The sequence below is a fragment of the Pleurodeles waltl genome, chromosome 1_2 (assembly GCF_031143425.1).
Source record: "Pleurodeles waltl isolate 20211129_DDA chromosome 1_2, aPleWal1.hap1.20221129, whole genome shotgun sequence".
Lineage (NCBI taxonomy): Eukaryota > Metazoa > Chordata > Amphibia > Caudata > Salamandridae > Pleurodeles > Pleurodeles waltl.
This window is the reverse complement of record NC_090437.1, coordinates 83,619,164-83,763,342: the sequence shown is the minus strand read 5'-3', so window position 1 is coordinate 83,763,342 and position 144,179 is coordinate 83,619,164.

Below are 144,179 nucleotides of genomic sequence, written 5' to 3'. Positions count from 1 at the left end.
TTTGTGTTTCTTACTTATAGACTGATTCAGTTCTGATAAATGCTTTACACTTGCTTTCCTTGGAGTTAAGCCTGTCTTCTCGGTGCCACTGCTACCCAGCACTGAGCTAAAGTTTGATTTAAGAACCCTAACTGACCTGATACAGATTAGTGACATTAAAACTTGTTGGGCCTCAAAATCACCCCAACTAACAATCCACCTTTGTCATTCTAACCAATCTCAAAAGATCTCTCAAATCCACAGTTGCAAAAGTTGATGTGGATATGAAATCAAAGCCACAAAAAGATATGTATACATGAATTCCTATATGCCCAAGCACCTCCTTGGTAGAATGTGGTGCTGACAATGGTTTGATGCATGATATGTTGGGGAGACTGGTCTTTGAAGGGTATCAACCGCCTGGATCATGTTTTGGTAACAGGCAGTATGAAGATCTTCGAGGAACTCCAAACTGAATTTGAACTGGATGAAAAAAGAAAAATGAGGACACCTACAGTTGAAACTTAGCATTCATTCGAGGTTCCCCTCGCTCCTAGACTCCTTGCCTTAATCTCTCATCTTGCTGTAGTTCCGCAGATGAAGCAACTTTGAGGGATTAATTTCTGGCCTCAACAGTGTGCTACTTGAAGAAATTCACTCTAATTGGTTATGTAATCATTTAAGGGAGCGGTGGGAGACAATATACAGAAGACTAATGGGAAAGAGGAGTCTCCAATCTCTCACAGACTGTGGATTGTTGGAGATGCAAACAGACAGACATGGTGCATTTGGCCTGATGGATCCCTACAAACCGTTGGGAAAAAGGCAGATAATGCCATGAGTACTGCAAGTTACTCCATGTTGGATTTTTCCCCTGCATTGGTCTTTCCACCTGACTCACTGCGCCTCCCGGACTTAACCGGACATAACGCGATCTGGGAAAAGGTGGGCAGTGACCAAGAGGAAGTGGAAACAATGCCATTCTCCCATGAACCTCAATTCACTGAAATGTCAGGGGTAGAGAAAGTGACATCACACGCTATTTGACCTTGAATTTTATTCACACGCACATGCTTACACATACACACACACACTCTTACACACACTCTCCCTCATGCAAAAAACACTCATCATCAAGCACACACACAAACACACACACACCAGGCATTTAAAAGTACTTTTACTTACCTCAGCTGCCAGGGAGGGCAATCGTCCAGCTAATTGTATTTTATTACAATAATTTAGCATTTAAACATTATTTACAATTCGTGTAATCAGAACTTTGTACTTTGGTTATTATTATTTTGATCACTGGTCCTTATGTGCTAATTTCTTTCTTTCCTTTTTTCTTTCTCTATTTGTCTTTTTCATAATGGTATTGAAAAAACGTAATAAAGATACAATAATTACCAAAAACTCTAAGGGAAGGATGACAAAACGGAAGTCCTACAGATACGTAAAGGTTCAGGACTTTCGGTCTCACTGCGAACTTGTAACCAATCTTGGGTAGGGGCTGTTTCTCTTTTCATCAGGGACTACAAATGAAATTGTAGTGTGACCATCCTGGTTTCTAAAACAAATAGTGCACCGCGATCTGTCTTAAAATGGGCATTATTGAACTACAATTCCTACTAAGAGTGAGTTTGAACTTGCCCGGATTTCTGAGAAATCCAGGCTGCTGGATAAACTTGCACACCTGACAGATGACCCCCTCAACCAGACAGGCAGCTCCCACAAGTTTCATCCAGTCATTGAGGTATAGTTGGACTGAGATTCCCTTTATGGGGAGAAGTCTCAACAAAGGGTACTAGAGCTTGGTAAAGGCACAGGGTGCTGACAAACCCAACAGGCAGAACTTGGAACTGAAAAAATAGGTTTCGGACAGTAAGCCTGAGGTATTGGTAGTTGTATGAACTTACAACTACATATTGATGGGTATCTTCTAGATCCAGTGAGATCATGATATTGTGCGGGAGTGCTGCAATGTTTCCATTTTGAAATGGAGTGTGGCTGCAAACAGTCTGTCTGCAGATTGATAACCACCCTGAACCCTCCTGTCTTCATCTCCATCTGGAAGACATGAGAATAAAATGCGTTGGAAACTGGGCCTTTAGTTGGCAGAAGTTTGCAATCTGTCCAAGAAAGGACCACAATCCTAGTCAGGACGAATAAGAGACACACTAAGGTCCATATTTATACTCTGTTTGCGCTATATTTGCGTCATTTTGTTTTACGCAAATCCAGCGCAAACCTAACTCCATATTTATATTTTGATGCTAGACCCATCTAGCGTAAAAAAATATGGATTCAACGTCATTTTAAGGATGTGTTAAACCACCTTGCCTCAATGAGATGCAAACTCAAACACCCTAGTGCCATATTTATCCAACAGGGCAAAAATGACGCACAGGTGGGAGGCGGACCCGAAAAATCATGCTAAACTCGATTTGCGTCAAAATTGAATGCCTGGGTCAGGACAGGTGTTAAAATGAGGCTAACACGCCACTACTTAAGGAAAACACACACAGGCAACATCACAGACCAACAGGACAACATGGAGGTGACTACTGATGCAGCTTGCAAGATGACACCGAGCACAGGACCAATGGCAGCAGCCACCACCACCCCAACACAGCCCACAAAGGCAACACAGAAGGCAGGAGAGGGTCTTCAGGAACAGGACAACCTTCCATGGCCTCAGGGAACAGGACATCATTTGGAGGTATCGACTGAACTGGCAAGCCATACAGCAATTACTGTGCCATATTGATCCACAACTAACAGCCAACCTGCAGACACCACACAACATACTACTGGTGACCCAGATGCTAGCTGTCCTGCATATGTTGGCAAGTGACTCCTTCCAGACAATGGGTGCCCTGGTCACTGGGGTATCACAGCCCTCATCCTCGGACTTCCTGCCCAAGGTGTTAGATGCCATAATCTCCCTCACACCCAACCACATCAGCTTCCCCAACACCCAGCAGAAGCATCAGGAGATCAAACAGGGCTTTTACCAAATCCATGGCTTCCCGCATGTGCTTGGTGCAATTGACTGCACCCATGTCTGGATCGTCCCACCTGCAGCAACAGAGCACCTATTCCAGGACAGAAAGCACACACATTCCATCAATGTGCAGGCCATAGTTGGCCACCAAGGATTGTTCACTAACATCTTGGACATGTATCCTGGGAGTGTCCATGATTCGTTCATATTCCGCCACAGCAGGATCAATCAGCACTTCAAGAACGGACAATATGGCAATGGCCTTCATGTTGGTAAGTCAATAAACCTAGCAATATACACACAGCACAACAACTCTGTAGGAACAAAAAAGTACATCACTACATTGACATGTGGGCAGGATGACACTGAGGTGTGACACTGGTAGTTATGTTGTACACCCTGACATAATGGGATACACACCTCTGGACAAATGATGGCTGCCACAAAAATTAGCTGCCACTCTAGAGCAACAAGGGACCAATGTCAAAGCCCACAGTGACAATGACATGGCCTGCCCTGGAAGTACAACTTGGAAGATGAACCATTTACAATTACCTTAGGCCACATAGTAAATCCAACACCCTCCCCAGCAGTATGTAGCATGGAAGGGGTGTGCAACGTGTTTTGCAGCAGGTCTAACACCATGAGACACATAGCATGATGATGCTGCCTCACATGTAGGTGACACGGAAATACTGAGACAGTCCCAACATCATACATCACTCCTGGGGTGCTGTTGCCAAGTAGCAATAAGGAAGTGGACTGTGCTATGAACACATATTGATGTGGGTCGAATGCAAACTGCACACTGCAGCACACATTGAAAGAGCTAATTGTCCATCAAAATAGCATATGTACAGGGAGATGGCCCTTCCTGCACAGATACATCCACCTCCAAAAGGCAGTTAGTCAGGTTCCCTGAAGCAAGTTTGGTAGTGTAGGTGCACGGTTGCGCATGAGCTACTGGCAGAGGGAACAACAAAGGTTTGCCTAGAACCAAGTCACACATGGGACAATTGTGCATTGTCAATACTGAACACCTCAGTGCTGCCAACTTATGGAGATGAGTTGTGCATTGTCACCTAGCCAAATCAAAGGACCTCACTGTTGCATTTCATCTGCAATGACATATGTCAAAATGGATGGGAGGTCCAGATCATGTAGTTCAACCATGTTACCACTCCATTGGAATCTATTGTGTGTGTGGAAGTAAAAGCACACTAAAACATGTTGGACAATACACAACGCATGGTTCATACATACTGACCAACAGTTAGGAAAAAAAATCATAGATCCCAGGTCAATGAGCCAAACACAAGTTGTCAAGTCAAACAACCCACAGCAGAAAAAACCTCACAGAGGCCCAGGATCTCACACAATACCACAAACACATACGAGTCACAGAGGACACAAGATATCAACTGCCATGCTACATGACATTCCTGTTGCCTAGCACTAACAAAATACTCACTCCTATTATCTTTTGCAGTGGATCAGGTTTACAGGATCTAGCCATGGCTCATGACTCCATTCCGCAACCCAAGCACAGTAGCAGTGCTGGCCTATAATAAGGCACATCGGAGGACACACACCAATCTGGAAAGGACCTTTGGCATCCTGAAGTCCAGATTCAGGTGCTTGGACATCATAGGAGGCAGCCTTCTACATGCCACACGCATTGTGTGTAAAATTATACTTACCTGTGCTATCCTGCACAACATTTGTGGGAGGAGAAACATCCCTCTATATAAGCCTGACCAAGAACTGCCTGAGGAGGAGGAGGAGGATGGTGCCAGGGAAAATGAGAGGTAACAGAAGAACACAGCTGCAGGAATGCACTGCAGACAAACACATTTTACAAAGCTTTTTCACTCATTAATCACTCTACACACCTTGTTAAGGTTTGCAAATAAACACCTTACTTGATCACACAATCCTGCTCTGGTTTCTTCATTCTCCATCACATGTTCCTTAGGAATGTGAGTATTACCTCAGGGAGCATGTTACAAAGACAAATCTGACTACTTCTGATGCAACATCACTTGTGATGCCTATGATTGTACAGCAAACATCACACCCATATAAAAATACTCACCTCTCAAATTTCACATATGAAGTACAAAATCATTGGACCATAGCATATGACTCACATTTACGTTGCCAACATGGTCTACTGTAGCACATGACACACAACTATGATACCTCCAATCATAATGTAAATAAGCGCCCCATACATGAGGCAGTGGATGTGAAATATCAGTGGAAACAGGAATGTATGAACAGACCCCTGACATTGGTAAGTGTGGCATTTACAATCTCTGCAAGGAGCTTGTGTGACAAGGGGGGCTTTTTTTGTGAAAATGGATAGCATTAGTGTCCCAGGTATGACAAGCAATGTTCATAACACATGCCCTGCGCAGTCCATCCCTGGAAATAAGTCCTGCCACTGCCATGTGTTACGTCTCTGCCCTCCCATCTCTAGGGGGCACTGTAAATGGACTATCTGTACCCTGAGAATCATCAATAACACTCACCCAGAGTCCCTTTCTGGCTCCTGTTTGCTTCCATTTTCCATATGGCATGCTATAGAAGAACGTAGTAAAAAGAGAAAATCCCCAGGGGAACAGAAGGCTATTTGACACAAAACACACTATATCAACCACTCTTTCACTCCAATGATCAATCTCAAATAAAGGAATCTTTTAGAAAGTTATTCAATTAAATAATCCCATAAAAATACAAGATAAACCACCCTTAAAAAGCCAGAGAAAACTGTTGCAAAAAGAGTTAATAAAAACCATACATATGAAATACAGAATCAAACATGAGGGAGACAAAACAAAAGACATCCATCCTAGTCTATTATATTTAAGCTGTCCCAATTTTGGTATGTCCAGGCCAATTGATGTATGCACACAATCCCTATTCAATGTTAAGCCCGTTCCAATGGGTCCAGCAGTCCAATTTGCGTTGACGCATTTCGGTGGTCTTTCAAAGTCCTTCCACCACCTTCTTCAGGACAACTGAATATACTCCCACAATATACTTTTAAAATCTATGCAAAAACAAACAAACAGAAATACATAAATTCATAAGTTCTTTGCATTCCCTTTGAATCTAAAAAACCTCCAGTCTAAATGTGTCCAATTTAATTACCACCTCCCATCATTATCAAAATAAAACACCAATAGAAGGGGAATACCCCAATCCTTTATGGAGAGTATCACATGGAGTAATTCACTATACACAATCAATTGTCTCTATATTTTATGGAGAAAATGCCCATGCTTCTCTCCCATCATCAACCCTCTCCACTCACCTGCATCTAACACAAGTCAAACAGATAGCTGCTCACCAATCATCACAAATCCATATCCTTATCCAAACATTGTCTTTTGCATCACGATAGTCCAACAAGCGGATAACTTCTATATGGACAAAACACAAGAAATTAGTACGCTGTTATAATTCTATCTGTTAATGGTTCTGGTTATTTCATTGTGTCATATGTGACTTATCCAAAACATGCAGAGCCCATTTCATTTCACCCATAAATAGTGTATATAAAAATAGGGTAGAAGAAAAGATTGAATTTTGATTAAAAATAATTTTTTTATGATAGTGCCAATGTTGTCCATGTGACTTACCATCGAGTCTACTTGTTTTTCAAACTCATCTAAATAATGAGGAAGAGCCCTATGCCATCAAATTGGCTCCCAGTCTCTGATCTAGGGGTAGAGGGCAGGAATACTACTCGCAACTCCCCATTTTGGGGGGGTATGTGGGTGCACATTATATAGAAAATGAGAGTCTGTTATAATGTATAACCTCTCCCGTGCCACAACGAATTAATAGCTGAGAACACAATACCGAATACATTGAATGAGGAAACTCAAGATAGGGCGTGTATTAGAACAGCCAAGTTGTGGTTAGCGGTAGAGTGCAACACGAAACAGGAAGTGAGCACTCAGTAACAGGAAGTGGACAACATTGGCACTATCATAAAATAATTATTTTTAATCACAATTAAATCTTTTCTTCCACCCTATTTTTATATACACTATTTATATGTGAAATGAAATGGGCTGTGTATGTTGTGGATAAGTCACATATGACACAATGAAATAACCAGAACTATTAATGTATTTCATGTTTGATTCTGTCTTCATATGTATGGTTTTTATTAACTCTTTTTTGCAAAAGTTTTTTGTTGGCTTTATTAAGGGTGGTTTTATCTTGTATTTTTATGGGATTATTTAATTAAATAACTTTCTAATAGATTTTTTTATTTGTGATTGATCATTGGAGTGAAAGAGTGGTTGCCTTTGCCTCCTAGTTGGTTCCTCCGCTTTCGGTTTCCTCTTGGATTACCGTGTCTGGTGTCCTATCATTCTTCACCTGTGTAGAAATGTTTTCCTTTGTACTTGGGGTGGCACCTGGTTTCCAGAAGGCAAATCCAGCCCCCATCCTTTGTCCATTGTTGCATGTAGTCTTTAGTGCCTAACAGTGACAGTGTGCTATGGCTGTATTCCAGGAATTCCTACTGTGTCTCCAGCCGGACCTCCAAGGGCTAGTCTTATGTATGTAAGTACAATCCTTGTCTGTGCCCTAAGGGTCGAGACACAGGATCACTTCTGCTGCCTCCTTTCTATGGGGTTTGCGTGGTGACTATCTGTAAGATTAATCTGCACAGAGGCACTGACGTTCCCTGTTGCTGTGGAAAGTTCTGAGCCCTACCCTGTGTACAACCTTAGTGATAACCCCAGCGTGTTTGTCCATTAATGACCCGTTCCATATTTGTTCACACTCAGGTTGCTCTGCCTTCACCTTTCTGTCTTCTCTGCCTTACCATAGCTGGCCTTTCCCCTTGTATGCCTTTAGCTGCTCTTCTGCTTTGGTACACTACCTCCTTGCGAGATACACTGTGAACTCTAGGGGTGCCCCTAACAGAGTCCTTACTAGACCCGACCTAAACCGTGACACCATGGAGCCCAATCCTGACACAGGGTACACATGCCCACACACTTGAACTGGACACTTCTGTGGAATGCACATCTTAAAATATGTGAACACATGCAGCCAGGACAGCAGGTACACCACAGTAACACAAGTAACATAGGTAATTGTAATGAGTCAAACTGACATGTTTTATGAGTGGAATTAAGGCACAGTGTCTCAAACACGGTATGTACCAAATATGTACACATGTCAGACATTTGTGTAGTCCACACACAAGTCACCAGGAAGTAGTAACCAACACTTAATGACATATGAGGGGTAACATATACTACATAGCACTCATCAGCCATCCTCAATCATACCTGAGATTTGTTTGACATGTGCAATGTAATGCCCCCAAAGTCAAATACCTACACAAATCACATGAGTCTTCAACACATAGTACAAACACATATCATGACTGTTGTAGATCACTGATTGCCAACAGATGTAGATACACATTTGGAACACATTCATACATTTGCATGACGTCTAGTATATTGCATGCTGTTTCTTCAGAAACACACATATTGTTGCTACAGATAATTCACACCCAAAACACACAGTTGCATGCTCTAACACATGTGGCCAACCACCATACCACACACTGCATGCCATACCATCCTATCTTTATATTGATACAGGGTGTACGCATATTAAATATTAGAAAATCACGCAATCACAGATTGAGTCATAAATGTTGACGCAAATGCATTGAAAAATCATGCAAACGCAAACTAACCATACATGGACCCTTAGCGTGAATTCCACCTGCGCACCACACGCATGTGGATATCCATTGATATTGATGTCTACAGGTAATGCATGGTATTTTTCAGCACATGTAGGTTATGCTTCAAAAATATTCATGCAAACATCGTATGGGTCAAAAAAATACACGCATGATGGAAAATGGGCCGCAAAGGGGACAGGAAGTGATGTAATAGGAAATCCTGTTTACAGGCATGGTACAGTGGGTGTACTTTTACTTTCGCTTTACAGTCTGTGCTATTTCTTGACTGTGTTGCCGTGTCTTGGTGTTGTTGGTGTCTTGATTGCGTTTGTGGTATCTTTTGGTGTCTCTCGTGTCTTTTGTGAATTCTGTTTGTTTATTGTACCTGTATATGTTATTTTGTGTATTTTAGAGTCTTTCAGATTGTATTTGTACTGTTGGGTGTCTGTTTGTGGGTTAGATTAGTTGGGTATTTGGGGTTCTTAGGTTTGGGCTGTAAGTTTCCTTTTTTCATTTATTTTCCTTATTTTTTTTACACATCCTCAGTTTTGATTATTTGTTCAGGGACATGTCTGGGAGGGCAAGGCTGACTCGCATGGGGGAGAAGAAGCTTGGGGGCTTTGTGTGGCTGGTGTGCCACTTCCTTCCCTTGATGCTGGAGATGGGTGAGCATGTGATACAGGGGTATCACACAGAGGCGAGGCGGCTGCAGTGGGGCAAGGTGCTCTACCACCTCAAAATAGTCTACCGTATGAGCAGGAATGAACACCAGCTGAAGCATCGCTGGACTGACCTGGTTGCCAGAGAGCAGGATCTGCTGGACCACCTGGGTGTGGTGATCTGTGGCCCTGTTAGTGAGTATCACATTGACAGATGTGTACAGTAGAATGCTCCTGAGTGAAAGTAGCAGATGTCTTGACGTGCTGCATGCAATGTGTGTGGCCATTTTGAATGCAAGCAGAACAAAGTGTTAGGGTCCCAGTACTGAGATGGAGTCCACATGTCTATACATGTTAACAATTCAGGCCTGAGGTTTGATGAGTCATGTATGACTATCACTTAGGGCCACATGTACAAAGCTATTTTTAATTGTCACAAATGGCCTAGTTTTCAGAATTTGTGTGTTTACGTCAAGAAAAAATGTTTACTCCAATGCACATACCCAATTTCGCCGTTCTGCAATTACATTGTCGAATCACAAAATAGGGTTTGCTAGTGGCATTCAGGAAGGGGCGTTCCCTTTCTAATTGCAGTCCGCTGATTGATTGTTTGGTGACCGCGAATGCCGTCACAAAGCAATTGCAGTTACCACCAGTTTGAAGTAGGTGCTAACCCATTCGCAAAAGGGAAGGGGTGCCCATGGGATCCCTTCCCCTTTGTGAATGAATGCCAAAAAATTGCTTTAGAGCAGGCAGTGGTCCCACAGACCACTCTCTTCTTTAAAAAATAAAATAAAAGTTATAATATTTGTTTTTGACATGTTTTCAGTTTACCCTTAATGAAATAAGGCTGCATTTAAAAAAAGAAAACACATCTTTATTTGAAAGCAGTCACAGACATGGTGGTCTGCTGAGCCCAGCAGGCCAGCATCCCTGTGAGTGCCACCATTCCCAAGGGACTTGCAAAATGAGACCTACCACATGAATATTCATGAGGTAGGTCATTTGCTACCCCATTTGTGATTTGCAAACAGTGTCATTGACAGTGTAGTACATCAGATTATCCTACTCGCAAATTGCGAGTTGCTAAGTCTCGCAACGCGTGACTCACAAAACCTTATCTTCGTACATGTGGCCCTTAGTCACACATTTCAGGTGCAATGGCAAAACCTGTGCCCATGCATTCTGTCAATGATGATCAGGTAAGACACTGTCAGCATGCCACATTTCACTGTATCAGGACAGCAAAGTGGGCAATCCATGTTTAGCACTACATTGTCATCATTACATTCACACATGATCCCTGCCATTCTGTTGGCAAAGGAGGCATACTCAGCTTAGGGGACATTGCAACTGTACTGTCGAAGTGCAGGATCACCAGCTCACTCATGTAAAATGTTACACACTGTAATATGTTGTCCACACGATTGTACAGTGATCTGACATTGAGCATATATTTCCTTTCCATGTCTTACAGGTGGACCTGACCCCTATACCATCAGGGAAGTGGCTCCATTTCAGGCCACAGATGCATCCAGTAAGTGTGATAATGTCTATCCCGTTTAGTGATCGCAGCTATTGTGTGGGTGACTCTTGTGTGTTGCACTCATTGCAAGATATGATGAGCTGGCACGTGGTCTGATATCTTACTCGGCTGGATGTTGACATAGTGTTCTGTGCAAGGGCTAGACACTCACAGGCAGAAAGTCATATCTTGGTAGTCTTGTGCTGTGCAATAGGCAGCAGTGTGTGAACAAGGTGATAACTAGCCACATGTAGGCCCACATGTGACTTGGAAGTTCTCCAGTGTCAGTATATTGGCACTGGGTCATACCCTCATTCTCACAACACAGTGATGCATCAGTTTTCCACACAAAATTGTGCATCCCTGTATTGTAATGTACATGTAGGACTGTATGGGTAACTGTCCCCCAGCATCTAGCCCCATACGTTGTACTCCATTTACGTGACACTTATGTGGTATGTAATAGGCGTGCATGCAGGTCAAGGCCAGACATGTGCTGGCATCAATGTGGGTGTTTTTGGAATTGTGTTGGCAGATCAGGTTTTTATGGTTGTCCACAACTGGACACATGAATATAGATGTGAATGACCTATGGAATCTTTATTCCAGCCCTCCTCACATGTGTTCCACTCACTAAATCCATGTAGAAGTGGACATCCCTTTGTGGTTGTCCTCGGCAGTTGTGATGATGTATTGCTTACCCATCCCCCCAGAGGCACAGGGGTAGGGGAACAACATATATGTAGGTAGATGTGATGGTCACAGTGTAGATGACAGTCATCTCATTCAAGCATGCATGTGTCCCAAACAACACTGACCCCTTATGATTAGCAACATCACAAAACAAAATAAAATGATGGACGGAGTGTTGAAACTTTTCAAATACTCACCCCTAGTCACAGATCTGGGTTTAATCCATCGTTATTTTGCTCGCCACGTCACCCCAGTTTGGACCCAGCCATATGCAAATCAGTCTTGACCCTGTTCCAGTGGGAACAGTCCAGCCCGAACTGCTAAGCCAGGTCCTCCCTGGACAGGAAACAAGCATCCTGGGACCAGTTTCAGTGTATTACCCTCCATCAGCCAGGTTAGCTTGAATCCAGTGGCGCAGCGAGCAAGGGACCCATGTCTGGGCATACCCCTGCCACTTAGCGCGCACAAAGCAACATCACAAAACAAAATAAAATCATGGACGGAACGTTGACACTTTTCAAACACCTTATGATTAGCAACTGTAACCCATCCTGCCAATTACATCTACAAGTCACTGGTCTTGTGCACTTTCAAGCTGACTCAGATGATAAAGATTAGTCGGCCTGGCCCATGTGAAGTAATTGCTGCCTTTGCATTGTGAGACATTGCACAACATCAATGCACAGATCACTTTATTTGGTCTTGTGCTTTGCTGTGGTGTAAAAGACATGATGGGTAGGCAGCGTTGCCATTACATTCATCAGAGACATTGTATTATCTGGACTGTGATTTGGACTGCATGTGCAAATCGAGGCAGAGTGTTAGATTATCATCTGTGCATGCATCACACAATGATGGCACTGATGGTTGCCTGTCTCATTTTTGCAGCTGCCAACATGGATGTGGTGGAAATCAGGGCTTTCCAGAAGCGGGCGGTGCAATACCGACACATCTTGGGTGTGGAGTCTGGGTCCCAAAAGATGGCACAACGCTATCAAAGAGAGCAAGCCACAGGGGAATGGCAGGCTTTTAGCCAAGGGGGACCGGCACTGGGCACAAAGGTTGTAGCCACAACTACACACAGTACCACAGCCTCCACTGTCACATCTGCCCCACCTGCTGCACCATCAACCTCTGCACCACAGACCACCACATCTGTTGCACCATCAACCTCTGCAACACAGACCACCACACATGCTGCAATGGACATGGCCGCAATTGCTGAGCTCCAGAGGGTCATGAAGAAGGTGTTAAAAAAGTTGGATACCATTCAGAAGGATGTGGACAAAAACACACGGAGACTGAAGGCAATTAAAAAGACACTGAGGAGGGCCAACCTGTGAACTCTTGCCGCCCCTCAGCCGTAGTTCAGTCCCCTCCCTCCTCATTCCTCATCCTGTTATGTAGTGGGTTTAAGGGGTTTAGTGTTAGGATAGAGTAGGGTAGTTGTTTAGATAGGATAAGAGGGGGGTGGTTTTTCATATTATTGCATGTTAGTTTGTGGGTGGGTGGATGGGGGTTAATGTTGGGGCTTAAAGTATATATTTATATTTGTTTAGTATTAGGTAGTATATGTTTAGGTTAGTATATGTTGTCCTGCATGTGTCTCGTGATATAAGGGGGGGGGATGTTTAGAGTGTGTTGTTAAATGTGATAAGTAAGCTTAGCATAGGGTAGTTAGGGCCAGTTGTGGGTAATGTATAGTTAGTATAGATTAGGTTAGTATAGGTGTGTTACATAGTTTTAAGTTCTGTTCAGTACATAGTTATTAAAAATGTAGGTACTCTCTTACTGCATGTGTCATATGCTTGGGGCTCAGGGTCTTTGCATGAGTGGACAGTGCCAATTGTCTGTTGGCCTCTGAATTCCGTGCTGTGTCCACATTCCTCTCTTGACAAGTTAGTTCCCACTTCCAACTGAGCTGTCACATTGGCAGCTACAACAAATCTAAATCTCAATGCATCTGCCATCCATTGTACCCACCATGGAGCATGGGCTGGTGCTACCGGGTACTCCTATGGGTGAGGATGATCTGTTCCACATCTTCATCCTCTGATTTGTGTGTCGTCTCCTCTGCCCTTGATGATGGTGGGTTTGAGGGGGCCACACACACTTCAGTGGTTGGAGAAGTGGACACCAAATTACTGGCAGCTGCCATCTGTGGAACTACATATGACATCACTACCACAAGAAGGAGCTGCTGATTATTGAGTATGGCAGCAACCTCCCTGTGGTAGGCAGCCATGTCTGCCCTGAGAGAGGCCAGTTCCCGGTGCATGGAGTCCTGCTTGTTGTCATGCATGCAGCAGAAAGACTGGGAGGACAGGTGTTGTGGCAACTCCCTCACTGTAGTGGTTAGGTCCCTCACACACTGTTGGACTCCATGCAGTAGGGATTGTGCAACCTGTTTGGCTGCTGTCTGTTCTGCGGACATCATCATGCACATGCGCATGCCCTCAAGGCTGGCAGCCATAGTTTGCATCCCCACCGCACCTCCTTGGCCAGCTCCCACTGTACTCCGACTACTGTCCTCTCAAAGGTGGCCCCTGTGTCATCAGAGTGCTCAGCTGTGTTTGAGCTGGCAGGTCGTACTATTGGGGTGATGGGTGGGTCCTCTGGGATGGCTGCTACATGAATGCTCCTCCTTGTGACTGGAGGTGGTGCCTGAGGGTTCCCAGGACATCTTGGAGGGTTTCCTGGCTGATGGTTGTCAGCTGGTCATCCAGGTCATCAGGGTAGTCCAGGACAGGCAGATCCACCGTCCTCTGCAATGAGATATTGTACAATTAGTGTGCCTGTGTTGTGCCAGTTGTAATGTGACGTCACTGACTTCCTATTGGTGGTACATTATCATCTTGGTTCCCATGCATTGTTCCTGTCATTACTGTTTGCAGTCTCTCAGCCCTATGCCCCACCTGCATGTCACATGTAGTGAAGAGCAGTCTGGGCAATTGTCTGCATCACATCTTCTAGGTGTGGGTTCTGTCCAAGTTGAAGCTTTCCACCTTCTTGTCCTCATCAACCCTCCCTCTGCTTCCATTTGCATGTTGAGGCCTTGCAATGATTGTTGGTGTGCTGATGCCACAGCACCACACGTAACAATATGGCCCTGTTCCAGTCTATCCTTTTTCACATGCACCTATGCGGTGCTGAGACCTAGCACCACACCATGCATTGCATTTCCATGAGACAATGCACGTGTTACCATTGGTAGTTTCTCATGTTGATGTTTGCGTATGTGTGCTACATTGCATTGCACTGATGGACCTGGCAGAGCTCCATTTCCTCTTGTGATTGTGTGGGTGTGTTTGCCCTCCTACACACATATGTCCTCCCCCTCAATGCAGTTGTCTTAGCACTGTGATACCTGAGACGGTGGCATTGCAGCTATTGTGACACAGGCACAGGGGTAAACGCAGGGGTGGGCTGCATGGTTATCAGATTACTGCTGTGTACATCATTATGTGTGTGACAGTGCATGATGGTTATTGAGTCTATGGACATGACCAGTTGACAGGAGTTGCACTTGGATAGGGATTGGTGCGGATTGATCATGTAGTCATACTGAACCCTCATTTCAAGTGTGTTTGTTCCATGGGCACCTAACTGGCATATCCTAATTGACCAGCGCACACAGCACAGCTAGTTGTGGCAAAAGTTGTCAATGAGGAATGTTGCTTGAGCCAATGGCCTAAGACTGGGCATTGTCCTCTAGTTTACATTCTGACAATACCAGCTGTCCTTTGACACAAGACCAGTTTTACTTTCTACCCTACCCTCATGGTCTGCTTCAGCATTTCCAGCAGCCTTGGCAAGGCAGTGTATCCTCATGCAAAGGTTGTTGGTGTTGTGTTGTACTGTGCGTCTGGATGCCCCTGACCAGCCCATGCACCTGGCATGGGCAGTGCAGGGAGTCCCGTGCCGTGCCTCTTTGTCCTTTCCACTGCCTGATTTGCAGGGCTGACATGCATTATGTAGTAGGTATGTGCCTTCCCCTTCTTGCACTTGACATTCAGGCATTTTGGTCCCCCATGCAACTTACCCTTCATATGTGTTGTTTCCTGGTAGTCTGCGCTGTCCTGTCCTGCGATACCAGTGACGATTTCCTCCGGGATGATGGCTGCAACCATCACGTCCAAGTCTTCTTGCTGTGCTGGACTCCCACCTCTGGTCTGCAGTGCTGCCCTCCTGTTCCTTGCCATTTTTTCCATTGTCCTCCGCTTGCAGTCATGCCAGCATTTCTTGCACTCAGTGACAGTTCTCCTGACCTCTGCCACAGTGTTCATCTTGTCCATAATCTGTTGCCAAATTGCCTATCTCCTCCCAATTGGCAATTTAGAGGTGATGAAGAGTTGATGCTGGTGCTCCGTCACCTCTCTCACCAGTATTTCATGCTCCTCTGCGCTGAAGCGACACTTCCTCTTCTTCTTGTCTCTCCCCTCGGTCTTGTCTGTGTCCTCCTGGCTGGTTCATGGCTGTCTGAGGTCTCCCTGGGGTCTCTCCTGGCTTCAGAGATCCATTTTGGGGTTCCTTTGCACTGTTTGCTCAGTTTGTGTCGCTTTTTGACGCTATTGCTGGGAAAAGGGCACATGTCGTAAACCGGATTGGAGTCATTTTTCCTGCGTTAACCTCATTTTGCCTTATGACAAGGTGCAATGGTTAGAGCCAGGAAAAATTACTCTAACCTCTTCTTAGTGCCACCCAGCATCAAAGTATGAATATGACGCATGGGTGGCATTAAGAAATGGCATTAGCCAGCTCTAAACCTTTTGACGCAAAACTGTGTTTGCGCAGTTTTGCGTCAAAAAGTATACATCTGGCCCTAAATGTTTATCTGTGCTCACCCTATGGCAGCTTGGCACAGAGCAGTCAGGCTAAACTAAAGACGCAATGTGTAAAGTATTTGTACACACTCACACTAACACAGTGAAAACACCACAAAATGACTCCACACTAGTTTACTAAAATAGCCAATATTTGTTTGAGTCAAATAAGACCAAAATGACAAACATCCAACATACACAAGCCAAGTTATGAATTTTCAAAAATTAAATAAAAATGCAGTACCTTGGTTGCATCGAGGCTCAGTGACGAGGTGTTATTCCAAGGAGGGGATGAGCCACGCTTGCGGGCGATGCGTCGTTTTATGATCAGGCAACATCAGTGATGTGTCAAGGTCTGGAAGCGATGAGTACTGCTTACGATGCATTGTAAATCGGGGTTGTTGCGCAGTCGGAGAGCAGTGTCTGGGGCTTTGGTGCAGACAGCAGCAAAAGCAAAGTTTCTGCAGCAGGATGACTTGGTTGCTTCAGTTCTTGCGTTGCAGCACCATGCTCACCTCCAAGGCCCCAGGACTGGATTTGGCACCACTTGGAAGACCAGGACTCACTGCTTATCTTATCATGCTTGAATCAGTATGAGCCCTCACCACAGCAGGGATCCCCAGGACCATCAAATCTGTATTTCTAAACCATTCCCAGCACCAGGTCCAGGAAAAAGGATACTTGTTAGAAATGGGGGTTTTGGTTGGCAGTCAGGTTACCCTCTGTCCAAGCAAGAGCCCTCACTCTAGTCAGGGTAAGTCACACACAATCCAAATTATCCTGTGCCCACCCTCTGGTAGCTTGGCACTGAGCAGTCAGGCTTAACTTAGAAGGCAATGTGTATAGCGTTTGTGCAATAAATCATACAATAACACAATATAGCACCACAAAAATACACCACACAGTGTTTAGAAAAATATATAATATTTATCTGGGTATTTGCAGGTCAAAACGATCAAAGATGCAATATGAATTTGTAAAGATATCACTGAAAAGTGATATACAGTGTCTTAAGTCTTTAAAAAGTAAACAAAGTCTCTTTCAAAGTACCTGGATTGGAGTGGAAAATCTCCACAGAGGGTGCCCCTTCACACAGGGACTTGCGTCGTTATTTTTCACGTGGGGAGACGCACTTCGTTCTACGGGAGGAAAAATGGTGTGTGCGTCGGTTGCGCCCCTTCACACACGGACTTGCGTCTGTATTTTTCACTCGGGGAGACGCGCTTCGTTCTACGGGAGGAAAAATGGTGTTTGCGTCGGTTGCACCCCTTGACACACGGATTTGCGTCGGTATTTTTCACTCGGGGAAGACGTGTGTCGTTTTCCGGCACGCGGACCGTGTCCTTTTATGGCTTGCGGGATTACCAGATGTCCCAGGGTCTATGCGTGGATTCCTCGGCTTGTTATCCGGCTGCGCGTCGTTCTGGGAGGCTGTGCGTGGAATTTTCTTTCTCACGGCAGGCGTTGCGTCGATTTCCTCTCTGGAAGTCGGGCGGTGTTGTCCATGCGAGGCCGTGCGTTGAAGTTCCGGTCGAACCGCAGGCGTCGCATCGAGCGGCGTCTTTCTGGATCGGCGTGCGGTGATTTTCGCACCGCAGAACAAGCTGTGCGTCGAAATTTTCCGTGCACGAGGAGTCCAGATGAAAAAGAGAAGTCTTTTTGGTCCTGAGACTTCAGGGAACAGGAGGCAAGCTCTATCCAAGCCCTTGGAGAGCACTTTTACAGCCAGACAAGAGTTCAGCAAGGCAGCAGGCCAACAGCAAGGCAGCAGTCCTTTGTAGAAAGCAGACAGGTGAGTCCTTTGAGCAGCCAGGCAGTTCTTCTTGGCAGGATGTAGGTTCTGGTTCAGGTTTCTTCTCCAGCAAGTGTCTGCTGAGGTAGGGCAGAGGCCCTGTTTTATACTAAATTGTGCCTTTGAAGTGGGGGTGACTTCAAAGAGTGGCTAAGAAATGCACCAGGTCCACATTCAGTTCAATCCTCTCTGCCAGGGTCCCAGTAGGGGGTGTGGCAGTCCTTTGTGTGAGGGCAGGCCCTCCACCCTCCCAGCCCAGGAAGACCCATTCAAAATGCAGATGTATGCAAGTGAGGCTGAGTACCCTGTGTTTGGGGTGTATCTGAGTGAATGCACAAGGAGCTGTCAACTAAACCCAGCCAGACGTGGATTGTAAGGCACAGAAAGATTTAAGTGCAAAGAAATGCTCACTTTCTAAAAGTGGCATTTCTAGAATAATAATATTAAATCCAACTTCACCAGTCAGCAGGATTTTGTATTACCATTCTGGCCATACTAAATATGACCTTCCTGCTCCTTTCAGATCAGCAGCTGCCACTTCAACAATGTATGAGGACAGCCCCAATGTTAGCCTATGAAGGGAGCAGGCCTTACAGTAGTGTAAAAACGAATTTAGGAGTTTTACACTACCAGGACACATAAACTACACAGGTACATGTCCTGCCTTTTACCCACACAGCACCCTGCTCTAGGGGTTACCTAGGGCACACATTAGGGGTGAGTTATATGTAGAAAAAGGGGAGTTTTAGGCTTGGCAAGTACTTTTAAATACCAAGTCGAAGTGGCAGTGAAACTGCACACACAGGCCTTGCAATGGCAGGCCTGAGGCAAGGTTAAGGGGCTACTTAAGTGGGTGGCACACCAAGTGCTGCAGGCCCACTAGTAGCATTTAATCTACAGGCCCTAGGCACATATAGTGCACTCTACTAGGGTTTTACAAGTAAATTAAATAGCCAATCATGGATAAACCAATCAACAGTACAATTTACACAGAGAGCATATGCACTTTAGCACTGGTTGTAAGTGGTAAAGTGCCCAGAGTTCAAAAGCGAACAAGAACAGGTCAGAAAAAATAGGAGGAAGGAGGCAAAAAGTTTGGGGATGACCCCGTCAAAAAGCCAGGTCCAACAATATTAAAAAAAAGAAAACTAAGAAGAGGCTTGAGTGGAAATTGGTCAGAAAGACACAAATCATTAATTGTATCTGACTGGACTTCTAGGTCATAATAGCTGGAGTGAAGAGGGTGGTGCCTGCCTGGGGCAGAGACCTTGGGCTCTTTTTTTCTGAGTTATGTAGGCAGTGGGATGCTGCCGAAAGATACACATACCTCACATTGTAAAGATTCGGACAAGGCAATGTGGAGGTAATACTACTTAGTGGTCAGAACTGCTGCGAAATGGGGCTGGAACAATTTTCAGAGTGAGGGTGCTTCCATCAATGAAATCATAGTGATTGTGAAAAATCCAAGTGTCAAACAAAGAACAATTGTAGCAAATGAATCCCGTCATTCAGCAAGAGATTAATAAGAGTGTTGTATGTAACTGGTGGTGTATTTTGGAGCACACTGCCACACATATATTACTAAAGCATGATATGGCCACGCAGTTTATCGAAATGGCTATTAAATTTGCAAAGCCATTTTATTTTATATTAGTGATAAAACTATACAGCTAACAAACAATAATGTTTGGAAATTGGGTTTCAATGAATACTTGTCATTTGCACATTATCAAGTAAAGTGTCTCTATATAAAAATGTTGTAGCGTGTTAGAAAGACATTCTGCAGCCTTTCCTTTCACAACAGCAATACTGTCACATTGCTCATTTTACAAAATTGTCACAGTTTTCAGTCAGGGAAAGAAAAGTAAACACCAATTTCCATGTTAAAAAGATAAGCAGCAATATGCCAAAACATAGTCTGACATTTGACCTCTGTCAGTAAAACGGATTTAACACACAGCAAATATGACAAGATAAAATCAAAATTGACAATAATCTTTATTGCTTTGGAACTCCAGCATGGCTATTTTGGGTGCTGTTGCAATACCCCCGCACCCACACTTCAAGCGCCTGTGCTGCTGCATAAACATTTAGACTCGGGGCTATGGATTGTCTGTGCTGTTTGTGCAGAGTTCTGTCAAATGTGTTCTCTAGGAAGATGAGTTAAGGTTGAGCGCCGCTGGAAAACCCTGACAGCCATTTAGCATTATGTGAGCTGTGTTGGGTATGTGTGTGCATACTGTATTCATTTCTGTGGAGCATTGCAATAAAAGATAGTCTTAACAATTACAGGTAAACAGTGCGATTAACAGTTATTCACATTGAGACGGCTTTGAATGATGGAAAATGCAGAGAAATACAACATGCCAAACCAATCAGCTGTGTAGGTTGTCGCCATACCTGGAAATGCATTGGTGAGCATATAGGAGGCCTTCTCCATCTTAGCAGCCCCCACTTTTAACTATGCACATCTTATAAAGCATATTTGTTAATGATTACATTGAATGTATTTACTACATGCATAGTTAACGATGATAACATTGATGTAGGTAGGAGCCTTAGAGAATGGCTAAGATCTCCACCACTCTGCTACAAGAGCTACTAATGTCCACTGTGGACATAGATGGACGTGGGTTGCAGGAAGTTTCCCTGAGCTCTAGGGGTAGGTTCACACCATAAGGTTAAGAAAGTGTGCCAAAGTGAGGCGTGCTGAAAAGGAGCTTACCTATGTGAAACCAAACCTAACAGGCCCTGAATACAAAGTTTTGCGTTCGGCCAAGGACTCACACTCCTTTCACTTTACTCCTGCTGCTAATGACCATTGTCTGCTGTCACCTTTTATTCTGTCATTCCTAAAACAGCCTCAGTCTGGTCAACCCTTGGATGCGGCATGTCTTCTAGTCACCTGCCTCAAGATCACACATGTACAATGACCTGCTATGCTCAAGTACTGCTACTCTCCATATTTCATTCCTCTCTATCTGCACACTCATTGGGGTATTTCTGCTTCTGTTTCACCATTGTTCTCCAGTGACTGTGTTTACCCTCTGAAGTTACTGAACAGAGTTATTCCCTCTTCTCCCAACCCCTATCAATTGATATTCCAAAGGGTTTGCTTTTTGGGTCCCATTCATTTCTCTTCCACCAAAACTGTTCTTCTAAATGGCATTCTCCTTAGTCTGGTGTCATTTTTATCATGTGATACAAGATACATATTACACTTTTTTCAGTCTCTATGTTCACAATTTTACTTGTCTCTTGTTCTTATCGAGGACTCATCAGTATTAAGAGAATCAGTTGCCACACCCACTTATCCTTTACTTCAGAGCATGAAAGAAAAGACTCACAAATGTGTATAAATGTCCGAAAAGCATAGGGATTCTATTTGGGACTCTATCCATGTACCCATGCTGTCACTAGTCACTATTTCCTCTTTGTACTTTGTTCTTCAAACATTCTCTTGTCTTTACTCATTATCACATCTGGTATTTTGTTTCTTCCTCTGCTTTCATTTTTAACTTACATGTGTCACTGCCATCTCCAACACTTGTATCATCTAGCCTATGGTTGCATTAACCAATGACAAGTTGTTTTCTCAAACACTTTTTGGTCATATCTTGGTAACTATTCTGCACTTTACATAAGTCTTGCTTTGACTGTCTTTCATTGCTAATGACACCCAAAACCAACTTTTGGTGTAACCTAATTCCATGCCTCAACTGTGTTTAGGATCCTGTGAAACGGTTATATTGAAACCTAGTGAAGCATTAATGTGTGTTGCACTGTTTTCTTAAGACTCCTTGAATTAATTTCATTTACTGTGGCTTTGGCCATTTAGTGAATTAAAAAATGATTCTTCCTGAGTTTCCATCAATGATTTGATTACAATCCATGGGGCTTTCTCGTATAGTTTCGACTATCTTATAAATTGGGTGTCTGACTGTGGTACACTGCATCTGTTTTACTGATCCCATGCAGAGTTTTTTAAAATTCTTCCATTCCTTTTCTTGCACACATTGCAAACTAGAAAAAAGTATTACAGCAATATCTTTTAGACTCCAGGGACTGAAAACATAAGCCATTTTGGTGAACAAATAACAAACTGTATGCTGCATCATTATTCTTTTTGTGATTTACATATGCAAAAAGGATCGTTTAAAAACAGACACTTTAGAAAAGGTGTAAGAGGGCAAAACCTAGCTTTGCCTTTATGTCTCTTAAATCATGAAAGGAGGAGTAGGTTGTTATTTTTCTGTATAACGAGAAAATTATTTCCATTTAAACGTTGTGACCAAATTTCATTCAATTAAAGTGCACAAATGAATATAATGTCTCATGTATGCCACATTCAAACATTGTTTAAAAATAGTTATGTAATAGTATTTTGATCGCCATTATTTTTTATAATCATTTTATATTCAACATACGAAGACGTACAGGAACCATTTAATTTCAAAGTGTACTTATGTATATTTAGCCTGGCTGGAGTGAAGGCCCACATTTTTCCTGTGTTGAATTTCAATGTGAAGTCTGCTTTTTGCATGCTTTTCTGAAGCTGCGGAGACTAATAAAGAGCCTATTGTGTGAGAGAGATAAGAGAGTCTGAGAGAAGCGTGTCAAGGATGGAAGGAATATCCTGAATTGCCAGTTATCGTTTTGAAATTCCTGAGTGTGAGGTTGCACCAAGGCCACATAGAAGAAACTTAAAGTAAATATTGTTACCAATTATGTGTTTGATTTATGACTTTGTTTTTTTTAAAAGAAGTGTTTGACAGTGATGTCATTTTTGGCTAAATTGAGATTTAAGTTTGGTTTAGTTAGCACAAGGTTCAGACCTCTCTATTCCCTTGAACAGAGCTGACCTAGTTGTGGTATAAACCTCCAGTCTTGGAGAGTTAGCAGTTTTATGCTGCACACACCTCTCTTGACAGGATTTTCTACAGAAGTTCTGTTATGATGACCTTTCTCTAAAACCCTTTCAAAATTAGAATAGTTAGGAATCTAGATTCAATGGTTAGGCAGGAGAATTTGATTTTGGATTTTAGACATCAAACACTTTTCTTGATTTTCTTCATTTTTGCTGTTGAGATAGTGGTATTCCACGTGCTAATTCAATTCAATATTGTGGGACGTTTTAGCTCTCCTTTAGTGATTCTGTATATCTAAACCATGGTTTGAGACTCATTTATGTAAGTTTGACTTTGAAGTTGTAATAAAGCCCTTTGAAATTCTAAGTTGGTCTCCAAGAATGAATTTGTGACCATTTGGTTGCATTGTAATTGATCTTGAATAATCTGATGTGAGTCTCTTCACCCCTCGGACCAGAGGAGAAAAGATTTATCGAAGTCAGCAATTGTAGATATAGTCCAATCTGGATCAGATCGTAGCAACAAGGATGGTTCTCTTTCTGAAGTGAGGAGAACTACAACCATACTCTAGAGAAGTGCCCATGTCCAGAGCTGGAGAATTGTCAAAGTTGCGGAGACAGGGAAGAGAGTTATATTGGCGCTGGGAATGTGAGTTTAAACCGGATTATGCATCAGTTCACATTTAGCTTGTGGTGATGGTGAGGTTGGATGGTGTCTTGTGGAGATGTTTTGTATGCTGTGTGAGTGTGGTGATTTACAAAGAAGTTGAGATGCTTATTGAGTTAAATGTAGCCTAAGATCCCGGGATAGTTTGAAAGATGTAGAAGACACTGTATTATATTGTCTGCTAAGAGGTTGTGTTCGTTGTGAGACGTCATCAACGGCACAGTTAAGATAGGGATTTACTTTGTGTGAATGTGAGGGGATTGGTATAGAGGTTCTTAATGCACAGGATGAAGCCGTATTGATCTAGATGGCACCCCGCAGGTCAATATTTCATCAGAAGACCTTCTTTGTGTGTCTGAAACTATTCATTCTGTAGTGAGGCAGACAAAGGTTATTGTGTTATATTTTGTAAATGTGTGAGTGCATGCAGATTGTAAAGGAGGGGAACTGCTGCGAGGATTAAGTCACAGTGTACCGCCCTGGTATAGGTCAGTTGGCATAGTGCCGCGCTGCTATCAGTGGTCATGTCATAAAGTGTTGCGATGCAATTCGTGGTTGTGTCGAAACAAGGGATTGTGGGTACGACATTGTTTTGGATTGAATTGAATCCTTGTGGAAATTATTGAAAAATGTAATGTTTTAAAGTCATACGAGATTTGTTTAGTGGAAATGCTTGTATACCTAGCAGGGAAGACAAAATGGTGCCTTCCAAAGGTACTCCAGGTCCATGATATGGCAGTTCATGTAGGACTTCTTATATGTGTTTGAACTGGTCAATGGCATAAGAGCACAAAAAAGAAGATCCATTGAGATTCCCACAATATTGGACATTTAATTTGTGGATTATTGAGAACTTAAGGAGGGAGCTGTATGAAACTAAGCCACCTCCTAGAACTGCACAATATGAAGCACTTAACGCTTGACAGCATACTGCCCATGTTCAAGAAAAAAAGAAACAGCAGGGTAGAACAAAGAAAGCTATCCATGCTTATGCAGCTGCTACATGGGATGCAGAGCAGAAAAGGTGGAGAACGGACTTGATAGAAGGGGTTAAGCTGTACCCAGCCTTTACTACCTATGTGGTCAGGAGAGAAGAGCAAAAGAAAATGGTCGAAGACAAGGGAGAAGAAATCAAAAGAGCATGATGACATGAGTCTAGATAGTGATGATCATGGAGACCGTCTTTTGGCCGTGTTATTGTCTGAACATCTGCCCCCGTCTAATGAAGTTAGGAGTGGAGGGGGAAACAATGGTACTGATGGCAGTGGCATGGCTATCTTTCCTACTGCCCCAGCTAAGATGACACCTGGTCCTGTGGGACCCATTCCAGTTAATTTGCTTTGTGAACCAAGAAGCAAAGGTTTCAGAGGATGTATTCCAGTCAATCCCACTGTGAGTACTGTTGATGGTCTCACAGTCCAGTTACTATTGGCCCAGTAGTTTCTATGTATAGATCTGAAAGCTCTGGGAGAAATACATCCAATTTGGCTGTACCGCAAGACAGAGCAGAGTTTTAAATAGCACAGAGACTAGGGAATTTGTTCCTTTGATTTCAACACATACAAGTACTCCATGTAGATACAACTTTGAACATGGGAGGATGCACTTTGACAGATTCTTAGCAGAAAATACCCAACCGCACTACTCCTATATGGGAACAGTCTTTGGATTTGGGAAATGGTGCTTGGAGGAACAATTCCACACCTAAGATTCATGTAGTAACTCAATCTATTAGTATGAAGGAGAAAGACAAATAGGTATAATTGCTTAATGAAGGTACTCTGTCTAAAGAGAGTACAAGTACAGAAGTGAGTCAGTGAACAATTCTATCTACACTGAGAAAAAGGACTCAGTTTGTAGCGAAGTTGACAATTGAATTGGATGCAATGATTGCTGGAAATCTTGACTTAGAACAATTGGATACTTACTAAGATGATGGGCTTGCATTTATGTGTAGGGATATGACTAAACAAGTGGGCGAGTTCATGATAAACTGAGAGAATTGGCTCAAAAATATGAGGTAAACTTAAATAAAACTAAGGGTCTGCAAAGGAGCTATTGAGTGTGTTTCAGTGAGAAAGACATTGCTGATCTGAGAACACCAGGATTGAAAACTCCGATCAAAGAACTAATCCAGAACATTAGGAATTGGAATGAATTGGATAAGTGGGAGCCTAAATGGGCGAAGAAGAAGGAGGTAATGAATTTTCCAGGTGAGCCACCTATAAATGGAGCAGAGGGAGGAGTTACAACCTTCTCTTTGAGAGAAGTGCTTGGTGTAGGTTATGTTCATGTGCCATGGAGCAGAAGTGATCTTGAAACATTTACCAATGACTTTCCAAAATTGCAAGAGAAACTAGTAGAATGGTACTGACAGGTTGTTCTGCTTTCCTTCTCTTATCTCATGACCGAGCTTACAAAACCTCTCTGGAATGCACTTCTGAGTTTAAAGAAGACATTTATTATTATTATTACTTCACCACGAGGTTCCTGAGAGACAAAATTAGTAGATTGGAACACTATTTAAAAGTGTAATTTTTTTTTGTTGTTTAGAGAATTAAAGAAGCACGGCAGACCATGTTTGAAAATGCATGTGAAGTTAAACTGCCTTATGGTGCTGTGAGAAACATGTTTTCTGTTTAGCAGGACTGTGCGAGTCTTGGGATGAGTGCTGTGATAAAGCATATTTAGAAAATGTGCCTTTTGAAAGAAATTATGTTCCTTTTGTTCCTGACAGAAGGGTTTGGATACTTTTGTCTGCTTACAGAAAAATGCAGGAGAGATGTAGGCAGTTAGATTGAAACTATCTTGACTTCAGACAAGAATGGAGACGTCAGTTGCCTGTCCCCGTTTGGGCAGAAAATCTCTTTCGCGCGGTTGAACCGGAGTCATCAACTTGAAGCCCTAGAAAGATGAAGTAGTAATAGGCCCTACGGTGATGCAATTTTGACTTTTATGCTTTGCTTTGAAGTTATGCTATAATATAATCACATGTATTTGCTGTGTACATTGTAACTGAGAAGTACTTTGATATATTTTGCTTTCATTGCTGCGACTACTTTTGAACGTGTGCTTCCAACCTACTAATTTCGTCTTTCAGGAACCTCGTGGTGAAGTAATAATAACAATAAATGTCTTCTTTAAACTCAGAAGTGCATTCCAGAGAGGTTCTGTAAGCTCAGTCATGAGATAAGAGAAGGAAAGCAGAACATTTTGGCGTTCGTCGTCAGTCTTGAGAGTCGGAAATGGAGATAAGAAGTGAACTATTTAAAAATGCAATTTTTTTTTGTTGTTTAGAGAATTAAAGAAGCACGGCAGACCATGTTTGAAAATGCATGTGAAGTTAAACTGCCTTATGGTGCTGTGAGAAACATGTTTTCTTGTTTATCAGGACTGTGTGAGTCTTGGGATGGGTGCTGTGATAAAGCATATTTAGAAAATGTACCTTTTGAAAGAAATGATGTTCATTTTGTTCTTGACAGAAGGGTTTGGATACTTTTGTCTGCTTACAGAAAAATGCAGGAGAGATGTAGGCAGTTAGATTGAAACTATCTTGACTTCAGACAGGAACGGAGACGTCAGTTGCCTGTCCCCGTTTGGGTAGAAAATCTCTTTCTCGCAATTGAACCGGAGTCATCAACTTGAAGCCCTAGAAAGATGAAGCAGTAATAGGTCCTACGGCGATGCAATTTTGACTTTTATGGTTTGCTTTGAAGTTATGCTATAATATAATCACATGTATTTGCTGTGTACATTGCAACTGAGAAGTACTTTGATATATTTTGCTTTCATTGCTGCGACTACTTTTGAACGTGTGCTTCCAACCTACTAATTTCGTCTTTCAGGAACCTCCTGGTGAAGTAATAATAACAATAAATGTCTTCTTTAAACTCAGAAGTGCATTCCAGAGAGGTTCTGTAACCTCGGACATGAGATAAGAGAAGGAAAGCAGAACACAGGTTGAAAGGTTTGTGAACATTTTGCAGGTGTTGTAGGTTGATTTGAATATGTTATTTGACATCGTTGTCCTGAGTATTTGTGGGCTGAGTGTAAAATAGTTGTTCGACAGCCTGAGATGGAACCAAAAGAAATGCAATATCCAAGGGTCTTTTGTCATTGGTAATTGAGAAATAACAGGAGGTCATTGCATTCCTGAAAGGGAAAGTGCCTTCGCAAGATGTTGATTGGGTTAAGGTTGATAGGACGACCTGAGTCAAAGGAGTCGACCATGCATACTATGAAATGTTGTTACAGGCATTCAAACAGTATAGTGGTATGGAGACCTTAGAGGCTAAGGATATGGGACATTTTGTGTTGAGGTTTGTGACAAGGATGAGGCAGAAATGAGCCCTAGGAAAGTTATAATATTGTCAGAAAGAGGTCCAATATCTTGGACACCACAGTGAAAAAGGAGTAAGAAAGGTGTCACAAGAGAGGATTTCAGCCATATTGAAAATTTGTCCACTAACTACACAGAGGGAAGTCAGGGTGTTTTTGGGATTGTTGAGCTACTGTAGACAGGGGATACCTAACTTTTCCCTGGTGGCCAAGCCTTTACAGATGCTCACACAGAAGGATGTGTCTGATCCGGTACCGTGGGACAACGATTGCCTTTGTCACATTCCTTGAGCAGAGAGAATGTCTCTGTCATGCCCCAGCTCTGGAGATGGCTGATTAAAATGAATCTTTTGTATTTTTTTGCAGTGAGGGGGAATGCTGTGCTCTCTCAGTGCTGACTTAAACGCATGGAAATGCTAAGGGACCAGTGACATATTTTTGGGCCACATTAGATCCTGTTGCTTCTGCATTGCCTGGATGTCAAAAATCAGTAGCAGCAGTCAATATTGAGAGGCATGAAAATAATGTTAAGGTTCACCCATTAACTGTGTATGTGCCCTATTCAGTAGAACTTTTGTTGACTAGAACCAGTACACAGCATTTGACAAGCAGTTGACTGACTAAATATGAACAAGTGATTTTGGCTGCAGAGAATGTGACAATAAAATGATGCAGGATTTTGAATCCTGCTCCTCTGTTGCCAATAGTGGGTCAAGGACCAATGAAGATTGTGAAGGGGACCACGATTGTTTCAAAGTTACTGAACTGTGCACCAAGCCGAGACCAGATAAATGAGATGAACCATTACCCAAATCTAATTATGTCCTTTATGTTGATGGTGCATGTTTGAGAGATGGTGGAGGATGTTTAAGTGCAGCCTATGTTGTTTATACCTTTTCTGGAGTTGTTGAGGCTTCCTGGATTCAAGGAGTATTCTCTGCCCAAGTGGCTGAGTGGATTGCTCTTACTAGAGCATGTTGCATTTTTGATCAATTGAAAGTGACACTCTAGTCTATATTGCTTTGGTGTTGTTCATGAATTTGGACAACTGTAGTCTCAGCAAGGCTTTATGACGTCCTCTGGATCTCCAAGCTGGAATGATACACAAGTGAGAAAACTCCATGATGTACTAAAATTGCCTCAACAAGTTGCAGTGGTCAACTGTCCTGCCCATCATTCTGGAAATGATCATGTGACTCTGGGCAATAGGTACGACGACGAGGTTGCCAAGTATTGTGCTTATAATGTTTGCAAATTTAATGGTGAATTCAAAAGTGAGGGAATGAATGAAACTAACTTTAACCTCTTGATGACAACAGCTGATACCTGGAATGGTATGAAAAGGCTTCAAGAGGAAGTTTCTGAGGAGGAACAACAGAGTTGGGTTAAGGCAGGTTGTGTCAAAAGAGATGATGGCATATTGGTTTCAATGGATGGACGACCAGTGTTACCAAATGGCTTATTACCTCCTATAGCTAGACATTTCCATGGCACAGCTCATATTGGTAGAGATGCAATGGTGAGTGTGACGGGTCGAGCATCAGAGATGCGGCGTTGCCGTACCCCAGGGGCACCATCGGGTCCAGAGAAGGTGACCCTAAAGTAGTGGATACGGCGGTAACCAATCAGGAGACGGCAAATGCAGAAGCGGGAAGGGTTTTTAAACCCACCAAGACCTCACCATGGAGAGGAAGTTTTTCACCCCGAGGAGACATCGATGGCAGGCTGAAACAACAGAAGAGCGGAGCAGAGCTATAATGCCAGAACGAAGATGACACAGTCTGGAGAGGCTGACCAACCCTCACAACGCACTGTGGGGACGTGGAGGAGGTGAGACCGAGTGAGCAGACCGGCCACGATCTGGGAAGAGCGTGGCCCAGTCAGGTATGGTCCTAAGGCAGGACGGGGACCGGGAATAACGGGAACGAGGGGAGGAGGATGAGGGGAACGGAATAATCACAACAGGAACGTATCCACAGCATAGTTACTTTTTCATACTACTGTTTAGTTTAGTTTTGGTTTGTGTTTTGTTGTTGTGGCTCCTTACATTATCTCACTGGCACCAAGGGCCCGAGAGATCAAGCAGACAGATTTTTAGAGGCGGAAAAGGAAAGAATAATAAGCATAGAGGAGAAAAGAAGGGAAAAACAAGAGAGAAAACCAGAGAAAGAGCAGAAAACCTCAGAAAACTTCTGAACACAGGGAGAAAGAAACCAAAAGGAAACATTAACAGAGACAGAAAGGGAAAGATAACACCAGAAAGAGAAGAGAAGACCCAAAGAGGGGAAGAAAGGGACAGACAAGACGAGAGGGAGAGAGAGAGAGAGAGGAAAAATATAGCAGTAGCAATACATACCTTCTAAATCACCATTTATGCATTCTTCTTTCCTTCCATGTGCCTCCTGAGTCACCACCTGGGAAAGAAGAATAAAGAGGGTGAAGACCGTACGAGAGGAAAGAGAAAAAAAGAAAAGAGAGATAAAAGAAGAAGAAAAGAATTGTAGAATGACAAACTGTTACACACTTATGTCAAAATAATAAAAGCATCATACATCACGGTATCGCCTCTGGGCCTCCATTACTCGGAACCTGTCACAGTGAGGTTGTTCAGGTAGACCTGGTTTCATCAGAAATTCAGATCGATGGATCAGGCAGCATGTCCATAGAACAACGTTGGAAAAAAAACTGCAGTCACATTGAGTCACCTTGGAAGGTCAGGAGGCCTTCTAATGGGATACAGATGGATTTTATTGAGGAACCTATGTGCAATGGTTTGAGGTATGTTTTGGTCACAGTGTGCAACTTTTCCATTTGGGTAAAAACGTACCCAGGTAGGTGAAATGTTAGTCTTCCTGTAGCCAAACTACTATTGCAGGAACTCCTTCCTGGATGTGGGATACCGACTTCTTTGGAATCAGATCTTGAAACTCATTTTAACAATGGGGTCCAGTTATTGTTGTGCGCGGCATTGCAAATGGAACAGAGACTGCATTGCAGCTACAGACATGAGGCTTCAGGTCTTGTTGAGGATGTGTATCTATTGTAGATCTAGTCCAAGCTGGCTCAGGTGCATTTAGTATGCTGAGGCTCAGTAGCCCTTCTAATTGTACCTGTTTGTAATACAATAATAGAAAGGGGCAAAACACCATACCTGACAAATTTAACACACACAAACATATTTCTGTAATTTTGAGCCATTTATGTAACCCAGTCCCTTAGAATAATTTTTGCTGTTTAGTGGTCCTAAATCCCTTAGACACTGTACGTGCTGGGGACAACAAAATAGTTGACAGAGCGTTATAGCCCACAGTCGAAGGTAATTCAGTTGTTGTAGCCTGAGTCAAAAACAATGATCTATAATGAGGGATAAGGGCATTATTGACCGCCATAGCCCTAGACAGAAGCACTATAATGATACTGCAACATTCTTTTCTCTGAGGGCAGAGTGCTCTAAATTAAAAAGAGAGAACCAGCAGACAAACATTGGAGTGTTGGAGAAAATGCAGAGAAGATCTATACCATCCATTATTAGACCTCTGCAACCCCAATATTGGTGCTCCTAACCTTTCAATTTTCTAATAATGGAGAGGTTCAGGAAAATGTCACTCAGTATCAGGGTGTTGCTGGTAGGGGTCAATCACGAGGCAAGGGTCGCTCCCGTGGGGGACAAACTTATTTTGGCCTATTTCTATTAGGCCGATATGCCCCCGGGGAGGGGTAGAAATCACTTAGGCACCAGGGATAGGTGTGTGTTTTGTTTGGGGGGCCCTTGGGCAAGGGTCACTCCCCATGGGGGCACGTTACTGTTGGCTATTTCTGCCCCCCCTTGGGGGCTGATCAGCCTATTTTTGTAAGGCTCATCTGCCCCCCTTGGGGGGCAGAAGGCCCATCAAACACTAGGGTAGAATTTTTAAAAAAGGGTTGGGGTATGGCCATATCTCCACCCCGAATAAATGGGGGAAAAGCTGTTCTTCTCACCGGCAGGCAGATGGGGCAATTACCCCCGATCCACAAACCGGGGGGCAGAAAGCCTACTAGATGCCAGGAATTTAAAAAAAATAAAAAATAGTGGGTGGTGTATGCCCCCACCCCAACTGAAGGGGGTAACAGTCTTTCAGCTCTTCCCCAGCACACTAAAAGATCTTATCCCAATGGCAGGCAAGAGGATATTTGATTATTTTAGGTTTTGATTTTACATTTGGGCCATGAGAGCTTGTCTGACTCTCAAAATAGTCCCACTTGGAATGGTGTGGGCTGCACTTTTTGGACTTTGGGACTCTGCCATGTAGAAAAATCTACAAGACCTAGACACATCTGAAAACTAAACTTCTGGGTGAGTCCAGGTTGGAGTGCTTCACATGCACCCCACACAATTTTCTCACCCACAATGGCCTGCAAACTTTCAACTTTGCTTGAAATCATGGATTTTCCCCACATTTTTGTGATGGAACCTTCCGGAATCTTTGAGAATCCCAAAAATTCCTTCCATCCAGCATTGTCACATCTATACCGATATAAATTCTGCCTCACTTGTCGGCCTAAATTTGTTTTTTTCAAACTGACCTTTTGGACCCGCTTTATTTCCCCCTCAATCACGACATGTTTTTGGCTCTTCCCTGCCATAGACACTTGGCCCACCTACACAAGTGAGGTGTCATTTTTATCAGGAGACTGAGGGGAACGTTGAGTGGTAGGAAATTTGTGCTGGTGTGGTGATCCCACACACAAATATGGAAAAATGAGATTTTTTAGCTAAATTTGAGGTGTGCTGAGGATTCTGGGTAACAAAACACTGGGGGATCCATGCAAGTCACACCTCCCTGGACTCCCCCGGGTGTCTAGTTTTCAGAAATGTGTGGGTTTAGTAGGTTTCCCTAGATGGCTACTGAGCTCGGGACCAAAAACGCAGGTGCCCCCCACCCCAGAAAAACAGGTAGTTTTGTATTTGATAATTTTGATGTGTCCACATAGTGTTTTGGGCCATTTCCTATTGTGGGCACTAGGACTACCCCCACAAGTGAGGTACCATTTTTATCGGGAGACCTGGGGGAATGCTGGGTGGAAGGAAGTTTATGGCTCCCCTCAGATTCCAGAACTGTGCAGCACCGAAATATGAGGAAAAAGTGTTTTTTGTTGCCAAATTTTGAGGATTGTTAAGGATTCTGGGTAACAGAACCTGGTGAGAGCGCCACAAGTTACCCCATACTGTGTCCCCCTAGGTGTCTAGTTTTTAAAAATGGCCAGGTTTGCTAGGTTTTCCTAGGTGCCGGATGAGCTGTGAGACCAAAATCCACAGCTAGGCGCTTTGCAACTAACAGGTCAGTTTTCTTTGGGAAAATGTGATGTGTCCATGTTATGTTTTGGTGCATTTCCTGTTGTGGGCACTAGGCCTACCCAAACAAGTGAGGTGCCAATTTTATCTGGAGACTTGGGGTAATGCTGGGTGGAAGGAAATTTGTGGCTACTCTCAGATTCCAGAACTTTCTATCACCGAAATGTGAGGAAAAAGTGTTTTTTTGCCAAATTTTGAAATTTGCAAAGGATTCTAGGTAACAGAACCTGGTGAGAGCACCACAGGTTTCCCCATCCTGGTTTCCCCCAGGTGCCCAATTTTCAAAATTGCACAGGTTTGGGAGGTTTTCCTAGGTGCCAGCTGAACTAGAGACCAAAATCCACAACTAGGCACTTTCTAAAAAACACGTCAGTTGTCAATGTAAAAATGTGACGTGTCCATGTTGGTTTTTGGGGTGTTTCCTGACGCGGGCACTAGGACTACCAACACAAGCGAGGTACCATTTTTATCAGGAGACTTGGGGAAATGCTGGCTGGAAGGAAATGTGTGGCTCCTCTCAGATTCCAGAACTTTCTAACACCGAAATGTGAGGAAAAAGTGTTTTTTTGGCAACTTTTGAGGTTTGCAAAGGATTCTGGGTAAGAGAACCTGGTAAAAGCTCCTTAAGCCACCACATTCTGAATTTCCCTGGGTGTCTAGTTATCAAAAATGTATAGGTTTGCTAGGTTTCGGCTGAGCTATAGACCAAAATCCACAGCTAGGCACTTTCCAATGTTGCGTTTCCTGTCACAGGCATTAGGCCTACCCACACAAGTGAGGTACCATTTTTATCAGGAGACTTGGGGGAACACATAATAGAATAACAAGTGTTATTGCCCTTGTCTTTCTCTACATTTTTTCCTTCCAAATGTAATGTAGTATGGGGACCCCGGAATTCAGAGATGTGAAAATAACCACTCAACACCTTATCTTGTGCCCATTTTGGAAATAAAACAGTTTCCTTGATACCTATGTTTCACTCTTTATATTTCACTAAATGAATTGCTGTACATCCGCTATCCAATGAAAACTCATCGCAAGGTGCAGCTCCTTTATTGGCTCTGGGTACCTAGAGTTCATGATGTACCTACAAACCCTCTATGTCCCCGTAACCTGAAGAGTCCAGCAGACGTAACGGTATATTGCTTTTAAAAATCTACTATAGCTGGAAAATGTTATAGAAGAAAACGTGGACAGAAATGGCTATTTTTTCACCTCAATTTCAATATTTGTTTTACTTTAGCTGTTACTTTCTGTAGGAAAGCCTTGAAAGATCTACACAAAGGACCCCTTGCTGAATTCAGAATTGTATCTACTTTTCAGAAATGTTTAGCTGTCCAGGGTCCAGCAATGGTTTCACACCCATTTCTGGTACTAACTGGAAGGAGGTTGAAAGCACCAAAAATAGTAAAAACGGGGTATGTCCCAGTAAAATGCCAAAAATATGTTGAAAAATTTGATTTTCTGATTCATGTTTGCCTGTTCCTGAAAGCTGGGAAGATGGTGATTTATCACCGCAAACCTTTTTCTGATGGCATTCTCAGTAAAAACACCCACAAGATTTCTTCTGCAGACCTTTTTTTCCCAATTTTTTGAAAAAAGCGATATTTTTGCTGTATTTTGGCTAATTTCTTGGTCTCCGCCAGGGGAACCCACAAACGCTGGGTACCTCTAGACTCCCTAGGATGTTGGAAAAAAAGGATGCACATTTGACGTGGGTAGCTTAAGTGGACATAAAGGCACTCATTACAACCCTGGTGGACGGTGATAACTTGGCAGTAGCACCGCCAACAGGCTGGCGGTAACTACCTCCAAATTATGACATTGGCGGTTTGGCTCATGCCAAACTGCCAATGTACCACACTGTCCGCCACGGCGGTCGCGACTGCCAAGCTGGAGACAGATGTCTCCAGCCCGGAGGCCGTCACTAGTCCACCTGCTGGATAATGACCCCGCATACCGCCATGGTTTTTGTGGCGGCTGTACTGCCACAAAAACCATGGCAGTAGGCCCTATCAGTGCAAGCGAATTTCTTCCCTGGCACTGATAGGGGCCTCCCCCACCCCCTCCACCTCCCCACAGTCCTCCCCCAACAGCCACGGCCACCCTTCCACCCCCCAAAGCTGATAGGGCACCCTCCCCCACCCCCCAACTCCATGGCCCCCCCATATATACCCCCCACTCACGCATGCACACACCACACACACACATACACGCGCACACACATGCACTCATGCACACACACATACACAATATCCCCCGACACACACCACACCCCCACATTCAAACACGCACTCACACACCCCCTCTATACACACACACAGTCACGCACCCATTCACCCACACACCACACACTACCCCCCACCCCCTGTCAGACAATCACCTTACCTGTCTCGGTGGTCGTCTGGGAGGGAACAGGTTCCATGGAGCCTGCTCTGCTTCCAGCACCCCGTCACCACAACACAGCCACACCGAATACTGTCACGTAATTCGGTGGGCGGTGTTGTGATGACGTGGCGGTGGAGCAACCTCCACTGCACCGCCGACCGCCAGTATGGCTGCAGGCGGCTCTCCGCCCAAATTATGGCAGAGAGTCGCCAGCGGTCATAATATGATTGCCGGAAGACCACCAACACTGGCGGTCTTCGGTCTGGCGGGACTTCAGCGGTCTTCTCAGAAGACCGCCGAAGTCATTATGAGGGCCTAAGCGCGAACTGCCCCAAATAGCCAAAAAATGGCCTGGCACCTGAGGGGGAAAAGACCTGGCAGCAAAGGGGTTAAACAAATCAGTTCTTTAGTAAATCTGGGCCAAAAATAATTAGCACTGACAGGTTTGTCATTATGAGGGGTGTGCAGCAGTAGCTGCATACCTGAATCGAGAGGGCAAACAGCCTAGAGGTGCCTCCAAGTACAGTTTATATTTTTGAGGAAGGATGTTCTCAGTCTGTTGCCTTGATGGAAATAAAAAGGCAGCAAAATCCCCAAGAGTTGAAATGATTCTCTCTCTCCAAAATGACTGAAAACATTTTCATATTGATTTTCAAAACCATGTACATGTATTTACAGCCAGGTGGGCACACAGGACTGGTCTTTTGCACAAGAGGCCTGAAATGGCAGCTTTCACTGCCTACAGCCCTGGCCTGAATTCATGCAGTTTCAGTCATTGTTTGTGCACCAGTGTGCACAAACACTGAAAAAGAAGAGACAAAGACTTACCTGGGTCTTTCAGGGGGTCCTCCTCTCCTTGTCGTCCTCCTCCACAGTGGCCTGCCTCTCTGCTTCCCTCTGCCTCCTGCTCCCGGGCTCCAGTGGTCATTGCAGCCCAGTCATGGGCTACGCAGTGAAGTGCAGACTGTCTGTGCTTGCGCTGTGTAGCCCATAACTGGGCTGCAGTATACACCGGGTGGGCTCTGCACCACTGGCGGGGCTAGCGGAGTTTTTGGATGAACTGCTAAAACTGTTAGCTCTGCCAGCAGAGCGGAGCTCCCCACTCACCTTTACTTTGTTGTTTGTTTAAGCTGTTTTAAATGTGTGCTTTTATGATCACTTTTGTGTCTGAAATAAAGCTTTTTTGGTTATGATGTTAATGGACTTGCTAATTTCCGATTTATGGAGAAAAGGTTGGGTCCTGAGAACATAAAGGCTCAATATTAAGGAAAGTATCATGTAACTTGCCCTGGAGAGATCATCGGAAAACATATGTTTAGAAATTTAAGGGAACCATTAATTAATATGATAAATACTTTTGATGAATGAAAATGAACACCGACAGAAGGGACTAATCAGTTGTGAAGCAAACTCGTCATGTATTAGTCCGTGTATTGAGCATTCATTAGTCTGGAGGACTAGATAACCAAACACTGGGTATAGTGTTGTGCCAAAGATAGATAAATGAAGTGTATATCTAAGAACATTATACACGGTAACCGCGTGATTAAATTAATGTTCAAGGTCTCCCAAGGTCCAGTAAAAACGTGTGTCTGTAATTAAAGACCCCATGTAAGATTTACATAGCTATAGGCTGGTCAAAGTGTAATCACTTTCCGGCGATCGAAAATGGCTGCAAGCAGACTGTCAGTGGCTGCGGAAGAACATCGCGTGAGGTCTGGTTTCTGGGAGATCTGACTCTGCCGGTTCTGTCCTACATTTGCAATTTTGACTTATCAGGGCTGGAAATAAAGGCTAATAATCCGTCATTTTGGTTTGATTACTAGTGAGACAGGTTGCGAGTGTGGTGCATGTGTAACGTTTTCCACAGTCACATCCGGCGATCATGGTCACTACAAAAAGAGTAAGAAATGGCAGAATATTATCATAGTCAAAACCAATGTGAGATATATCCATGATTAATCATAAACCAAATATAAACCACAAAAGGTATATACTTTTGGATATAATATATTTGTTAAACCTGTTAAATCACACCCATTATCAATCTTGACACCATTTATTTAAAGGAACTATCATATATTGACCTTAGCATAAAATAATAAAAGTGACCAGATAAAGTATTTACAATCATAGATTAGTTGATACTGATATTTGGTAAATATTTTGTTCCACCATTTAAAATATAGGATGTACCTGACATGCTTGGAGTTATATTATTGTGAAAAATGTTTTCTCAATAGACTGCATTCCCATCAGAGTGGCAATCGAAGATGTGCTCATTCTCATAGTCCAACTGCCATCCTGTGGTGTTGTTGGAGTGTAGTTTTATAATCAAAATTAACATAAAATGTTTGCGAATTAATGCATAATGATGCCGCATAGAAATTGTATTAATGTGTTTTACTAAACGTGTGCTTGAAATGTGTCCACGGGGAGTGGCCACCAATGTATACGATGATAAATGAAACTGACTAATAATGAAATATTAATGTACTAATGTATGATTTTGTACTAGTATTAGGAGTCATATGTTAAGGTTTTTGCTAATTAATCCCTTGGCCTTAGTTAGCATGAGTCGGGCCTAGCTGCCCTGTTTCATATTAAATGTCTTTTTCTAACGGGCAATGTGCTGACTTGCTGAAGGACATGTAGCCGTACTTTTCCAGAAGCTAGAAGATGAGTGTAACCGTAGTAGATTCTTTCTCATGAGACTTGACTTGCTCAAGGAGACATTCTTGCCGAATGCAACAGTGTAAACTTTCAACAGGTACAAGGTCGCCTAAACTGGTATAGACAATGGAACTACTGACTGGGTCTGTGAGAAGACCACAAGACTACAAAATTGTACCTGACATTCTACCCGTTGGAGACGTCAATCACAGGAGCCAATAAACTACGTGAGAACTGTTATGGGGTGACAATCTTAATGAGGCGACAAGTAATCCATTGGATGGAGATAGTGGTGCACCAAAACTTGCCCAATTGGAAATTAGGTGACTGTACAACAAGTTCGATATAATTCTTGGACACAAGGAGAAATCAGCCATTGCGTGCCTTTTTGCTATGACCCAGCCACTCTGTTACTCTGCTTAAAGACTTTGCTGTTTGACTCTTCAAACCATCCTCACCTTGCTTACCCGTCCTATACTTTTCCTCCTTATGAGGGAGGTATTCCTTTTGCCCGGTCTTGCTGAACTTTGCTGTGTTTCCTGGCTGATGGGGAATCAACTGATGTCCTGAGGACGAAGACTACCTCTGTATGCTGACCCATTACGGAGGGTAACTATATGATGATGAAATTGTAATTGTCTGTTTGCCTTTCCTTTCTAGGTACCAACTGCTTCTTTTGATAGAGACCATAGATAGATGTTTTCTAAATTTGTGTTGCTAAATTGTTTTGCATGAAGCCCAACATGCTAATGCTAATTCAAGGTTATTTAAGGAATTCACTAAACTGACGCAAATAGACAAATGACTGATACAATGCTTTGTTGAATAATGCGCTAATGATACTCTGCTAAAGTTAACCCATGTTGACATTGTGCTATGTTCTAATGTTTGTGATCTTTGCTTTGATGAAATCTTACTTGAGTTGCCATATTATAACAGTGCTAATGTGTTTTATGGTTTTGAGATTAATAAACATGCTAGTAGATTGTAACCAATAGGGAATAAATATCATAACTCTCATAAATCCGGTGTGGTTATTCATGACTGAAAGGTCATGGTGTGTCTCGATTCTCGTTAATGTCATTATCTAGAGTGAATCAATTTGTTACTGTGAATATTGATGAAGTTATTTATCTATTGATTGGTATGTTGATTAATTGTCTCATCCTAAGGTGTCTTCAATCAGGGTCAAAAGATTCATTGGCCTAAAACGAGTCCCTGACTAATTAAATTATCTAAGACGGGACGCATTATCATTTCTGGTAGCAGAGGATGGTTCAGGCCCTTTGGGGCCCTAGGAGGAGGGACCATTGTTTTGGAATTATTTTTGAGATAATTCAAATTGGAGGTATGATGTGCCCCTGAGTCCCAAATGACTTTCCCGGAATCTTGGAGCTTGCCGAAGTGAGTTGGGTATGTTCTTGGAGTTCTAGTGATAGTATGTGTGGGGTAGAATTTGCGCTTGATCAGCTTATGCAAATCGCAGGTGAACTGTGAAGGTTTGCGAGAATTTAGGCCAGGTAATGTTTTAGTAGGAGTGGGCGTACTCCGCAGTATGAGAGTTGGGAAATCGGCGAACTTCATGTGAGTGTGGCGCTTTGTGCTAAAAAATTGTCCACGTGGTTGTTGGTGATGTACGGACCCGGCGTGGTCTAAGACTCCGGAGTATGTTAATAAGTGTATGAGACACTTGGTTTATGTTGTAATTTGTGCGGTTTAATAGGTCAATCGGGCATGGTTGACAAGTCGAGTTTGAGTCAAAGGGTGTGAGTGAAACCTTCGATGGAGATTTGGCAAGTTCTAAAGTGCACTAGGACGAACCACTGACAAGTTGAGAGTAGGATTTGCGGGTTGAATTCTGCTTGCGAGTGCAGGATCTGAGAAGGAGAGAGTAGCGGCCGAGGCTTCAAGTGAAATCTCTGTAAAGTTCTGAAGCGACTGTGTTACCCTTCCTGTAGTAAACCGGCAAATTTGAGTTTTTGTCAAAGTGCTCGCAATATATTGCATTCGTTTTTGTGTGGATTTAGCGTGAGGAAGACAAGCCGCAAGACTTTGTCAGCCGCAGTGTGTGTGAGTGTGATGTCATTGGAGCTGTGCTGGGATAGGTTAGTTGCCGAGAGGGGTCGCGCACGGATTGGCATCCGTCTGTGAGAGGCAATTGGTTGAGAAGGTAGGCGAAGAGTGTTCTGGGAATTAAAGTAACTTCCTGATTAGATTCTAAACAAAATAAAAGACGCAAAAAAATGAAGATTTTCAAGGCTCTAAAGAGTGCTTTGAGGGGAGATGCGTACATTACAGCGAGTGTGGGGGAGCCTACACCGCCAGAGGATACTCCGGCTTATGCCGTAATGGAGGAGAAGGGAGTCGCGCCATGCCTTTGGCTCAAGCAATGGTGTAAAATGACAGAAAAGGAAGGATGTTTGGTGTTTCCAGAGCACGGAACGTTCAATATAAGGATTCTGGAAAATTTGCAGAGGGTGTTAATTGAGCAGAAGCCGCCTCCGAGACCAGCTCAGTTTGAGGCGTTAGCAATTTGGGAACTGGTGGCAATTCAGAAACAGCGGCAGAAATTTGAGAGGAGAATGAGGAAAGCAGAAAAGACTCTAGCAGAAGCTAGATGGGATAGTGAGACCAGGATGTGGAGAAGGGAAATAATAGACGGAGTTAGGATGTTTCCGGCAATATCTCAAGAAGCCGAAACACAGGGAAGAAAGGCAACTTGTAAAACAGACAAGGGGTCTAGTAAGCTGAAGGAGACTCAGAAGTCTTGGGCAGATGCAGATGATTCGGATGATGATGAGTTTCTCAATCAGTTGTTACATGTTCGACGGCCACCATAAGCCATAAATGACAATAGACCGAGTACTAGTGCAGCTCCTGTAAATCCGACACAAAATCAGGGAACCACAAGCACAGCTCAGGCAATTAATGTTACCACATTAGCTCCTATACAGAATGGTGCTAGTGTATCAACTGCACCTGAGACACAGATACAGTTGCAACCACCACCAATTCAGAGGCTCTACCCTGATGTCCCAGTATTAGAAACGACTACGAGTTTGATGGTGCCGCCTGATTCAGTATATACGAGATCAAAGTTAATACAGATTGAGCCAACTCCACAATTGCTGCCCCAGCCGCAGCAACAGGTGGTCCCGAATTACACTTCGGTCGCAGGACCGCAGTCAGTTACAGCACCTATGATGAATCAAGCTATGGGAGTTAATGCTCCACCGGGATTGGGAAACGGACAGGCACCAGCTGCTATATCATTGCCGATTACCATTGGTCCGCCAGTACCGCTATATGCGCAGGCGAAGCCTAGTGTATGTGACCAAGGAGTAATGACTCAAGAGGTGATAAGAGGAGGGTTCACAGGAAATTCCCAAGGGACGACACCAGGGAGAACAGACAGTCGAGGGATCTAGATCCTTGTTGGACTTCAGTCCGATTGGGGTTCCTTTAGAGACAATGAGACAAGCAGGTTTGGGTATGCTGACTCCGCAAGTAATGAGTGCAAACACGTGACAAACACTGATGGTACAGGCTGGAAATATCTCGTTGCAAGGTTTAACGGCGCAACAGTTGAATGAGTGGTTAGACAAGCTTAACACTCCACAGACTACTCCTGCGACAGCAGAGCGGTCAGAGAGAGAGGAATAGCTGAATTTTGTGGGGTTGGGTGTGGAAGCAGCAGAGCTAGTTGAAGGAACTATGGGAGTGAACAGATTAGAATCATACACTGAAGCGGAATTGAGGTTTCTGTGTCCCAAAATAACAAAAGAAGTTAGTAAGGGGCACCAGAGGTTAGCGAACGTGGCAGATAAATACGGCATAGACTTAGATAATACTAAGCATCTGAAGAGAAGTTATAGGTTAGACTTTGAGCCTAAAGATTTGGATCACATGAGATCTACTGGGATGAAAGCACACCTTAAGGAGATACTACAGAGTGCCCAAGATGCGAAGAATTGGTCTGTGTGCACGAAAATTCCTTTGTCAGTACAAGAAGGGGTTACCTATCATAGTTTGCCGTTAACTTACGGGATAAGTTGTAGTTTGCTATTAACAAGGCTTTATGATCAAGAATATATTCAGTACTTCTATTCTAATCTAGATGTAGTGTTTTCTTTTGTGCCCATAAATGGATATTTGAGTAAGATAGCTAAAGATCATAGTATAAAAATAGTTAGGGGTTTCTATGAGCCCACACTGACATTTTGTACAGCTTATGCGCATCGCAATAATCTAACCTGCTTACTGACGCCTGTAGAGAAGAGCTTTTTAGATCACACTGATGAAAGAAGAAACGCGTTAACAGAAAAGCTAGAAAATGGATTAGAGAAACTGACGTTTGCAAATGATTATGCTTATAGTACAATAAAGACACAAGGCAAATTAGCTATAGATGCATTACATGTAGGAAAGTTTTGTATATATAGGCCAGAATCTGACCATGACACTTTGGGGGTCATTCTGACCCTGGCGGTCCATGACCGCCATGGCGGAGGGCAGCGGAAGCACCGCCAACAAGCTGGCGGTGCTTCCTGGGCGATTCTGACTGCGGCGGTAAAGCCGCGGTCAGAAAAGGGGAGCCGGCGGTTTCCCGCTGGTTTCCCGCTGGCCCAGGGTACCCGCCATGGCGGCGCTGCTTGCAGCACCGCCATGGGGATTCCGACCGCCTTCCCGCCAGCCTGTTTCTGGCGGTGTCCACCGCCAGATACAGGATGGCGGGAACGGGTGCCGTGGGGCCCCTGGGGGCCCCTGCACTGCCCATGCCACTGGCATGGGCAGTGCAGGGGCCCCCTAACAGGGCCCCACAAAGATTTTCACTGTCTGCTTTGCAGACAGTGAAAATCGCGACGGGTGCCACTGCACCCGTCGCACCCCTGCAACTCCGCCGGCTCCATTTCGAGCCGGCTTCATTGTTGAAGGGGCTTTCCCGCTGGGCCGGCCGGCGGTCTTCTGGCGGTCGCCCGCCGGCCCCGCGGGAAAGCCAGAATGGCCGCCGCGGTCTTTCGCCGGGAACCGCTTGGCGGGCGGCGACCGCCGACCGCCGCGGTCAGAATGACCGCCTTTGTTTGTGGGAACGAGTGAATGCAGACATGTGTTTTTGTTTCAGAGTAAGTGGACGTTCATGTTAAATGGACAGGATCCAGCGATCCCAGGGATCTATTACATATGTGGACTTAATTCTTATTACCGTCTTCCTAAGGATGGTGTGGGACATGTTATTTGGGAATAGTTTTTCCAAAGATTTACCAATTTGATGACTTAAGGAAGTTCTTACTAGACAGAAAAGAGAGACAGCTGCTGCTGTTGTGGGTGATATATTTGGAGCAATAATTCCTTCAGTGGGAGTTATCTTAAACTCCATAAAGATTTGTAAGTTGTCTACTATTGTGGATAACATGCTGATAAACTTCACAGGGGCTATACTCCTGATGGATACTGAACTTGCTGCGGAGAGGGCTATGACTCTTCAAAATAGGCTTGCTTTAGACATTCTTTTAGAGAAAAGTCGCGGAGTCTGTAGGATGCTTAATGAGCGCCACTGTTGTGCTTATATTCCAGATAATAGTAATGGGATTAGAAGTATGCTTACTAACCTAACAAGAGATAGTACAGATTTGAAGGAGCTGAAAGAACCTGGAGTTTGGGAAAAGGTTGGAAAGGTACTTGCTAAAGTGAGAAGTTGGTTTAGTAATATTTGGCATGGAATATTTCCAAAAATAATAGAGGGAATATTGATTGTTTTAGCTTGTTTATTCGGACTATGGTTATCATGTAAAATTAGTAAAAGGATTAAAGCAAAATTGGCAAAACATAATGTGAAGAGGGAAGAAAAGAAACAGGAGAAAATATTCAAAGCAAAATACGAAAAGTCAAAAATTGAGAAAGAAATTGAAATGAACGAACTAAGAAGGTGGAATGTTGTGAAGGGAAAGGATTTGTGTGATGACAAGTGTCATCGGAGGAGGGATTGTTGGAGTGTAGTTTTATAATCAAAATTAACATAAAATGTTTGCAAATTAATGCATAATGATGCCGCATAGAAATTGTATTAATGTGTTTTACTAAACGTGTGTTTGAAATGTGCCCACAGGGAGTGGCCACCAATGTATACGATGATAAATGAAACTGACTAATAATGAAATATTAATGTACTAATGTATGATTTTGCACTAGTATTAGGAGTCATATGTTAAGGTTTTTGCTAATTAATCCCTAGGCCTTAGTTAGCATGAGTCGGGGCCTAGCTGCCCGGTTTCATATTAAATGTGTTTTTCTAACGTGCAATGTGCTGACTTGAAGGACATGTAGCTGTACTTTTCCAGAAGCTAGAAGATGAGTGTAAACGTAGTAGATTCTTTCTCATGAGACTCGACTTGCTCAAGGAGACATTCTTGCCGAATGCAACTGTGTAAACTTGCAACAGGTACAAGGTCGCCTAAACTGGTATAGACAATGGAACTACTGACTGGGTCTGTGAGAAGACCACAAGACTACAAAATTGTACCTGACATTCTACCCGTTGGAGACATCAATCACAGGTGCCAATAAACTACGTGAGAACTGTTATGGGGTGACAATCTTAATGAGGCGACGAGTAATCCATTGGATGGAGATAGTGGTGCACCAAAACTTGCCCAATTGGAAACTAGGTGACTGTACAACAAGTTTGATATAATTCTTGAACACAAGGAGAAATCAGCCATTGCGTGCCTTTTTGCTATGACCCAGCCACTCTGTTACTCTGCTTAAAGGCTTTGCTGTTTGACTCTTCAAACCATCCTCGCCTTGCTTACCCGTCCTATACTTTTTCTCCTTATGAGGGAGATATTCCTTTTGCCCGGTCTTGCTGAACTTTGCTGTGTTTCCTGGCTGATGGCGAATCAACTGATGTCCTGAGGACGAAGACTGACTCTGTATTCTGACCCATTACGGAGGGTAACTATATGATGATGAAATTGTAATTGTCTGAGATTAATAAACATGCTAGTAGATTGTAACCAATAGGGAATAAATATCATAACTTTCATAAATCCGGTGTGGTTATTCATGACTGAAAGGTCATGGTGTTTCTCGATTCTCATTAATGTCATTATCTAGAGTGAATCAATTTGTTATTGTGAATATTGATGAGGTTATTGATCTATTGATTGGTATGTTGACTAATTGTCTCGTTCTAAGGTGTCTTCAATCAGGGTCAAAAGATTCATTGGCTTAAAACGAGTCCCTGACTAATTAAATTATCTAAAACGGGACGCGTTATCAGTTCACACTCAAATGCGGAGTTACCAATTGTTCTCATAGTCTATCTCAAATATTTATCAAAATCACATGAGTTCTTTTAGTATGGTTATCTACATACTCAGATTAACACATGCATTCACATTTTTACACTCCTGGTGGAATAATTTACAAAGATGTGCTCAATAAAGTGGCATAAATGCAGTATTTTAGCAATACCAGCATTGAAAACAATTGTAAAGTTTCTTTCTGCACTGTTATTGGACCCATATTATACCCTCATGCTGTATGCCATTGGCTACATTGAGATTAAAGTGAGGCCCTGTAATTAGGAAAAAAACAGTGTGCCAATTCCAGATTTTCATCTAAAATGCCTAATTAAAGTTATACTGTATCAACCAATAGTGCATTTATAAATCCGGATTCAAACTTATCTTGACCGCCTTGGTTTTTAGAATCCATTGCCTCTCCTTCTGCCTCAATTTCAGTTCCCTGTTTTCCCCTCTAAGGTGGAAGGATATGTCCAACGCCCAGAACCTTAAATCTCCTATCGTGTTCATGGTCTTTGATAAAGTGTTCCACAAGAGGTTGCTTTATATCAAATTTGTGGATGTTACAATAGTGTTCCTGACTGTAGGTTTTAAGAGTTTGTTTGGTGCTGCCTATATAAAATTTTTGGACATGTGCATTTAATAGCATAAATGGTAAATGTGCTATTGCAGTTAAGTAATTGATTTAGTGTGTGGTGGTATTCTATTACTGAAAGCTATCTTTTGTGTTTTGTTTATGCCCAGTTTGCATATCGGGCAGTTTTGACAGGTGAAGAAGATTTTGATTTTCTCTTTAGGCTGATGGTTTGGTGTTGGATCAAAATATGAGGGTCATAATATTTGGTTTAGATTTTTGCTCTTCTACGACCCATGCAGGGGTAGTTAGTTATATTAAGTTTTAGAGCCATATGGAGTCCCAAAAGGTTCCAATGGTTTTTCGGAATTTTCCTTATATGTGATTGAAGATTATAATGCATCATATTGTTTATGTACCCTTCTAGTTCCTAGTTTTGTTTAGTTTAACTAGAATTTGTCCATTAGTTTTTTGACAATTTGATCTGTTATATTCAATTGTTGATTACTATATCCTCTTTATCCCAACTGTTATTTGATTTCTTTAATGGTTGATTCATAACTAACCCCGGTACTGCAATTTCTTTTGGCTCTAAGCATTTAGGTGGTCATTACAACCCTGGCGGACGGTGTTAAAGCGGCGGTAAGACCGCCAACAGGCCGGCGGAAAAATAATTGCAATTACGACCTTGGCGGAAACCACCAACAAAGACAGCCACTTTAACACTCCGACCGCCACGGCGATACAAACAAACAGTGCGGCGGTCACTGCCAACAGACAGACGGGAGACAATGTACCGCCCACACTATTATGACAGGCCAATCCGCCACCTTTTCCGGGGCGGATTCACCCGGATAAAAACTCGGCGGAAACAGGAATCCCGAAGGAAAAACGCTCACCTCTACATACCCCACGAGGAACGATGACACCATGGAACCGGAACTCCAAATTCTACCTGCGATAGTCTTCCTGCTCCTCTACCAGGAGCACGAACACTGGCGGCAAAGACCACAGTGAGTACTGCACCTACGACACAGGGGAGGGGGGAGGCAAAAAACAGGGACACACACACGCAACCCCCCCACCCCCACCCACTACAACACATACACTAATACATGTTGATACATTACAGTTACCCCCCCCAAGCGCCCCGGAAGAATGCAAAGACAAAAGGAAATGATTGTAACAATTGTAATCTATTAAAATCCAGTACTCCAAAATATATATACACCATAAACAAATATATACACCAATAATACAAGTCCAGGTATTGCACCATTTATAGTCCGTGGACCACTGGGCCCAAAATGCATGGGCAAGGCTCACACTCGATACCCGATCAAAACAGAGAGAACACTGCAGGGGCATCAGAGAAATACAACAGGCACCTCAGGGGGAAGGGAAGGGGGGGCACCTCAGCCGGATGAGTGTACGATGCCAGATCCACGAGGGGGCTCAATGCCCACTGTTCAATCCTGGGGAGTGCAAAGCCACACTCAAGTCTCTACAGTGGGTGGTTTGCCCACTGTTCAATCCTGGGGAGTGCAAAGCCACAGTCTCTCAAGTGTCTACAGTGGGTGGGTTGCCCACTGTTCAATCCTGGGGAGTGCAAAGCCACAGTCTCTCTAGTCTCTACAGTGGGTGGGTTGGCCACTGCCATATCCTGGGGAGTGCAAAGCCACAGTCTCTCAAGTCTCTACAGTGGGTGGGTTGACCACTGCCATATCCTGGGGAGTGCAAAGCCACAGACTCTCAAGTGGATAACAGTCTCCACTGGTTCTGGAGGGGGACTGGTGCCCAGAGTGCTTCATCCTGTGAAGGGCAGAGGCAGTGGATGGATCTCTCCACTGGTTCTGGAGGGGGACTGGTGCCCAGAGTGCTTCATCCTGTGAAGGACAGAGGTAGTGGATGGATGTCTCCACTGGTTCTGGAGGGGGACTGGTGCCCAGAGTGCATCACTCACCCCGTGAAGGACCTAGTTGCGTCAGTGCCCCTGCCGCTCACGGGCTAGCAGTGCTTGAGTTGGCGGTCCTTCATGGCCCAGCGGTGCTTGTGCTGGCGGTGCCCTGTGCAGCGGTGCTTGAGTTGGCAGTCCTTCGTGGCCCAGCGGTGCATGTGCTGGCGGTCCTTCATGGCCCAGCGGGGCTTGTGCTGGCGGTGCCCTGTTCAGTGGTGCTTGTGCTGGCGGTCCTTCATGGCCCAGCGGGGCTTGTGCTGGCGGTGTCCTGTTCAGCGGTGCTTGTGCTGGCGGTGCCCTGTTCAGCGGTGCTTGAGTTGGCGGTCCTTCATGGCTCAGCGGGGCTTGTGATGGTGGTCCTTCACGGATCAGCTGGGCTGGGGCTGGTGGTGGCCTCCTGGGCAGCTGGGCTGGGGCTGGCGGTGCCCTCCTGGGCAGCTGGACTGGGGCTGGCAGTGGCTTCCTGGGCAGCTGGGCTGGGGCTGGCGGTGGACTCCTGGGCAGCTGGGCTGGGGCTGGCGGTGGCCTCCTGGGCAGCTGGGCTGGGGCTGGCGGTGCCCTCCTGGGCAGCTGAGCTGGGGCTGGCGGTGGCCTCCTGGGCAGCTGGGCTGGGGCTGGCAGTGGCCTCCTGGGCAGCTGGGCTGGGGCTGGCGGTGGCCTCCTGGGCAGCTGGGCTGGAGCTGGCGGTGGCCTCCTGGGCAGCTGGGCTGGGACTGACAGTGGCCTCCTGGGCAGCTGGGCTGGCGGTGGCCTCCTGGACAGCGGGGATGATGGCGGTCTTCTCCGCCGTGCAGCTCTTCCCAGACTTGCTGGGTTTCTTGTGGCCCTTCCCCACCTTGGGAGGTGTCACAGCTGACTCCACACTCCCACCGGGACCCCTGGGAACGGCTTTGGTGGCTGGAGTCTTCCCCCTCTCCTGCCGGGCACTGGCCAACTTCTGATGCTTCACAGGTGGGGGACTGGCTGTGCTGTTGCTCCGTGCCACACTGGCTGTCCTGGTGGCCGGTGCACTCCACATACCAGTGACTACAAGCACAACTGGTCCCGGAGATGTTGTGGCTGAGGTGCTACTTCGGGACCTATGAGATGGACGGGGTGGGGGAGGGGTGGGAAAGAGGTCAAGGGTGGACAGGAAACGTTTCTTGGACACACTGGGACGGGTAGCTGGAGGGGGTTTGGGAGTGGAGGAAGAGGTAGTGGTAGTAGGAGGTGCACGTTTGGTGACTTTGGGTGCAGGTGCATGCGCTGGAGGCTGTCGTGAGGTGGATGGCTGTTGGGTGGGTGTGTGGCTGCATTTGTGTACCTTGGGAGGGGCGTCACAGACACACTGGGAGATGACACAGGGGACGTGTGAAGGGTAGTGGGGGTGGTGACTGCATGTGAGCGGGGTGTGCTGGTGGGTGTGCTGGTGAGGGACGTAGTGCCTGTAGAGGTAGTGCATGCAGGTGTGAGTGTAGACGAGACTGGGAGGGAGGAGGGAGACGACGAGGAGGGGGACACCATGGAGGCAGTGGATGTTGGTGTGTCTGCATGTGTGTGTTGCTTGCGTGAGTGACTGTGGGATGTGTGGTGCTTATGTTTGCCTGAGCTTCCCTTGTGTGGTGAGGTGTGTGCAGGCTGGTGTGATGGTGTGCTTCGGATAGGCAGAGGTACAGGGGATTGGGTCTGGGTGGAGGAAGCTGGAGGGGGGAGGCTAGAGACGGGGACAATGGCTGCCATCAGTGCTGAGGCCAGAGTTTCAAAAGCTCGGTGAAGGGCCGCCTGACCAGAATGAATGCCCTCCAGGAATGCATTAGTTTGTTGCAACTGCCTTTCTACACCCTGGATGGCATTCAAAATGGTAGACTGCCCAACAATGAGGGACCTGAGGAGGTCAATGGCCTCCTCATTGAAGGCAGCAGGGGTGACAGGGGCAGGGGCTGAGGTGCCTGGGGCGAAGGTGATGCCCACCCTCCTGGGTAAGCGGGCACGGGGTGAAGGCAGAGGGGCTGCTGGGAGGGCGGTGCTGGTAGGGGGGTGGCGGCTGTACCTGTAGATGCGGGGGGCACAGATGTTGCCGCCACCACAAGGGAGCTCCCATCAGAGGACGTGTCTGTGTCACTGGTGTCAGCTCCTGTCCCCGCCGTGAAGCTCCCCTCGCCCACCGTCCCACTGGTGAATTCCGAGTCCGTAGTCTGGCCCTCCAGGGCCATGTGGGATGCAGCTCCCTCGTGCTCCGGTGCCACTGCTCCTCCGCCTGATGATGCTAATGCACACAAGAACAGGGAGAACACAAAAAGGGGGGGATGACAGAAGAAAGACATGTTGAGTGCATGGATTACCGCTACAGTTGGCTGACAAGACAGACACAGAAGCCCCCTGCACTACGCCGCGCTCTTGGGCTCCACTGTTCAATTACTGGGAAATGGCCTACAAGCCTGTGGACTACATCTGCACACATAGATGACACAGGGGCATGAATACCTGTACTTGGCAATCTACAGAGGTGGGCTGGGGTGCCACATGGCCTGCCTTACGGAGGGGCCTTGGCTACGGAACTCGCCCTGGCCTAGGGAAACCCACAGCCCTCCTCCCCCACCCAGACAACTCCACTGCGCGCAAAGTCACCCCCTTGTGTCTGCTGTGCTGCCCTTAAGCGCCCATCCAACTCCTGGTAGGCCACCGCCAGGATCCGGAACATCAGGGGGGTCATGGTGCGACGGGCACCCCTCCCACGTTGGGAGGCCATCCCCAGCTGAGCCTCCGCCGTCTTCTTGCTCCAGCGGCGAATGTCCTCCCATCTTTTCCGGCAGTGGGTGCTCCGTCTGTGGTAGACCCCCAGGGTCCGGACGTCCTTTGCGATGGCACTCTTATATCTTTCTTCTGGTGGGGGCTGACCTACATGAAATGTACAGGGGAAGAAGAGAAGTCATTACCAACTGCACCGTCAAAGTGATTGGCCCCCATCCCTACCCTTGCCATGTAGCACATGCATTCACCGTCTTTCATGAGCGCAGCACTCTGCCCCCTTCCTTCTTACATCTAGCCCTCTCCACACAGGCATAGCCCATACAACATGCTCCCTGTGTACTTACCTGTTTGTCTGGAGGACCGTAGAGTAGCGTCTACTGGGGAGGACCCCATCCACAAGCTTCTCCAACTCCTCCGATGTGAAGGCAGGGGCCCTTTCCCCAGATGCACGAGCCATTGTCTCTTCCAGACCGAGGTCACAGCAGCACTTGCAGTGTAGGTCCTCTCCTGTCGAAGATCAGGTATCGAGTGATTGAACAGATAGAAAATGGCGGTCACGTCCGCAGCGGTCACATCCGCGGCGGTGCGTACCATCACCGCCGGCGTACATCGTCATTGGCTCCTAGGACCCATAGGGTTCAATGTTAACCAATGCAGCATTGCACCGCGGTCTCCGACCGCCTACCGCAACGGTGTACAACGCCAGCGCAGTTACCTCACATCCCATTTACCCACTTTAGAGGTCAGGCAGCCGCCATTTCAGGGGCCCACATGGCCTCATTTTCAACTGCGTCACACATACCTAGACCTAGGTGGTCATTACAACCCTGGCGGATGGTGTTAAATATGCGGTAATACCGCAAACAGGGCGGCGGACAAAAAAAGGGAATTATGACCGTGGCGGAGACCGCCAACATAGACAGCCACTTTAACACTCCGCCCGCCATGGCGGTATAGACAAGCAGCGCGGCGGTCACCGCCAACAGACAGGCGGGAGACAATGTACTGCCCACAGTATCACAACCCGCCAATCCGCCACCTTTTCCGGGGCGGATTCACCGTGGATAAAAACACGACGGAAACAGCTTTTGCAATGGGAAAACGCTCACCTTAACCATGGAGCCCGAACTACAAATACTCCCTGCGCTTGTCTTTCTGCTCCTCTACGATCACCATCTACGTAGGCGCCGAAGACAACGGTGAGTACTACACCTACGACATAGGGGAGGGGGGAGGCAAAAGTCAGAGACACACACACGCAACACCCCCACCCGACCCTCGCACACTACAACACACACACCAATGCATGTCCAAACAGCACAGTAACAACCCACAACCCCCCCGGAAGAATGCAAAGACAAAAGGAAATCAGTTCAACCATTGTAATGTATCAAAATACAGTAACCAAATATATACGAATATATATACTAATTCCAGAATTTATACATAACGATTAGTAGTGCAGGTATGCACATATCAATGTCCGTGCACCACTGGGCCCAAAATGCATGGGCGAGGCCCACACTAGATACCTGTCCACAAACGGAGAGAACACTGCAGGGGCATCAAATAGAAATACAACAGGCACCTCAGGGGGAAGGGAAGGGGGGGGGCACCTCAGCCAGATTGCAGCACCACGCCAGATCCATGACGGGGCTCCATGCCCATTGATGTATCCTGGGGAGTGCAAAGCCACAGTCTCTCAAGTCTTTACAGTGGGTGGGTTGCCCACTGTACCATCGGGGGAGTGCAAAGCCACAGTCTCTCAGGTCTCTACAGTGGGTGGGTTGCCCACTGTACCATCCTGGGGAGTGCAAAGCCACAGTCTCTCAGGTCTCTACAGTGGGTGGTTTGCCCACTGTACCATCCTGGGGAGTGCAAAGCCACAGTCTCTCAGGTCTCTACAGTGGGTGGTTTGCCCACTGTACCATCCTGGGGAGTGCAAAGCCACAGTCTCTCAAGTCTCTACAGTGAGTGGTTTGCCCACTGTACCATCCTGGCGAGTGCAAAGCCACAGTCTCTCAAGTCCTACAGTGGGTGGGTTGCCCACTGTACCATCCTGGGGAGTGCAAAGCCACAGTCTCTCAGGTATCTACAGTGGGTGGTTTGCCCACTGTACCATCCTGGGGAGTGCAAAGCCACAGTCTCTCAAGTCTCTACAGTTGGTGGTTTGCCCACTGTACCATCCTGGGGAGTGCAAAGCCACAGTCTCTGAAGTCTATACAGTGGGTGGGTTGCCCACTGTACCATCCTGGGGAGTGCAAAGCCACAGTCTCTCAAGTGGATAACAGTCTCCAATGGTTCTGGAGGGGGACTGGTGCCCAGACTGCATCAGGCTCCCCATGACAGTTCCTGTTCCGTCACTGTCCCAGCTGCACATGGGCTAACGATGCTTGATTTGGCGGTCTTTTCCCTGTTCAGCGGTGCTTTGCCATGTCGGTCTTTGCCCTGTTCAGCGGTGCTTTGCCCTGTTCAGCGGTCTGCACCATGGCGGTCTCTGACCTGTTCAGCGGTGCTTTGCCATGGCGGTCTTTGCCCTGTTCAACGGTGCTTTGCCCTGTTCAGCGGTCTTCACCATTGCGGTCTCTGACCTGTTCAGCTGTGCTTTGCCATGTCGGTCTTTGCCCTGTTCAGCGGTGCTTTGCCCTGTTCAGCGGTCTGCACCATGGCGGTCTCTGACCTGTTCAGCGGTGCTTTGCCATGGCGGTCTTTGCCCTGTTCAGCGGTGCTTGACTTTGCTGTCTCTGACCTGTGCATTGGTGTGTGGTATGACGGTCCCTCATTGCCCAGCGGGGCTGTGGCTGCCGGGGCCCTCCAGGGCACTGACGCTGGCGGTGGTCTCCGGACCAGTGACTACAGTACTGCCCTCCAGGGCACTGACTCTGGCGGTGGTCTCCGGACCAGTGACTACAGTGCTGCCCTCAGGGCACTGACTCTGGCGGTGGTCTCCGGACCAGTGACGATACTGCTGCCCTCCAGGGCACCGACTCTGGCGGTGGTCTCCGGAACAGTGACGACAGTGCTGGCGGTGGTGCCCCAGCCGCCGGGGAGGATGGCGCCCTTCTCCGCCGTGCTGCTCTTACCAGACTTTGGAGACTTCTTCTGGCCCTTCACCACCTTTGGAGGAGTCACAGCTGACTCGGCACTCCCCCCGGGACCCTTGTGAGCAGTTTTGCCGCCAGTAGTCTTCACCCTGTTCCGTCGGCCACTCTCCAACTTAAGGTGCTTTACAGGTGGTGGACTGGCAGTGCTTTGGCTGCGTGTCACACTGGCTGCCCTGGTGCCCGGTGCACTCCACACACCTTTAACATGCACCACTGGTACTGCACTTTTTTTGGCTGAGGTGCTACTACGGGACCTATGAATTGGAGGTGTGGGGGTGGTGGCAAAGAGGTCAACGTTGGTGAGGGAGAGTTTCTGACGAAGACTGGGATGGGTAGCTGGAGGGGGCCTGGGAGTGGAGGAAGAGGAGCTGGTTGTAGGAGGTGTAACTTTAGGTGATTTGGGTGCAGGTGCAGTTACTGGAGGCTGTTGTGAGGTGGATGGATGTTGGGTGTGTGGGTGCCCGCGTTTGTGTACTTTGGGAGGGAGCGTCACAGACACACTGGGAGTGGACATAGGGGACGTGTAAATGGTAGTGGGGGTGGTGAGTGCAGGTGAGCGGGGTGTGGTGCTGGGTGTTCTGGTGCGAGTCCTAGTGCCTGTAGATGTAGTGCATGCAGGTGAGAGTGTAGATGACACTGGGAGGGAGGAGGGAGACGACGAGGAGGGGGACACAGTGGAGGCAGTGGATGTTGCTGTGTCTGTATGTGGGTGATGCTTGTGTGAGTGCCTTTGGGTTGTGTGGTGCTTATGTTTTCCTGAGCTACTTTTGTGTGTTGAGGTGTGTGCATGCTTGTCTGATGGTGTGCTTGGAATAGGGTGGGGTACAGGGGACTGGGTCTGGGTGGAGGAAGTTGGAGGGGGGAGGCTAGACACAGGGACAATGGCTGCCATCAGTGCTGAGGCCAGAGATTGCAGGGTTCGATGAAGGACAGCCTGACCAGAATGAATGCCCTCCAGGAATGCATTACCGTGTTGCAACTCCCTTTCTACACCCTGGATGGCATTCACAATGGTAGAATGCCCAACAGTGAGTGACCTGAGGAGGTCAATGGCCTCCTCACTGAAGGCAGCAGGGGTGACTGGGGCAGGGGCTGAGGTGCCTGGGGCGAAGGTGATGCCCACCCTCCTGGGTGAGCGGGCACGGGGCGAAGGCTGAGGGGCTGCTGGGAGGGCGGTGCTGGTAGGGGAGGTGGCGGCTGTACCTGTAGAAGTGGGGGACACAGATGGTGCCGCCACCACAAGGGAGCTAACATCGGCGGACGAGTCTGTGTCGCTGTTTGGTGATCCGGTGACCGACGTGAAGCTCCCCTCGCCCTCCGCCCCCCTGGTGTATTCAGAGTCTGTGGTGTGGCCCTCCATGGCCATGTGGGATGCAGCACCCTCGTGCTCCGGTGCCACTGTACCTCCGCCTGATGATGCTGATGCACACAAGAACAGGGAGAGCACAAAAAGGGAGGGGCGACAGAAGAAAGACAGGTTGAGTGCATGGCTTACCGCTACCGTTGGCGGACAATACAGACACAGCAGCCCCCTGCACTACGCCGTGCTCTTGGCCTCTACAGATGCAATTCCTGGAATCTGCCCTACATGGCTATGGTGGTCATCTGCACACATAGATGACACAGGGGCATGTATACCTGTACTTGCCACTCTACAGAGGTGGGGTGGAGTGCCACATGGCCTGCATTCCGGAGGGGCCTAGCCTACGTAACTCGCCCTGGCCTAGGGAAACCCACATCCCTCCTCCCCCACCCAGACCCCTCCACTGCGCGCAAAGTCCGCAGAATGAGAGTGTACTCACCCCCTTGTGTCTGCTGTGATGCCCTCAAGCGCCCATCCAACTCAGGGTACGCCACCGCCAGGATCCGGAACATCAGGGGGGTCATGGTGCGACGGCACCCCTCCCACATTGGGAGGCCATCCCCAGCTGAACCTCCGCCCTCTTCTTGCTCCAGCGGCGAATGTCCTCCTATCTTTTCCGGCAGTGGGTGCCCCGCCTCTGGTGGACCCCCAGGGTCCGGACGTCCTTCGCGATGGCATGCCAAATGTCCTTCTTCTGGTGGGCGCTGACCTACATGACATGTACAGGGGAAGAAGAGAAGTCATTCACAACAGCACCGTCGAAGTGAGTGGCCCTCATCCCTACCCTTGCCACGTGGCACATGCATTCACAGTCCTTCATGTTCCCTGAACTCTGCCCCCTTCCTACTGACATCCAGCCCTCTCCACCCAGCATAGCCCATACAACGTGCTCCCTGTGTACTTACCTGTTGGTCTGGAGGACCGTAGAGTAGCGTGTACTGAGGGAGGACCCCGTCGATTAGCTTCTCCAACTCCTGAGCAGTGGAGGCAGGGGCCCTTTCCCCAGATGCAGCAGCCATTGTCTCTTCCAGACCGAGGTCACAGCAGCACTTGCAGTGTAGGTCCCCTCCTGTCGAAGATCAGGTATCGAGTGATTGAACAGATAGAAAATGGTGGTCACGTCCGTGGCGGTCACGTCCGCGGCGGTGCGTATCATCACTGCCGGCGCACTTCATCATTGGCTCCTGGGACCCATAGGGTCCAATGTTAACCAATGCAGCATTGCGCTGCGGTCTACGACCGCCTACCGTGACGGTGTACAACGCCAGCGCAGATACCTCATATCCCATTGTCCCACTTTAGAGGCCAGGCAGCCGCCATTTCAGGGGCCCATATGGCTTCATTTACTACTGCGTCACAAATACCTAGGCCTACACTCAACACACATACAGGAAGAGTTTTAGATTTGGTGTCGTGCTCTGTGTAGCTGTGGGTACATACCTGGGAATTTGTTGACTCTGTGGTCGCTGTTGTCATTCTTAGGCACCGTCAGCTGGGACATTTGAGGAGATGGCGGAATCCTCCGGTGTACCGACCGCTGGTGGACCTGTTAACAATGGAGGAGCGACATTTGATCATCACCTACAGGTTTGACCGTGCCACAATGCAGGAACTGTGTACCCAGTTGGAGTCAGACCTGATCTCACCAATCCGCCATCCCACAGGAATACCCCCTGAAGTGCAGGTGCTATCAGTGCTCTATTTACTTGCAAGTGGATCATTTCAAACAACAGTGGCCATGGCATCAGGGATGTCCCAGCCTATGTTTTCCAACGTGTTGTCCAGAGTGTTGCCTGCCCTGCTGAAACACGTAAGGAGCTACATCGTTTTCCCTCAGGTGGAGGAGTTGGCTACAGTGAAAGGTGACTTCTATGCCCTTGGACATATCCCCAACATCATAGGTGCTATTGATGGCACCCATGTAGCTCTGGTCCCCCCCCACAGGAGTGAACAGGTGTACAGGAACCGGAAGAGTTATCATTCCATGGATGTACAGATGGTATGTTTGGCAGACCAGTACATCTCCCAGGTAAGTGCTATGTTCCCTGGCTCTGTGCATGACGCCTACATCCTGCGGAATAGCAGCATCCCTTATATGATGGGTCAACTCCAGAGACACCGTGTGTGGCTATTAGGGGACTCTGGTTACCCCAACCTGTCCTGGCTATTGACCCCAGTGAGGAATCCCAGGACTAGGGCAGAGGAACGCTACAATGAGGCCCATGGGCGGACTAGGAGGGTGATCGAATGCACCTTCGGCCTCCTGAAGGCCAGGTTCAGGTGCCTCCATATGACAGGTGGTTCCCTATTCTATTCACCAAGGAAGGTGTGCCAGATCATCATCGCCTGCTCGATGCTTCACAATCTTGCTTTGCGACGCCAGGTGCCTTTTCTGCAGGAGGATGGTCCAGATGACGGTGTTGTGGCAGCTGTGGAGCCTGTGGACAGTGATGAGGAGGAAGCTGAGGAAGAAGACATAGACAACAGGGAGTCAGTCATACAGCAATATTTCCAGTGACACACAGGTGAGAATTTGTTTTTTACTATTACATTCACTTTCACACTTCTACCTATCTCCTGTCTGTCAATTAGCAGCAGTATTTGGTAACTGAGTTGTCCCTTTCCATTACGGTTTCACAGGTGTGGTTACCAACGTGTGTCATCTGCTTACATCCTTCATGGACTTGTGATGTGTGACATAGGTATGTTGGCATTACAATTGAAAACGCATTTTGACACTGTCATTGCTAATACAAAATTTCAAAATCACAGACTGACTCCAGATTGTTTTGTGGTTCAAGGGTGTTTATTGAAGGGCTAATTATTGGAGGGGGTGGCAAAATGGTGATGGGTGATGGTGGAGGAATTTCCATGGCAGAGTCCAGTCTATTAGTCACACAGGTGCACTGCCCATATGGGCATAGGAAGTGGAGCTGGGGCAGTTCCAATCTGGACAGGGTAACAAAGTGGGACAGTGGGAGGACAATCAGGGTGGTCTCATTTCTTGGCGGGGGTCTTGCCATCTTGCTCTGTCCTATTCCTGGATCTCAGGGACCGCTTGAGGGGTGGTTGTCTGTCTGCAGGGGGTGGGGTGCTGGTGTGGTGGTCCTGTGGCAGGGCGTCCTGTCCACTAACGCCGGCGGAGGTGGTGGGCAGTTCATCGTCCATGCTAGTGTCAGGGGCCCCTTGGAGTGCCACGGTGTCCCTCATGGTCTTTTGTATGTCCTTCAGCACCCCTACGATGGTGCCCAGGGTGGAGCTGATGGTTCTGAGCTCCTCCCTGAACCCCAAATACTGTTCCTCCTGCATGCGCTGGGTCTCCTGAAACTTGGCCAGGACCGTCGCCATCGTCTCCTGGGAGTGGTGGCATGCTCCCATGGTGGAGGAGAGGGCCTCATGGAGAGTGGGTTCCCTTGGCCTGTCCACCCCCTGTCGCACAGCAGCCCTCCCAGTTCCCCTGTGTTCCTATGCCTCCGTCCCCTGGACCGTGTGCCCACTACCACTGCCCCCAGGTCCCTGTTGTTGTTGGGGTGGTGGGTTATCCTGGGTTCCTTGTAGTGGTGGACACACAGCTGATTAACGTGTCCTGGGGACAGAGGTATGGGCCCGCTGGGTGGGTGCTGTGCTGGTGTTACCATAGGGTGGAAGGTCAGTGTTGGGCTGTGCCTGTGCGAGGGGAAACGACTGTACCGAGGCCCACGATGGTCCGGGCTGGTCATCAGGATCCAGTTGGCCAGAGCTGCTGTTGTCACTGTGGGCCTCTTCTGTGGGTGGAGTGGGAGTGGTGTGTGTATGTGTCTCAGGTGTGTGTATTTTGAATCATCCAATGTGGGGATGTTTTGTAGAAGTGTGTGTATTTTGAGCGCGGCGGTATGTACTGCGAATGGAATACCGCGGTTGAAAGCCCGCCGCGTGGATTCGTGTGTCGTGATAGTGTGGGGGCATTTCTGTTGGCGTGACGGTGGAGGTTTTGTTATCGCCTGTTTATCACTGACCTTTGGTGTGGTGGACTTGTGTGGGTGTCTGAATTTTGGCGGGTTCCGAGATGTGGGTCATAATAGCTGTGGCGGAATTCCGCGGCTGCGGCGGTGTGTTGGCGGTCTTCTGCACGGCGGTAAGTGGCTTTTACCACCAATGTTGTAATGACTGCCTTAATCTTTTGAAATATTTCTGATAATTATTGGTGGATGTCAGCTATCGGCCCTAAATATCGAGTTGGCAGTGTTTCTCTTTTCTGTAAATTGTTGTCTGAATTGTGCCCGCTCCAATGAAAACTGTGAGGCCAAATAAATCCACACTGATATTAGAGAAGTTAGAAGTGATCTTGATACTCCAGGTGTTAGAATAAATTGATGAATGTCATCCTCCAGAGTGTGCAAGGCCCTTACCAGATCATGAGGATACCCTCAATATAACAATCCCATAAGATCACATGCATATTAAGGTGTTGTTTTCCCAGAGCCAGTGTTTTTCCACCTCCTCCATAAAAATACAAGCCGATGAGGGAGCACATTTTTCTCTATCACTGTCCCTTGTTTCTGAATGTAGTGTTCCTTATTAAAACAAAATATATTGTTAGTAAGGAAAAATGCAAGCTTTTCCAGAATCACTTGGTTACATTTAAGAAAATTTGCTGGTCTTGAAGGGATGACACATCTCACAGCTTCAATCCCATTTTTTGTGCTTAATGTACAAGTATAAACTTACCACCTTATTTTGTTACTAATAGATAGTCATCTTGCCAGAACATGTTGTGCCATTTCTGTAATATATCTGTCAGCTCTCTGATATATGACAAAAGTGATTACACGCCTGGTTGGAGATGATATTCAATATATTGCTCCAATATTAAACAGACTGAGTTAATGCTTGCTATAATTGGTCTTCTTTTTGGGGGAAATTCCCTCTTGTGAATCTTATGTAAGAGGTTCAAAGTAGCTGTGGATGAGTGTGTAATGTAAAGGAACTCTTTCTCTGTCACTGTTAAAGTCCCATCCTTGTGCCATCTTTCCTGTTTCTGTTCAAGATTTTACTGAATACTCTCTTGTGGGTTTTTAGTTAGCTTTTCATGACATCGTATAAATATACAGTTAATGTTTCTCCAGATGAAGGACACACAATCCATTTGGTTTGTTGTGCACAGTGAAGATTATTTATTAATAATTTGGATATGTATCTCATCAAGGGACCATCTATTGAAAGTGAATCAAATCAAATTGCCTGAGAATGATCACAGTTTTTCTCATACAATTCATGCTTAGGTATGAGTATTATCCTATGGATTTGTGCAAATCATGCCCTCTGTTACTCCACCCACTTCTATCATCATGCCATCGCTCCACTCCCAATCCACCCTAAAATTTTATTTCTAGGGCATCTTCATATTTAATATTCCACTTTTGATGCTGCCATACACCAGTCTGTGCTTCTCAGTCACTGGGTTCTCGTCAGACAATTCTGGCCACCCTGTTTCCTGGTTGTGTATCTTTTCGCAACAATTGGGCCAAAAAATAAAGTGAGGGAATGTTGGGGGAAATCTACATTGTTTCGTATACTTTGAATCGCCGAGTAAGGCACAAAGGGAACGTCCTGGATTAACACCTTCTGTAATTCCACAAAAATCCTGCCAGAATATCTGCAACTCCCTGAATCCACGTATTGTGTGCAAACGTTCACCTCCTTGTCCTCTTACTTTATGCGACAGCGTTATGGGATAGTAGTGAGCCTTTTTGTAATAAGGCATATCGCTATTGGGAAAGTCCTTTTTATATATTTGTTGTCTTAATCACTGCCAAAGTGCACTGAAAGTAACTATTGTCTGCACCTTTTACAATATGAATTTGAATTGAATGTAAGAGCAACAATGCTGAAATATTACCAGTGTTGTCACTTTCATTTGTTCTGAGACCTTTTGATTGTTTGTGTGGTAAGGAGCTTCACTTAACGCCCTTGCTGGCAGACCAGTTCGTAAAAATACTAATACTGATCTGAAAATTAGAGGCCCAAGTAATTTTCGGAATACACACCAGCCCACCAGGGGCTGAGTACATCCTGTTATCCCCTAAACACAAAAGGGCATTCAACCCCGACATGCTGAGGCAATAATGATTGCAGATTCTCCCTCTCTCTTTCACCCAGTGTCTCATTTCTCAGAATCACACCAGAAACATCGGTATCTGTGATAGCCCATGTAAACAAAATTTCTAAAACAACATAAAGCTTTTTCAGCCTCCTGGTCTTCTACAAACTGCAGTGCACGTATTACTTCTTTCATGTCTGGTCTTTGGCAACGCTGTTCTGGTGGGTTACTCTCTATTTCCTCTTTCACAGTTTAAAACAGCATTACATGCCAGAGACAGACTTCTCGTTATCACCAAGGACATTTTACCATATTACTTTGATCCTAATTGAGCTACACTGGCTTCCGTTGAGGCCAGAATTAAATTTAAACTTGGATGTCTAGCCTACGAAGATATCCACTCAAAATCTCCTCCTTACCCAGCTAATCTACTCAAGATATCTGACGGCTTGAAAAATCTGGGGAGCAAAAGCAACTTTCCCCTTCAAATCCCAACCTTAGACACCCCCTGCTTTGCATCAATCCTTCTCTGAAACTGCCTTTCTACCCCGCAACACGTGTTCTTCTGGAAATAGGACCAAACCTAACCTAACCCTCAGTCCTTGCATCAAGTCCTCTAAAAAATGATCTCTTCAGACAGCGTCTGGCCCTTTGCCTGAACTGTGTTGTGGTGCTGGGAAACTTATGCCGCCGCCTCTTCTCTTTATTCTGTCTTAATATGTGTTTTCTTATGTACATACCTTCTCCTCTCTCTAGCTACAGCTAAACGTCTACCCATATCGACCCCCACTCTTACCTGAACCCCTCCTGCTGCTCCCTTGCACCTACCTCGCCTTCTCCCTCTTTCGCCTTCCCCTAACCCATCCATCAACCTTCCTACCCACCCCAGGCCTCCCATCTTTGCCCTTCTACCGCTACACATGGACCCTTGTTCACTCTTACTTATCTCTTGTTGTGCCTCCCTTCCCCCTCCTCCTCTTCTCACGTTTTTTATCCTATCTTCCCTCACTCTCTCCTTTCGCCTTCTTGCCCCCTGATTTGTCTACTCTTTCTTCCCACCCCTGTCTGCCCTTCCTTTTGCGTTCCTCCAATCCCTCCTCCTTCTGCCTTACCATTCCTGCTTCCCTCTTTTCTCTTCCTATCTTCCCTTCTTCCTGCTCCCCCCTCTTTCCATTCACGCTGTCCCGGCCTTGCATCCTCCTCGACTCCTTTCTCACCACCAATCTGTATTGCTCCCCTCTCCTCATCTCCTCCTTCCTACTCCACTTTCTCTCTTTCCACACCTTCTCCCTCCGTTTCTCTTCTCTTCGATTTTTCTCCCCCTCCACTTTCTTACTCCTTTTTCTGTCTCCCCTTGCTTCTCTCCCTCTCTCCGTCTCTTCCCTCCTCTCCTCTTGCTCCTCCCTCCTCTCCGCACTCATTCTGCACCCTCTTTATTTCATTCTCCCCCTCTTTCATACTTTCTTTCTTCCTTCCCAGCTAGTTTCCTGTCTGTTCCTCGAGTCCTTCCTCCGTTTCTCCTCTCGTGGGTACATTCTTTTTTCAATGTAAAGCCTTCGTGTCAGTGTTACTCTATAAAGCGCTCCAGCGCTATATAAAACGGTTAAGTAAATACATTGCTCCATGTGAGTCACAGAAATTTTTCAACCTTCTGTTACTTTTAAGTACACGCCCATGACAGTTCCAGCATCCTGGGAGAATACATTTATTTTCCTTGAGTGGCTGGCATGTGCAGCATCCCATTCACTGCAGCAGTTTACATCCTTAGTTCCTACATTACGTGTTCCTTGGTTGCACTACAGAATTAAAATATTACATTTTGAAGATAAGACTAATTGCGCTCACCTTTTTTTATTAGTGCTTTTGCATTACTTTTCTCTCTTTTGTTCACCCATTAGGGAAGCCTTCACAGCAGTCTCACTGTATCCTGCCCTCTTTGGTGAGGGGCTCTAGTCCTTGGTGAGAGGTGCTCACACACCCGGCTCCTCACAAGTAGCCTTCTTTCAATGCCAGGTGATAGTGGCCGCAATAAAAGCAAATACCTAGCTGAAGTCCAGAAATTCTTTACTGAACACCTACAGAAGTCACTCAGAGGGAACTGCCCACAGATTCCTTCTCCTGTGGGTTTTAAAAAGGCTTCCAGGAAATGTCCTTCAATTCCACGGCAGAGGTGTGCACTCTGTGGTACTCCGGCAGAGAGGGGCGAGTGAGTATGCACATTCCGCTTCTGGCCTGCACCATTTCTATGAGTTTGCTTTGCTGAAAGAGTTGAAAATCACCTGACAAAATAATGGAGGGAGCCGAAGTCTTCAGAAACTGCAGCCCTTTCATGGGTTTAATGGTATGCTGGGAGGCAGGTGGAAACGTTGTCTACAATTGCATTTGCTTATTACTTCGCAAGAACAGATTTCAAAAGATTACTTTAAAAGGCTGAACAGCCTGCGTTTAAAATGGCTAACGTCTGCGTGCCATCTTTTTTCCTAGAAATGTGCACTTTATTTTTAGGAGAAGCTGAAGCACAAATTAACAAAAACAATGTGTCTTTGCTCTGTTTCCCATGTGAATGTTTTCTATTGTGTGATAACTGTAGAATGTTAGCATGAGTTGCAAGAGTACACCTGAAAAGTACAGGCTGTTCCAATGAATCTGTTTTGTTGCAGATAACTTAGAAGGATGTTTAGAGAAGCTGTTGTGTGGAGGATTCCGAGAACCTAATGAGCGCTAAATTGTGTCTTCGGCTCTTAGCTTGATTGGAGAATTTTATGGGATCCATGTGTAGGTGTAGCACATGTTAGAATTATGTGATGGAAGCTAAAGGAATGTAGACCAGGGTTCGGAGTCCTTCATGAACCTGTTTCCAGACAGCTTAGAGCAGAGTAGGGTACTAATTTATGGGGCAACTGATTTACTTAACTATTCCCTTTGAGGCAACTTCATGATAATGTCTTCTCACTTATATGATGTTGATTGACTGAGTTTCATATTTACTCATGCATTCACGTATTGATTACTGATTGACAATAAATTGATGATTATTAATCTGTAAATCTTTGAAACCGTTACCTTTATTCATAAAACCTTATGGTTTCAAAACGTAACCACTCTCTGTCTTCCCGGTGGAGCCTAATATGCTTAGTGTTATTTGAAGGTATTCATGTCATGATTAGTCTCAGTCATGGATTTCCAATCATCAGATATCGCTTTATGAGCCCCAAATTTGTGCAAACAAATGGGATAACATGCTGAATAGCAAATGCATGAGTGGGGATATTATCACTTAAAGGAAACTGTGCTTAATGAACTGAGGTAACGTACTCCGAGTAAAATAAGCAGTTTACCTTCCAAAAGTATGGAAAATGTCTGCCTCCAATATCATTTGCGGTCTCCTTTTTATCTACTGCCCCATCCCCAGCAGAGGCCTTCGAGAAGATATAAGAGGCAGTCAGAATACCAGCACGAACAAATATCACACCACGCTTGACTTGAATCTTTTCAGTTCTTGAGCCCAACATAGAGGTGAGCTACAGACACGTCAGAGTAAAACGGGTAATAAATACAGGAAGTTGGCGAGTGGGTTAAAATAACACCTGCAAATTATACCTCGAGCTCAGAGAGCGGACAGGCACCTCAAAGCAGGTGCAAAGAAATACCTTTAATTTACTGCTAGTATTTTTTCTATTGATGTTAATAGTGTGATTATTATTGTTAATAATATTAATGATACTAACACCAGTACTACAAGCACTGCTGTTATTATTTTTATCACTATTATTAATGTTGTTTGTGTTTTTGGTATTATAAGTATTAACAGCTTCCATGAAGCTCACAACACAAAACAGTTACAATACAGACTTTGATTCCCAGGACCCCTCGTTGTAGTCCCCACCTCTGAATATTTACCAATGAACAGAGACATCAAATTGTAGATTCATCCCCTTTTTAATTCTCTCCAGGCATCAGACTGGATCTGGAAAATCTAAAAGAGCATCCTTCCATGCTGACGGGTAGTGCCACAGGACTCTTCATCAATGTATCTCTGCCCTGGAAGCGATGAGTGGGGCTCTCTATAAGCACCACCCATGCACGCTGACATCAGTTCCTTTATTTCCATGTCAACCTTCGAGGATCCTGAGCTACCCCTTGTCTCTCTGAGACCCCGATCTCGACAAAAAATTCTACCAGTGTGCAAAGGAAAATGTCACCTCCCAAATCTACACAGTCCAAACCGTGTGGGGAATGTTGCAATCGGATGTCTGTGACTGAGCCCCATGTGGTTTGACAGTGGTGCCTGGGGTCAGACAGCGACTACAAAACCTTCAGTGATTGTGCCTTGATGCACCCCGAGGCCATCTGAGACTGGGAAGCAAAGCACTTCTTGGCAAAACACCGCAAAGACACCATGTTGCGATCAGTCGGAATCCAAGAGCAGGTCCTGCCTGCGAGACCATTTCCAGGACAGATTGTCCTTGCGGTCCAACTCCTTGGATAAGCCCAAGAAAAACACAAGAAGTCCAAGCAGGACTATGCCATGTCCCACCATTCTCAATCTTCCAAGAAAGCGTGAGTGTCAGAGTGCTTCCAGGTCACGCTCCTGTAGCCGTTCCATTTCAGAGCCAATTTACACCCTTGTCCTGTAGTAGCCGGTGTTTCAATAGCCATAGGCAACACCGCAGCAAATTGAGGAATTTTGCAAAGTAATTCTGAAGCTTTTTGGCATTTACTGGCTCACTCTGGCATACATTCAGGAGCCCAGATGGTGAGAGTCCTCCCATCTGGCTTCTGCCACCAGGTCTGCACTTGGCACCAGCTGGGCCCTCTGGCTTCACTCGTGGTTCCACACTGATTTCGGTGCCAGTTCCTGTTCTGGTGATGCCAAAATGCAATGCAATGACACAGATGCCCACATCATCAACTCCGGACAATAAAAATGAACCAATAGTGCTGTCTGATGCTGAGATGGCACCGCTGTGACCTCGACCAAGGCTATGTGTGGCTGAATTGAGCAGTAGCCCTTCAGCCACAATTCTGATTCTGACACAGTGTCTTTGCCATCAGGAAAAGCCCATGTCCTACACAAATTGTCTGGCAAATACTCTGACAATTGTGGCTATGATGCAGAGGGATAAATTTGCCCAGCTATATCAGGAGCATAACTGGTATGATGACCTCTACGATGCCAGTAGTCTGAATAAATCTCCAGACACTGGATTGGTGTCCCTTCTGGTCCATGCCAAGGAAGCAAGCACCTTCTTTGTTATGGTTATGCAAAGTGCAGCAAGATTCTTGATCTTCAACTTCCTAGTCAGGAAGTCAAAACCAATGTCTTGATGGAGGTGTGGCAGCCTGCCCAGTTCTGAGCCCCTCCTTTCATTCAATCATATTCTTACTGGCACGCTTTTCGGGACCTGGACCAAATCCTAATCAGGACCACCTGTTAATTGGCAGATCATAAAGAGCCACCCCCCTGGTCTTGAAGACCCTGGGTTCCTCATCCAGCAACCCACTCCAGAGACACTTGTGGTGTCAGGCCTCTCTGGTCCTTGTTGCCAAAATACAGACTTTGAGCCTTATTGCGGGTAAAACCACTGATATTTCCTTTAAGAAGGTGCATTACGTGCGTTCATGGACCTCTGATAAGAAGGAGGAGATTTGAATTACTTTTGCATTTGGGCCGACATCACGTTCAGGCAACAGTCCTGCAAGACTTGGCGGACATGTTGGATGTAGTTGGCTATTTAACTGCAACCAACCAGTGAACAATGCTTGTCATTCCAGTCTCCCCGATGAAACCTAGCCTCTGTGATCCAACTCACCTGCTTCACATTTGCCTCAGTTTCTTCGTTGCAGTTTCCATGTACTTCAGTCCAAGATTCTCTTGATGCAGCACTTTCTATAAAAGTAACCTAGAAGAAAGAAAAAAGAAATGTTAGCGCGTCTGTCCTTAATAAGTAAACTTACAAGGGGTTGCGTATAGGTCGATGAACCTCTTGATTCGTATAGGGTGTTCTTACCATAGTTTCGGCACAGAATCAATAATCAACATACAATAATCAATAACCATTAGACAAAATCAATAATCAATGAAGTCAGTAAAATTCACACACCAAGACTCTTCAGCCATGAATAACCATACCATTAGTAAAAGTTTAGTAAGTTTATTACCCTTTCGTTAACAATATTAAGTTATGAATTTTATTCATCAACTTTAATCAAAGAAATTCCAATAACATTGTTAATCAGCAAGTCGCAGAAGACGCGATCTAATCAAAGCTTGAATTAAAAGACATTCTAAGGCATCAACATAAAATATTAACAAAACCCAGTTCAATAAGTCCAAGACATACATCAAGTTCAGCAATATAGTTTGTCAACCATTTGTCCCTGTAATTTGTCAGTCGTCAAGTAGTAACCTCAACTAACCCAAATTAGCATCAGCATGTGGGCTTCATGCAAAATAATTTAGAACACAATTTTAGAAAACATCTAGCTAGGAAAACTATTAAAACAGCGCATTTGGTACCTAGAAAGAAAAGGCATAAAAATGCAATTCAGTTATATTGTCATATCTACCTATCCACGATATGGGTCAGCAAGCAGAGTCAGGCTTTGTCCTCAGGTCATTGGTCGATCAGCACAGCATTAGGCTCTCGGCCAGAGAGTATGAGCCCAATGTCAGAATCTCTAATCTCTTCTTCTCAATATCGCAGTAATCTGAATAAGGTCTGCCTAAAATCTCCTCTAATCTCTCTCTACAAAATCTGAATCCCGTCTCCTGTGTCACGTTGTTATATCAAAGTTCCACAAACTAACCCCCAATTTCCAATTGGTCAATTAATTGTATGTTTTTATTCCAACCAATAATGCCCCTTTACCAAATCTATGAATTCTAATAGTTCACAGTTCACATGTCGATGATGGGTTCGCCTACGATGTTCTCATCATCCGGCTCGTCAGGTATCAAATTTGTTGCATCCTCTTTTCCAGTCAGTGTCTTCATTGTTCGCGTCCTGGGAAAGGACATCTCACACATTTTACACACAATTTGTTACCTCACGAGAGACCTCATCTCCTGTCCGTTGGTTCCCAGGAAAAGCTTCTGCTAAGCATTTTATTTAAACAATGAGCATTTCACAGTTAGTTCACTCTGTCAGCATTTTATATTAAACGCTAAGAAATACAGCTTCTGCATGAGGCCTGGCAAGACTAGGCCAAGACACTCGCTAAGTTAAGGGATACAATTACTAAGCAATAACATAATTCTTAACTCAAAATATGACATATTACTACATTAATCTAATACATTTTCAATATTTCATGTGGATTAATCATATTTTAGTACACTTCGTGAACACTGGTGGCCATTCCTTGAGGTCACTATTTCAAACGTGCACATTATTTTTCTACGTCATTCATTTTTCTACATAAATCATTATTCAAAATACATAAACATTCATTAAACATTTCTAATTAAGACACTTGCTTCAGCAGAAACACACCAGATTAAGAGTCACTAAGGCGGTAACATCACTTGTGCATGCCAGTTGGGTACTTATCTGAATCAGGGCTTGTGATTTCAGTCCTGACTAGCTGAAGGCTTTCCTTCTGTACACAAACTGTGGGACCCGTAATGAATACAACCAAAGGGATTGCTGACTTCCAATACTAAAAACAAATAATTAGCAAATTACCCAAAACAGTTGAACTTCAACCATTTGTTATTTTCATACATGGATTTCACATCTAACAAGTGTTGCTTAAGTTAGTCTTTATGTTACATGTTATGTTCATTGTTTTTAGTCCATGTAGTAAATAACTCTCGTAAGTACAGTTAACGTGCAGAGTTTTTTCTATGTTGTTTACTAAGACTTTCTTGAAGGATTGTTATTCCTCAAGACCAAAGTTCTACAGTATATGTTCTATTGTATGTTTAATCTTCTCTTAATAACCTACCTTACTTCTTTTAAGAGTTTTGGTTCTCAGGTACACAGCATTTCCCAGTAGCCTTGTGGTATGTATTCAGTTCTCTGCCTACTCAATGAATGCATGATATATATGTAGCAGAATACGTTTTGAGAACTCATTATTCACTTTTTGTATCTAGGTTTGGCCAGTTCCAGAGATTCCACTATTGCACTATTTCAACCCATTTCCCAACAGAACACATTTGAAGACAATTAGTGTATACGGGGAAAAGGGAATGAGCAGGTGCATTGTTTTGCCTGGGATTTGAAGGGGAAACCCATTATCTGAATATGTAGTCAACCGGAGTTTGTCCTATCTTACAGGAGGTGGAACCAGAGGAAATATCCATTGACAGCCTTCAGAAGGAACCACGAGAATCCTAGGAACCAGAGCAGTGTCTTTCCTACCCAGTCCCCTTTTCCCCCTGTTAGGCTGGAGTTGCCTTGTTGAAATTCTTATCGGGTATCTTGTACCTGGCGCTGGAGTTGGGATCTGGCAGCACACACTAAATCTCACTACATCGGGAACCTCAGGTGAGTGCTTGACATGTGGTGCAGGCTTTGAGTAAAAGCAAACTTGTTCCCTACTACTCCCCCTGACAGGAAATCAAAGAGGATGGAAGGTACTGGGATGTGTGTCATCTCCTTTGCAAGCCTGGCCCTTCGCTCAGTGAATGTCAGCTCAGTTCTGAGTCTTCTCTCTCACACCTTGTCAGACTTAGTGTTCCAGGTATTGCCTGAAATATTGGAAGAAGCCTGTGCCATACTTTCTCAGGCCATGTAGGATGCTTGTGATTGGACAAGTTTACCATTTGCTGTTGGTTGGACCCACTGACTAGAGGTAATGGCACCTGTGTGACCCTTTACAGGCACGCCTTGATGAGGTCCACTGGCTTTCTGGGAGTGTCCAGGCCACGTTTATGGACATGCCATTTCTCAGTATTTCGGGTATAAAGTCAATTTAGCCCTGGAGTAATTCAATGATAGCAGGGCCACAGTGCGCACCCTACTCACCAGCCTCATCAATAATTTTGCTCCCTCCATGTCTATGGTAGGGCATTTCAGTATCAACAGCAACCTCAACCAGTACAGCAATTGCTGTAGCTTTTTTGTGGCTGCCGCTTTGGTGCCCATAGACAAGGGCAACAGGGACAGTGAGCAGTGCAGTTTTCTCCCACCCCCAAGATGTCACGCCCGCTGAGTCTTTTTTGCATTTACTTGACAGGGCACAGTCATCCTGTTGGAGGCAGGATTCGACATTTGCTGCCAGGGTGACAGGCGATGACTTAGGCCAAGTGAGTCACATTAATTGTTTAGCAGGTTATGCCTTACTGTTTCTCAAAACCCTGCTGCACCTTTCACTATAATCAGACTGGTTGATGGAGTACCTTCTAGCTTTCTTTCAAAAGGAAGTGCAGGCTCTTTTGCCAAAAGAGCCATAGAGAGGATACCAGACACCAGAAGTTAGTCTTGACTGTTATTCCTGTTATTTTCTGGTGCTGAAAAAGCACACTGGCCTATGTCCCATTTCAAACCTTCATTCTCTCAATTCCTTTCTGTGAAAAGACAAGTTCAAAATGCTCACCCTGGCACAGGTCTTTTCTACCCTAAACCCTGGAGACTGGATGGCAGTGTTGGACCTGTAGGATGCTTATGTCCACATCACTGTCCTGAAGGCCCACAGGCATTACCTGCCATTCATGGTAGAGCATGAGTATTTTCAGGTTGTTATGCTCCCTTTTCATCTTACCAACCCCTTTCAGTGTTCACAAAAGTGCTGGTAGTGGTGGTAGCACATCTTCGGAGGTCCCAGTCTTTCCCTACCTTGATGCTTGGCTGTTGAAGGCGGACTCATCCCTGGCAGTCTGTCGCCCACCTCCAGACTATCATGAACCACCTAACATCCTAGTGGTTCAGTACAAATCCTTCTCTGATGCTCCCCTTCATGAAAGCCATTTTGGACATGGTGCAGTTTGTGTCTTTCCCTCAGAAAAGAGAGTCCAGGACATTCAGGCTATGGTCCTGATGTTTCAACTTCTGTCCTGGATATCAGTGCCGATGACCCTGAGGCTGCTAGGACTGATGGCCTCCTGTATCCTAGTGAAGCATGCCTGATGACATTTACGGGCTCACAAACACAAATGATGGACGGAATGTGGAACCAATCAAACATTCACCCCCAATCACAGATCTGGGTTTAATCCATCAATTCTTCTGCTCACCATGCCACCCCAGTTTGGACCCAGCCATATGCAAATCAGTCTTGACCCTGTTCCCTATGGGAACAGTCCAGCCCGAACTGCCAGGCCAGGTCCTCCCTGGACCAGAAACAAGCATCCTGGGACCGGTTTCAGGGTATCACCCTTCATCAGCCAGGCTAGCTTGAATCCAGTGGCACAGTGAGCCCAGGACCCACTTCTGGGAAATACCCGGCGCACTTATGGTGAAAAAAGCAAAGAAACACAACTGATGGACGGAATGCGGAACCAATCAAACATTCACCCCCAGTCACAGATCTGGGTTTAATCCATGAATTCTTTTGCTCACCATGCCACCCCAAACTGGAATGGCATGGTGAGCAAAAAAACTGATGGATTAAACCCAGATCTGTGACTGGGGGTGAATGTTTTATTTGTTCTGCATTCCGTCAATCAACTGTTCTTTTTGCGTTTGTTGCCCCAGGTGGGAAGGGTATGCCCAGATGTGGGTCCTGTGCTCACTATGCCACCAGATTCAAGCTAGCCTGGCTGAGGAGGGGTGATACCCTGAAACCGGTCCCAGGATGCTTGTTTCTGGTCCAGGGAGGAGATGGTCTGGCAGTTCGGGCTGGACTGTTCCCATGGGGAACAGGGTCAAGACTGATTTGCATATGGCTGGGTCCAAACTGGAATGGCATGGTGAGCAAAAAATCTGATGGATTAAACCCAGAGCTGTGACTGGGGTGAATGTTTGATTTGTTCTGCATTCCGTCCATCAACTGTTTTTTTGACATTTACGGGCTCTGCAGTGGGCTCTGAAGTTCCAGTGGGCACAGCACCAGGGAGATCTCTCTGATTGAGTCCAGATTTCAGAGGTGAGTACACACGACATGCAGTGGTGAATGCTTGATCACGACTGGGTAAATGGCAGACCCCTCTTCTTCCCCCACCCTGAGTTGATAGCAGTGATTGATGCCTTGCTCCTGGGTTGGGGTGCCCATCTGGATGAAGTGAAGATCAGAGGCCTCTGGTGTCTGGTGGAGGATCACCTCCACATCAATCCATTAACGGCTTTCCTTCCTTTCATCATGGGGAAGCTTGTGCAGATGCTCATGGACAACACCACTGCTATGTCTTACTTCAGCAAGCAGGGTAAAGTGGAGTTATGGACCCTGTGTCAGGAGGCACTTCATCTCTGGACTTGGCTGGAATGTAGGGTGATTTTCCTGGTGGTTTGTCACGTGGTGGGATCTCTCATTGCCAGGGCAGAAAACTCAGCCACTGATCCCTTGTGGATCACAAATTACGCTTACACCTAGAGCTGGTACAGGGACTCTTCCGCAACTGAGGAAAACCTTGGCTCAATCTTTTCATCACCACTGAGAATGAGCAATGTCACTACTTTTGTGCATTGAGGTTTCTAAGGTATCTCTCCCTCAGAGATGCATTCCGCGTGTAGTGGAACTTCAGACTACCGTACACCTTTCTGACAATACTTCTCCTGCCCCAAGTCCCAAAAAAGATGAGGACCAACTGCAGCCAAGTCATCCTAGTGGCACCAGATTGGGCATGGAGAGTATGGCATTCTGAACTCCTGGGCATGAGCATTTGTTCTTCGATTAGCCTGCCTAACGGGAGTGTTGGAAAATGCGCTCTGAAGGGTCACCCCAAACATTTTGCCTTCCTCCTCTTTTTCCAACCTCATTTTTGTTGCCTTTGGGACTCTGGACACTTTACCACTGCTAACCAGTGCTAAAGTGCATGTGCTCTTTCCCCTAAACATGGTAACATTGGTTCCTACCCAATTGGCATATTTAATTTACCTATAAAGCCCTAGTAAAAGAGCACTACATGTGCCCAGGGCCTGTAAATTAAATGCTACTAGTGGGCTTGCAGCACTGATTGTGCCACCCATATGAGTAGCCCCTTAACCATGTCTCAGGCCTGCCACTGCGAGGGCTGTGTGCAGTTTCACTGCCACCTTAACGTGGCATATACAACTACTTACCAAGCCTTCAACTCCTCTTTTTCTACATATAGGTCTGTGTAAGTAAAAGGCAGGATATGTACTTATGTGTTTTACATGTGATGGTAGTGAAAAACTCACCAATTTGTTTTCCACTACTGTGAGGCCTGCTCCTCTCATAGACTAGTATTAGAACTGCCCTCATACACTTTTAAGTGGGAGATTCCGATCTGGAAGGAGTAGCCCTGTCATGTTTAGTATTGCCAGTATGTAAATAGAAAACTCTGCTTACTGGTCAAGTTGGATTTAATATTACTATTTTAGAAATGTCACTTTTAGAAAGTGGACATTTCTCTGCACTTACTGCCATCTTTACCTTACAGCCCTGTCTCCAATCCACGTCTGATCTCTGCTTGTTGACAGGTCCCCTTGTGCATTCCACCCAGACAGCCATAAACACAGGACAATCAGTCACATCTGCATTCACCTGTGTACTGAATGGGTTTCCCTGGGCAGGAATGGTGGAAGGGCTCTCACTTACACTTCAAAGGCAAGTGGCCTGCCCTCACACAAAGGACGGATAACCCGCCACAGGGATCCTGGCAGACAGGACTGGGCTAAAACGGGACCGGGTGCACTTAAAAACCACTCTTTGACATTTTCCCCACTTCAAAGGCATTTTTGGGTATATATACTGGGTCTCTGATGCCACCAAATCAGACACTTCTGGATCTACACCTGAACTCTGTCAGATGAACTTTCTGGCTGCCCAAAGCACACATCTGGACTGCTTTGCTGAGAAAGACTGCTGCCCTGCTGTTGCCCTGCTTCCTGCTGGCCTCTGACTGTGCTGGAAGGATTCTGCCATCCCCAAAGGTGCTCTCCAAGAATTCACCAGCTAGCTTTTAGCTAGTCTTCAGACTTCAGTGATGCTAGGGACGACTTCAGTGACTCCAGCACCGATGCCACAACTGCTCCCGCCCCTTGGGCAACAACTGCGGCCTGCAACGCAAGTCCTACGTTGCCACAATGCCTCTGATGTCACGCAGTGTGATCGCGACACATCGAAGTTGACTCATCATGTCTTGACCGACTGGATTTATCGACCCCACCGGGTCACAAGAAACTGATGCCTTGCCACCAATGCTGCACCAGCTGCCCCTGCAACCAGATTGAACCAACGCCTTGCCTCCCCTGCCTCGCTGTATGGAACAGACACCTCACATCCCCAGACACCGTAAGGGACTGACGCCACCCCAGCTCCAGTGATACTTCACCTCCATGACTCCATGCGACGTCTTTGGTTCTTCACTTTCAAAGGTACTGTGCCTGGGGGTCCTTGCGACTCTGTGACCGGCGCCTGTGGTATCGGATTATTGGGAACGACTCTGTCAACGATGCCGTGATAGCCCCAGTTTGAACTATTGAGTTTCTAAGTGCTTTAGTGGGATTTAGTCTTTTAAAATTCACAACTTTGCTTGTGTACATTAGACTTTCATTGTTTTGACCTTATTGTATTTAGATAAATATTATCTTTTTTTCTAAACCTACATGGAGTCATAATGTGGTGTTTTCACTATGTTACTGTATGAGGTATTGCACAAATTCTTCACACATTGCCTTCTAAGTTAACCCTGCTTTCTCTGTGCCAAGCTACCAGAGGGTGAGCACAGGATAATTTGGGTTGTGTTGTGACTTACCCTAACAAGGATGGTGGTCCCTACTTGGACACGGGTATATACCTCTGCCAACTAGAGACCCAATTTCTAACATTGGTGGCAGTGGTGGGATAGGACTTGTATTTGTACAGTGCCGTACATTAGCTATGTGTACACTACCTACCCACATTTAAAGTTCAATTTGATTTATTTTCTTTGTGCTACAATTTCCCTGCTTGACATTTTCTAATCAATCCATGTTTCTGGCTGGGTCTACAAGTGGAGCTGGGGAGTTTGACCTGGCTAAGCTGGAGGGGTACACAGTCCCCCAGCTGAAGGGCTTTTGCAAGGATATGGGGAACATGCCCATGGAGCTTCCAAGAAAGGAGAGTCTCAAAAGGCGCTGAGGGCCTGGGCAGAGTCCTGGAACCAAGAACATGAAGAGTTGGGGAGCCTGAGAAGGGCTCTTCCAAAGAGCTGCCAGCCGCAGTAGGGGATGACACCCTTGGATTTGTTTCTCCTGCGAGGCCAGGAAGCAGTGTCTCCAGTTATGGCCTGACTGCAAAGGAAAGGAGGGAGGAGAGAGAATTCCAACTGCAGTTGGAAAGTTTATAAATAGAGGCAGAGGAGAGGAAAGCTGAAAGGCAGGCTGAGGCTGAAAGACCTTTAGCTGAAAAGAAACCTATCTTGGTTTATTAACTGAGCCTGAAAGAGCTGGAGTTCACAGCTAGACAGTCTGAATCCAACAAGAAGGTCTGTATGCTCAAGCATTTGGTGCCCATTTATGTGGTGGAAGATGACATTGACCAGTGGTTTTCTGGTTATGAAGTTGCACTAAAGGCCGGTAGGATTCCTGAAGAGCACTGGGGGGGAGGGGTAGGTCTGTGGAAACACACGCCTACACTTGGGAGGGACACACTTCTGACATAAGAGGTTTGGGACCAAAACAAGTACACCCCTATGAAAACCATTTTAGTTGCCAAATTTGGACTGACCCCTGAGAAGTATTGCCAAAGATTCAGGGAGAGTAACAAGTTCCTCAACCAGACCCGGAAGGCTTCATTGATTTTTCCAGTAAGGCACTGAATGGCTGGGTGCAAGACAGCAAAGTGAATGATTATGTTGGGTTATACAATTGAATCATAAGAGAGCACCTGGTCAATATCTGTTTTAAAGAATTGCTTCAGCACCTAGTTGACATTAAGGTAACTGATCCCAGGAAGCTTGCTGAGGAGGCAAACCTCTGGGCTAGCACCAGAGTGTCCAAGAAGGTACCTGGGAGTGACCCCAAGAAGGGTGGTTCGAGTTCCCCCTAGCAGAGTGAAGGGGAGGTTAAAGGTTACCCAGAGAAGTCCCAGAGTAAAGGGGGAGGAAAGGGTTCCCATGCCCCATCTGAGAAACAGGGTGGTGGTTCTGGTGGGCACCTCATTTCCAACCCCGCTGCTTTGAGTGCTCCCAGCTAGGACATAAGGGGGACTCTGTCTGACCAAAGAAACCACCCACTGGTGGGACCTCTACAGGGGTGGCCAATGTGGACTTAGGTGAAAGTAGTCCCCAGGAGCATGTCATAGACCATGCCATAATTTCTCTCAGTTGGGAGGTAGACTCAGAGGGGAGATGGTGATTCCTGAGGGTGTGAGTCATCACTTCCACCAGGTAGGAGTGAATGGGGTCCCAGGCACTGCTCTGAGGGACACTGGGTCTAGTCATACCATGATGGTGGAGAGACTAGTTTCCCCAGAGCAGTATACCAGCCAGGTGTGTAGGGTGACTACAGACAATGGGGAGGATTTTTTCCACCCTGTGTCCTTGCATACCTGGAGTGGGGTGGGTGTTGACCCAGAGAAGGGTCATAGTTAGTCCCCAGATGCCCATAGACTGCATTCTTGGGAATGAGCTACCCCTGCTGGCAGGAGAACTGAGAGGTGAGACCAGTAAGGGCACCCTGACAGTTCAGTTGTCTGGAAGTACCACTCCCCAAGGGAGGGTACAGGAGCCCAGATGTAGGGGCAAGTTGAGGGATGACTCACAGCTGTCCCCTGTTCAGCCTCTGGGTACAGGCCCTGAGTTGATTGACCATTGTCAGGATACTACCCCAGAACTGGCAGGAGGTAGAGTGGAAGTAGGGTGCAAAACCCCTGGGGCTACTGCCCCCCCTGAGTCACCTCAGAGGTCAGGGAAATCTCAGGGGCCCATAGGGAACTTCCTACCAGCCCCAAGGCTGGAGGAAGAGCTTACCCAATGGCACTGCCTAGGGCCTCCACTTAGCAGTGAATGGCCTGGGGCCTGGCTCTTGACATTGACAGCTGTTAGTGGCCTCTATTGGTTGCTGCCCTTATAAATAGAGTTTTCCCTGGGTTGGGGACAGAAGTCAGACCTAAGGAGTGGAATGGGCCACATCACTTTGTTGGCCATGGTGGTACTGTCTGCCTGCTGAGATGCATCTGTGAGCAAATTAAGGTTAGGAGCTTCACAGATGGGGTCCACAGATGAGGAGAAGGGTTCCCCATGGGTCAAGTCAGAGGCCTCAGAGAGTCTAGACAGAAGGACCCAACTGAGTTCAGAAAGGCATAGAACTGGGAAGTGCCCCTGCAGTAGTGGGCTATTGTCCATATTTTATCGCCCTAAGCAGGAAAGTCCATCTGTGCCTTACAGCCCTGTCTCCAATCCATGTCTGGTCTGTGCTGGTTGATATCTCCCCTTGTGCATTCCACCCAGACAGCCATAAACACAGGACACTCAGTCACATCTACATTCATCTGCATACTTAATGGGTATCCCTGGGCAGGAAGGGTGGAGGGGCTCTCTCTTACACTTCAAAGGTCAGCGACCTGCCCTCACACAAGGACTGATAACCCCCCACAGGGATCCTGACAATCAGGACTAGGCTGAAAGGGGAACTTGTACACTTCAAACCCACTCTTTGAAGTTTCCCCCACTTCAAAGGCATTTTGAGGTATATATACTGGGTCTCTGACCCCACCGAATCAGACACTTTTGGATCTACACTCAAACTCTGTCAGACGAACTGCCTGACTGCCCAAAGGACTCATCTGGACTGCTTTGCTGAGAAGGCCTGCTGCCCTTCTGTTGCCCTGCTGCCTGTTGGCCTCTGACTTTGCTGGAAGGACTATGCCTTTCCCTAATGTGCTATCCAAGGGCTTGGATTGAGCTTGCCTCTTGTTCTGAAGTCTCAGGGCCAACAAAGACTTCACCAGCTAGCTTTTAGTTAGTTTTCCAACTTCAGTGACACCAGGAACAACTTCCGCGATGCCAACACCAACGCCACAACTGCTCCCGCCTGTGGACCTTGCTGCACTCAATGACCGCGGCCTGCCATGCAAGTCCGATGTTGCTGCAACACCTCCGACGTCACGCAGTGTGATCGTGACACTGAGAAATCTACTCATGACGCCGTGACCGACTAGATTCATTGCCCCCCCCCCCCCGGTCACAAGGAACCGAGGCCTCCCCACCGATGCCACACCAGGTTCCCCAGCAACCAGACAGAACCAACGCCTCGCCTCCCCTGACTCCCAGAACAGAACAGACGTCTCACCTCCCCGGACAGCGTAAGGGACTGACGGCGCCCAGGCTCCAGCAACACTTCACCTCCATGTGATGTCTTTGGTTCTTAGTTTTCAAAGGTACTGTGCCTGGGGGTCCGTGCGATTCGGTGTCGGGCACCTGTGGCGTCAGATTATTGGGAACGACTCTGTCAATGACGCCATGATAGCCCCAGTTGGAGCTATTGAGTTTCTCAACACTTTAGTTGGATTTAATCTCTAACAATTCAGAACTTTGCTCGTGTACATTAGATTTTTATAGTTTTTACCTTATTTTAGTCAGATAAATATTATCTATTTTTCTTAATCTGTGTGGTGTATTTTAATGGTGTTTTCACTGTTTTACTGAATGAGTTATTGCACAAATACTTCACACATTGCCTTCTAAGTTAAGTCTGCCTGCTCTGTGCCAAACTACCAGAGGGTGAGCACAGGATAATTTGGGTTGTGTTGTGACTTAGCCTGACTAGGATTGTGGGTCCTACTGAGACAAGGGTGTACACCTCTGCCAACTAGAGACCCAATTTCTGACAGGGAGGAATTCCTGTAACAGCAGCAGGGCATGGTTCTGCATCCTAACCGTGCATGGTAGGCCCCTATGCTTGGGGACCGAGTAACAGCAATTTAGTGCATTTGACTTTCCTCCTAAAGTTGCAGACTTCATCATGGCAACCAGGCATCCGTCTGCATATGCCTCACACACTTTGTGCTAAATGGTCGAAAGTGTTGTTTTTGTTATCTCTCAGCCAGCAAGAACTTGCATTGGGCACTGTTAAAGTGTATCTGTCGGCCCTGTCTCCATTTTCACAGTTGCTTGGCCAGCCTTTTTTGTTTCAATCACCCATAGTGACACATTTTCTTGAGGTTTACAATATATGTTTCTCTGTTTATTATGCCCCAATGGGATTTGAACTTAGTTCTTACATTCCTCATGTGTGCTCCGTTTGAATCTCTTCACAGCTGTACTCTTCAGCTCATCACCATCAAACAGTTGTTATTCTCACCATAGATTCAACACGGTTGGTGAGCAAACTACAAACCATCTCCATCAACTCACATTACATCACTTTTTACCTTGATAGACTGGCTCTATGGACTCGAACCTTCCTCCTACTTCATGTCAAGCTGAACATCACCCTTCAGGCATTCTTTTCTCCACCTCTCGAAGGAGGAGGAGAGGCTCTGTTGATTAGATCAAAAGAAGACTCTGAGGGCCTAATTTGCAAAACACTGGTGCATCGGCATCGATGTGCCAGTTTTCTTGTGCCAGCCCTAGACCCGTTAACAACACCATGGTAGCACTGTATTTATGATACAGCGCTCCACGGCATACGATTCCACAGATGCACCAGAAACTCTTTTGCATTTGTTAGTGCAAAAGTGGCGCAGTGCTGGAGTAGCGTCTGTAATCTGTCGCTACTCCAGAAATGCAAGGAGGGTCCCATATTAAAAAGCCCAGCGTCACTTTAAAGACTGCTCTGAGCAGGCGTTAAAAAGTGACGCTGTGAAGGCACAGAATGGTGCAGTGAAATATAGTAAATTTCATTGCACCAGTTGTGCATGGCTTTTAACCTGGGAACGCCCACTCTGCATACATTATACCTGGCACAGGTATAATGTGGCGCAGAACTTTACAAACTGGCGCAATGGTCCTATTGCACTAGTTCGTAATTGTGGTGCAGTGTAGAGGACTGCTTGCGCCATGACAGTGTCACAAAAACGTGATGCTACGGTGGCACAAGGGGCAAGTAAATAAGCCCCTTAGTTTCTTTATTGATTGGGCCAGAGAACACTGGGTGTATGATCATCTATTGGATTCACTGGGCTGCTGAAAAGAAAAGCAGTGCAGGAGAGGATCATCTCTAGCTGGATCGTCCTCTGTATTAAAATCTAATATGAATATGCTTTGCTCAAATAACAGCACCGGGTATTCTTACGGGATCACATCACCATGGCTAAGGCTGCTGCCCTGCGTTGGCACATGGGGAGCTGTCCTGGACATTTGACAGGCATCTATGTGGGTGTCTCTCCATATATTCATGAAGCACTATTGTCTGGACAATCAGGTCTGTTGGAAAAAGCATTTTGTCTTCTCAGCCTTGCAGAACTTTTTTGGTTTGAGTCAGTTCACAGATCCACCACCGGGAGGTACTCATTGGGTATCTGTTCAAAAGGTGAGGAATCTGGAGTTAGAAATCACAGACTTTTCATTAACACTCTTTGAGGTAGAGACTCTATCTAACCACAGATTACTCACAATCCTCCCTTCCTCCCCATTCTGTGTTGTGGACTATTCTCATTTAAAAAGGTCCCAATTAGAGATCTGCATACTGATCGCTACCAATCTGGAGTTGGATCCTGTGTCTAAGGGCGTGGAAACTGATGGCAGGGTGGTGCTTATCGAGGGCCCTGCATGTCCGCTCGGGAGCAGAGAGATGTCAGTGGTATAACCTGTCGTCCACTCGGAGATTACGCTTTAAGATTTTCTAGATCCAGGCTGATGCCTGGGGAGTATTCAAAAGGTGAGGAATCTGCAGTTAGAGAGTCTCCACTAGAAAGAGTGTTATTGAAGGTAAGTAACTTGTTCTTCACATATATAGACAAGTGTTAAATAACAATGACAATAACACTTTTGCTAAATGTTTACTTTAAAATACTTGTTTTTATGATCTGAAAAACCAAACAGGTTTTGCCACTTCACTGTAAAATATATTTCTACAGTATATAATTTACATTTCCCCCCTCTATTTTTTCTCTGCTGCATTTAGCACTATTTCTTAACACAAAATGCATCCTCACGTCCATTTTGGATGTGAGGGTGCATTTGGGGATAAGAAAATAGTGCTGGGTGCCGGGATTAGGCTAGAGGAAAATTCTACCCCAACAGCATTTTAAAAAATATTTCTATACACAAACGCCTTCTGATGCCCATTTTGGATGTGATGGGGGCACTTTACTGTAATAAAATTGTGCTAAATGCCAGGGGTAAATTGGGGGAAAATCCTACCCCGAGAGCACATTTAGCCAGTGGCTGCTCGTGCTTGCTCTCCTTATTCTGTTTTATTTAGCAGTATTTCGTAGCGCAAAATGTATTCTTGCGCCCATTTTGGATGCAAGGAGACATTTTTGCATTAAGAAGTAGCGCTAAATGCAGAATTACTCTTCCCAAGTAATTATGCGGAATATTGCTGAATTTTTAGGTAATTCGGCATGATTACGATACACTAAATTAAGCGAGTTAAGCCCACCCCTAAATAAAACAGAGAATTTTGACAAAAAACATTTTGATAAAAATGTATTGCTTTTTTCAGTGCATGCAGCTATATTTCTTTGTTGTCTGGATTCTTTTTAGCCTTCTGCTCTATGTTTTAGACTGAGACTTTCTTTCCCCTGCTCTTAAACAAAATGCTGTCTTCTACTGCACTTACATGCTAGTTGACTGTAAATCTGTTATTTAGCTCTGCGTTCCTCGATGCCATTTTGTCGTTACCATTATCTGAAAAAAGCAAATGTATTTCTTGCTAACATATGACCCACAACAGCTGTTTCGCAGGGACAGGCCTGCGGACATAGTACCCGTTATTGCACTAAGGTTCATCTTTTGTAGCTATTATTTTCCAGGAAATAATCCTTTTTTAATTATGGGTATTTTCTCTAATGGAACATACTTTCCTGCGTAACTGCGACTCGTTTTACAGAGGTTGTCAAGCGGTGACAGATGACTATGAAAGACAAACCAATTTCAGTCACGCGAATCCAGCATTCATTTATTGCAGCTGAAAGTATCAGAGGGTGGGGTTGTGTGTCCCAGAATCCAAGTTTTATTTTGATTTAAGTGAATCTCCAAACATGTATTCATGCGTTTAAGAAACGTTCCTGTAGAGATATTAAACACTTAGCAGCTCGTAGACTGACAGAACGTGAGTGACTCTTTGAATTAGCAACGCTCTATCCCTGCCACACTCGCGGTTCCCCTGATCCACTTCCAGGCGGAGGAACAGCGGGTTTCTCCAGACGAAGCTTCAGCTAGCTTTGCCGTCAGGAACCGTCGACCTGGCAGCCCGCTCTTCACCGAACTGCAAGGCTACCCACTCCACAACCGATTTTTCCTTCCCAGTACTAGGGTGACCTCTTCGTTCAAGGTCATTACGGACACTGCCTCAATCCTGACCTTTTCATATACAAATAGTTGTTTTTAGGTATGTTGATCTAATACAAAGGAAGCAAAACAAGACTAAAACAACCATAATTCATGAGTTTATTACAGGAAAGCCCAGAGTTGAAACCGTGTGTGCAATTAGTGGAAGGATGTTGTCAGCCTATCCTAATCTTCACAAGACTCTTAAAGACGTGGTTGTTCTGATTGCACTGTACCGACCCCAAGTAGCAAAGCACCGAGATACACCTTTGGGTTTGAGTCGATACGCTATAGTAAGAGGCCATAACCAGGACTGCCATGGAGCGCATGGAAAACCCAGGAGGTAAAATATGCAATGTTCCAAAAATGGAGGACGCTCAGAATCATATTTCTTTTGCTTTTCAGCAACTCCCTCTTGCTCTGGTTTTTTTTGTTTCTGGAAGTAAAAGAAAATGATAGGCAGGCCAAATATACACAGCAGCCTGCTCAGCATTCTGCAGTAATGAAAGTGCATACCCTGTACCGGTAGGTGCACCTCACAGAGTCTCCTCCATGGAAGTGGGAAGCTCTAAATATGGTGGCCAGTCCTTCACCGGTGGTGCAGGGGCAGAGGAATAGGGGCATATTTATGGAAAATTGGTGCACCATTCATGATGTTCCACTTTTCTACCACCTTATTGCATGCCGCTAACAACACTATGTGTGTGCTGTATAAATAATATGGCGCACAAAGGATGTTGAGTCCACATAAGAATCATAATTTATTGCGCTTTGCTGGATTAGCAACATAAATTATGGCACTAACGCAGCAAAGCACAGGGAGGCCTATTGTTTTCAATGGGAGCGTCATCCTAACACATGCCTTAGGCAGGCGTTAATGACTAAATAAACTGCCGCAGTGAAATCCGGTAAATTTCACTGTGCCATTTTTCTGGGCCTCCTTACATGGGAACGCCCCTTGCATACATTATTCCTGGCGCAGGCATAATGCGGTGCAAGGGTTTACTAAGTGGCGCAATGCTTGCAATGCACCACTTTGTAAATATGGCACTTGGGAAATGCCACCCTAAAGCCACATTTCCGTAAAAGAAAATGACACAAATGTGTCGCAAGGTGGCTCTAGGGGCATCATAAATATGCCCTTAAGACTCTGCTGACCTGGTGGACTAGTGGATCATCTATCTATTGTTAAATGAGCCCCTACAGTCTGTTACTAGTAAGGAAGGTATACTCTTCAGTAATTTTGCCCCTGAAAAAATCCCGCTTGGGATGATAGTTGGCAGAAACACATCAGCCTCAATTACATTGGGGTCTGGGTGTCCACACTGTTTGTGCTCGATTTACAGATCATTGCTCACAAGCTGTCTTTTGGACTGTTTTGTACTTGTCATTACCCCATTTTACATGCTTTGTGCATTTTTTATCATCAGTAAAACATGGTGGTACTTGGTGATAAAATGTTGTGTGAAAATTGCTCCCTGTTGCAGTTACCCCCCACTTTTTGCCTGATGTTGATGCTGACTTGACTAAGAACAATTGACACACCTCTGGCACCCAGATAAGTCCTTTGTAAAAGGTACCAGTGGTACCAAGGGCCCTGTGACCAGGGAAGGTCCCTATGGGCTGAAGCATGTGTTGTGCCACCCTAAGGGACCCCTCCCCTAACACATGCACACTGCCAGTGCAGATTGTATGTGTGGGTGAGGAGAAAAAGGCATAGTCGACATTGCATCCCCCCTCAGGGTGCCATGCCCACAACCTACTGCCTGTGGCATAGGTAGGTCACCCCACTAGCAAGCCTTACAGCCCTAAGACAGGGTGCACTATACCACAGGTGAGGGCATTGCTGCATGAGCACTATGCCCCTACAGTGTCTAACTCCATTCTTAGACATTGCAAGTGCTGGGTAGCCATATTAAGAATATGGTCTGGGAGTTTGTCAAAATGAACTCCACAGTTCCATAATGGCTACACTGTATACTGGGAAGTTTGGTAACAAACTTCTCAGAATAATAAACCCACACTGATGCCAATGCTGGATTTATTACAAAATGCACACAGAAGGCATCTTAGAAATTCACCCTGTATTTTACCATATGCAGTGCAGAACTGGCTGGTCTGTGCCAGCCTGCCATTGAGATGAGTTTCTGACCCCATGGGGTGGGAGCCTTTGTGCTCTCTGAGGCCAGAAACAAAGCTTGCACTGGGTGGAGGTGCTTCACACCTCCCCCTGCAGAAACTGTAACACCTAGCAGTGAGCCTCAAAGGCGCAGGCTTCGTGTTACAATGCCCCAGGGCACTCCAGCTATTGGAGATGCCCGCCCCCCCCAGACACAGCCCCCACTTTTGGCGGCAAGTCCGGAGGAGATAATGAGAAAAAAATGAGGAGTCACCCTCCAGCCAGGACAGCCCCTAAGGTGACCTGAGCTGAGGTGACCCCTGCCTTAGGAAATCCTCCATCTTGTTTTTGAGGATTCCCCCAATAGGATTAGGGATGTGCCCGCCTCCCCACAGGGAGAAGGCACAAAGAGGGTGTAGTCACCCTGTCCCTCCAGACCTAAACACACCCCTAAATTGAGTATTTAGGGGCGACCCTGAACCCATGAAACCAGATTCCTGCAACCTGAAGAAAGAAGGACTGCTGACCTGAAAGCCCCGCAGAGACAACGGAGACAACAACTGACTTGGTCCCAGCCCTACTGGCCTGTCTACAGACTCAGAGAACCTGCACGGCGACGCATCTAGCGGGGCCAGCAAACTCTGAGGACTCAGAGGACTGACCTGCACCTAAAGGACCAAGAAACTCCAGAGGACAGCGGCTCTGTCCAAAACTACAACAAAGAAACCATCTTTAAAGAAGACTCCAGCCTCACTCCTGAAGCGTGAGTCTTCACACTCTGCACCCAACGCCCCCGGCTCGTATACAGAAACACCAACACCGCAGAGAGGGCCCCCAGCTGACTCCAATGACGTGGACACCCTGAGTCGACCTCCCTGCATCCCCACAGCGACACCTGCAGAGGATTCAGAGGCTCCCCTGACCGCGACTGCCCAGTAACAAAGGAACCCGACGCCTGGAAGAAGCACTGCACCCGCAGCCCCCAGGACCGGGAGGAACCAACCACTGGTGCAGGAGTGACCAGCCTGCGGCCCTCATCCTAGCCCAGTCAGTGGCTGGGCCGAAAGCCCCCCTGTGCCCTGCCTGCATCACCAGAGTGACCCCTGGTCCCTCCATTGACTTCAATACACAACCCAACGCCTTGTTAACACACTGCACCCGGCCGCCCCTGTGCCACTGAGGGTGTATTTTGTGTGCCTGTTTGGGACCCCCCCAGTGCTCTACAAAACCCCCCTGGTCCGTTTGTGTGTGTGTGTTCTCATTTATTGCCTGTGTGTGTGTACAACAAATGCTTAACACTACCCTCTGATAAGCCTACTGCTCGACCACACTACCGCAAAATAGAGCATTAGTATTATCTAATTTTGCCACTATCAACCTCTAAGGGGAACCCTTGGACTCTGTGCATACTATCTCTCACTTTGAGATAGTATATACAGAGCCAACTTCCTACATTGGTGGCAGTGGTGGGATCTAAGACTTTGCATTTGCTGGACTACCCAGCCAATACCTCATCACACGACAAAATTCAAAAAATTGTCATTAAAAACGGATTTTTGAATTTTTTGACTATTTTTCGGAATTTTTTACAAGTCCTGCTAGGGCTCCATGTAAGTCCCTATTAGCATTTCCTTTTGAGTTTAGAAGTTTGTAATAGTTAGGATTTAAGTTCTAGAAGTAGTTTTTAGATTCTTAAGATGTAATCCCAACTTTTAGAGTCATAATGAGTCACACAGATGAGATGGTGATGGAACTCAACCTTACTCCTTACCTACATCTAGGGACGTCAGAGTTAAGGTCTCTCTGTAAGACAAAAAAGATAAAAACTGGATCCAACCCTACCAAGGCAAAGCTCCAGGGGCCCTTGGCAGAGTTCACAAGGGACCACCCCTCTGATATGGAGGATCTTTCTTCAGATGGGGAAATTAGTGAACAGGAGGATGAACTCCCCTCTCCTGTCCTAAATAGGGAGGACAGGGTTCCTAGAACTCTGTCCCCACAAATCATAGTCAGAGAGCCTGGTTATTCCGCAGGGGAGTCCATTGCCTCTGTAAGCATTGAGAACAGCCTCAATGAAGAGGAAATCCTTTTAGCAAGGATGGCCAAGAGATTGGCTTTGGAGAAGCATCTCCTAGCCATAGAAAGGGAAAGAAAAGAAATGGGTTTAACTCCCATAAATGGTGGCAGCAACTTAAATAGGTTCAGAGAGAATACTGGCATCCTAAAAACCTCCAAAGGGATTGTAACTAACTATGAAGAAGGTAGTGACATCACCAAATGGTTCACGGCTTTGGAGAGGCTTGGGCAACCAGAACAGTAAGCAGAGCTTACTGGGGAGCTCTCCTTTGGGAAATGTTCACTGGAAAGTGTAGGGATGGACTCCTCACACTCTATGGTAAAGATGCAGAATCCTATGACCTCATGAAGGCTACCCTCATTGAGGGCTTTGGATTCTCAACTGAAGAGTACAGGAATAGGTTCGGGGGGGGGATCACAAAACCTCGAGCCAGACCTGGGTTGATTTTGTAGACAGCTCAGTGAAAACACTGGATGGTTGGGTAACTGGAAATGAAGTGCATGACTATAATGGGCTTTATAATTTGTTTATGAAGGAACTCATTTTAAGTAACTGCTTCAATGAAAAGTTGCATCAATATCTGGTAGACGTAGGTCCAGTTTCTCCCCAAGAATTGGGAAAGAAGGCAGCCCACTGGGTCAAGACTAGGGTAACCAAAACTTCCACTGGGGGTGACCAAAAGAAAGGGGTTACAAAGCCTCCCCAGGAGAAAGTGGGTGACACTGGGAATAAAGAGAGTCCTCTGTTGGCCCCCAAAAAACAGTCCAGGTGGGTGGGCCCCATGACACAATCCCAAACAAAGGTGAGTACCAGGGTAAGAACTGGGATGCCATTAAGGCATGGTGCCACAGCTGTAGACAGACAGGGCACCACACCAAGGACACTTTTTGTCCCAAAAACAAACCCCCTAGCAAAACCCAGAGGTGACCAGTGTAGTCATTGGGGACGACTCCTCAGATGAGGAGGTCATCATAGCCTTCAACTGGAGGAAGGGCCCAACAGGTGAGTTGGAGATTCCAGAGGGAAGTAGACTCTTTCACCACGTACTGGTGAATGGAATCCCAGCCACTGCCCTGAGAGACACTTGTGCCAGTCACACTATTGTGCATGACAGTCTGGTGCTCTGAAACCAGTACATCCCAGGTGAGACTGCCAGAGTAAGGGTCAGCCCAAACAAGGTCACTGATAGGCCTGTGGCTTTAATGCCCCTAGAAGTGGTGGGACGTTTAGCTGGAGAAGGGTGATAGTCAGTATCGACCTCCTCCTTGATTGTCTCCTTGGAAATGACCACCCAGAGGTTGGTCTGAGCCCCCAGTCCTCTCCCAAGGATTCTGTAGGTGCTGCCCCTGCAGTAACTACAAGTAGGCCCCAGAAGAAAAAGAAAATAAAACAGTGCAGGAAGGGTGGACAACCTTTAGCCAAGGTTCCAGCAAGCCAAAGAGATTCAGCTCCAGTAGGGAAGAACTCCAAAAGTGGCACTGGTAAAGTCCAAAACGGACCCACAAGAAGTCCTGGCTAGTCAGGCAACTGTTAGGCATGAGTGGGTGGCTCCTCAGTTAATAGAAGAAAGACTGGAAAAAGGGTGTTTCCTACAAGATGTGGTAACCCCCCACTCTACCACAGCAGACAGGCACCCTGAACCCAAAGAAGCCTGTAACTTAGCCCATTCCCTTGTTGGCGAAGAGCTAAAGGAGTGGTTCTGGGCACTGACAGCTGTCAGGGAGCTCTGCTGGGTGTTAGCATTTATGGCTGCCCTGTCCTTGGCATGGTGGTCTGACCCCATGCCAAATAGCAAGTTAGGCCCCCTGACCCTGTTGGTCAAGGTGGGGTTACTCCAGCTAAGCTAAGCACCAGTGTTCTTTCACTAAAAATGTACCATTGTTTCCACAATTGACACACCTCTGGCACCCAGCTAAGTCCCTTGTAAAAGGTACCAGTGGTACCAAGGGCCCTGTGACCAGGGAAGGTCCCTAAGGGCTGCAGCATGTGTAGTGCCACCCTAAGGGACACCTTCCCTAACATTTGCACACTGCCAGTGCAGATTGTATGTGTGGGTGAGGAGAAAAAGACAAAGTCGACATGACATTCCCTTCAGGGTGCCATGCCCACAACCCACTGCCTGTGGCATAGGTAGGTCACCCCTCTAGTAGGCCTTACAGCTCTAAGGCAGGGTGCACTATACCACAGGTGAGGGCATAGCTGCATGAGCACTATGCGCCTACAGTGTCTAAGTCCATTCTTAGACATTGTAAGTACAGGGTAGTCATATTAAGTATATGGTTTGTCAAAATAAACTCCACAGTTCCATAATGGCTACACTGAATACTGGGACGTTTGGTAATAAACTTCTCAGAATAATAAACCCACACTGATGCCAGTGCTGGATTTATTACAAGTTGCACACAGAGGGCATCTTAGAGATGCCCCCTGTATTTTACCCAAACCTTCATTGCAGGACTGACTGGTGTGTGCCAGCCTGCCACTGAGACGTTTCTAACCTCATGGGGTGAGAGCCTTTGTGCTATCTGAGGCCAGAAACAAAGCCTGCACTGGGTGGAGGTGTTTCACACATCCCCCTTGCAGGAACTGTAACACCTAGCAGTGAGCATCAAAGGCTCAGGACTTTGTGTTACAATGCTCCAGGGCACTCCAGCTAGTGGAGATGCCCCCCCCCCCCACCGGAAACAGACCCCACTTTTGGCGGCAAGTCTGGAGGAGATAAGGAGTAAAACAAGGAGGAGTCACCCTCCCGCCAGGATAGCCCCTAAGGTGTCTTGAGCTGAGGTGACCCCTGCCTTAGGAAATCCTCCATCTTGTTTTAGAGGATTCCCCCCAATAGGATTAGGGATGTGCCCCCCTCCCCACAGGGAGGAGGCACAAAGAGGGTGTAGTCACCCTCAAGGACAGTAGCCATTGGCTACTGCCCCCCAGACCTAAACACACCCCTAAATTGAGTATTTAGGGGCATCCCTGAACCCAGGAAACCAGATTCCTGCAACCTGAAGAAAGAAGGACTGCTGACCTGAAAGCCCCGCAGAGACGATGGAGACAACAACTGACTTGGCCCCAAGCTACTGGCCTGTCTCCAGTCTCAGAACCTGCACAGCGATGCATCCAGCGGGACCATGGACCTCTGAGGACTCAGAGGACTGACCTGCACCTAAAGGACCAAGAAACTCCCAAAGACAGCGGCTCTGTCCAAAACTACAACAAAGAAACCATCTTTAAAGAAGACTCCAGCCTCACTCTGGAATCTTCACAGTCTGCACCCGATGCCTCCGGCTCGTGTCCAGAAGAACCAACACCGCAGAGAGGACCCCCAGGTGACTCCAATGATCTGCACCCCCACAGCGATACCTGCAGAGAGGATCCAGAGGCTCCCCCTGACCGAGACTGCCCGGTAACAAAGGAACCTGACACCTGGATGAAGCACTGCACCCGAAACCCCGAGGACTGAGAGGAACCAACCACTGATGCAGGAGTGACCAGCAGGCCGCCCTCATCCTAGCCCAGTTGGTGGCTGGCCCGAGAAGCCTCCCTGTGCCCTGCCTGCATTGCCAGATTGACCCCCAGGTCCCTCAGTTGACCTCAATACACAACCCGATGCCTTGTTCACACACTGCACCCGGCTGCCCCTGTGCAGCTGAGGGTGCATTTTGTGTGCCTGTTTGGGACCCCCCCCCAGTGCTCTACAAAACCCTCCTGGTCTGATCCCCGAAAACGCAGGTACTTACCTGCTAGCAGACTGGAACCGGAGCACCTTGTTCTCCATAGGCGCCTATGTTATTTGAGCCCTACTTTGATCTCTGCACCTGACCGGCCCTGTGTTGCTGATACTAGGTGTTTGGGGTTAACTTGAATCCCTAACGGTGGGCTGCCTATGCCCACGAGACTGAACTTGTATGTGCTTTACTTACCTGAGAAACTAACCAATACTTACCTCCCCCAGGAACTGTTGATTATTGCAGTGTCCACTTTTAAAATAGCTTATTGCCATTTTTGCCAAAACTGTGTATATTACTGTTTTAATTCAAAGTTCCATACTTACCTGTGTGAAGTACCATACATTTCATGTACTTACCTAAATTCTGAATCTTATGGTTCTAAAATAAATTAAGAAAATAATATTTTTCTATATAAAAACCTATTGGCCTGGAGTTAAGTCTTTGAGTGTGTGTTCTCATTTATTGCCTGCGTGTGTACAACAAATGGTTAAGACTACCCTCTGATAAGCCTGCTGCTCGACCACACTACCACAAAATAGAGCATTAGTATTATCTAATTTTGCCACTATCAACCTCTAAGGAGAAACCTTGGACTCTGTGCATACTATCTCTCACTTTGAGATAGTACATACAGAGCCAACTTCCTACAAAAGTCTCATGCTAAAACTAGTACAACAACCAGCTGTTGTTGTTTTTTGCACTAGCAACAGGTTCTCAATTACTCATAAAGGTCACTATTTCAAAGGAAACAGATTTGGATGTGTAAAATATGCGAGAGGGACAACATGGAATGTCCCTTGCATTGTGTGCAGTCATGTTCTAGTTCCCTGAGTGCCCTTCTGTATCTGGTATCCTGGTTTTGATTTTGGTCCCTGTGACATGCTAATCTAGTGTTTGCAATGAGGCTTCAGCCTATCCCTTGACAAGAATAAGGTCCTGGACCTATTGTGTGATCCATATTTAACAGGCAATGCAATATTGCCCTTGTCAAGGGTTTAGCACACAGAGCGGTGGTGGCAGTGTACTGTGTTTTCTGAATCCATAGTAGTGACTTGACTACAAGCACGTACATATGAAGTATTTGTTCTGTGTGTTTGTGCATGTGAAGCCTGCATGATACATGCATTGTGTGTAAGCCAGAGCAGTGGAATCCTGTGTGAAACCATTTGGGATTCAGCAGATCTTGTCTTTTTCACAAGATGGGGGTGAGGTAGTTTTTCCAGATAGTGGAAATGTATTGCTGGCATTGCTTAAGTGCAAAAGAGGAGACTTAGGCACATATTTACTAACGCATTTTCCCATAGACACAAAATGGGTAAAACCTTTTGATGCATCTGCCCCTCAGGCACTGAAGTCAAGGAAGTGCAGAAAAGGCTACTTTAGAAATTCGTGTAGCCCTTTGGATCGGTGAGCAACTGCTGACTAAGCTTCCTGAACACTGCAATTTGGGTGTGAAGGGTGGAATTACAGACTCTGTTGTAAAGTGAAGGGGATCCTTTAGCCGAGGACCAGCCTTTTGTTTTTTTCCTGATTACGCGTTCAGTTTGGCTAATGACAACCAGCTGCAGAAAATTCTAGGTGCTCCAGGCTTGAGTCTTCCCCGCTGTAAAAAGCACCACTCTGCACAAAGGGTGTGTCCGGAGCAGCTTTGAAAAGAATTTGAAGGTAGAACACACACATACATATACACCAAAAATAAAACAGTTAAAGTGAAATTATTGTTAGCTTTCCTCATAAAACGTTAACAAATACTTAAGAAAATGAAATCCACTTAAAAACCACAGTTAAAGTACAGTAATGGTGTAATGATCATGGATTAAAATTTAAAACCCCCAGAAATTCTCCAGCTTTGGCGAGCTTCACATTTAATAACTTACCACCTGTGTAAACCATAATTCACACACCAAATGTGGTGCTCACGACCTCACCTTTAATGTTACAGATGATTTAAAAGGACATAAGTGATCTTGGTAGTTAAATAATAGATTACCGTTGATTTTATAAAGTGCAAAACAGTGGATGCAGTATGAACTTTTTGCCTGCGTAGGTACTGAAATTTAAATATGTTGTGTCAAATCCTCAAATTTATCGTTTTAAAGATAATGAGGTTATTAGCATTCCATTTGGTAAGCAAGTTATGGTTTGCATGGATGGTATACAGGTTATGACGTGCAGAACTAACCAGAACAGGTGCATTTCAGGGAAGTTTGGGTTTTAATTTGTAAGCATAATGCCAAATTTATGAGATAAGCAAAAATAGGTTGTTCAATAGAATTTCAGACCTAACAATAACTACAAAGCTGCTCTCACGGACTGTGTAACATATATAGTATATATAATGGGTTACTTTGCAGTATGGGCCTACATTGACATTTAGAGTTTCTGGTAACATTTGTAAACCACGTGGCTGATGGCTAAAAGGGTTATAAATGTCACCAAAACCCCGAGATGGCAATATAGGACCATATCACAAATGTTACTTCTAATATATTTTTATTACATGGATTTTTTGTTGATTTCAGTAAGTTTAGGAAGATCTAGAGCATTTGAGCGACTTCCGTATAGTAATCATTGTGTGCCTGAGACTGCAGGTAATGTGTGTTTTTGTTGAAGATAATGTGCTATCATTTAAAATTAGTTTTGTGCACTATTTAGTAAAAGCTACATTTTAAATGCAAAGCTCATTGTAAGGAAATTAAAAACATGTATTCCAAAGTTTGCTTTTCTTTTGTAGTACATTCATACTATAGAATAGTTTCAAAATGACATATAGAGGAAGAAAATTTGTGTCAAATGTGAACCTAACTATAACATCTCTGTAACCTTTATTTTTTAGTGAACTTCTAAGGTTTAAAAAAAATTCTGTTTCTAAATATAATGTCTCTGTAACCTTTGTGGTTTTTTAATTGAATGTCTATGTTTGTTTAATGCTGTTTACTAGCTCTAACGTTCCTGTAACATTTGTTTTTTCTAGTGAATTTCTAGGGATTTTTATAACATAAAGTAATATTTAATTACCATACTTCAATCAAACTGCCGCTGCACTCAGTCCTGTGGCCATCCCTCTGCATGCAGTCAACCCCATGCTGCTCACTGCCTTTGGCCATGCACGGTGGGGGGGGTTAGCCAGGCAGCCAACCCCATGCTGCCCACAACCTTTGGCTGTGTGTGGCAGGGGTGTTGTCCGAAGGGTCTGGCCACGGCAAACACTCTGCATGCAGCAAACCCCCCAAAGGCAGCCAACCTGTGGGCCCCTTCTCAGGCCACTTATGTCTCCGGGTACCTCATCCTCTGTGTCTGGTGCATTTTTTACAGGGAAGTGGAAACAGGGCCCACCTCCCTCTGGCCAGTTTTGGCCCCAGGGACCCCATCCCTCTGGGCCCGGCAACATATTTCACAGTGAGGGAAACATGCTGCCCCCCTCCCCATGCTGATTTTGGCCCTAGAGACCCCATCCCCTGGTGTCTGGCACCATATTTAATGGGGAGGGAGCACATTATCCCCCTCCCTGGGCTGATTCCGACCCCAGGGACACCAATGCCGGGGCCCAGCACATTTTGTGGGGGTGGGGGCACCTACCCCTTCTCTGGCCTGATTATGTCCTCTGGGACACCATCACCCAGAGTCCGGTGCATTTTGTTGTGTAGGGGCATCCCTTCCTGGGATGATTTTGGCCTCAGGGACCCCAGTTCCCGGGAACCAGCTGTATTGCAATACGGATAGGAGGGCACTCAGCCCCCCTTCCCAGGCTGATTTTAGTCCCAGGGACCCCATACCTTGGGATCTTGCCAACAAAGTGTGGGTGCCCTTGTGCCCACCCAGGGCACCCACCACACTGTGGTTGGAGGCTGGGCCCAGGAGATGGAGTTGCAGGGTTGGAAATCGGCCTGGGGAGCGTTATGACCCCTCCCCTTTTTGAAATTTGACCAGGGCATGGTGTTCATGGGGCCAAAATCGGCACAAGGAGGGTGGCTACATGCCCTTTCCCCATTTTTCAATATGTCCAGGCCCCAGGAGATGGGTCCCCCAGGGACAAAATTGGGCTGGGAGGAGTTCCTTGTGTCCCCTATGACATTTTATTGAGGCCAGGCCCCAGGGGATTGGATCCCGGGTGCCAAAGTCGGCATAGGAAGAGGGGCAGCACATTATATTTATGGGGAGGGGCACAGGTGGCCCCCTCCCTGGGCCAATTTCAGCCCTGGGAACCCCATCCCCTGGGACCGAGCTCTATTGCAATAGGGGGAGGAGGGCACTCAGCCCTCCTCCCTGGGCTGATTTTGGCCCTGGGAACCCATACCCCAGGACCTTGCAAATTTTTTTAATTATGGGTGCCCTGGTGCCCATCTAGGTCACCCACCACACTGTGGTTGGAGTCCACGGGGGGCCTAGGGTTCCCACAGCCGCAGTCATCTCCCCACCTCCAGCAGGCGCTGACTTTGCTCCCTCCCGCAGGGTGCAGCTAAAATACTGCTCCCTGCGAGCAGGAGCAATCTTTTCATCTTTTTCCCTGACTGCTTCAGTGCGGGCAGGGAAATAGATTAAAAGTCTGCTCCTAAGGGGGTGAGCATTTTTCATGCTCCAACCCGCAGGGATCAGACTTAGTGTTTGCTCCCGCTTGACTGGAGTTTTGAAATTGATCCTGCCAAGTAAGACCCCACACCGGGTTCCCTGCCACTGCAGGTAAAGCGCTATGTTCTGTGCTGGGCTCCCTGGGGCATAGCCTGATCTGGCCCTGAGGGGTGGGTTCCTAGGGCCAATAATGGCTAAGGGAGGTGGGCCACGTGCCCCCTTCCCTTATGCATGCACAGCTAGGCCCCAGGGGATGGTGTCCCTGGGGCCAAAATAGGCCTGGCGGGAAGCTTTACGGCCCCTTTTGACATTTGGCCAGGGCATGGGGGCCATTGAGCAAAGGAGGGTGACTGCATGCCCTCTCCCCATTTTCCAATATGTCCAGGCCCCAGGGGATGGGGTCCCCGGTACCAAAATTGGCCCGGGAGAGGGGCCTTATGGCCCCTCCCACTTTTTATTGAGGCCAGGCATCAGGGGATGGGATCCCTGAGGCCAAAATCTACCTAGGGAGGGTGGCTGGGCAACCCATCCCTCTTCTCTATATAGGTCAGGGCCTGGGGGATGGGGTCCCCAGGGCTGATATCAGCCCAGGAGAGTGGGCCATGTGCCCCTCTCCTGCTTTTTATTAAGGCCGGGCACTGGTGGATAGAGTTACTGGGGCTGAAATTGATCCAGATAGGGGGTTGCGCAGTCGCCCACCCTCTACTCAACATCAGCCAGGCCCTGGGGGATGTGGTCCCCTGGATTGAAATTGGTGTGGGGAGGGGGCAATGTGCAACCCCTCCCCCACATAGATAGAAATATTCCCCTCAGAACCAGGCCCACGCGAGGGCCTTAAAAAAAAGAAGCACAGGATACTGCACTTGTTTTTTTTAAAAATGCTGCTGTGGATACTCCATGATTTTGCGGCAAAATTAAGAAGAAAAAAAAACATTTTTGACTCCACCACCAGGCCTAGGGAGTCATGGTATTCCTACCCTGCCCCCTTGTGATTTTTGGGTTTTTTTTTTCACGTTTTCCTTGAGCCTCAAGCAGAGTGTGCACCACACACGCACCAGTGCTCCTTCTTTTATAGAATGGGCCACACAAGAGTTTGTGGCCCCTTCTGTATTACTAAACTGCCTCTGGGCACACAAAGCATGTGCAAACGCTTGTTGCGCCTCAGGGCACTATCTGCTTTTACACCCCTTGATGTTCAAATTGATATAACAAAATGCAGCTCCAGATACTGACCTCAAAACCCCAGAGTGATTTGTATGAGTTGCATGAATGAATAAATGTATGCATGCCATAGGACCATCAGTTTCATAGTGTGCTGTATATTAAAAAAAGAACACAAAAGGCATCTTAGACTGGTCCTTATGAAAGCCAGGTGATCCTGATGAGCATATAAATAGCCATCTGAAGCATGTAGACCACAGATATAGATGGGGGAGAACTATTATAGTCCACTGGCATCTGTTTTTGTTTTCATTCTTTTCAAAGGACTGCCTGAATAACATTTTAAGGCTTTGGGTATTTCTGTAGACAACTGTAATAAAAAAGTTTCATAGATTCCTTGTCAAGAACAATATCCAAAGAGTTCCCTCTACTACAGAGGTTAAGGCCATCTGGATGCATTTACACTCCGGACATTGACTCAATGGGGAAGCATGAATCTTTTAAAAGACCTCGGGCATATTTATGAGCCCTCTATGCCACTGTTGTGTCACTTTTTGTGACACAACGGCGGCGCAAACCTTAAAATCATATCTATGAGGCCATGCAAAACCACCTTGCTTGGCTTTGAATAGCCCCATAGATATGGAGTAAGGCAAGGCAGTTTAAATCTTTGCGTTGCCTTACTCTGCACAAGGGAGGCATTCCATGGGCACTGTGGTAGGTGTTCCCATGCAACACCCATGGGTTTTGACGCATCCCCAGATTTACAAAACCTTGTTAACCCAGGGAAGCACCAAAACCTTATGTCACCTTGCTCCATGGTGCAAAGGTGTCTGCATTGGAGCTAAGCTGACAAAAGAGCACTAGAGAAGTGGGAAGGGACAGGAATGTGCCGTATGCCATAGATACATTGCATTCCTACCCTTCCTTTTGATGCAGGGCAGCGTAGCAAGCTGACTTGCTACACTGCCCTGTGCCAAAAGCCCATAAAAATGGGCCTTAGTATCTTTTTTTGGGGATACAGATTGTAGGGATAACTAAGAGCACTTATGATTATATATAATTGGGGCCACACTAATCATCCTGAGGTCACAATAGAGCCAGGAGTGGTCTATCACTCTTCTAATTTGCTATGCCCATGAAATGCTATCAGTGCTGAATCTTAAAACATTTCAAAGTTTCTGATCATGTAATCAACGATGCTAGTCACATCAATCATCTAATGTTTTGTAAACGGTTTTAGTGACTTCCTGTTTACTTAAGCAGCCAAACACAATGGTCATTTTATGTTGCCCTCTATACTCCTTCCTCCTCTATTGCTGGGGCACCCTGTTTGGCTAGCTGTCTTGAGTAAATCTTCTTGAAGACTCTATTATAAAATGTAGAATGTGGGCTACCGTTTCTCTGACATTCTAAGACGTGTCCACATCTTTTAACAGACTCGAAATCAGAAGTTCTTTCTCCTAGAACTTTTTAACAGTGAAGATAACCCATCTTATGTTGTCACTGCTTCCAGATTTTTATGCTTACAGATGACTCACACTCCTCTCATTTACAATGTAGAACCTCTCCTTACCTCATCCTTTCAATCTCTTTGCTGGCTGCTCATCTTGTACTTTCTTCCCACAAACTGCCCCATTATCTTTATCGAACTTTCCCCTCATGCCCCAAGCCTCTCTGCATTTAAAATACTACCAAAGACAACCTCATAAACATAGGATGCACAACATTCCATCTCCAAAGTGAACAATCCATCATTCAACATAAATCCATAAATGCCTACCAGTCCGATATTCACAACGCAATGAGATATAATAATCTGAACTTCCTGCTCGTTACCTAATCTAGTTAAAATACACAGTGACAAAACATCTTTGAGCTTTTTTGTCTCTTATGGCTACAGTAAATTCAGCATGCATGCGGTCTAGCATTCATACACAATTGCAGGAACACTCTTTCCACTACCTATGTATTTTCCCAGCCTTGCCATCCTCCTTGATGCCATTTATCACCCACTCAAATTCTAGGCAAACGTCCTCATTAACTTTTCTAAATTCTAGACATATTTCCCCATGGAATCCGTGATCCACATCATCCTGCATGCTTTCAATTCGTTTGGTCATTCTCAGATACAAACCCTAAAGAACACATTCTCCACTCTGCACACCCCTTATACACCAAGCACACCATTCTGGAGCTCATTTAAGCTCAGCAAAAGACAAGAAATGTTTCTCCCTCTAACTACATAGATTTGTCCGTCAAGTTTTCTGTCCCGTTTCACACCCTTGTTCTCACTTTCATCCTCAGCAAGACAACACAAAGGGCCAGATGTATCCAAAAAACGATTCGCGTTTCTTAAATAGCGAATTTTAAGAAACCGCTATTTAAGAAATGCAAAATGGTATGTATGATTTTTGCGATTCGGTAATAGCGATTTCTTAAAATTCACAAATGCTATTACCGAATGGCGAATAGAGAATCCAACCCCATTTGCACCTGTGGGCCTGTTGCGAATGGTTTTGCATTTCCTAAATTGCAAATTCCAATTAGGAATTCGCAATTTAGGAAATGCAAATCCCAGGGTGCTGGGGGCCTAAGACCCCCTCTGCTGCACCCCAAAAATATTTTTACGGACATGTGAAGCACACACATGCATGTGTGCGCTACATGTCAATTTTAAAAATGAATTTAAAATGCATTTTTAAAATTTGCACATGGTTACCACCAAACTTTTGTTTGTGGTAATTGCATTTCCTAAATGCCCAATTCGCATTTAGGAAATGCTTGATACATGTGCTTAAGAAATCTAAAATACGGATTCCTTATTTGTGATTTCTTATTTAGAGAATCGCAATTTGCGATTCTCTAAATGGTGTCGCAATTTTAAGGAATCGCTATTTTTGCGATTCCTTAAAATTGCACTGCGAATGCCTTTCATACATTCTGAAAGGCATTTTTGCATTCGCAAACGGCCGAATTTTGCGATTCGCACCGTTTGCGAATGCAAAATCGCTTGATACATCTGGCCCAAAATTATAAATATTATCGAGAAGGAATATCCACAACATCCTGGTTGAAATGCATCAGCAGTACTTTGGATCACCTCAATAGGCCCAAGGACGCCAAACAAACATTTAGCAAATAAAACTATTTCATACTGTTAGTCACAGAGGAATTTGCTAATCTTAAACCGAGGAAGACAAAAAGTTGAGTTTTTTTTGTTCTAATTCATGAAAAAGAATTGTCGCCCATAACATCACAAGAAAAAAGTGAAGAATTATTTTTTTCTTTGCTACAAAGTAGTCACCGCGAGTGTTAAAATAAACCCACCATCTTCATAATCTCTCACACTATCACCAAGATGAGTTTTGCATAGGAAACGTTCAAACCAAAACAAATATCTCCCTGATCATTTCGGAGTTGAAACTAACAAACTACTATGATGGTCATTCCCCTTCCATCATTATCAATAAAATATGCATGTCTCTCAGGCAATTTGGTATAATGTGATCAACACATCTCTTCTACAAAGTATCATTGCGGGTGGTCAAATAACCTTCTCTCAATCCAAAGTTCACTTCAAACTCCTTTTTTAATGTCTTATTTGCTTTGCCTGGAAAAACTATTAAAAGCTGAGTCACAAACCAACTTGTTAACTACAATGACACAGAAACGTCAGGCCACAGCATAACAACAGCTACTCTAATTGTAAGTTATGATGTTCAGCATAGATTGTTTGGAGGAGCTCCTGCCTGCTCATTTTACAAGGCTTGCCAGTAGCATTCTTCATATCCAGGAACAATTTACAGATATCAATTCCTTCAAGCTGATTAAGTTCTTGTCCTTCCTCTCCAATCATCTCTGAGTGATGAGGTAGTACCATAAGGTGTACCCCAAGGCTTGACCCTCACACTAACCCTATTTAACCTCTACCTAGAACCTCACAAGTTTGAAGATGGAGAGAGTTTCCTTCCACCAGTATGCGGATGACACTCAGATTGAACAATCTTCGATTGCTGATACAACTATATTGCACACAGCCTTAAAACCACACCACAACTGGATGGCTGAATTACTCCTCAATACTATCAAAACTAAGTTCTTCCTCTTCTCACCATCATAGAAATTCAAGCTGAATATTAGAGACTCATTTACGAGGCCCTAGCAGCACACTGAGCCACCTGAGCATCAATTTGTTGATGTTCCAGTGACGCAGTGTGCCTGCCCATATTTACAAGGCCACGCAAAGCGTCCTTGCATGGCTTTTCATGGCCCTGTAAATATGAACCCCTTTCACGCACAGCACTGATGAAAGAGGCATTCCATGGGTGTTGCTTGGGATGTTCCCACCAAACACCCAAGGAACCTGAAGGAATTTCACTCATTCCCAGACTTACTAGCCTGTGAATGCGTCCGATTCCTACACCACCTCAGGGGTGGCGTAAGAATGATGCAACGGGAATAAATATCTTTATTTCTCCCCATTTCTTCCTCTTTCTATGTGTGCTGTATTCTGCAATACACATAGAGAGAGGAAAATACCTCTTGTGATTGCTTTTTGTGCAGGAAGGTGTCCCTTCCTGCACAAAAACAATCATCCCCGCAATACAGGCATTTTTACACCATGGTGCAATGGTGCCTGTGTTGGTGCTAGGCAGCAATTTTTGCACTAGCATAGAGGAAGTGGACAGATACGTGCCGTATCTTCTAGATGCAGCACATTTCTGCCCTTTCCTGGTGGCACAGGGTGGCGCTGCAAGGCACTTCCAGTGCCACCACGAGCCTCGTAAGTGAACCCCTTCGTTTTTTTGAGTCCCTGGGGCTGATGTTTTGTTCCCAGCACTCTCTGAAATCTGTTAGTTTACCCCTGGATTCATACCTATAAATGATCCATCACATCAACATCATAGCTAAAGCAACCAATTTCTTCCTTTACACCCCCCAAAGAAGAAACTTCTGTTCTATAAAGAACAACTAAAATTCAGTTTTCCCCATTGTAATGGTCAGACTTAATTTCAGCAATTCCATCCTAGTTGAGACTCCTCGTGTTTTTAACCACTCAAAGCTATCCTTCACTGGGTGTGAAAATATGATTACTTCATCGGCCATATTTCCCCCAATATCAGAGAACTCCACTCTTACCACTAAATGCCAGGATCACCTTCAACATCAGCTATGATGTACTGTATCTGAAAAACCTTCCTTTTCTCAATACTATCTTAACTATTTGTAGGGGCCGTTGAAAACTAAGAAGCATGAATACTATGAACCAATTGTGCCCAGAACTATTCCCCCACAATGGTTGTGAGATCAGCCATGGAGCACCTGAGTATTAGAAATCAACCCACCTTCTTCTCCTTCAGGTAGCAGCTAAAGCCACATCTTCAACCTATTCCTGGACTAATCTAAACCCTTCTTAAATGAGCTACTGACCCCGCCCCTTTCTTTCCTGTTCCTCATGCTTTATGTCTAGCACATAAAATGGCCTCACATCTGCATGACACTTTACAACACTGCAAATATATTTCCTGTTTATTGAGTGTACATCTTGTTGTTTTAACAATTCTCCTTTAATTGTTAATCACTTAGGCCCTCATTACAACCCTGGCGGTCAGTGTTAAAGTGTCGTTAATACCGCCAAGAGGTGGGCGGTAAAAAAAATGGGAATATGACCCTGGCGGTAACCGCCAGCCCAGACCGCCACTTTAACACACCGACCGCCAGGGTGGTAACGTCCGCTGGACTGGAGACTTCCCACAATCCCACCCCCGGGATCACAACCCGGCCGACCGCCATGGTTTTCGTGCCAAACTTACTGCCACGAAAACCATGGTGGTAGGCACTATCAGTGCCAGGGTGTTCCGCCAGCATTTTGGTGGTATACCGTCGGCTGTCATGATACTCGTAGACGGCTGGTAGCCACGGTGGCGGTATGTTGGCGGCCATCGCCGTTGCGGTAGGCGGTAGCTACCGCCAATGTTGTGATGAGGGCCTTAATGCCTTCAAATGCCACGTGCTATATAACATGTTATCTAAATTATTATCTGAATAAATTTTCCTTTAAATCCTCTGAGCTATCCTGCCACACTAAGTCCTATCACCTATCTGATCTCTATAACAGTCCCTTCCTGCTTCTATCACTACCACAGCACTCCTGATCCTTCTTCTTTTCCTTCACCAACCAGACCAGCCCCGGTCGCAGTCTCTTGGCTCATTATCCCTGCCCTGCTTTGATTAATGTCATTGTACCTCACTGAAACTTGTCACTCAAGGATGACACAGTAAACATTTTAGTTTGTTCACATTATTAATACCAATACTAATTATTATATATATATATATATATATATATACATATATATATATATATATATACACACACACACACACACACACACACAATGGTTTTGCTTTTTAGTTTACCATTTTAAAATGTTCTTCAGCCATGCTGGAATGGTAAGCTAAGACAAGTGTCAAAATGTCATAGCATTACAATGTATGCCTCATGAATGCGGCACAATGCATGCACCTGCATGTGAGCACCTTGCGACCATTGTACGATGTAATAATAACACATGCATTTTGCTACACAGGGGGCCATTTTACCTTTTTTATTTTTACAATCCCAACATAGGCAGAGCCATTTTAGAATGGCAAAATAAAAATACGAAATAAGGATCGGTACTTCAAAAAAGGAAGCCGGATGCCTGATAGCACTTACAAACTGCAAGACCCTTGAATCGAAACATCATGAAAAATGAATAAAAAGTAAAACGGAGAGCAAAACCGGATAGAGTGAGAGTGTGGGAAGCAATGGATCAACAGGGCTTTTAAGCAAACAAAGAGAGCTTCGGGTGGGGTGCCCCAAATAAAAAGAAAACATTAAAAAGGCTTTAACAGCAATGAATATGTAAAGTGATTTTTAAGCAGTTCATATCCACAAAATACCAGAGGCCGATACCAGTACTGATGGGCAACCCCTAAAAACATTACCTAAAGCCTGCTGAACTGTACTAGTAAGCCAATGGCTGAAATGGACTGTACAAAAGCCCGTTTATGTATCTGTATATGTATGTTGTGTGATATGTAATTAACAGTTCAAGGGCTAGAGTAATTTTAACTGCATAATCACACGTTATTTCCTCCTTACACACAGAATTTAATAGCTTCATTTATAATTTTTATATGTGCTAAACAGTGATTTTAAATGTTTTATGAGTTACCATAGAAGCTGGCCATGGGCCACATTTTTTGCTCATTACTGCAAATTCTACTTATTTTGACCTGTTTTAATAATGTTATTACAAGACCAGAGACTAGCTTTATGTATCTCATTTTTTAATACAACTTCTGCACTTCAGATAATAAGCATTTCTTTTCTTTGTTTGTGTTGGATGTGTTTGTGTAATTATAATACAAAGTAGCTTGCAATCCATGAGTATAAACACCTTCTCTAATTTCCTTATTACAGGTGGCTTGTAACTCATCCTGTCGCCTCTAGCCTCCCAACCATAATAAGTTATTACAGTTGAGTTCTGATGTAATGCTGCTGCCAGAGCAAGCAGCCATGGCGAAAGACAGATCACGGAACATAATTACAGATGTGGCTTAAACAGGGAGAACGGAAACTGAACTGCGTTTTCCTTCTTCTGATATGTTTTTCTAAAATGAAAATCTTTTTGAACAGTGTGCTCTAGTTTCACCTAGGAAACATGGCAAATGAGCATCAATCTCCAAATATGTTTTTCTCTGATGAGGTTGGTTACCATTGGATACTTAGGAAATTAGCACAGAGTGGGAGGAGGACTTCAGTTAAAGAGGCCATTCAATCTGTTTTAGGAAAAAGAAAGAAGGATGAGACTTATGAGGATGAATATTGGTCCCTATCAGAAGAAGAGAGACTTAGAAAAAGTGTAAATGGGGAAAAGAAGTTCAGCAGGATTTGTAAATCGGGAAGAAGCCTATGTGCAGAGAATGAGACAATGGTTTTAATACCAGTCATGTGAAATATGTCCGTAGCAGCAATAAAATGAAGGTGTGCTTAGCAGCTTCCATGGAGAGATGTAATTCAATTTTGAGTGAAATGAGCTTGGTTTAATCCAGGGAAGTAGAGATATAAAAAAAAGTTTGAGGAATATGTCCTTGATTTTTTGGGAGATGACACGCTGGATGATGATATGGCAGAGCCATCAACACATTTTTTTTTAAAGATCCACTAGAAGCAATGTGCTCCCCACATGGTCTAGCTTCATTTCTGGCCTTTGGAACACATGGCAAAATTTATTGAGGAATGAATCAGGAAACCCCATGAAAAAGAGGATAGCGGTGTGATGAAGGCAAAGTGTTCTAGAGCCATGATTGATGAAAAAGTCTGAACGACACCAAACTTGGATATGGACTTGTTTTTTTTTCAAATTAGGTAAAGGTGAACTCTATGGACTAGAATGCTGCATGATGCAATGCTAAGACAGGCTATTAGGCACCCCAGGCCTTAGGTGAGAATTATGGATGTGGCAGAGGAGACACACTTTAAGAGTGTTGTGCGAGTGGATTTAAAATTACTGAGGGGGTTGAGCCAAAGGGTAATTTGTTTCTTCTCAAGTGCAAAATCAGGGTCTACAGCTGAAAGATGAAAGGCAGTACTCATAAAGAGAAACCCCAATTTTAGGGATATGGAGAGCAAAGAAGCAAGTAAGGATGTGAAACATCCCCTCTTTGGGGCTTAAGCTTAAGTAAACATATTTCCACATGTGCTGCCCTTGACAAGTCTCAGAGTACTTGAGAAGAGTTTGTAGCAGTATGTTTCGATAGGCCTAATACGAAGGGACTAGACTCCAGCTGTGGGTTCATGTTGTCCCAGGTTTCCAACCAAGCAAGAGATACAGGAAGAAGCTTCCAGGCCACAACAGGTTTCTTTCCACAGAGCAAAATAACACAAAGGTTTAGAAGTACACGTAGAATCAGACAGATCAGCCGTGGACCTGAGGGGGAGTACAGAGAGTGTTTCTGTTTTTCCCCCAAATAGCTTTGAGGTCAACTGAGGCATTTTTACAAGGAGGGGAAAGAACTAACACAAGGTCACTGGGATCTGCAGACCATTCAGGACTTCATACTAGATTTTACAGAGCTTCCTATTCAAGGAAATAAATCATCAGAGTTAGTGTCTCAGTCAGGAACACAAGTAATTGAAAAACAAATCAGACAGATGTTGGAAAAGGGTGCGATAGTTCCAGGTACAAGAGGTGTGTGAGTATGCCTTTCATAGTGGAGATGAAGGACAAGGGTGGTGCCCCATGATAAATTGGAGAGAGCTAAGCAAATGTTTGTTTTACTGGCACTTCCAGATGAAAGGCATGCATTTTTTAAGAGATATGTTGTAAGAGGATGCTTGATATGTGAAACTAGACCTAAAGGATCCTGACTTCGCAATACCTTGTGGAGAAAATGAGCCACTTATTTCTGCAGTTCAGATGGGTTACCAGTTCTAATGTTTGTCTAGTGTTTGTCTTTTGGACTGTCATTAGCGCCATGGTCTTTCAACAAGGTGTTGAGGCAAGGTGTAGCCTTCCCGAGGGAGAGGACTATGGTGAATTATATATTTGGAAACATTTTATTAGCGTTGCAAGTTCAAGACAAATTGGTGAGTCAGTTAAAGATGGAGGAGCTTTCAGTTGGGGAAATTAAGGGGCATATTTATGTTTTTTGCCGCAAAATTACGCTATCGCAGTTTTGCGGCAAAATCCTTAGCGTCCGCTAGCGCCATTCCATAGCAGCAGCCATGCACCATGTCTATGGAATGGCGCATGCCAGCGCTAAGGATAGGCTAGCATCTAAAAAAAGGAAGCTAGCTGAGGCGGGGAATGGCAGTAGGATCAATAAATATGCCGCTAACCAGCCTAGCGTCACTTTCTGATGCACTAGCACCCAAAAATGACTCCTATCTTAGTAAAGACAGATGTCATGGCTACCAACCCAATGGCTAGCACAGGGGACCAGGGTCCCCTGGGCAGGGCCATAAGACCCCGTGCCAGGCAGGGGGCCCCAGGTAAGGGGCCCCAAATGGCACATTAAAAAAATATATATATACTTACCTAGGATGGGGTCCCCCATCCTATGGTGTTCCTCTGGTGTGGGTGTTGCTGGAGCTCAGGTTGGCATCTGTGGACCCATTCCATGTTGCTTGGACATGGAAATGGGTCCACAGGTGCCCTAATGTTTGGTCTGACCTAGGCGTTAAATAATGGCGCTATGCAAGCTTAGCGGCTTTATTTGTGTCTGCCTACTCCGTGCACATTGTTTCTGCGCTGGAGTATAAATAAGGCGGTAGGGGGTTAGTGTCATATTGTGGACGGAACCGCCTACCTTGCATCTAATTAGCGCAAGGTAGTTTGACAGGTTTAATGTCAAACTATAAATATGCAGTGTTGTTTTAGCGTAAAAATTATTGATGCTAAAATGGCGCAAACAAAGTATAAAAATGCCCCTAAGTTTCATAATCAATGAGGAGAAGTCAGTTATAACTCCTTCCAAGTTGTTGTAATTTCTGGTTTCTCAAATGAACACAGTTCAGTCAGGACTATTGTTACCAGGGAGAATACAGCGTTTACTAAAGAAGGAGATTCATCATGCCCTGCTGGAAGAGGAGTTATCTGTGAGAGATTTGGCATGAGTGATTGATCTTTTTTCCTCGTCACTGCTATTTCCCCAGGACCATTTAACTACTGGGCAGTGCAGAGAGTGAAAACTGGTGCAGAAAGGAAGGGTTTTGTGGTATGAAGACAAGATGGAGATAACCATGGAGGTGAGGGAAGAGTTGAACTTGTGGCTTGAAAATATGAAGGTGCCGAATAGGGCTGCAATTTTTGGTTGTAACCCAGATTTTGTCCTGGAGACTGACACAGACTTGTATGGTTGGAGTGCTCATCTGGGTCATCAGGAGACAGGTAGCCGGAAGAAAGGGATCAGTCCCAGCACATAAACAGTTTGGAACTGGCAGCAGGTCTTGATAGTTTAGAATGTTTCAAGTAATCATTGAAGGGTTTCACTGTTGCATTGGTTTGACAGTATTTCAGAAGTGAGCTACACAAATTGAGCAGGTCTCAGCAGATGACAGAGTTAGCAATAGCCCTATAATATTTTTGTCAAGAACACAGAATATAGCGGAGAGCAGAGTATTTTCTGGATCAGGAGAATTTAGTAACAGATTGGAATTCACTGTATTTAGTGGATTACAGTAAAAGGATGTGGGATCAACAATATTTCTTGAAGGGGAAATAGGAATGGGTCCTTTAGTGGTAGATATTTTTGCAGGTTGGGTGACAAGGCAATTAGACATTTATTTCAGTTGGAGGCTGGGTCCCGAAGCGGCAGGAGTGGATGACTTGTAACATGTTTGGATGGGCAATCAGATATATCCTTTTCCTCTGTTTGCTTTGGTTTAGAAGGGGTAATTCACTAACTTTTGATGCAGTCCATTGCAGCAACCAGAAATACTGCACTGCTTGAAAGGGAACAAAACAACAACTTATCTATTAAAATTTGATTCTGTTTTTCTCTCCTCCTGCCGGGTGCATTTTAGGCTGCCATGCACCAATAAACGTGCACACAATGAAAGGGCTTGTGCATTCTGACAAGCATAGGTTTTATACTAGAAGAGTGCTGTTCCAGTACAAACTGCTCTTCTTTGACAAAGAACTGTTTTCATTTTGGATGTGTGCTGTACAGTGCACCACGCATGAAAAGTTGGAAATGTTTAAGACTTTTTAAACTTGCTCCACTGTCATGCCTGCCTTGAGGAGCCATAGTATGCAAATCCCTGTCCATAAATGTTAGTAGCTAGAGATCTGCATCAAAAATCTTGAGTGGTTATGTGGGAGTACCCAGTTACCAACCATGAAATGCTCCTGTGACGCAGAGTAACACAAAGAAGCACTTAGTGCCATTTTCCTTTAATTTAGGCAAGTTTTCAACATAAATCATGATTTATGTTACTAAAAATTGGTTGTAAAGCATTGTAGACACATTTTCCCTAATGTTAATTCAGTTTATTGATCATTAGCACTACGCCATTTAATATGGTGAACGTTAAGCATGTGAAAAAATTTCAAGAAATGAAGTAAAACCTGAGTCTGAGGGTTTCTTAGAACGTTACAAAGCCACGTACAGCAGCTGACATCTTCAATCTAAGAAGTGACAGGTAGGTACATGTTCCACTTCTATCTTTCATCCATACACTAATCCATTCACTTCCCCACCTTATACAGTGTCCTTTCTCTCAGAAAAGTCCCCCAACACTGCCCTTGCACGTCACCCTCTCGCACACTCACCAGTCAATCTAGCATCCATCCCTATGCTCAAGCACTCATCCATTCAGCATCAATCTATACACTCCATTCACATTCTTTCCAGCACTCAATTGTATTTGTGTTCATGTGCATCCAACTTATAAATGAATCAGCAATGCTATTGTCATTGTTTTTATTGCAGTCTGTTTAATTCTGTCAACACTTTAGTACTTCCGGAATCAATGAGCTCAGTTCATATACCGATGGGAGGAAATTGATTTAAATAATAACTGAACATGATGTTCTCTGTACTCAATCCAATGCCTATTATAAATTGGATAAAGGATGCCCTGTAGGAAACAGGGATTAGTCTATTGAGCATTATAAAAATACGCAGTGGGAATGTACACTAACATCAGTTCTGATAGGAACACGCACTTCAGTAGATTTAGAAGTCATAATATGCCTCTGAACCATTGTGTCAGGTACTTGGAGGTTTTTTAGGTTTCTACCACAGACAACTTTAGTTATCTCTTGGCCTGCCCTAGTCCCATTGTATACATAGAGTGGGCTTTGGGTCAGCCCCTTGCCCATGATTGAACGAATTTGGTGCATCCCGGTGAACTACTTTTTACTTTCTCTTTTGGTACACTGTGGGAGTGCGCATGTGTTTTCTTGTTGTCTCCTCCATGCTTTTTCAAGTATTCTTCCCTCAACTCAGCTGTTGCTCCCGCACCCCTCCCTGCTTTGAGAATGAAGATGTAAGGTCTGCGTTAAACATTGCTCTTTGCAGCTGACTTCGTTTCACCCCAGCAAGTGTCTGCTCCAACTTTGACAGACTGCAGGGAATTTCTCGACATACTAACAGCAGAACATCTCAGTCTCACAGCAGAAATCCACCAGATAGCTGAACTCATGTACAGTCTCTGTCATGTGAGGCAAAGCCAATAGGTGAGCCTTTCAGAACCAAGTACTTAGTAATCCTGTTATAAATAACATTATGTTACAACCACCAGAGGTGTGCTTTCTACAGCTTGCATGCATGTCTCCTGAAAGGGAACTGAAATTAAGTCTCATTTGCAGAAGTTGTCTGAAATTTAACGCGTTTGGCTAAAAGTAAGCAGGGGTGCAGAAACAGGTTTCCCACATAAAAAACTTTATTTACTTTATCATAATATTTATATGAAAAACAAAGTTCGTAGATCGCTACTATATCATTTTCCCTGTGGTATTTTACATAGGTCTCGTTGCCACAGTTTTGCCGTTTAATTGTGAAAGATGAGAAACTGACTCGACTCTGTCAAAATTGGACAAAGTGACCTCCAGCTCGTACCGTGACCTTGTCCCTCATAAGAGCCTAGGGAATTAATTCAGCTGCTGGCGAGAGCTGTACGTGACCTGAATGACACAGGTTTGATCTTCAGGTGCTGAATTGGAGTTATATACTTCAAACAAATAAACATTTGCCTCTATAGAAATTTAGATTACTAGTGTTAAAAAACACTTAGGGGCATATTTAACAAAAAGTTTCATTGCTCTTGTGACACGCAGCCACGCAGGCCACCTTGCCTGGTTTGATTAATCTAGAGTACCGCAACGCAGCACACATCATTGTGTTGTGTTAAAATGCTCTAGGAAAGGGTTTGATGGATGGAGCGCGGGTGTTCCCAAGCATCCACCCTTGGATTTTGGCGCATTCCCACATTTGCCATTTCTGGTAGACCTGGGAATGTGTCAGAAACCTACGCCTCCCCAGGAGAGGAATAACGAAGAGAAATATCTTTATTTCTCCTCGTTGCTTCCCCTTTCTATGTGTGCCACAGAAAGATGAAAATGCCTCTCAGGATTGTTTCTTGCAGGAAGGTGTCGCTTGGTGCAAGGGTGCCTGTGTTGGCGCTAGGCAGCACATTGTGCACCAGCGCAGGGAAAAGCAAGGAATGCGCCTTGCAATGTTAAGTACGGCGTATATTTCCTGCCTCTTTCCCTATTACGCAGCGCAGCAAGGTGACTGTTGGGTTTCTCGTGCTCTGCTTTGTTCCTCGCGCAGTGGAACCAGAGTGTGCGGAATCGTGGAATGGAATGTTAGGTGTGGGGGTTTGTCTTTGAAACCGAGTGGGCGGTTGGTACCGGGGGAGACTGAAGGAGGACGGAGGTATTGAAGCTGTCGTATTCTTCATAACTGAATAAAAGAAGTTCAACTTACCGGTGTGGTTTGGACTACCCTTCAGTGGCGACGAGTGATTCTTCATCTATCATCGCGTATAACAACTGGATCTTTCCACTTCATTACGCGAAGGTTTTTCCTGGTTACGTCGTGGTCAACCGATCGTGAGCAACTGACAGCTTCATCTTCCGCATACATTGAGTCCTTGAAGACTTTCGATAAGTACGCTTGAATCCTGGCTCATCGAGTGTGTACTGTGTTCGACGACTAGTGCGCTCCTTCTTCCGGCGGCCATTTTGGATGTATGCTTTTGCGTGTCACGGTGACACGCACACCATCCGCGGCCATTTTAGGACACAATTGCACGTCATTGCATTGCGGCCATATTAGATTAAAGCATTTGCGTGTCACGGTGACACGCACACCATCGGCGGCTATTTTGTGGCTGCAACGTGTTCTGTATCTAGAGCGCGTTTATTAAGCTTCCATTAACCAAACAGGAATTTGCGCGTCACGGTGACACGCACACCTACGTCACTGCCGTTTTAAATTGCGCTATTTGAACATTTATATTTGTATTGGACGAAGGAAAGTAATTTTGAAGAGTCTTCCCTGCCTGTGACAAGCACACCTTTATCATCTTATCTCGGCACACTTTGGCATCCATATTGAATGTACTTACAGAGTAGCTTTATTTATTATAATCTGTATTTTATGTTATTTTGATCTTCACTATGCAACAGTCTATTTCCCCACCTCCTCCTTTTGTACCTAATCCAGCTTCTCCTGACGCGGATTGGGAACAATGGAAGGAGGCATTTGAAGCATATTTGGACGCTCTTGAGGGTGAAACATTCACTCACAAGAGAAAATTTGCGATTTTGAGACACTGCCTAGGAAATGAAGGGCGGAAAATTGTGAAATATATTCCCAAGGTAACTGTTGTAACTGCAGTGGGTGAAGGTGATAGTGTTGAAGATGACTACGAAACAGCAATCAAGTCTTTGGACACAAGGTTCAAGAGGTGTAGAAATGTCACCTTGGAAAGACATCAGTTCTACAAAAGGGTTCAAGCTGAAGGCGAATCTGCGTCTGGTTATGTTGGTGCCTTGAGACTATTAGCGGTTTCATGTGATTATAAGGAATTCGAAGAAGAAATGATCAAGGATCAATTCGTAGAGAAAACTAATAATAAAAAAGTGCAAGAGGCCCTGTTATCTACACCTAATTTAACCCTACAGAAAGCATTGGAGATTGCCACCAGAATCGAAAGTACTGTATCATTCATGGAACAAATGTCAATTTCTGACAAAAGTGGTCATGTTCCAAAATCTTATGTACTTGTGGTCAAATCAAAACATAAAAAAGGATACAAAGGAACTGTACCACAATTTACAGGTGGAAAGTCTGACAAAAAATTTACAAGTTCCTTAGAGTGCTATAGATGTGGTAGTCCTGCGCATTTGGGTAATGCTAAATTTTGTCCGGCTATTGAAAAGATATGTGCCAAGTGTTATAAAAAGGGGCATTTTGCAAGAGTATGTAAAGCAAATAAGTTTAACAAAGTGGATAAATCTGTATCTTACAGAGTTAACAATGTTGCCACGAATGAATCTCCTTCATCGTGCAGTGATGGAGAGGAAGTATTCGTGGTCAATAGTGATTCCGTGAGAGGTGAATTAAGGCACTCCTATTCAAAAATACCTTTTTGTTTGGTAGAAGTAAACGGAGTCCAGGTGCAGATGATGGCTGACTCTGGATCACCCTTTATTCTTTTGAGTGAATCCAAATGGAGTGACCTGTTAAAAAATCACGGAATCACCTTAAACCAATCACGTATCCAGCCTGTTGGTTACGGTGGAAAATCTATTGATGTAATTGGTGAATTCCAGGCTGATCTCAGGTTTAAGAACAACTCAACCTTTGCTACCATATATGTGGCCAAGGATAATGCTTGTCTTTTGGGGTGGTTTGACCAAGGCAAATTGGAACTAGTTTTGGATCCGAATAACCCAGAACAAGTTATAACAAGAAAGGAATTCATGCATGTATCTTCCATTATGTGTGATAAGTGGGAGTCGTGTTATCCTGACATTTTCAAGAAAGAGGTTGGGTTATACAAGGGTTTTTCTCACAAGATCAAAATTAACGATAATGCCCAACAAAAGGTGCACAAGGTACGGAAGGTTCCTCTCACTTTGAGGGATGATTTCAAGAAGGAATTAGACAAACTGTGTACTCTTGACATAATAGAACCAATTGAGTCCTCAGATTGGGTGGTGCCTGTGGTTTTAGCTCGTAAGGCGAATGGCACGATTAGGATGTGTGTGGACTTACGTGACCTTAATGACCAAATTTGGATCGATCAATATCCCTTACCCAACATTTCAGAAATGTTGTCTTCTGTTAAGGGTGGGAAAATGTTTTCTTTGCTTGACATGACGTCTGCACATCATCAAATTAGTCTGCACCCTAGTTCAAGACATTACACTGCCTTTATCACTCCTTTTGGGTTATTTCAGTTTAAACGGATGCCATTCGGGTTGGCATCTGCATCCGCTGTCTTTCAGAGGACAGTAGAAAGTATGTTTCAAGGTATGCGTGGAGTGATGGCATTTCAGGATGACATTCTGGTTTATGGAAAAGACATGCAAGAACATGATGAGAGATTGAACAAGGTGTTGGAGGTTTTGAAGTGCAAGGGCATTACCCTCAGTTCCAAAAAGTGTCGCTTTGGTGTACCTACAGTGGATTACTTGGGTTTTGAGTTGTCAGCGGATGGTATCAAACCCAAGGTAAATTTAGTGAAAGCCATCCAAGAGTTTGGTTGTCCTGAGAACAAAGACCAGTTAAGGTCCTTTATGGGCTTAATAGAATTCTATGCTAAATTTGTACCCAAATGTTCAGAAAAAACGTACAATTTAAGAATGCTTCTGAAAAAGAATGCTAAATTTATGTGGGACGTTGACTGCAACTGTGAATTTAGTAATATTAAGCAAGAGATCTCCCAGGCAATTCCCTTGAAACCTTTTGACACTAGAGATCACACAATTGTAATGACCGATGCCAGTCAATAAGGTTTAGGTGCTGTTCCGTTGCAAAAAAGAGATGGAAGGGAGGAAGTAGTTGCATTCGCTTCGAGGAGTTTGAAGGGTGCTGAAGCGACATATTCTGTGATAGAACGCGAAGCTTTGGCATGTTGGTGGGCTATCAACCATTTCAAACAGTATGTATGGGGATCAAGGTTTACGGTTAGGACTGATCATAAGCCCTTAGTTCAACTGTTTACTGCCAAGGGTGCAGAGAAAGCTACTCCACGTATTGCTAAGTGGCAGTACAAGTTGTATGAACACAATTTCAGGTTAGAGTATGTTCCTGGCAAGAAAAATATATTAGCAGATTGTTTGTCTAGATTGTCGAGCTCTGATTCTTCGGAAGGTTTATCAATGGATTTGGGTGCCAAAGACGAAGATCGTGAAATTGTGGTTTGTTCAGTAGATGAACAATTTAATGGGGCATTAGGTGAACAAGAGTGGAGGGAAGCTTGCGATGAGGACCAGGACATGAAGTCAATTGTGGAAGGTGTTGCATCAGGGTGGTCACCTGATGGTGACCTTAAAGATAAGTACAAACATGTTTTTAGCGAGTTGTCAGTAATCAATGGTCTATTATTTAGGTCAAAGTTGTTGGTAGTACCTAAAGGCATGAGGAATAGAGTTTTGAGCCTTGCGCATGAGGGCCATATTGGTATGCGTGCCATGAAAAGAAGAGTCAGGGAAGGTTTCTGGTGGCCTGGAATAGATAAATGTGTGGAACATTTTGTAAGGGATTGTGTGTATTGTGCCGTCAGTGACAAATCTCAAATTACTGTTCCAAGTCCTATAGAAGCGATTAAGGTTCCTGAGAAACCCTGGGGCAAGCTGGCGATTGATATAATAGGGCCAGTGAGTTTCTCCTATGGATCCTTGGAATACGGATTAGTACTTATGGATTTTTACAGCAGGTGGCCTGAAGTAAAGTTTGTGAAAATTCCTGACTCTAACAATGTTATCCAATGGTTAGAAGGAATTTTTGCCAGGGAAGGTATTCCGGACGAAATTTAGACTGACAATGGGTCCCAATTTACTTCTGGACAGTTTAGAAAATTTGTGAATTTATTTTGAATCAAACATTCAAAAACTTCCCTGTACCATCCTAGAAGTAATGGACTAGTGGAAAGGTTTAATAGGGTTCTTAAGGACAATATTCAATTGGCAAAAGCAAGTGGATTGCATTGTAAACGTGAATTGGAACAATTGCTGTGGGCCGTGCGCACGACCAACAATTCTGATACACATGTATCACCTTTTGTTTTATTACGGGGACGCGTTCCGTCCTCAAAACTAACCAGGGAATGGATGGGTCATTTTGACGTGCCGTGGTACAAGGTTGAGAGTGTCATGGAAAAACGAGGGTTAGCGCAACAAAGGTATGTACAGAATTCAGAAACTCACCAACGTAATTTTAAGTGGAAGGTAGGAGATGTTGTGCGGGTGAAGTCACCTAGAACAATGGTCAAAAGTTTGTCCAAATTTGGTTGTGGGAAGAAAATTGTTCAGGTTGGTGACAGTGCTGTTAAACTGGAAGACGGCAAATGGTGGAACAAGGATAAAATATCTCTAACTAAAACTGTTATTGTGGAAGATGTCAACAGTGGTAATGGTAATGGAAACAGAACGGAGCACCTTGAACGTTCGGGTAATCAGGCTGTTGTTCCACCTGTTCCATCTGTGCAGTCGTGCAGACGTTCAACTAGAACTGTCAAATCACCTAAGAAACTTGATGATTACACATTTTAATGTTCTGTATTTAATATTTTGTGAATTACCATGTATTGATTGGTGGTTATACATTAATGTATTATCTTTGTAATTTTTATGTTTTTGCATTGTAAGGGAAGAGATGTGTTGGGTTTCTCGTGCTCTGCTTTGTTCCTCGCGCAGTGGAACCAGAGTGTGCGGAATCGTGGAATGGAATGTTAGGTGTGGGGGTTTGTCTTTGAAACCGAGTGGGCGGTTGGTACCGGGGGAGACTAAAGGAGGACGGAGGTATTGAAGCTGTCGTATTCTTCATAACTGAATAAAAGAAGTTCAACTTACCGGTGTGGTTTGGACTACCCTTCAGTGGCGCTGCGCTGCGCTGCGTGAATTTTAAAATAAATATACCCCTTAGTGAATGCTTTTAGACATGGTAAAACCTGAAACAGAGACAGATGCACACTCCTCAACATCTTCATTCCGCTCACTATTCAAATGTTTTGATAAATAAAAAATAAAGTCATCTAAAATATGGCAATTTGAAAAAAAAAAAAGAATAAAGTGGCCTCCTCCTTATGACAAAGTACTCAATAAAAGAAGATGTTACACAAATGCCAGGCAGTTTGAATGCCCATAGCCTTTAGGCTGGCTACCACTTTGCCACTGCACTGCCTGGAACATTGACAGCTTCATAGGAGCGTTATTTTCCTCGTCATGAAGTCAGCTTGGTGTACTCCCTAAGCCCAGTGCCATATGGATAGACATCAAAAGCCAGTGGCATTATAAACTACATAAACATTGAGCCAATTACTTTAGCGTTCTTGGAACGGAAAATGTAAACATGCCTATGATGCATAGGATAAAACTCCTTACGCTGCAGGGACATTTTTCGTTTTTTCTTTTCAGCAACAGACACGGGTTGAGGCATTTTTTTCGCAAAAAAAACAAAAGAGAAAGATTGCAATGTGGGCCGCACCCAGCATTTAATGGCGATGATCGTGCTTTCACCCTACCCGCAGATGAGATTTTCTCATAGAGATCCCCGTCATCTAAGTGGGATTCTACTGATATGGCTGGCAGTCGACCCCTAGGGACACTGAGACAAAGGCTTGCAACCGCTTGCCAAAGTCTAAAGTGTATTTGATTGACATTTTCCACGGTTATTGCTGTTTCAAAGATTTCCTTTGGCATAGGGTTAAGTGGGCAGTGAGAATTTTTTCTCGTGCCAACGACCGTTACCACCTTCGGAGATGCTTGTGAATATGAGAAGCTAGAGAAAAAACACCAAAATGACATTCCCCATCGTTGCTCCAAACAAAACACTGTTAGTCAGAGTATATAATACCATGATTTGCAGAGGCGTCTCCTCAGTTAGGGGGAGGAACGTCGTTCCCCCACCCCCCACAAGCAGCAGCAGGAGCTGTAACCTTTAGAAACAAAACGACAATAAATGCTGTTTATTGTTGTTTTGTTTCTAAAGGGGCAGTGCCATGGGGATGACGAGCATGGAGGGGAGTGCACAGAGCACTCCCCTCAGTGCGCATGTATGTTTGGCCGGCTGTCTTGGGCCGGCCAAACACACAGGCGCACAAGGGCTCTCTCCAACCCGGCACTGTGGTGCCGAGTTGGAGAGAGCCTGCACAGGCTCCCAGTCTGCGTTGGATCACCCAGCCAGGGCGCTCCAGCCAATCATAACGCTCCTTTGAGCAGCATCATGATTGGCGCAGGGCAGGCTGGAAGCCTGTGCCTGGAGTGTGAGGGCGGCGACGCGGAAGCAGCGCTGCGACGAGGTAATTAATTTTTTTAATTTTTTTAATATATATGTATATGTTTGTTTGGCCTCCCTCCCGCCCCGCCACCATGCCGAGTCACCAGCTGCGACTGATGATTTGTAAAGTAGAAGGATTCCATCTGCTTGTTATTCAATTGTTGACTTCTAACTTTACTGCCCGGGAAGCCCTTTATAAAAACACTTCTGAGTATGGAAGTATTTTGGCTGCCAAAACAGTGTAATAACTTCCAAAATGTAAGTCAAGGATTTTTACAGTTTAGGACTTGATTTAGAGATTGATTTACAAACATTAGTAATAGTGATTACCAAATTTCGATTTTTTTGTAAATCCCTATTTGGTAATCGCTATTATTAATTTACTAATGTGAATTCTGGCAAATAGACCTAACTCATGAATACTATAGAGGTATGTCGCAATATGTGCCCCACTAGGATTTGCTGCCATCAAAGGGATGGTGGCTGGGGTCAGCAGACCACCATGGGGGTCATTCCAATGTTGTCGGGCGGCGGAGGCCGCCCGCCAGAATTCCCCCCTCCGAAATACCGCGCCGCGGTCAAAAGACCGCGGCGGGTATTACAAGTTTTCCCCTGGGCTGGCGGGCGGTTGCTGAAAAACTGCCCGCCAGCCCAGGGGAAAACGACCTTCCCACGAGGATGCCGGCTCGTAATCGAGCCGGCGGAGTGGGAAGGTGCGACGGGTGCAGTGGCACCCGTCGCGTATTTCAGTGTCTGCAAGGCAGACACTGAAATACTTTGCGGGGCCCTCTTACGGGGGCCCCTGCCGTGCCCATGCCATTGGCATGGGCACGGCAGGGGCCCCCAGGGGCCCCGCGACCCCCCCTACCGCCATCCTGTTCATGGCGGCTTTCCCGCCATGAACAGGATGGCGGTAGGGGGGGTCGGAATCCTCATGGCTGCGGAGCGCGCTCCGCAGCCATGGAGGATTCACACGAGCAGCGGAAAGTCGGCGGGAGGCCGCTGACTTTCCGCTTCTGACCGCGGCTGAACCGCCGCGCTCAGAATGCTCGTTGGAGCACCGCCAGCCTGTTGGCGGTGCTCCCGTGGTCAGTGGCGCTGGCGGCCACCGGCCGCCAGGGTCAGAATGACCCTCCATGTCTCTAACTGCTTTCAAATAAAGCAATCTTTTTTTAATGCAGCCAATTTTCCTTAAAGGAAAACAGGGTGCGCTTAAAAATGAAAAATGAAATGTTCATTTTTATTTTTTAAGAGTAGGCAGTGGTCCATCAGACCACTGCCCACTCTTAAAAATATTTTTTTAAACATTCTCTAAGGGAAAGGAGTCCACTTGGGACCTCTTCCCATTTGCGAATGGGTTACCACCATTTTTGTTCAGTTGGTGGTAAAGTATGAATTTTTTGGGATAGCATTTTGGTTGCAAAACATTATTAAGTAACAATGCAATTTGGTATATGGACAAGACGCCCTAAACACCCCCCTTCTAAATACCAAATTGTTATTGAGTCACAAATGCAATTTGTGATTGTGAATTGTGACCGAACTGCAAATTGAGCTTGATACATTAGAGAAAGCCTCTTTGCATTTGCAAATGGCCTGATTCTGCAAATCGTGCTGTTTGCAACTGGCAAAAAGCTTCAGTCATCTAGGGCCAGATGTAGGAAGGAAGCAATTTGCGAGTTGCAAATTGCGAGTCCTTCCGACTCGCAATTTGCAACTCGCAAATTGCTATGCAGTACGGTGTCTCAGACACCGACTGCAACTCGCTATGGGGTCGCAATGACCCACCTCATCAATATTCATGAGGTGGGTCGCAAATTGCGGCCCCATAGCGAGTATAGGCACTTGCTAACATGGAGGCCTGCTGTAGTAGGCAGGCCTCCATGTTAGCGACCTGCTTTTCAATAAAGCAGTTTTTTTTTTTTTTAAATGTAGCACGTTTTCCCTAAGGGAAAACGAGCTGCATTTCAAAAAATCCGAAACCTTTTGTTTCGTTTTTTTCAGGGCAGGGAGTGGTCCCTTGGACCACTCCCTGCCCTGAAAAAATATTTTGGGGTCCATTCACAAAGGGGAAGGGGTCCCATGGGGACCCCTTCCCGTTTGCGAATGGGTTACCATCCACTTCAAGTGGATGGTAACTGCGACTCCATTTGCGACCGCATAAGCGGTCACAAATGGAATTGCATACCATTGCGAATCGCAAATAGGAAGGGAACACCCCTTCCTATTTGCGATTCGGAAATGCAGACTCGCAAAATGCATTTCTGCATAGGAAACACGCATTTGCGAGTCGCAAACGGCAAATTTTGCCGTTTGCGACTCGCAAAGTGCTTCCTACATCTGGCCCCTAGTCCCTACTGTTTAACGGGTGGGCATTTAGTCACAAACGTGATAGATATTTCGCCAGCTTTATTACAAGTGCATCAGGGTATAACACATTTGTAGTAAGGAGTACAGAATATCTGTCACATGGTGACCAAGTAATTAGTCTCTAAAAAGGTATCTGAAGCACTTCTGACACCCACCTATACCTGCCTCACCAGCAGGCGCCCTAATAAGATCCCTCTGTCCCTCACGGCCACTAGTCTCGAGCACCTCTACAGCTCCCCGGGCCCTTGTGGCCACCGAGATCCAGCCTGTCTTCGTGGCCCACGGCCCTGACGATCACATTGAGTCTGGACTGTGACTGCATCTGCTCTGTAGGGTTAGACCCTCCACTTGCTGGAGTGTACGCATTCTGTTGTTGTGAGGGAAGCTTGCACTTCTGCTGCTCATGAGATATCTGGTCGATAAGTGCGCGAGTAAAGACTGCACTGCTGCTGCCGATGCGGTACCCTCTCTATGTGTAATAGGAAGCTGCATGGCCGCTGCCCATGCTACAGTTAGCCTGTGAAAGGGACGCCTGAGCGACTGACACCCATGTGATGTGTTTTCTCTGTGCGCATGTGAGAAGTGTGCACCACTAGGCTGAGTGCAAGGGAAGCTTCCTCAACCATGTACCCTTCGTTCCTTTCCCCCTCTTTAGTCTCTGTGCTCCACATCCACCCTCAACTCCTCACCCCAGTGGCTTGAGGTCCTCATTCGCACCCTGTGCTCCCCATTGTGCATTGTGCAGCCCTGGCTCTCTATAACTCCTACCCTTCCCTCGACCTTGCACCCTGTCCTTCACATCCTGCAGTAGCAAGTCCTAACCACCGCCCCTGCATGCCCTGTGCTCCTCCTCCCCCTTCACTACTAGTCCACCAGGCGTATGGCTGCGCTGTAGCGAGCAGGCGCTCACCAGTACAGCAGCAGCAATGTAAGCGTTCAAAACGATTGCCATGGCCAGTGCTTGTTTGTAGGTACAGCAGATGGAACTATTTCCTAGTTAGAATGTAAAACATAATTGTTGTAGCTTCAGCTCCGATGGAGATTTGGGGAAAGCTGTTCTCTAAGCATTCGCTATTTTAAGGTAAACCGTTGTTTTAACTGAAAGGATGCAATTTGTCTCCCAAATTCATGAATTGTCGAAATAGATATGTAAGTGTTCTACAAATGCAGTATGCTTCTTCCAGTTGCATCTTTGCTGCTTGAGCCAGGCAGAAAGCTGACAGAGCCGCATCACAAGACGGCAGAAAGGATTCTAACAAATCTGCCCATTTAACAGAGCTGACAGAAATACAATAGCCATGCATTAACGGAGCACAGCAGCAGCTTCCTGTGGCCTTTATTTAATGATCACAAGGCTTGCTTGTTTTCTCTTATTTGATAAGAGAGATGAAGGGGGATGGGGAAAGGAAAACAATAATGTAATTCAGAAGCTTAGAAAAGCCTTGCAAAGCATCTCTGCAAACAAAGTGACAGTTCTTAAGTGACGTAAATACAAAATTACATGGTAACCAAGCAGTTGTAGAAAATAAATATCCTGTTAAAAAAAGTACTGAATGACATCCTTGTTCCATGGAAACAACACACAGTCTGTCTCCTTACCTGGCGACAAGGGGACATGATTGACTGGGTGTGACCGATTTTAGGACACTTAGAAAGTTGAAAATGATGTCATCTTTGTCTAAAGTGGGGCCTTTGCAAATACATGTGTGTTTGCAAACACATTATCTTGATTCATTTGTGAAGCACTCACTGCAAACCTTGATTTTTCAGGGCATGTCCCCCTGGGCGCTGGAGGAGCCGGTGATGTAATGTACTTTGGACCGCAGGAAAGTTTTAAAAAGAAGGGTAGCTTGCATGAGGCATGGTAGAAATACTGAATGAGAAGTGGGAAGTTTTGTGGGTCAGGTTGTGGGGTGCTGTGGTGTAGTATGTTATGTAGGTTCTAGTTTGCTTTTAAAATAGGTAGATCTTCTGTGTAACTTTGCAATTCATAAGCCTAAGGGCACGGTGGATGTCGTAAGTGAGGGCTTGCCAGAGGTGTGGTGTGACTGCTGGAAATCCTCTGCCTCCTTTGTTTTTACATTGGTTTTGAGAGAGACAACAACGTTGTTTCCAGTTGAATGGAGTTGGTGGGTGGGAAGGGAAGGTTCGAGCTTGTTTTGGTCGTATTTGGAGACCGTGGCCCAGATTTACTAACGCTTCTTGCATGGTTTCTGTCACTTTTGTGACGCAAACCCAGCACGAAGTCTTAAGGTGAGATGTACTATATTTACCTTGGACAGTATCCCAAAGTAATGCAGAGTTGAGCTATGTGCTGCTTCGCATTACTTTGCGTGCAGCGGGAGCTTCATGAGTGGTGCGTGGGCATTCGCATGCAACCACCAATGGGTTATAGTGCAAATCACTTTCTACAAACATTGGTAGACAGGGATTTGCACCAAAGTCATACGCCTCCTCAAGGCATAGCAAGGAATTTTTTTTTTACTTCTCCTTGTTTTTCCAACTTTGCATGTGTTCTGCATTGTACAACACATATACAAAATATGAATAGCCTTATGGCATTATTGTCATACTGAAAGTGCCTCTTGCCAGTACAACACCTATGCTGCATAGGACGCATACACTCATGCACTATGGTGCAAGGTTGCATGCATTAGTGCATGACTGCCAAAAGTGCACCAGCGCTGGGAGAGAAGAAAAGTGCACCATAATATTATTAGGTCATTTGATCAGAGAGCAGAGCGTCCTGTGAGGAGTTGCTAGAGCCAAAGCTCAGTTGGTGTGGGGTTTGGGCCCTGCAGGCGCCCAGGGCACTTACGCGTGAAGTGCAGGTGGCACGGTGGTGCTTATGGTGCTCATGGGGCTCACACAATGTCCCATCCTGTTTAGGGGAGCCGCCACCTTCATTTCCCACGAGTCAACACGTCCAGCGAGTTTCCACTAGGGCTTGGAGGCAGCCGGGATGTCTAGATTTCCTGCACGCGTTTACCTTTTTCACACCTGCAATTGTTGGTTGGATGTTTGTAGCCAAGAGTGCTACAGTGGTGAGCAGTAACTGAAGTATCTCAGCAAGAACTGTAAGTGCCCAAAGGGTGCAGTTTCATGACTTACACGTACATAAAGCCTAGTCAGAGACCACGTGCAGGCCTAATGAAGGTAGGCCCAGGTTCTAATTAGGATGCTAATCGTAAAGACAGCCTTTCAGTTCCTTGATATCCTGACATCCTGTCAATATTACTGTGTGCCTTCTGTAGAAGGGAGTCTCCAGCCTACCTTAATTAGCCACATATCACTCCTTTAATCTGGCAAGAAAACAAGATGAAACTGTTCAGCAGTACCCCTAGTGTTAAATTGTCTCCGGTTTTAGAATTATGTGGTTCACCTCCTATTGACCTGCGTTGTTCTTATAGGGCCAGAGGTACGAAGCCAGTTTGCATTTCTTAATGGTCCGAATTACTATTTCGGGCTATTAAGATATGCAAAATGAGCTCTTTTCTTATGTACAAAGCCCTTTAAGGAATCTCAAACTGCGATTTCTATCCTGTAGAAATCACACTTAGCGATTCCCAGAAAAGGAAATTGCAAATAGGGATTTCCTATTTACGATTCCTATTCTGATGTACCATGCATTTCCTAAATGCGACTTCGGCATTTAGGAGATGCAGTTACCATTGACTAGAAGTCAGTGGTAACTATGTGCATTTTTTAAACAAAAGCACCCCAAAGTGTTGTTATTTTAAATTGCAATAGAGCACACGCATGTCCCTTGGGCATATGTGTGCCCTACAGGTGCATCCCTATTTTTGGGGTACACCAAGGGGGGGACCTTTTGCCCATTACCTTCCTTGGTTTTACATTTCTTAAATATGGATTTCCTGTTAAGAAATCTCTATTTGGGAAATGCAAAAACAGCCCACTGACTCAATGCAATGGGATTTCTTAAACGTGATTTCCTACTTTGTAGGAATCGCTATTAGGAATTCAGTATCTTTGTACATTGCATTTTGCATTTCTTAAACAGCGATTTCTATGAAGTTGCTATTTAAGAAATGCAAAATTGCATTTTCGTACATGTGGTCCATAATCTCCCTTGCAATTACGTGCAATAGTCATAATCGCTGAAATGTTTGGAGAGAATGTTATTATCAATTTTGCCCTCACATGAAAAGTCAGCCTGTAATGTGGATCATAGTTTAGATGTTCTTTCCACAATTCTTCATAGTTTGATCCAGTGGGGAAGATCCTGGATAATGGCTTTCCTGAATTTAATTTTAAAGGCAGAGAGAATTCTAGAGGCTAAGCTAAAGTGATCATTGAAGATCAATGCCTAATTCCTTAGTTGAAGATTAGATACTTTTGGATTCAAGTAGGCCAGCCTAATAGTGTAAAAAAGGGAAAAAGTACTATCAATGAAGAGGGATCACATATCTCTTCCCTAAAAATCTATTTGAGGAATTGTTAGATTAAGTATCCCCTAGAGACGCCCCGGAAACAATTCAGCAGTGCTTAATTTGTAAATAAAACAGCGTAATCCTGAAACCATCTCGGGCCTCTTCAATCCATTTACAGCCACTCCCTGCCCCATCGGCTCACTCTTGCAGCTTTCTGTTCTCTCCCATTGTGACGCTTTTTCGATTTTCTCTTCCTCCGTCCTTTTTATGTGTCTTTTGCTCTTAAAAGAAAAACTCATAGCAATCACTGTGGATCTACAAGCTTTATATTGCGATAATCTTGCACAATATGAATCTCACATGAAGTAATTTGTTGAAAGTTGTCTTCTTATGTAATATGAAACCACCTAGAAAATGGTCACTGACTGTTCAGTTCTTATACAGGGAGATCAGCCTTGTCGATTAGTCCTTGAGAGGAGTAAAATAATTAACCTCATAAAAAGACGTTTAACTTAAGGGAGGCTGTGGCTTCAAAAGATACCAATACATTTTGGAAGATCATCTTGGAAGGTTGTGACAATAGCGTTAGGTTGATGCTGATTCCAATCAGAGAAGGCAATTCGATGAATAATATTTCCAAACTCTATCCCTCTAGCAATATTGATTTTGCCACTTCCTAAACATTACTGGTACAAAAAGTAAAGTCCTGACTTTTAAAGGCAAAAGATATAGGAGGGAAATTAAGTTTAAACGGTCACTAGTCAGTGAAATCTTGAATGTTGTAAAACCCTACCGCTATCCAGGAACATCTTCTCCAGTAATTTAAGTGAAAAAGAACATATTCACCACATTTCTGGTAAGGCAGTCTCTTGTGTCAACACTTTTAGAGCATTTAATATTGCTTTGTGACCTACGCATCTTCTCCACTTAATATTGTTTAACTGCTTAGAAGTTCAAACAACTCTTTTGTATACCACAATAATAAATGATGTGGAAAAATGTGATTTTATTGATGTAACTGAAGGCCAAATTCTTCGTCAACTGTGCAATGTAAATATTTCGGCATCCACTCCGGTCATTAGGTTAGAACTTGTTCTGATTGGTACTTTTCTACAGGCATTAGCTGCGGGGATTTACTGGGTTCATCGTTTAGTTGTGACTAAAGAGAACACCTTAAGGAATGTAATGTGTGTAGCAATTTTTAATAAGAATAGGGAAAACACTGCCTTTTTTTCCCTTTTTTTGTGTTGAAATTTTGCTCTTCATTTAAGATGTTTTAGATACAATATGATATTTTAGAGGGTATATCTGTGGTACAATTAAAATGTTTGCTAAAACAGCTGCGGATTGGCTTTTGAACTGGGCGAGATATTAGTTTCTGTTCTAAAAAGGAAAAATATAAGATAATTGTCACATCCCTTGTCGTAGAAGACCAAATCCGTTTTTAGCATGGAATTTAGACCATGGAATCCGGCACGTGTTTTTTTAAATAAGCATGAACATATAAATGTGTATGGACGCTTGGCAGAATGTACCAGTCGAGGAAAGAAGCTGTAGTTTACGTAATAATTGTATTCAGGATTTAAATCATGTTATTTTTGTACTCCTTGCACTGCACTTTCCTCGTTGTTATTTTACGAAGCTTCTTTTAAAAAAAAAATCTAATGCATGTTCTCTTGATGAAGCCTGACAGTCGTTTAAGTTTAAAAAAAATATATTATGAACTTGTATTGAGGTGTACTAATTATGTTGTATATGGTCTCTAACCCTCTCCGGAGATCTAACATGTATAATAAAAACTTGAAACTTGAGACATGAGATATGGTGCATTGTTTCTCTATGCCTTTGATGCAAAGTAGAGCAGCAGCCTTGCGTCAAAGAATAGTAAATCTGGCCCCAAATCCTTGAGGCATTTGTAAGCGAGTCGCTATATTATGAAAAGATTGTGGCTTGCACAGGATGTCAGTGAAAGATTCTTTGCTGGGATGTTATTGATTTGCATCCATTTTTTAGCATGGAAATCAGATGGCCGGATGCATTATTTATGTTTTTTCTGCAGTCTTGTGCTATGGTAGGCACAGAGTATAGTGAAGAAGACCTTGCAATGATCACAGAATAAATAATAGGGCCTCATTTACAAGGAGATTGCACCACGAAACATTACTTTTTCCTACGTTCCAGTGGCGCAATGCACTGCTCCATATTTACAAAACGGCCTTAAGCCACTTTTTGCAGCTTAATGCCGCCATGTTAATACGGCCCCTAGACACGCATCACTTTGCGTGAAAGCGGCATGCGATGAGTGTTTCTGTGGGTGTTCCATTGCAACACCCATTGTATTTTGATGCCTCCCCTGATTTGCAAGAAATCGTAAACCTGAGGCAGCACCAAAAACGAAGCCATCCCAGGGGTGGGATGAGAGAGGCGCAATGAGAAGAAATACTTTTGTTTCTCCTCGTTTTTGCTTGGTCTATGTGTGCTGCATTTTGCATGACACATATAGAGAGAACAAAACCACATTAATGATTATGTGGAGGAAGGGGTCCATTCCTGCACATGAGCAATCATTAAACAATGATGATTTGTTACTTCTTGAACTATGGTGCAAGGATGCCTGTGATGGCGCAAGACTGCTAATTTTAGCACAGCGCTATGGAAAACACAGGAGTGCGCCGTATTGTAGCAAATATGGCTCATTCCTGCATTTCTGAAATGACGCAGCCCGATGCTGCAAAATTTGCCGCAGTGCAGCACTGCACCACTTCTTTGTAAATGAGGCCCATAATGCATTAATGTTTAGGATACTGTGAAATGATGTTCTGCTGAGATGAATGATCTTGGATCTTCTGATGTAAAAAAAATAGCTTTTGCTCTGATCCAGAGCTTTTAAACAGAGGTCTGCTTCTCACAGTTTTCAGGGTGAATTTATATATTTTTCTTTGTAGTGAGATTCATCCCCTGCATTGTAAGAAAGTGTTTTAGAGTCAAACAATCCATAGGCAGCCCAACGATGATGTCACTTAACCAGACAGTTTCTCTAGGATATCTATTTAGTTTTCACATACTATTGTGAGTATTTGATATCTTGTAGACAGTATTTTGATGTTCACCTTTAGGTCTGGCGTGAGTCAACACTTTTAGATTTTACTAAAAATGTACATAAAATATACTTAGCTAGAGTGTCTTTCATCCAGCCTTCTTCATTCATTAGTCTGTTGTCATTCACGTTTTTCTTTCACACTCTGCAGGAAACAGCATGGGACAATGGGTCATTCCACTTCAGCCATTGGTTAACTTCACTGAGTGGTGGGATTCTGCCATTTCACAAGGAGCATATTCACACACAAATTAGGGCAACCGAGTGCCAGGGCTGTGGCAATGCGTGGTTTTGAAGACCCAAAGCTTATTTTGCTTTAAACCAATGAGGGCCTGACAGCTTTTCCAATAATAAAGTTGGCTAAAGAAAACAAACATTGTCGAAGCCAAAAGGCGGAGCACCAACCCCTAACCTATTGGCATTGCCAAAGCTTGTTTATTATACAATGATGAATACTTTTTGCATAATTAAGAAGTTGAAATAAAAATCAATAAACCATTACTGTTATTCAGATCATGTAAAATATGCAGTCTATTTTACAGAACTGCACAAACTGTGTAGAATACGGCCCACATATACAAGTACACTTTGGGCCATATTTATGCTGATGCAGTTTTGTGTCAAAAAGTTTAACCCCGGCTAACGCTATTTATTAGCGCCGCTCAGGGGTCAAATTTACATTTTGACGCTTGGCGGCACAAACCACTGGTAAGAGTAATTTTTTTTTACTCAAACCAATGCGCCACGTTCTAAAGAAAAACGACGTTAAGACGCCAAAAATGAATTTTATCCGGTTTACGACATCGCAAACTAGATCCGCGCCTTTTTTTGCCGCAATTGCGTCAAAAAACGGCGCAAACACAGCAAAATGTGCAAAGAAGAGCCAAAATGGATCCCAGAAGCTATGAGAGACTCCAGGAAGATGACAACTTACCAGGAACCAGCCAGGAGGACCCACACAAGACCCAGGAGAGGGAGAAGAAGAAAAGGAAGTGTTGGTTCAGTGCAGAGGAGCAGGACATTCTGGTGAAAGAGGTGACGGAACACCGGCAGCAACTTTTTGTCATCTCTAAATTGCCAATTTGGAGGAGAGAGGCAATTTGGCAACAAATTGTCGATAAGATCAACAGTGTGGCAGAAGTACGGAGAACAATCATCAAGTGAAAAAAGCGCTGGCATGACTGCAAGCGCAGGACCAAGGAAAAGATGGCAAGGAACAGAAAGGCAGCACTGCAGACTGGAGGTGGGAGTCCAGCACCACAGGAGGCCCTGGACCACATGGAGGAGATGGCGGCAGCCGTCATCCCTGAGGAGATCGTCACAGGGATTCAAGGACAGGACAGCGCAGACTACCAGGATACTACACAGATGCAGGGTAAGTGGCATGGGGAACTAAAATGCCTAATTGTTAACTGCAAGCAAGGGGGGGACATACATACTACACAATGCATGTAAGTCATGATAATCAGGGAGTGAAAAGGGCAAAGGGGCACGGCACGGGGGCATGGGCAGTGCAGGTCAAACCTGGGGCACAGCACAACACTACACCAACAACCTTTGCATTGGAATATGCTGCCATGTCAAGGATGTTGGAAAAGCAAAGCCAGTCCAGGAGTGTAGGGTACAATGTAAAACTGGCATGCTGTCACACGACAGCTAGTATTGTCTCTACATGAACAAGGGCTCAATTAACAGTCTCAGGCCATATCTGCAAGTGGAATTTACATTGACAACAGTTGCCACTACCACCTCTGCTGTGTGTACAGGTCAAGTAGCTAATGGCAGTTACATGTTCATGGATCGAACTCACCCAAATTAGAGGGTTCAGGATGACAACATTATCAATCCCCTGTAATCAATAAAAATGTGCTAATCCTGTCAAATGCTAATGTCCATACTCGCTACAAACATCAGGCATTGTCATAAACATTATGAGGTACACAGCAGTAATGTCATACCCATGCTGCACATGTCAGGGTCTTCCCTGTGCCTGGGTCACAATAGCTGCAATGCAAGATCTCAAGTGTCATAGTGCTAAAATAACAGAATTTAGGGGGAGGACATATGTTTCCGGCTAGTGAAACACACCTGCACAGTCAGAAGAGGAAATGGAACACTGCTAGGACCATCAGTGCAATCCAATGTAGCACACATTCCCCAACATCAACATTACACACTACCAGTGCTGACACCTGTATTGTGCCATGCCAATGCTATACATAGTATATGCTAGGTCTCAGCAACATATAGCTGGATGTGAAATATCAGAGACTTGGTCAGTTCCAGATTGTTAGGTGTGGTGCAAGTGCCATCAGAACATCTACAGCCAGTGCAAGGCCACTTTGGGAAGAACCTACACCTAGAGGATGTGACGCAGACAATTGCCCAAACTGCCCACACTACATGTGACATGCAGGTGGGGCATAGGCCTGGGAGAATGCTAATCTTAATTTCATGAACAATGAACAGGAACCAAGATTACAATGTGCAACTAATAGGAAGTCAAGCACGTCACATTACAAATGCCACAACACAGACACACTAATTGTACAATATCTCATTGCAGAGGACGATGGCTCTCCTGGGGATATGCCTGTCCTGGACTTCTCTGATGACATGGATGATGAGCTGACAATCATCAGCCAGCAGACCCTCCAAGATCTCCTTGGAACCCTCCAGACCCCACCTTCAGTTGCAAGGAGGAGCACAGAAGTAGCAGCCATCACAGAGGACCCACCCACTACCCCAATTGTTCAGCCTCCCAGCTCCAACCCAGCTGAGGACTCTGACGACACTGGCACCAGCTTTGAGAGTACTGTAGTTGGAGTACAGCGGGTGCTGGCCAAGGAGGTATGGGTGGGGATGCAAAATTTGGCAGCCAGCCTAGGGGGGGTGCGTTTGTGCACAATGTCATCTGCAGAGCAGGCAGCAGCCATGCAAGGGCGAACATCTATCTTGCAAGAACTTCAACAAATTCTGAAGGAAATCAGCACAGCAGTAAGGGAGTTGCAACAGCACCACGCACACCAAACCTTTCACTGCGTGCACGAATGCAATATTGACCCCTCAGGGCCGACTTGGCTGCCTATCACAGTGATGTAGCTGCTATACTTAAGAACCAGCAGCTCCTCCTTGCTGCAGTACTGCCCTTAATAGCCCCACAGTTGTAAGCTACCGGGATTTCTGACTCCACGTCTTCAAACAACGAAGTGTGTGTTGCCCCTTCAAACCCACCACCACAAAGGGCAGAGGAGACGACACAACCATCAGAAAATGAAGACGTGGAGCAGATCATCTTCTCCCGTAAGAGTACCCAGTAGCACAAGTACTTGCCAAATGGGCACTTATAACCTTCGTAACATTGCAAGTCTTGCAACAGCTGCTCACATGCACTGTTCCCCAGCCCACTGTTTATCTTGACACTATGCTCTGTGATGGTCTCTCACTACCTCATTGGCAATTCATGTTCCTCTGCACTGTATGGCATTTCACCCCAGCATGTCCAATGACATGTCCTTTTGCACTTGTGTAGTATCACAATAGAAGGCGTCACACTAATGGACTCACAATCCTGGACTATGTAAATATTGCACTACAGCACTTTAAAATAAATAGCACTTACACAACCACTTTCTCTCTGTGTAATGTGACACATCAACCATGGGGGAGATTAGTGATGTTTGCCTCATGTCAATGGTCATAGAATATCAATACAATTGCCTTGAAAGATTGTGGGCTGATAACTATGCACTGGGGTCTGGATTGTACCATCATCTGCCCTTCCTGAGGGTTAATTCTGAAGTAAATAGAAAAATTACAGTATAATGCTGTGTTGGACAGAATAAGTCTGCTTCAAGGGAAGTCTAAGCAGAAAATCAATGTGTTCAAATTTTTCTTCTAGACAATCTTTAGGTATGTGTTGGACCTGGCTTTTTGACAGGGTCATCCCCAAACTTTTTGCCTTCCTCCTTCTCTTTTTCTGACCTCATTTTTGCTGGTTTTTAGACTCTGCGCACTTTACCACTGCTAACCAGTACTAAAGTGCATATGCTCTCTTTCTGTAAACATGGTAACTTTGGATCATACCTGATTGAACTATTTAATCGACTTATAAGTCCCCAGTCATGTGCACTCCGGGTGCCGAGGGCATATAGATTAAATGCTACTAGTGGACCTGCAGCACGGATTGTGCCACCCACTTAAGTAGCCCCTTTTCCTTGTCTCAGGCCTACCATTGCTAGGCCTGTGTGTGCAGTTTCACTGCCACCTCGACTTGGCCTTTAAAAGTACTTGCCAAGCCTAGTACCCCCCTTTTTTTCTGCATATAAGTCACCCTTAATGTGTGCCCTGGGTATCCCCTAGAGCAGGGTGCTGTGTAGGTAAAAGACAGGACATGTACCTGTGTAGTTATATGTCCTGGTAGTGTAAAACTCCTAAATTCGTTTTTGCACTGCTGGGAGACCTGCTCCCTTCATAGGCTAACATTGGGGCTGCCCTCATACACTGTTGAAGTGGCAGCTGCTGATCTGAAAGGAGCAGGGAGGTCATATTTAGTATGGCCAGAATGGTAATACAAAATCCTACTGACTGGTGAAGTCGGATTTAATATTACTATTCTAGAAATGCCACTTTTAGAAAGTGAGCATTTCTTTGCACTTAAATCCTTCTGTGCCTTACAATCCACGTCTGGCTAGGTTTAGTTGACAGCTCCTTGTGCATTCACTCAGACACACCCCAAACACAGGGTACTCAGCCTCACTTGCATACATCTGCATTTTGAATGGGTCTTCCTGGGCTGGGAGGGTGGAGGGCCTGCCCTCACACAAAGGACTGCCACACCCCCTACTGGGACCCTGGCAGACAGGATTGAACTGAAAGGGGACCTGGTGCACTTCTTAGCCACTCTTTGAAGTCTCCCCCACTTCAAAGGCACATTTGGGTATAAAACAGGGCCTCTGCCCTACCTCATCAGACACTTGCTGGAGAAGAAACCGGAACCAGAAACTACATCCTGCCAAGAAGAACTGCCTGGCTGCTCAAAGGACTCACCTGTCTGCTTTCTACAAAGGACTGCTGTCTTGCTGTTGCCCTGCTGCCTTGCTGAACTCTTGTCTGGCTGTGAAAGTGCTCTCCAAGGGCTTGGATAGAGCTTGCCTCCTGTTCCTTGAAGTCTCAGGACCAAAAAGACTTCTTCCTTTCACTTGGACGCTCCGTGCGCCGAAAATTTCGACGCACAGCTTGTTTCGCGGCGAGAAAAACGCCGCACACCGACGCTGATCGACGCGACGCCCTCGGGACGATCGAGACTTCGACGCACAACCTCGCAAGGACAAAGCCGCTCGACTTTCCAGGAGAAATCGACGCGACGCCCACCGTGAGTGCGAAACTTTGACGCACGGCCTCGCAAGGACAACGCCGCCCGACTTCCAAGGAGAAATCGACGCGACGCCTGCCGTGAGACCAAACTTTCGACGCACAGCCTCGCAAGGACAACGCCGCCCGACTTCCAAGGAGAAATCGACGCGACGCCTACCGTGAGATCGAAACTTCGACGCGCAGCCCCGCAGAACGACGCGCAGCCGGAAAACAAGCAGGAGAATCCACGCACAGACCCGGGACATCTGGTAATCCCCGCGATCCACAAAAAGAGACTGTCTGCGCGCCGGAAAACGACGCCCGACTTCCCCGCGTGGAAAAGACCGACGCAAGTCTGTGTGTGCTGAGGAGAAATCGACGCACACACCCCTTTTTCCACGCATCTCTTCTCCTGTGGCCCTCTGAGGAGATTTTCCACCAGAAACCAGGTACTTTGTGCTTGAAAGACACTGTATTGCATTCTAAAGACTTAAGACACTTTATATCACCTCCCTGTGATATTTCTACAATTTTCCATTGCAACTTTATTCTTCTTGACCTACAATTATCCTGATAAATATTATATATTTTTCTAAACACTGTGTGGTGTATTTTTGTGGTGCTATATGGTGGTATTGTATGATTTATTGCACAAATACTTTACACATTGCCTTCTAAGTTAAGCCTGACTGCTCGTGCCAAGCTACCAGAGGGTGGGCACAGGATAATCTTGGATAGTGTGTGACTTACCCTGACTAGAGTGAGGGCTTTTGCTTGGACAGGAGGTAACCTGACTGCCAACCAAAAACCCCATTTCTAACATTGGTGATCAGCGGTGAGGATAGGACTTGTATTTGTGCAGTGACATACAGTAGCTAAGTATTTCACTACATACCCACAGTTGAAGGTCAACTTGGTTTTTATCTCTTTTTGAAAATCCGTTTTTTCCTGACAATTTTCAAAAACTAAATCCTCACTCAACATGTCTCTGACTGGGTCTCAGACAGGGGACTTTGACCTAGTCCAGTTGGATACATACACGGTCAAACAACTAAGAGGATTCTGCAGGGCATTAAGGGTACCCACCCAAGGGGCCTCCAGAAAGGAGGACTTTCAAGTGGCGCTGAGGGCCTGGGCAGAAGCCCATTTAGAGGATGATGAGGAAGAGGAGCCAGAAAATGGCCCCTCAGAAGGATTTTCACTATCTATGGATGGTGTTACCACTGCAATTGTGCACTCTTCCAGACCAGGGAGCAGTGTCTCCATGCAAAGCCTGACCGCAGAGGAAAGGAGAGAGGAAAGGGAGTTCCAATTGCAAATGGCAAAACTGAAAATTGAGGCACAACAGGAGGAGAGGAGGGCAGAAAGAGAAGCCAAACAAGCTGAGGCTGAAAGAGCAGCCAAACAGATTGAAGCTGAAAGAACAGCCAAACAAGCAGAAGCTGAAAGAGCGTTGGCTGAAAAGAAACTATTGTTGGCTCATGAACTGAGTCTCAAGGAGCTGGAGATCAAGGCAAGACAGTCTGAATCCAGCAATAATGGTGGCAGCATACAGACAGGACCTGCTGGAGAAAAGAAGGTTCGTATACCCAAAAATGTGGTGCCCAGTTTTGTGGTGGGAGATGACATAGATAAATGGTTAGCTGCTTATGAAGTTGCACTAAGGGCTCATGAGGTTCCTGAAGGGCAATGGGGGGTAGCTATGTGGGGTTATGTGCCGCCATTGGGGAGGGACACACTTCTCACATTGGATCCACCGGATCAAAACACATACCCACTCCAGAAAGCCACTTTACTTGCCAAGTTTGGGCTGACCCCTGAGGGATACCGTCAGAGGTTCAGGGACAGCACCAAACAAACCACACAAACATGGGTAGATTTCTTTGATTTCTCTAGTAAGGCACTGAATGGATGGGTGCGGGGCAACAAAGTAACTGATTATAAAGGTTTATATGACTTGATTCTGAGAGAGCATATGCTTAATACTACTTTTACAGAGTTGCGCCAGCACTTAGTGGATAGGAAGCTGACTGATCCCAGGAAGCTTGCTGAGGAGGCGGACCTCTGGGCAAGCACCAGAGTGTCCAAAAAGGTATCTGGGAGTGACCCCGAGAAGGGTAGTTCCGGTTCCCCCCAACAAAGTGAGGGGGAGGTTAGAGATGACCCAGACGAGTTCCAGAGTAAGGGGGGAAGAAAGGGTTCCCATACCCCCTCTGAGAAACAGGGTGGGGGTTCTGGTGGGCAGTGGCCCAAAGCATCCCATTCCCAACCCCGCTGCTTTGAGTGTTCCCAGATAGGACACAGGAAGGGGGACTCTGTCTGTCCAAAGAACTCACCCACTATTGGGACCTCTACAGGGGTGGCCAATGTGGCCTTAGGGGAATGTCGTCCCCAGGGGCAGGTCGTAGACCATGCCTCCATCTCCTTCAGTTGGGAGGTGGACTCAGAGGGTAAACTGGTGATCCCTGAGGGTGGGAGTCGTCACTTCCACCAGGTGGGAGTGAATGGGATCCCAGTCACCGCTCTGAGAGACACGGGGGCTAGTCTTACCATGATTGTGGAGAGACTAGTGTCACCAGAGCAGTACACCGGACAGGTGTGTAGAGTGACTCCAGCCATTGGGGAAGATTTCTTCCGCCCCATGGCCCGGGTGTCCCTAGAATGGGGTGGGGAGGTGACCCAGAGGCGGGTCATAGTTAGTCCCCAGCTGCCCATTGACTGCATTCTGGGGAATGAGTTTCCCTTAGTGTCAGGAGAGCTGAGAGGGCCGACCCCCAAGGGTGCCCTAACAGTTCAGATATCTGGCGGTACCACTCCCCAGAGGAGGGTATGGAAGCCCAGATGGGGAGGCACGGGGAAAAAGGACTCACCCCTGTCCTCTGTTCAGCCTCAGAGTACAGACCCTGGGCTGAGGGACCAGTATCAGGGACCCACCCCTGACCTGGTGAGAGTGGAGAAGGGGTGCCAGACCCCTGGGGTTACTACCCCCCATTCTGGGATGCTACAGGAATCCCTTGGGAGCTCCCTACCAGCCCCCCAGCTGGAGGAGAAGCTCAGCCAACGGCCTCCCTCCGGGTCTCCACCTAGCAGTGGATGGTCAGGGGCCTGGCTCATGACACTGACAGCTGTCAGTGGCATCTATTGGTTTCTGTCCTTGTGGGCAGAGTTTTCCCTGGGTTGGGGACAGAAGTCAGACCCAAGGAATGGAATGGGCCACATCACGTTGTTGGCCATGGTGATACTGTCTGCATACTGGGATACATCTGTAAGCAAATTAAAGTTAGGAGCTGTACAGATGGGGTCCTCAGGTGATGAGAAGGGTTCCCCATGGGCCAGATCAGTGGCCCCAGAGAGTATAGACAAAGAAGCCTCACTGAGTTCGGAAAGGCGTAGAACTGGCGAGTGCCCCTGCAGTAGTGGGCCATTGTCCATGTTCTATCGCCTTAAGCAGGGAAGTCCATCAGAGTGTTGATTAGTCTACCCTGGCTTTAGGCTGGGAGGGGGTCATGTTGGACCTGGCTTTTTGACAGGGTCATCCCCAAACTTTTTGCCTTCCTCCTTCTCTTTTTCTGACCTCATTTTTGCTGGTTTTTAGACTCTGCGCACTTTACCACTGCTAACCAGTACTAAAGTGCATATGCTCTCTTTCTGTAAACATGGTAACTTTGGATCATACCTGATTGAACTATTTAATCGACTTATAAGTCCCCAGTCATGTGCACTCCGGGTGCCGAGGGCATATAGATTAAATGCTACTAGTGGACCTGCAGCACGGATTGTGCCACCCACTTAAGTAGCCCCTTTTCCTTGTCTCAGGCCTACCATTGCTAGGCCTGTGTGTGCAGTTTCACTGCCACCTCGACTTGGCCTTTAAAAGTACTTGCCAAGCCTAGTACCCCCCTTTTTTTCTGCATATAAGTCACCCTTAATGTGTGCCCTGGGTATCCCCTAGAGCAGGGTGCTGTGTAGGTAAAAGACAGGACATGTACCTGTGTAGTTATATGTCCTGGTAGTGTAAAACTCCTAAATTCGTTTTTGCACTGCTGGGAGACCTGCTCCCTTCATAGGCTAACATTGGGGCTGCCCTCATACACTGTTGAAGTGGCAGCTGCTGATCTGAAAGGAGCAGGGAGGTCATATTTAGTATGGCCAGAATGGTAATACAAAATCCTACTGACTGGTGAAGTCGGATTTAATATTACTATTCTAGAAATGCCACTTTTAGAAAGTGAGCATTTCTTTGCACTTAAATCCTTCTGTGCCTTACAATCCACGTCTGGCTAGGTTTAGTTGACAGCTCCTTTTGCATTCACTCAGACACACCCCAAACACAGGGTACTCAGCCTCACTTGCATACATCTGCATTTTGAATGGGTCTTCCTGGGCTGGGAGGGTGGAGGGCCTGCCCTCACACAAAGGACTGCCACACCCCCTACTGGGACCCTGGCAGACAGGATTGAACTGAAAGGGGACCTGGTGCACTTCTTAGCCACTCTTTGAAGTCTCCCCCACTTCAAAGGCACATTTGGGTATAAAACAGGGCCTCTGCCCTACCTCATCAGACACTTGCTGGAGAAGAAACCGGAACCAGAAACTACATCCTGCCAAGAAGAACTGCCTGGCTGCTCAAAGGACTCACCTGTCTGCTTTCTACAAAGGACTGCTGTCTTGCTGTTGCCCTGCTGCCTTGCTGAACTCTTGTCTGGCTGTGAAAGTGCTCTCCAAGGGCTTGGATAGAGCTTGCCTCCTGTTCCTTGAAGTCTCAGGACCAAAAAGACTTCTTCCTTTCACTTGGACGCTCCGTGCGCCGAAAATTTCGACGCACAGCTTGTTTCGCGGCGAGAAAAACGCCGCACACCGACGCTGATCGACGCGACGCCCTCGGGACGATCGAGACTTCGACGCACAACCTCGCAAGGACAAAGCCGCTCGACTTTCCAGGAGAAATCGACGCGACGCCCACCGTGAGTGCGAAACTTTGACGCACGGCCTCGCAAGGACAACGCCGCCCGACTTCCAAGGAGAAATCGACGCGACGCCTGCCGTGAGACCAAACTTTCAACGCACAGCCTCGCAAGGACAACGCCGCCCGACTTCCAAGGAGAAATCGACGCGACGCCTACCGTGAGATCGAAACTTCGACGCGCAGCCCCGCAGAACGACGCGCAGCCGGAAAACAAGCAGGAGAATCCACGCACAGACCCGGGACATCTGGTAATCCCCGCGATCCACAAAAAGAGACTGTCTGCGCGCCGGAAAACGACGCCCGACTTCCCCGCGTGGAAAAGACCGACGCAAGTCTGTGTGTGCTGAGGAGAAATCGACGCACACACCCCTTTTTCCACGCATCTCTTCTCCTGTGGCCCTCTGAGGAGATTTTCCACCAGAAACCAGGTACTTTGTGCTTGAAAGACACTGTATTGCATTCTAAAGACTTAAGACACTTTATATCACCTCCCTGTGATATTTCTACAATTTTCCATTGCAACTTTATTCTTCTTGACCTACAATTATCCTGATAAATATTATATATTTTTCTAAACACTGTGTGGTGTATTTTTGTGGTGCTATATGGTGGTATTGTATGATTTATTGCACAAATACTTTACACATTGCCTTCTAAGTTAAGCCTGACTGCTCGTGCCAAGCTACCAGAGGGTGGGCACAGGATAATCTTGGATAGTGTGTGACTTACCCTGACTAGAGTGAGGGCTTTTGCTTGGACAGGAGGTAACCTGACTGCCAACCAAAAACCCCATTTCTAACAGTATGTGATATTTGACTCTAAAATTGCATCACACACACACCATACAGCAGGAATGGATGTGTACGAGTGTATGGACAAATAAGTAACCTGGCAGTACAATGTAAGAAATGATAGATGTGAGTTATGCATACTATACTACATAAGATTATACCATCTCTCACCTTATCAGGGTTCACATGATCATTGGGCTGCAGGCAGATGTAACACAGTGTCCCAGAGACAAAATCTGGTCTCAAAGTATGACAGATTGAAAACATACATCCAAACTTAACAACACATTGGGAACCATAGTAACCTTGAGTGGTGGGTGCAATGGATGGCAGATGCATAGAGAAGTAGCTTTGGTGTAGCTGCCAATGTGACAGCTCAATTGGGATTTGGATGCAGGATGGAACACAAATGCAAATACTAAATTGACACTGTTCACCCATGCCAAGGCCCTGATCCCCAAGCGTATGACACATACTGTAAAGGAGTACCAAAATATTTATTTAACTGTAAAAAAGGATAATAAAACTAGGGGAAACACCTTAACTAACCTAACCTATCCTAACTTCACATTACCCACAACTGGCCCTAACTACCCTAAGCTAAACTTACTTATCACATTTAACGAAACACTCTAAACATCAACCCCCTTATATGACGGGACACATGGAGGACAATATATACTAACCTAAACACATACTATCTTATCCTAAACAATTATATATTTTTATATATTTCTTTTTATATATTTTTTGTATTTTTTATATTTTTTAATACACGAAAACCCAACATCATCCCCCACCCACCCACAAAAACACACATGTAAAAATATCATACCCTCCGCCCCCCAACCCACTTATACTAATTAAACTAACAGCCTATTCTAACCTAACACTAAGCCCCCTAAACCCACTAAATATAAGAACCAAGAAAGAGGAGGGAGGGGAGGGAATAATGGCTGAAGGTCCAACAGTTATAAGTTTGCCATCCGCAGCATCTTTTTTATCCCACACGCTCTCCTGTTAATCTGGGACACCTCCAGCTGCAGCCTGTCCATTCTGCACAACATCCATTGCATGTCACGTTGCATGTTCCTAAATTCAACATTGTCAATGACTGCAGCAGGGGTGGTCTGTGTGCCTGTTGTGGAGGGTTGTGCTGTTGCCATGCTTGGAGGTGGAGGTGCAGGGGCTGATGTCAGTGGTCCAGGAGCGGAATGATGTTGAGGGACCTGCAGTGGTGGCTTCCATCCTTGGTGCCACTTGGGTCGGACTGGTGGTGCTGGTGGTGGCAGCTGTTGTGGACAGGGATGGGCCTCCTTGAGCAAATGCCCTCCAGACCTCTGTGGCTCTCTCATGGCGATAACGCCTTGTCATGTGGCGGAACCCAGACTTTACATCCAGAATGCGACGGTAACGCATCGTCCTCCCCTGGAATTCGCGGACCTGATTGGCATCCATATTGGCTGCTGTTTAAAAAGATGAAGCCAAACATTAGTTACATCATTGTGTGATACAGCTACTGATGACATTCAAAAAATTCCTCAAAATTAGCTTAAACAGGCCAAATCACAGTACAGATCACAGATTGTCCCTGAGGAAGTACATGCCAACGCAGCCTACACATGTCCTATCTAACAGCACAGCAATGCTCAAAAATATGTGTACCTACTAAAAAGGATCTAAGCATCATTGTTCTGCCATTAGTCACATAACAAATGCTGCAAGTCCTCCACATGTAACAGGCCAACTAATGACTATCTTCTGGATGACAATCAAGGGCCACAAGATCTGTGATTTGTTAATTGAATTGCTGGGATGGTATGCAGTTGCTAATCATGAGTGGGTATCCTAGGTTGGAACAAATGAATTTCTGAATTACATGTCTGTTTACTACACTTGGATCCTCACACCTAGGTACACATATTTCATAACCCTAAGCCTGTGCCTCAGGCGGGGATGGACATGCAACAAATACTTTCAAACATCAAGGACAGCCAGGAAGCTTTGGACAGCTGTCCATGGGTTTAGTCAGTCCACCACAGGTAAGGAGGGTGGCCAACTAGGATAGACACAAACATTGTACAATCACATCCACTTTTATGTTCCTAATTGCGGACAATTGTCAACATCATTTGATATCACCAATACCTGTCCTACAACAAGCACTTAGATGCAAGCACCCATCTGGGCTTGAGCTGCATGCACACATATGACATTGTACTCAAGTGCCACATAAACGTAGCAGAACATGTGGAGCTATATGCTGCTTGGAAGTCAAACATACAGTCCTACATGTTCATTAGTTAACAGGGAGGCTCAAGTCTGTGGGTAATACTTCAGCATCCCTGCTCTGTGTGATTCAGGGTATGACTTGCTGACTAAATCATGAAAATAGCTACCTCCATTTTCATTACAAGAAATGTAACAACAAATGTCACCCTATTCACATGGCCATGCCTACAGCGCTGCACTACAATCCCAAATGATGACTCTACGCCACTACTTGTCCAACTCAAATATGGAAAAAAAAGTCAAACTCCAGTCAAGTCACATATCAGATCATGTGCCAGCACATCATACCTTCCTATGTGTCCAACACATAGGAGTCAATCACAAAACAGCTGCAAACACAACACAGAACTGAAATATCAACACTACCTGGATATGTCTGGGGCCGCAAATCAAGCCACTTCTCCAATTGTGTAGGGGGCAGGTCCACCTGTAAAGCATGGAAGGGTCAAATGTGCTCAATGTCTGTGCACTGTACAACACTTTGAAGAAAATATTACTGTGTGTGACATATCTGATAGTCCAGCCCCTCAGGCATGATGGCACTCCAACAGACATACCACTGCAAACATGTATTGACCCTGTCACTCCAGTGAGTGATACAGTGAGTGATACACGCACATATGCACACATGCAGTGGCCCTAACAATCATGTGGTGACAAACATGATTCCTCAATTGGTTGCAGAATCATTTATAGAGTGTACTCCATTTATTAATTTGTTGTTATGAGAGACAGGCAAAGCCACGTTCCTGGTGCACTGCAATACCAGTCACTCAGATATTGTGGCTTGTGCATCAAGGGACAATCAATTAATGTGTGATGCTCATGTGGGTTTAGCTCATGAATTATTATGCTTTCTATGGTCCATTACATGTGGGCCTGTGTTGTCTGTAGGTTACACATGCTACATTGACAGTGTATCCTGAGCCAGATATGCCCCCTATGACACCATAATGGCAGGGATCCTGTGTGTTACTTGATGACAATCTGATGCTAAACTTGGATCGGCCATTTATCTAAATTAATACAACAAAGAAATATATGCTGACAGTGTCTAATTTGGTCATCCGTGACAGAATGCATGGGCACAGGTGTAGTCATCGCACCTGAAATGTGTCACCCATTGCGCTGTGTACCCATATCAGGTAATGGAATTCACAGTTAGCCACATTCATCATCTTACATTAGCCAAGTTGGGTGATCTGCGGGTATACAACAAACTGGCACTGTCCCATGATTGAAACATGGTTTAGCAAATTTCCTACTATGGCAATCTTGATGATGTAGGTTTCAATTTGTATGCACCTTGGGAATGGCAGCAGTCACAGGAATGCTGGTCTTCTGATCTTAGCATACACCCATGTCTTTGATAGCCTTCATACTGGGAAGTTAGCTATTGTACATATGCTGCACTAGATCAGCAGGGGTGTACCAAACGTAAAGTAGCAAAGTATTTGGGCACTTTATATGTATGATGGAATCGGTCAGGGGTCCCTTGCACGACATCATGCAAGTAATAAATTGTGACCATGCAATCACCAACTTCAGGTATCCCATGACGACCCAATAACTTATGCGAATTGCATGGCTATAAAGTGACACAGATGGCAAATGCATCAGCTCAGTTCCAGCTATTGTGCCCAAGGCAAATTAAAACACACAGGAACAATGAACAGAGGGGCAGATATATTTTTTTATTCCTCAATTTGTAGTATTTACTTCATGTTATACGCTACAGCTATGGAAAGTAGCACCAAACATTTAGATATGAACCCGTGTGCATTACTTTGGCATCCATTTCTAATTTGATTGCGGCACAAACCAAGTAAAAGTATCAGCCTGAGATATTACCTGAGGTTAGGAAGAACTTTGTACGTGTGGCCAGGAATACAGTTCAGATATGTATTCCAAATAATTGGGGACCACATTAATTCCTTGCTTTAGCTTGTGAAATACATCTCTTTCCTGGTACACTCACAGACAATGAATGAAACGTATGTTTGAGCCGCGTTACCATCATCTATTGACGTCAAAGCAAACTCATTTTCAAGATCAAGTTGTGTTTTGTAAGTTTGTGCAGCTGTTGCATCAACAAATGATGGCAATGTGTAGCAAATATTGTATAAATCAGGGCCACTGTATATTTAACTTGCATTCGACATGTCCAAAAACACTGCATGCAGCATATCAACAAATCTGCTACTGTCACTACAGAGCATTTAAATGTGCACATTACTCTGAATTGTACTCACCAACAGGGCCACCAATCACCACACCGTGGTGGTCCAGTAGGTTTTGCTTTCTGGCAACAAGGTCAGCCCAGCGATGCTTGAGTTGGTGGTCGTTGCGCGGTGTGTTGAAAATTCTCCTCAGATGGTACAGCACCTTGGACCACCTGAGCCTCCTCGCCTCCATGTGATACCCCTGTGTCACCCTACCACCAGCCGCAATCATCAGGGGGAGGAAGTGGCACACCAGCCAAATGAATGCCCCCAGCTCCTCCTCACCCATTCTCCCCAGACGTGGCCTACCCAACATGACCGAAATAATAGTTACAGGAAAGGGTACAGAGAAAAATACAGGGAAAGGGGGAAGGACAATGAAAGTTAAGTAACCCACAAACAGCCCAACAGTCCCCAAAGTGACAATACCCACTACACACTCCCAACAGTACAAAGACAAAAGTAGACACCAAATATGACAAAAACACACTGTGACAGGTCGAACAGTATAAAGACAACGGAGAGGTGTTGGTAGTGCTCCAATAAGTGGTTTATTCTAATTTCTATGGTGAAAATAAAGTGTTTAAACAAAGATATGATTGGATTCTCCCGTAATTCTGTCCTTGTTCTTTGTCTTTTCCCAGATTGATGATTTCTTATGCTGGTCTTGTTGTCTCTTTCAGGTTGAAGTACGGCCTTGCCCTCTCAGGTGAAATCCAGGAAGATACCGGAAACAGAAGGAAAAAACGCTGAGGTAAGTATGGGGTCTATAACTGGGGTTTTTCTCTCTCTACTGTCACTGACTGGGGAGAAGGTAAGAACAAAAGGAGGGGTTTGGTGCCAGTGAGGAGTTGGGGAATGACGTGACCATATCTAATATTAGTGGGGATAAGTGTCTCAGATGTGCTGGTCGCGGTGCCCCTTTAATAGTCCTCCCTTTCCACCCCTCCTCTATATCCC